The following is a 144,179-nucleotide window of genomic DNA, read 5'->3' as shown; positions in this document are numbered from 1 at the left end:
AAAATATTTATTGTCTGGCCCTTTGTAGAAAATGCTTGCTGACTCTACTTTTTTCTCAATATAATTTGCAATAAAAGAGGGTGAGAGCATACATATTGCTTAATAACCTGCTTTCTTCTCTCTCTTATACTACATAGTGGATGTCCTTCCATGTCATTAAATGTTATAGTGCATTATTTTTTAAGTTGTGTAGCCCTCCATTGCCTGGATATAACAAAATTTATTTAGGTTGTCTCCAATTTTTTTAGGTAATATATAGTCTTCATTCTAACCCTCTGCTCTTATCTCTATTTCCTTAGGGTAAATATCTAAGTATAGAATTGTTGGATCAAAACCATACATTCAAAAGTTTTAAGATCTGGTAAGTTTTGCAAAGCCGCCCTACAAAGAGGTTCTCCATATTTATATTACAACCACCTTGCTATAAATTTTAAATGTAAAAGGACTGCATAATTCCTGGGTGAAAATTCCCCAAAGGTTCTTCCTGAATGTTAGGAATAAATATTTTTAACATATGTCTTTATAAAGTACCCTTGTGAGAGTAAGTTAGATAAAATATTCTTCTTGTAGATACGTTATGCTTCAAATTTTAGTCACAGATGCACATTTTAAAAGTATATGCTTTGGGACTTCCCTGCTGGCACGGTGGTTAAGACTCCACACTCCCAATGCAGCGGGCCTGGGTTCCACCCCTGGTCCAGGAACTAGATGACACATGCATGCCACAACTAAGGAGCCCACCTGCTGCAACTAAGACCCAACACAACCAAATAAATAAATAAATAAATAATTTTTTTTAAAAAAAAGTATACATTTTATGGAAATCAAATATACTATGTCAAAAAAGTAGTTACAGTAAGTAATGTTTCTAAGCCTCAGTCTTTTGCACCTATGAAATGGGATAATACAAAGTATTCTAATCTGAGAGAGACTGAAACAACTGAAGTAAATAACATATGCATATGAAGTATAAAATTGTATAAAATGCAGAGTCATTATGTCAGAAGTAAGACCTGATAATTTAAATTATTTCAACAAGTTTCTATTTACTGCATTTTATTCTTAGATAATAAAATTTAATTGATACCAAAATTTAAAAAAATAAAGCAAAAGTGTAAATGAGGGGGAAAAAAGACAGCAGGAATAAGATAAAATCTCCCTGTCTCTGTTTTCCTTGAGAGGAAAATTTCCTTGCTCCGAGGCCACTTAATAATTCTTCTGGGTGGGAAAAGGCATGAGAGCTGCAGGGTCTAGAGGAGGCGCTCGGTAGGCAGCTGCACGTCCTTCTTCCCCAGGACACTAGACTCTCTTGGCTGGCCTGCTACCTCACCGCTCACTCCTTTTCTGTCTCCGTTGCTGCCTCCTCCTCTTCAGCTTGTCCGCTTGACACTGGAGTAACCAGGAATAGGGTCTTGGGGCTCTTCTTTCCCCAGTGACACCCAGTCCCATGCCTTCAACACTGATGGCTCTTACACCTAGTCCAGGCCAGACCTCTCTCCTGAACTCTGACCTCCCACATCTCACCACCTAATCAACTTCTCCACTCCATGCCTAATTACATCTTAAAGCGAATATATTCAGATCTGAACTCCTGATCTACCCACCTCAACCCGTCAAGCTGTTCCACTCATGGAGCTGTAGGTTGACAGCAACTCCAACTTCCCGGTTGCTCAGGTGCAAACTTGGAAGCCATTCTTACCTTCTGTTTCACTCGCATCATGGTCAGTCATCAGGAAGTTGGGTTGGCTCTACCTTGAAAGTGTATCCAGAAGCAGACAACTTCTCACCCCTCCACCACCAGTGCCCTGGTCCAAGCCCATCACCTTTGATCTGGATTGCTGTAACTGTAGACCTATATGTCTTCTTTTACACTTAACCTCTCCCCCGACTCACACATACAGCCTGCTCTCCATATGGCAGCTGGAGAGATCCTGTTAAAATATTTGCTCTGATCATGTCCTTCCACTCTATGGCCACTCACTTCACTCAGAGTGAGTCAAAGCCCATACAGTAGCCCACAAAGTCTTACCATGGGCAGCCCCGCATCGTACCTCTCTGACCACCTCCCCTTGTATTTTCCCCTCCACTCCCTCCACACCCCAACCATACTGGTCTCCTCCTTTAAGACCCTCAATAAGCCAGGTTCTCTCTGAGCTGAGACTGTTTTTTAGCTATTCTGTCTGTCTGCTTCTAGACATTCACAGGGTTAGCTTCCTCATCTCCTTCTCAGGAAGGCCCACCTACTTAAAAATGGAAACTCCACCCCTGATTCTCCATTCTCCTTATTCTGCTCTGTTTGTCATTTTTCTACAGCACCTAGCACCTTCTAACAAATGATGTAATTTACTTGTTTGTTATCTTTATTGTTTGTTATGTGTCCTCCTCCCTCTAGAATGTAAGCTCCATTTGGATGGGGACCTTTGCTTTGTTCAACAGATTAAATGAATTAATAAGCAGCTACATTCTCACTAGATAATTCTGAGACTATCCAAATAATGGTTAAAATAGAATTAAAGATTTTGGGGGAAATGCAGAACAAAATAAAGAAAGTGGGTTTAATAACATTTTTTTTAAAAGACTCCACACTATAGATTAATTAATCTCAAAAAGAAATGTATTCAAAACAAGTAAGGAAAGGAATAGACACATGAGTATAGAAAAGACTCCTAGCTGACTAGAAATCAGAAAATCTCCAGAGAAGATGCTACTCTTGCACTTATTAACCATAAGGGCAACCAAGGTCAAGAATAGTCCACAGCATTAAATACATTAGGAACATTAGTTTCCTAATCCATAAAATGGGAAAAACCATATATTACTTTCTTATATCAAGAAACTATTGTCAGGCTTGCAGGCAAACGTTCCTTGTAAATTGTAAATCACTTTATAAACATGAGTTATTTTAATGTTCTGGTGTTGAAATACTTGCTTAGATTGGCTTTTCTTGGCAATTCTCTTAATTGACAATTGGCAGTTAGAACATAAAAATCCCTGAGTAGTTCTCATTTAGGGGAAGGAAAATTGATCCCTGCCTATCTTAGCTCTTCAGCAGAGACAAAGAAAGGAAAGTGGGTGATGGGCAGGCAGGGTCTCTGGTGAAATAACTGCTTTCTGCCAGAGTTCCAGCCGTACAGCCTTAAGGATGCAAAATGCCCACAGCCACCTTCTTAACTGGCAAAAGAAAGATAGGGAATGTTCCCAAAGAGTGAATATGTAGGAAGGTCGTAAAGTCTTAAATGAAGATGCTGTTTTTTCTATGTAAATTTCTAAATCATGTTATTTATTTTTATCAATAAAGATATCAATTAACTGGCCAGTAACTGGTGTCTCAAAAATTCAGCAATGACTAGATAAGTTGCCAGAATCTAGCTGTAGTGTTCTTCACTTATTTAAAGTCTCGCTTTCAGGCCTGCTTTAAATTTGTTTTATGAGACTGATAACACTAAAATAGCTTGAACATGAAAGTTTTAGAACATATTAGAAGCTCGATGTAGAAATCTGTAAATAGAGATAAGTAAATATGTGAAGATCTTGCAAGCAACTCCTCTGAATTTGTTTTTTTTTTTTACGCCAAAAAGATGCCTTCTCTGTTTTTAGTTGTGCTAGTGCCCTCTAGCGGTCGGTATGGTAACTGCAGTTTTATTAAATCATTCCCTGCCTTCAAAATGCGCTTGACCACCCAAAAAAAAGAAAAAATTTGTATGTGTATGTATATGTGTGTGTGTATATATATATATACACACACACACAATAGAATCATCAATTTTTTTAAATGTTGCACCAGAATAGAACCTATAGGACAAAACAAAGAAAATTAGTCATACATCACAGTTAGAAAAAAGCTTTGTACATTAATGGAATCTCAAAATTTTGTAGAGGGCTTCCCTGGCGTTGTAGTGGTTGAGAGTCCGCCTGCCGATGCAGGGGACATGGGTTCGTGCCCCGGTCCGCGAAGATCCCACATGCCACAGAGCGGCTGGGCCCGTGAGCCATGGCCGCTGAGCCTGCGCGTCCAGAGCCTGTGCTCCGCGACAGGTGAGGCCACAACAGTGAGAGGCCCGCGTATTGCAAAAAAAAAAAAAATTTTTTTTGAAGAAAGATTTAGGAGGTCAAAGATGGAGCTGAGAATTTTGTGGAAGCTATGGATTAACTTCTTAGAAAAATGTGCATGCACCTATAATTTCAGGAGTTCATGTAGTACCTGAAGAGTCTGCATTCCAGGTTAAAGGCTTGGGGTTTATCTACTTCTATACACATCCCAGTTTCTCCAGGTTTAAAATTCTATCTGAGGGCTTCCCTGGAGGTCCAGTGGTTAAGACTCCATGCTTCCAATGCAGGGGGCTCGGGTTCAATTCCTGGTTGGGAAACTGAGATCTCACATGCTGCGGCCAAAAAAAAAAAAAAAAAATTCTATCTGAAATGTTGAGTTTAAAAATCAAGTTGGAGAAAGATATGTATAGTATGATTGTACACAAAATGAGTCTGTATAGTTTCTATGTATACACAGTAAAAATATACAAGCTATGGGAATGATGAACATTGATTTCATAATAGTGGTGACCTCTCAGAGCAAGGGAGGGTAATGGAATGGGGGAAAAACAAAGGTGGCCACAGTTATACCTGTAGTATATCATTTCTTTAGAAACTATTCAGGTATATATAGCATAATATTATTATTATTATATATATTTTTTTCTTTTTGCAGTACGCGGGCCTCTCACTGTTGTGGCCTCTCCTGTTGTGGAGCACAGGCTCCGGACGCGCAGGCTCTGCGGCCATGGCTCACGGGTCCAGCCGCTCCGCGGCATGTGGGATCTTCCCGGACCAGGGCACGAACCCGTTTCCCCTGCATCGGCAGGCGGACTCTCAACCACTGCGCCACCAGGGAAGCCCAGCATAATATTATTTTAATAAAGTTTGGTAGTAGATAAATAGATAATGGATTTCCGTGATTTTATTTTTCATTCTTGTCTATGTATTTGATATACTTCCCAACTTAATTTCCTAAGTTAAATTTTAAAAGTAATTATATTTTAATAATACATGATCTAATTTCATTGTCATGTATAAAAGGTTAATTTTCAAAAATTTCCATGTAAGTTCATGTTCTGAGAAACATATTTAATTTTATATTGCATAAAATCACCCAAGCTTATTTTAAAACACGAGAAAATATTAATATTAAAATGGAAACCCTTGTTCTCTTCAGAGTCCTTAAGTAGAAAACCTTCATTTTTATGGTTATAATTTGATTTCTTGATAAAGAGGAAAGGGGGAAAACTCTTCTGAAACTAATGTTATATTGGAACGAAGTTTATTATTGATCCATATTCACTGTACTACAAAATATAATAAAAGTTTAGATAAGGTATTATTCTCTTCGGGGATTTCATATATAACAAAGTCAGTGTGAAGCCGACTATGCCATTGCCTAAAGTCCGAACCTAATAGTCGCTTAATTGATTCATGCTTGTTGCTGCACAGCCACGGAGCACCCCAGAGCATTCAGAGGCTGTGATCAGATACACCTCGTCATAATGCAAACCAGCAAGACCTGTGCCTCCCTTGATTTAAATGGAGCGCTGGAGGAAAGAGGAAGCACAGGCACTATGGAAGGCTGGTAGGCAAGAGCACCAGTTTCTGGTTCACTCTCCATTGACAGAGGTGACAGACCCTAGACATGCCTGGGGAGGTCAATCTTGACCAGGCATTAACCATCTGTTGGACAATATACATCATTGGCCTCTGCGGTCAGATCAAGGCTCCAGTCCCCCCCGCCCTCCAATCTTAAGGAGAAGCAGTGTTAATTTTTGAGGATCTTCACTGGGCCATGGTTTTGGGGCAGAGGGAAGAACTCCCAGTGTTACGGTAAGGAAAAGGCAGAAAATCTTCTGCCAATGCTCCCCAGCTGGAATTGGTTTCTCAGAGGTCCTGTCCCTTCTGACTCACCTCATTAAAATGACTTTCCCATCAGCTCTAGAAAGAGACCCTGCTTTCCACCTACTAATCAATTCCTTCTACTGCCTCCTCTGACCACCCACCCAAACTCTGCTTCCTGGCTTGTGAAAGAAAGGCCTGGCCTGGGGTAGAGCATTGGACCACTTCACCTTAGGTCCTAGGGGGGAAAAGAAATCATCCCATACACCCCCTTTTTTGCTTTGGGTTTATCCTTTTTTTGCCACTAACATGAGATCTGAAGAAACCTCTTTCAGTTAGGCCTTTAACCAAAGACACACAGGAATGTTTTCAGCCCTACGTAGTACAGCACAGCTCATCAGGCCTAGGAATTCCACATAGGATGCTGGCACCAAACCTACATAGTAATAAACAGTACTCAAGGGCTTGGCCTCATCCTCAGTGCGTGCATCTCCCACGGGGGATCTAGAAGTAGCTGTGATAACAACTGGTAGCTGCTTAGGGATTTGGTGATCTTGAGTCCTGGCCTAATTATCAACTCAGAAATGAATGACATACACTCTTGGAACAGTTTGGAAAGGAGTAGGGAGAAAGCAAAGATTAAGGCAAAATGAAGATGGAGATATCCTGTATGCTACCACCATCTTAAGACATGGGCCTATCAGTGTGGCTTCCCCAAATATATGGTATTTCTGAAGCACCTAAATTATATTTCTGAATATTTGGATATTTTGAGCTTTTTTCTTGTTTTTACCATGTTTACAGTTAAGCTACCTCCCAAAGCAAGCTCCATCCATCCTAAACTATTTGTTTTAAAACCAATCCCATCTTTAAAATATTCCTACAGATAAGCTGGTAGTAAATATCAATACGATAGGTAAAAGAGTAGCCCCCGCTCACTGCAACTAGAGAAAGCCTGCGCACAGCAACAAAGACCCAACACAGCCAAAAATATAACTTAAAAAAATTATTAAATAAATAAATAAAAATAAATTTTATTGAAAGTATAGCATAAATACAAAAAAGTATAGAAATCATTAGTGTACAGCTCAGTAAAATGACAAAATTCAAAATTTCAAAAAATGAACACAACTATATAACCAATATCCTGATCAAGAAACAACGTTATCAGCACCTCAGGAAGCCCCCCAGACTCTACCCCTGACAAAGGTGCCCACTATCCTGATTTCTAAACACTGTAGATTATTTTCATCAGATGTGGTTTTCATGGATGCTTCCAAGTTTCCTGGCTGGATGATCCAATGAAAATCATTCCTACTTTGGGAAAAGAGCCATGAGAGCAACTAGATTCTGGCCTGGGGCCCAAGTGACCTGGGTAGCAGGGCGCCTCTCTTTCCTCATCCCTCACTCTCTCCCCAGCATTTCAACCCATATACCCCTGCTCCTAGTTAAGAGATTCCTGGTGGCTAGAGCTTCACTGGATGGATTTCCTATTTCTTGGCCTTTACAAAGGTAAGGTTTGTAAGGAGAAAAAGAGCTGAGGGCTCAAGGCCAAGATCCAAAGTCGGACAACCTGGTGTGGACGTTTCCAATAGTCCCCTGAGCAAAGGGCAGCAGTTATCCAAGAAAGAGAACCTAGATGCTAAGAGAAGTGCCTGCCCCACAGAGGGAGGTCCCTGGACCCCAGCATGGTGAGGGGATGCAGTCGCATCCGGGGGATCTTCATGCCAGTGAATTGTTCAAGAGAAGCAGGAACAGCTGCAGAAATGCCAATTCCCCATCTCTTGAAGCAACTGCCATGCTGACTGTGCTGAGAACAGCATGGCAGCCAGTGTCACCTACTTCTGGCAGAAAAGACCAAGCAAGAGGATCCCAACCCTTCCCTGCAGACTCGGGCTGTAGGCTGCATTCATTCCCTGAGGTGTCAGAATCAACCAGTGAGGAGGGGGGAAGAAGTTTTGAAATGTTGAATGAATTCTAAATCCTGAGCTGACCTGAAAACTCACTGTTTGGAAGCGGGAGAAAATTAAATGAATTAGATTAAGTTGTCTACATGAGCCACAGCAAGGGACTCAGTGTCAGCAATTACACTGGGTTCTAACAATTTTTTAAAACCTCATTGCTGTGGCCATGATTGTCACACACACGGCAGAGGCTATTAACCATTTCATCCATATAGATGTAAAACACTCAGTAATATTTTCGCCTGGTTGAGCTAGCTTTGCTGTTTTGGGGATCCCCTGACATTGGCCCACTTACTAGTTGGAGAGATCATGTGAAACCACAGGCAGCTGAACCTTGGGAACACCTGCCTCAGTGTTTATAAATACAGGGCTAACATCAGGACACTACAGTTGATAGATCCTGGCACCACACAGATATAATTACAGTCTGCAGGCCTTCTCAAGGGGAGGTGGAAGTGACAATAATGAAGTCAGCCTCATTCCACTCCCTAATCCGATTCCCAGCCCAAGCCAAGTGGCAGTGTGGGGCTGAGAAATGAGCAGAGGAACCCACAGAAGAGCTAAAGTGTGGTCAGTACACTGCTGCAGGTCCAAGAATTATTTGTTATTGATTTATGGCAAGATAAGTACAGAAACTGAGAGTAACGATTTAAAACTTTTGGAAAACTTTGATGATAATTGTACAGCTGTTGAAACTAATAATTTAAAATATGTGTTTCTATTTTGTATGGCTTTATTTTCACTTTTCCATTGTTCTAGTACATCAATATTACTGTAGTTTATAAAAGTATCGGTCAGCAACAAATTGGAGGGCGCCACGGGATCTGGTCCATCATCCAGTTCAAAGACAATTTGTAAAGCACTGATCTAGACGTTAAGGCCCTTCGGTCTATTGATTAAAATCTAATAACTTACCTTTTTATGCAAAAGTACTGATTCCACATAGATAATGTCTTTTAAAAAATTTTCCTCCAGTTTGGTTAATCTCAGTAAGTAAAACATGAAGTCTAAGTTTATTGTCAAGATTTAGATTTGAGGGCTTCCCTGGTGGCGCAGTGGTTGAGAGTCCGCCTGTGAATGCAGGGGACATGGGTTCATGCCCCGGTCCGGGAAGATCCCACATACTGCGGCACAGCTCGGCTCGTTAGCCGTGTCTGCTGACCCTGCGCGTCTGGAGCCTGTGCTCCGCAACGCGAGAGGCCACAACAGTGAGAGGCCCGCATACCGCAAAAAAAAAAAAAAAAAAAAAAGATTTCGATTTGACAACTTCGGGCTAAATAGTAAACTAATTAGCAATCATTATGCTCATCAGATATAAGTCAATTTAATAACATTTCTTTCGCCTGGTTCAATGGTTTATAGGCTTCCAAGAAGCAATACTATTTAATCAAATATCAAAGGCATGCTTATTTCATGAGATGCTACATTCCATAGACAATAAAAATGTTATCAAAAGTCAGGAGAAATGACTATAGCCTAGATAAATGAAAAACAATTTAACTGAAAATATGAATCAGAAGACAATATTTTAAAAAGCAATTTTCTCCTTTGGCTTTGTCCTATCTTTATAGTTCTACGCAAATTTTTAACTTCCAATACAGATCTCATGATGTTATTATTGAAGCTCACAGTTGAAAATGCTTGTTTACAAATGTTTATCTTGCCAAACAGATAAACATTAAGGTGCTTTGTAATGGGTTTTTGTTTTGAGTTTATCCATTGATTTGTAAAATTCACAGTGAGCAGATCCCCTGTGTTAGGCTTTTAAATTTGCAAGCACTGGAGTTCAATCAATTCCAATTGTTGGAGTGGGACCAACATCCTTAGGTGAAAGAAAACATTACTTGATAATTCCTTTTATCTTCTTTAAGCTGAGGAAAGCAATGGTTTCATTCAAATGCCAGCTTCCCAATGAGAAACACACACTTTCAGCTTTATCTCCAACATAAGGCAGAAAGAGAAAGAGAATACAGCTACAGCAGGAGAATACTACATTGTGTCTGAACATCTGATAGCCAAACACAACAAAAACAGATCTCAAATTGAATCGCTGTACCTTTAAATGGATCCAGCAGTTATTAAATGGAATCATTCCTTTAATCATAAAAACCAAGTCTTTCTATTTTCTCTCTCACATTGTAAGTATTAAAGATTTTTAATACCTTTTTCCTGATTATAAAAGTAATAACATTCATTATAGAAATGCATAATAAGAAAGCAAAAAGCATTCATAGTCTTATCACATTTAGAGATAAACATTACTAATGCTTAGATATACTACTGCCCTTCTTTTCTATGGATATTCACACATAATTAATTTTCTATATAGCTGAGATAATAATATGTATATCACAACATATCAGTGTGTATCTTATTCTTCTATTTGCTATTAAAATATATTTTCCAAACTCAACAGAAATTAGAGTACACAATTTCCAATGAATGCATAATATTATATTGTATTGAAGTTAATAATGCACATGGGCATTCTCCTATTGTTGAACATAATTTTTTTTAGAGGTTACAAAGATGGTTTTAAAATCAGACTTGGTTCAACTGCTGGCTGGCTCTGCCATTTATTAGGTATGTGACCTTAGTCAAGGTGCTTAATCTCTCTAAACAGCAATTTTCTCAGCTATAAAAAATTAAGATGATAATAATACAAGTTACTTTATAGGGTTGCAGTAGTAAACAAGATGATGCATATAAAAGAGTTAAGCACAGTGCCTGGCTTTTCTCAGTAAATGTTAATTACTTTCATACTGGGATGAACACCTTAGGTCATACAGCTTTGGTCTAGTTTTTTTAGTTGAGACATATGCCAAGAAGACCAGAAATAGAAAAGTATATTTTAAAGAGTACTTTTCAGCTTAGAGTACAACCAAGAGAAACTACTGGACAGTGACTAGACTTTGTCATAATATGCTACATTACTATAAGCAAACTTATAAATATACACCAAGTCTGTTTACTCCGTAAGTCATCAAATATGAGAAAGACGAAAATAAATGAGAGAAGTGGTAAAAAGAACTACCAAAAATATCCAAACTCATTTACTCCCACAAAACTCTTAAACACTTATAAGAAATAGAAGTTAGTTACCCATCAATTAATTTATTATATTTGTCAAAAGAATACACATGTGTTAAGTAATTTTTTTCTCCATTTACATTTTTAAAAGACCTTGGGCGATTGAGTTTATAAGAACAACTGTGGCAGCCAACCTCAAAGATGACCCTCATGCAGTCACATCAAATAAAACTAACATGTATACCCAACAGGATACTATGGAAATGATTGAGTGTGACTTCCAAGGCCAGATCATCAAATATGTTTCAGCTTCCACCTTGCTCTCTCTTGGATCACTCACTCTGGTGGAAGCCAACCACCAACCATTAAGTGGGACACTTAGTCTTCCCTATGGAGAGGTCCATGTTGTGAGGAGCTGAGGCCTCCTGCCACCAGCCAGCATCAGCTCACCAGCCTTATGAGTGAGACACCTTGATGCAGTGATAAATAGATAATACAACTGAAGTTGCTGCACCTACAGCACTATTGTTATTAGAGTGCTCATTTAGTTCTTACTGACCAACTAAAATTTTACACCATGATGTATAAAAAGAGTTTAGAATAACAACTTAAAAAAATCAATTTTGAGGTCAGATGGGGAAAATTAAACTCCAGCAGTCCCCAAATACATCTCAAAAATGGTTATTCAAGTGGTCTATAAATATATGAAAAGGTCCTCAGATTCACTAGTCATCAGGGTAATTCAAATTAAAAGCACAATGAGATACAACTGTATACCCATTAGAGAGGCTAGAATTAAAAATAATGATAACACCAAGTGTTGGTAATGATATGAAGCAACTGGAACTCTCATACACTGCTGAAGAGTATACAGTCACGTTGGTAAACTATTTGGTAGTATGTACTAAAAGTTAACTTATGCATACCCTATGACCTAACAATTCCACTCCTAGTAATAAACCCAACAGAAATGTACCCATATATGCACCAAAAGACATGTACAAAAATGTTAACAGTCAAACACTAAGAACAATCCACATGTCCAATAGCAGTAAAATGGGTAAGCTGGAATGTATCCATACAAGGAAATACTATACAGCAATAAGAAATAAACAAATTACAGATATACCCAACAACAAGAATGAACCTCACATACATAACATTGAGTGAAAGAAGTCAGTCTTTTAAATCAAAAAAAAAAAAAAGGACAGCTATGTAATTCCATTTATATAAAGTTCAAAAGCAGGCAAAACTAATCCATGGTGATAAAAGTCAGAATAATGGTTACCTTTGGGGAAGAGAAGGAGGCAGATGAGAAGCAGGAAGTGACTGGGAAGGGACACAGGGTGGGGAGCTTTTGGGTGCTAATAGTGATCTATTTCCTGACCTGTCTGGTAGTTACAAAGATGTGTTCACTTGGTGGAAATTCACTAAGTTGTGTATCTATGATTTGTGCACTTTTCTGTATGTATGTTATTGTTAGATAAAAATGTTCAATTAAAAAAATACCCAACATGGTAATGTATCAACCTTAATTTCCTGATTTTCATGATTGAACTTTCATTAGACAGGAGAGTGCTCTTGTTAGGAACTGCATATTAAAGTATTAAGAGGTAATAGGGCACATGTCTGTACTTCTCAAGGGAATAAAATATATAAACTATATGGCTTCCCTGGTGGCGCAGTGGTTGAGAGTCTGCCTGCTGATGCAGGGGACACAGGTTCGTGCCCCGGTCCGGGAAGATCCCACATGCCGTGGAGCGGCTGGGCCCGTGGGCCATGGCTGCTGAGCCTGCGCGTCCGGAGCCTGTGCTCCACAACGGGAGAGGCCACAACAGTGAGAGGCCGGCGTACAGCAAAAAAAAAAAAAAAAAAAAAAATATATATATATATATATCTATCTATCTATCTATATAGAGACAAAGCTAACAATGAGGTAAATGTGGTAAAAAAAAAAGTTAACACCTGGGGAGTCTGAGTGAACAGTATGTGAGAGTTCTTTGTGTTATTCTTGTAATTTTTCTATGAATTTGAAATTATTTCAAAGTATTATAAAAAGTTTTAAAATAAAATATATCCAACTTCATTTCCATGGGTAAATGGTGAATTTCTCTATGCCTCAGAACGCTCTACTGTTAAATGGGCTATTAATATCTACCTTTTAAGGTTATTATAATGATTTGAGAAAATAATAGAAATAATAAGTAACAGTTACATAACTTGCCTTAGTTAGTGTGAGCCAGGATTTAAACTCACAGACTCTGACTCCAGAACCTACATTTCCATCTAGTGCACGACTCAGTTAAGCAAATGACACACTGAATGACACATAGCAGATGTCATTAACAGTACCTACGATGATGATGACAATGATACTTCTGTTAGTTTGCTAGGGCCACCATACAAAGTAACACAGATTGAGAGGCTTAAAACAACAGAAACTGGGAATGCCCTGGCGGTACAGTGGTTAGGACTCTGCGCTCTCACTGCCGAGGGCCTGGATTCAATCCCTGGTCGGAGAACTAAAATCCCACAAGCTGTGTGGCATGGCCAAAAAAACAAAACAAAACACACACACAACAGAAATTTATTCCCCCACATTTCTGGAGGCTAGAAGTCCAAAATCAAGGGGTTGGCAGGGCCATGATCCCTCTGAAGCCTCCAGGGGAGGATCCTTCCTCGCTTCTCTCACCTTATGGTAGTCCTAGGCACTCCTTAGCTTTAGGCAGCATAACTCCATTCTCTGACTCCATCTTCACCTGGCCACCTCTCTGTGTATGTGTCTGTGTGTCTTCTCCTCACCTTATTATACGGACACCAGTCATATTGGATTAGGGCCCTATCTCATCTTAATTTGATTACATCTACAAACACCCTGTTTCAAAATAAGGTCACATTAATAGGTACTGGGAGTTAGGACCTCAAAATATAATTTAAGGGGACACAGTTCAACCCATAACAATGACTAAAAACGTTCTGCCATGTCCTTTCCAAAAAGAGTAAGTTTAACTAGAAGAACTCCCTTGCTGATTCCTCAGCACAGAAGAGATGATGCTTGGGCATGAGGAAAAGAAATCCTCTATGACTCTTCCTTCTGCTTCAAAAAAAAGTGAAATGGGGATGCTGTACTCTACTCTCACTAATGTGGTCATTTCAAAGTTTATTCAATTCTTTCTATATTAAAGGGTACAGAACAAGGGCAGATGGCCAAGAGTGCCTGGAAAAGGCATAGTGTGGAAGAAACTATGTTAAAGGGTAACAATTACCCCTCAGGGTAATAAATATAAAGTGATACATATATAAGCTAAATATTGTCATATGTAGCTAAAGATTTCTATTCCTCTCTACAAAGTACCTTTCTCCTTGGGAAATAGTGTGTCTGTGTGTATTAGACTTGATAATGGGAGGCTTCCAATGAGATGGTGTATCTCTATTTAACATTGGAGGAGGAGTAGGAAAGAGAGGATGGAGAAGGGGGTTTGACATGGAGTCTAGGGCCCACCTTAGACTATCATGGTGAAGCTCCCAGGGGTGATATTCTAGCTTGAATAATTCAGATATTCAGGCAAGTCATGCTGTGGATAATTATGTCTAGAGATTACGTGGAAGAGGAAGATCAAACACATCCCGGTGAACAGAGAAGGTTTCCCAAAAGGGAAGCAGAGGTTCACACAGCATAGGTATGAAGAAGAAAGCAGGTACCAAGAAATGTGGAATTGAGGGCAGGAGATCAAGGAAGGAACCTGAATTGTGTCCACAAAGGCAATCCTTCACAAAGGTTTGAGCCTTTGGGAGCTTTTCCCTTGGGAAATGGGAATAGTGACATGCAACACAGAGTTTAAAACTTTTCTCTATGTCCTAATTCTCTTTCCTCCCAACACAATCGGTGAATCGGATACATCTGCACAGCCTAGTGTAGCAAAGAATGAAACTAAGGAATGGAGTAATAAAAGGAAGTACAGACAGTTGCTCATCTACCCCTCCGCATGGAATCATGGGAGGCCTATTTTCCAGAATACGTAAGCATTGTTAGCATCAAAAAGAGTACTGATCAGTCCCAAAGTAAAACAACATGAGACGGGAAGAAAAGCAAGCCAAGAAAGGCAAGAGTCAAGACGATGGCTCAGGAGTTGGTGAAGGGTGAACAAAATTTCCCAAATACTCTAGGAAAAAGTGATTTTGGGAGATGGATAGGGAAAGGTGGTGTGATATTACACAATCACTATAAAAGCTGGCACCCAAAACCCCACCATTTCATCATTTACTATTTGTATCATATGCTTACATTTTTATAACTTGTATTTTTAAAAGTTACCAGAAATTTGGAGAAAACATGATTGTTATCTTTTAATATCACTACTCATTAGGGTCTAAGTTCTGTGAAGTTAGATGTTTAACTTATAGAAACCGATCAACTGCAAATGATTTTCATCCTGAAGAGAAGCTACTCTGAAGGTTATGGTTTATTGCCATGTAGAACATTAGTAACCAGATTTACATATAATTGAGCAATCTAATTACAGGATTCCTTTTTGTTTACCTTTTTACTTATTACACATATCAATCTCATATTCTTATTTAGCCTGTTTTTTTTAACCTATTAATTAAATAAAAGTTTGATCCATGCTATCTACTTATATATAAATTATATTTATATTTTGAAATTATACATTAAATCTGCATACATTTGCAGAAAATCACACCAAAGGATATATGCTTTTAATTTTGAGCCTGGTTGGTTAGAGATAAAACAGGCAGAAGAAGAGGAACAAGAAAGGACATGTCAGACATTTCAGGAAGTATATTTGTAGTTTGTAAAAGCAAACAATGTTATAATATTTTATATCTGACTACATAAATAAAGCATCATAGATTTATTTTGGTTGGTGGGAATGTGTAGGTGATAGCAATGATTTGCAAATGGAGCATGACAATTTTATGTTTATTAAAAAAGGGGTTATGGGGCCTCCCTGGTGGCGCAAGTGGTTGAGAGTCCGCCTGCCGATGCAGGGGATGCGGGTTCGTGCCCCGGCCTGGGAGGATCCCATATGCCGCGGAGCGGCTGGGCCCGAGAGCCATGGCCGCTGGGCCTGCGCGTCCGGAGCCTGCGCGTCCGGAGCCTGTGCTCCGCAGCGGGGGAGGCCACAACAGTGAGAGGCCCGCATACCGCAAAAAAAAAAAAAAAAAAAAAAGGGGTTATGGATTCAAAAGAAGTAAAAAACATTCGTTTAGGAAATTGTTCAGTATTGTAAACTTCATGTCTGGGAAGTATGATATACTATTCCATTTACTATTGTTCTTATTTTTTAATTTTATAAATAAACTAAAGTGTCCTTGATATAAACATGCTTTAAGACTTTATCCTTGGCATATCATAAATAATCATGTTGTAAGTTACTGCAGTGTGTGACCAATTAGCTCAGCTTATTAGTTACTATGCTAACAAGCCCAAGGCCTCCTTATGATCCGCAGGTGATCAAGAAAGTCTTGCAAATTCATGATGGATTATTGTCACAAGAGGGATCTACTGATTAGTAAGAATCTGGATGAAGCAGCACAAATGCATTGGCCCCCAAATAACTCCAATTACAAGCCATATTTCAGTTTGGCAGCATTCTTTATCATGGTACGGGGGCTCAGAAACATATCAAACCTAGAGCTGATTCTAGCCAATGACTTTTCTTTTTTAAACTAATGAAAGACAAGAAGAATATCGATCATAAAATATTGATCACCCTTAGTTTTAATAATTCATTCACCAAACTATTAATAGCTAGGGCTTCTCTTGTATAGAAAAATTTATTTTGCTTTAATCATCAGTTGTTATACTGGAGCCTTTATCTGAGGCTGACCTATCCTCAGCTTATATTTAATTCACTCTGACTTATTTGGCTTCTTCAGGGAATGTGGATTCCCTTTCACGAAACCAGTTCTGAGTGATAAAAACCCCTACAGCCCTTCTTCCTCTGCCAAAGGTTTTTGGTGGTTTTAAAAAAAAGAATGTACTCTCCTTCCAGTAACTAAGGACTCAACAACCTTCCTTGGTCTCTGTACATAAAGAAGAAATTGGTTTTTCTGTTCCATGTGACAAAACCTGAGAGAGGAAGGCAGAGAGAAAGAGAGAGAGAATCCTTTCTTGAATGTCATGAAGAATTCTTACATCTTATCGGGTATTTTTATAGATTGATTTCCTACACCAAGTCCAACAGGATTTCATATCAAAAGAAACAAGTTCCCTAAAGTCTGTTTGATACTTGATTTTTGCAAAAGTCTATCCTTTCTAAAAGATATTTTTTCAAGCAACATTTTACACACATTCAAATGAGGAAGGCTTCCCTCAGAGGCTTATCAGAAGCTAATTTTATCCCATTATTTAATTATGAAGGATATAATACGTTAATAAAATCACCTCATTTATCTGTAAAATTATAGTATATTAGATGGCAGTAAGACTACATAGAGAGAAAACTGGAAGGGGAAGGAAGTATAGAAGGATGTGAAGGGTTTTGTAAATACCTGAGTAGCTAACTCCCTCTTCTCCCTCAAGTCTTTCCTTAAATATCATTTTCTTCGTGAGGCCTGCCTTGATCACTGAAGCATGTCATTTTTGATCCTCTGTAAAGAATTCTATACTTTCTTTTTCTGTAAGATTTAAGGTTGAATTTATGTCTTTATTTTGTGCATTGCTTATTATCTGCAATCTCTCTTACTCCATGAAGGCAGGAATTTTTGTCTATCTGAGTCACTATTGTACCCCAAGATTTTAGAACATTGCATGACACAGAATAGGTGCTCAGTAAATAGATATGGAATGAATGAAAAGTGCAGTTACGGATGGCCTCTCTGAAAAGTTGACAATGAGGAAACATGTGAGACTGGAGAGGGAGTGAGCCCTAAAAGTGGATGCATGCCTGGAATGTTGAAGAAGCAGCAGAGATTCCACTGTGGTTGCAGTGGAACAGACAAAAATGTGAATAGTGGAAGAGGAAGTAAAGTAAGAGGCCAGATTGTATAGGTCTGTGGCTCATTATAAATACTTTTGCTTTTACTCAAAGTGAGAGGAGATGCCATTGGAAGGGTTAGAGCAGAGATGAATGATGATTGTATACGCTTTTGAAAGAATTTATCCACCTGGTCCCACTGTTGGGAATAGGCTGCAGGGGGAAGGGAAGAAAATGGGAAAACCAGTTACAAGGATGCTGCAATAATCCAGGAAGGAGATGACAATAACTTGGCCAGATAGGTAGTTGTAAAAAGTGGTTAGATTCTGTACACATCTGAAGATAGAGTTGATGGGATTTACTGACAGACTGGATGTGGGGTATGAGAAGAAAAAAGAAATTCAGGGCAACTTCAAGGTGTTTGACCACAAGTGGTCGGATACAGATGCACTGATGAGACGTAAAGACTACGTGAGGCATTCTTGGGGGTGGGGGGAAGTGCAGGGATGGAAAAAAGCTTTGAGAATCAATGCTTTTCTGCCAAATTTTGATTTTGATGGTCAAAGCAGATCAAATTTCTTGTCCTAATTTATTTTCCCAAGACTCCTAGCAGTTTATACTGTGGACTTACCTTGAGGCGTTATTGAGCCCCTTAATGGCTACCACTTTTGGGGGCTCCCAATATACTACCCTGGAATCTTTCTAGAAACCCAGGAACTTTCTGGGAGAGATATATATATGGAGAGAGAGAGTGTTTGTGTTGTAGAACTTCACTCAAGGGAGTGGAGCTCCAATTTGAGTCACTTACCCACAGCTGTTAAGGATGAGAGGGGCAGAGAACTTGAAGGGTATACCGCAGGCGCCTTGCTTGTGTCTCGCTGTCCCATAGGCTGTTAGCAGTCAGCTTCGGATCTCATTCCTCGTTGCCAAAAGCTGTTAAGAAGTGATTAAAGAAGACAACTGAGGTGATAGCAACACCTTTATCTAACACTTCAGGAGGCGGACAGCCTCCTCTCAGAAAACTGCAAAAATGGGGTGGAAGGCAGGACGCTTTTCTAGGACAAAGAATAAAGAACCAGAAAGAGACGAACAGAAAATACCTGATTGGCTGGGGCCACAGAGCCAAGCGGGTTTGGGGTGAGCGGGAACAAGGACGCGAGAAGAGAGCCCAGCGGTGGCCTGGGCGAGGGGACTGGCTGACTGCCTAGACTACGTTTCTGGTGAAGCCGGGCACTGACAAGGACCTGAAAGTGACCCTTTTAAGTTTCCGTTTGCTCACGTAGCACCCGGGCAGGAGCGGCTCTCTCGGGGGCCTAGCAAGTTATTTCCGCTCTGTTAGTGTGTAAACAAACTACTCCCAAATTTTTAGCAGCTTCAAACAACGGAAGTTCATTACCATTTGTGGGTCCACATCCGGCGGGGGCTGGGGATCAGGGTCCCTCACGGAGGCCGCAGTCCCCCGAAGGCGCGGCCACCGCCCGAGAAAGAGCCGCAGCTCAGCGCCTCGCCGCGGGCCTCTCCACAGGGCCGCTCGCAGCATGGGCCGGCCTCGCCCGGCTCGCCGTCCGAGGGAGGAGAATCCAGACAGTCCCGGATGAAAGCGGCCCCATCACTTCTGCCGTGTCCTGTCGCCAGACCAACCCTGCTAGTGTGAGATGGGACCCCACAAAGGTGAGGAGAGCGGGTGGTGGGCATCCTCTGGGACTACGTGGGAGGCTGACAACTGCAAACCCACTGTGATCAGTTCCCGTGTTTTTCGGCACAACACGCTGTGGATCGTTGAGAGACTGGATAACGCACTATTTGTTAAACAGCGCTTTGCTAGTACAGTCAACCCTCGGGTAAAGGCAGGGGATTGGTTCCAGAAGGCCTGGGCACCAAAATCTGCGCATGTTCAGGGCCCACAGGCCGCCCTCTCTATGCACGGGTTTCGCATCCGCGGATTCAACCCACTGTGGATGGAAATTTCGAATCTGCGGATGCGAATGCCAACCGGAGAGTATGGAGGGCCAGCAAGTCTTGGTGAAAGTGGACCCGTGCAATTTAAACCCGAGTTGTTCAAGGGGCAACTGTATTTCCTTACATAAGGAAGCTGGGAGAAAGGATTTTCTGTGGAGCCGCTGACGCCCATTTTGCATTTGATATTGGTACTGTCTGGATCTTACCATGTGTCGCTGGAAAGTTTTGGGTTTTTGTTTGTTTTGTCTGAAAGCTATTTCCTTACCTTAATGCTCCCAGTAGCAATCTAGTACGGCACATAGTAGGTATTCTTTACATGTTTGTCAAATCAATAAACCTGTCAAATGATCTAATCCAATTCCTTCATTTCATTTTTTATTATTTATTTATTTATTTATTTATTTATGTTTTGAGACGCGGGCCGCTCACTGTTGTGGCCTCTCCCGTTGCGGAGCACGGGCTCCGGACGCGCAGGCTAAGCGGCCATGGCTCACGGGCCCAGCCGCTCCGCGGCATGTGGGATCTTCTCAGACCGGGGCACGAACCCATGTCCCCTGCATGGGCAGGCGGACTCTCAACCACTGCGCTACCAGCGAAGCCCTCACTTTCACTCTTGTACAACTAGAGTGAACATGTTAAAACACAAGCTAGACCTCACTCCTGCTCAAAGCTCTCCAGCGGCTTCCCGTCTCAGTGTGAAAGCCAAAGTCTTTACAGTGGCCCAGAAAGCCCTGTATAATCTAACTACTGACATTGCTCCTTCTTTCTTAGTATTGCTCCCTCTGTTGCAGCCACACTGCCCTCCCTGCCATTCCTTAAACCTGACAGGCACACCCTTATGCAGGGCCGCTGCACTTGCTATTCTCTCTGCCTGGAATAGTCTCTGCCAAATACCTTATGACTTCCTACCCCTCCCCCATCATCAGTTCTTTAGTCAAATGTACCTTCTCAGTATGAAATTCTCTGATGAGCGTACTTAAAATTGCAGGTCTCTTCTGTCCTACCCTCTCCCCTGCTTTATTTTTTCCCACAGGGATGAAGTGTCTCCATATCCAACACGCTATACATTTTATGCATTTCTGTTGTTTATTGACTATCTCCTCCTCTGAGATATAAACTCTATGATGGCAGAGATTTATTTTTTTAATCTGTTTGGTCCACCTTTGCATCATCATTGCATGGTAAGCCACCAGTAAATATTTTTTGAATGAATTTGTGAGTGAATTAATATCATCTTCAATAAATATTCACCAGATGAACACTTGCCGTAATACCAATTTTATATTACTCTATCAGCCATTGTATTAATTATACGAAGGCTAAATGGTTAAAATCCACATGCACTCTAGGGCATTAAGTGTTTGCTCAAGCAGATTTTCTTTCTTTGGCCTCCTGACTTCAGCTATTTGCTGGGCCTAAGTAAGTAAGCCAGTTTATCATCTTTCAGACTTCAAAGGCTACTTCAGTGTCATTAAATTTCCAAATCTATTTATCTTTAGCCTCATGTCCATTCCTGATTTGCATTTGTATTCCCAAAAACTTACTGTATATTTTCATTTTGTTATTTATACTTCAAAATCAACATCTAGAAATGTTACTGAATTGGTCAACTAGACACATGCCAGGGTCCTAGCCCCAAGCCAAGACCCTTTGTCTCGGCCAGGGAAGTTGTTTTTCCAATCAGATTCACGCAGCCAACAGCAAATGCTGAGGCTGGAACAGTACAAGCTCTGTTCATTAGCCAAAGAATAGAGAAGCAGGAACCTAGTTCACAAATAAACCACAACCCAATTCGGGCGGAGACACCAAATATATAGGAAAGTTGAGGTAAAAGCAAGGGAATTGGAAAAAATGAGAGGAATATTCATGAGTTATCCAAGAACAGGGGTGTGGTTTGGAATGATGCAACACTCCTTTTCAGTCTTTGTATGGGCTTTGGGGGTTGTTGTCATGGCAATGGTGGATGTGTCATTTGGCATACTAATGTGTTACAATGAGTGTATAATGAGGCTCAAAGTCTACTGGAAGTCAAATCTTCCACCATCTTGGGCGTAGATGGTTCTAACTAGTTCTTTTTTTTTCTCTTTGCAGCTTCCTCCTGAAACTTAGAATATAATTGAATATAATTATATAAGAATATAAGAATAATTGGTTTCCATTTGAGGGAGGGGCCACGGTAGGATCTGGTGCAACAGCCTTGGTAACAGAAATGCAAATTTACCCAAATGCTCATGTTGACCTAAAATAAAAAGACACACCCCAAAACTGTTCTTTCTCTCTCTCTCTCTTTTTTAATGTTAGTGATTTGCTTCACCAGCAACTCAGATGGCCAAGCTAGAAATGGTGGAGCCTCCCTTATTTCTTTCCACTTCATGTTTCCCTTATGCAATTCATCTCCATGTGCTGTAGGTTTTACCCCTGATTTTCTCTCCAATAAATCTCTCCTTTTCCATGCTTTCAGGTCTTTGATTAGGGTTTGTGTGATTTCTTAAGTGGTTTTTCTGATTACAGCTCTTCTAATTCATTCTTTGTATTTTTGCCAACTTTACATTTCAGAACACCCCTAGTGAAACCGTGCAACTCATATTGGGACTTGAACCCATGGTCTTTTTTTTTTTTTTTTTTTTTTTTTTTTTTTTTTTTTTTGCGGTACGCGGGCCTCTCACTGTTGGGGCCTCTCCCGTTGTGGAGCACAGGCTCCGGACGCGCAGGCTCAGCGGCCATGGCTCACGGGCCCAGCCACTCCGCGGCATGTGGGATCCTCCCAGACCGGGGCATGAACCCGCGTCCCCTGCATCGGCAGGCGGACCCCCAACCACGGCGCCACCAGGGAAGCCCCAAACCCATGGTCTTTTAACTGAGATTACACACCTGGTCTCAAGACTTAATGAAGCTCAGGTTCTTGATGTCTTGTCCCAGAAGGAATTCAGTGAGAGACAAAGTGATAGGTAAGAAGTGGATTTATTTAGAGAGAAACACACTCCACAGACAGAGTGTGGGCCATCTCAGAAGGTGAGAGATGGCACCAGGGTATGGGAGTTGTCAGCTTTTATAGGGGTGGGTAATTTCACAGGCTGAGTGGGAGGAGTATTCCATCTATTTTGGGAAAGGAGTGGGGATTTCTAGGAATTAGGCCACGGCCCACTTTTTGACCTTTATGGTCTGCCTTGGAACTGTCATGGCGCCTATGGGTGTGTCATTTTGCTTGCTGACGTGTTACAGTGAGCTCAAGCTCTAGCCATCTAGACTGAGGCTCAAGGTCTAGCCATCTTGGATCTATTTGGTTCTAATCAGTTTATGTCATGTCCTCAAGCTATGTCATTCTTTTAAAGGTTGTGCCCTGCCCCCTTTCCCTCCTGTTTCACTAGAACCTTCAAGGAAAATGTCCAAATTCATTAATATAAGATAGTTTAACCTCTAGATTAGAGAGAAATTTTATTGATAATCCTTAATGCATTAATCCGATTATCCAAGCTCCTGGGAATCACTTTATATGGCAGACTATATCCATGTGAGTGGTAAACCCTTAGAACAAGTTGGCCCAAAATGAGCAGCCTTACTAATCCTTAGAGTCCAGTAGGAGTTCACAGATTTGGGAGTAGAATGGAGGATTTTTGGAGGAAATGATAAGTTTACACAAAGAATAAACAACATAGAAGAAAAACAGATAATAGCACACTTGAGAAATTGAAATTACTTATAAACATATCAAATGTTTTTAGATATATAATGATGATTTCATGTTCTTTAAGCTTCCTTTGGGAGGGGTGTGAAGTAAGAAGAGAAGAAATGAAAATATTATAGTGCACGCATGTTCTTTTCTGTCTGTCTGGAACAGGAATGCTAGTGATAGACCCTTAGAAGGTGAGTCCACATCTTTATGAAAATATCTCTTGTTTCATTTCTGACACACTAGCTTGCTTGTGACTAGCATTTTTAAGGAGGGCATACTATGAAGTCCAGAGAGATACACACTTAGTCAACTGTATCAAGGGAATGAACCAAGAAGGAAATATGCTTCTTTGTTACCCTTATTAGTCACTTTATAGTTTCTCTATAAAGTCGCTTTGTACTTTCAGTAAATTAATTTGCATCTTACAATCTGAAGCTTACAGAACAAATATTATGCCCTTATTACACACAAGGCAACTAAGGTCCTCAAAGATGTAGTGATTTGGTCAGGATCACAAAGCTAGTAAATTCATTTACTCCTCTTGCCATTAACATATGAGATAGTTATCAAGTCTGAATTTTAATACTATGGCAGGATTAGTTAGAACTAATCTTAGCAAACATCATTAAATGAAGAGAGTTGTGTGTTGGTCTGGAACCCACAGCTCATTCTTTTTTAGTATATATGGCAGCATTCCAAAGGACCTCTACAAAAATCAGTTTAATCCCATGTTTTCTCTTTCTATTAGTATTTTCTAGTTGTATCTAACTATGTTGCTACACTTACATTCCATCATGAGCTCCTTGAGAACAGTGATTAGTTGATATTCATCTTTGTCTTTCTGACACTGTATTTCTGCCATTCAGTCAGACAGGGCTCAATAAATATTTATTACATTGAATACTGGAAATTCACATGCAGGAAAAATGCCCAGTGCCTAAGTGCTGTTTATTTTCCTCTTATCACTAAATCTCTGCATTATTTTTCTGCTTTTTGTATCCTATAAAAACCTACAGTGACTGGCCAGGGAAATTTCCTTTATTACGAGCTATGAACTTTTTGTCTTTTTAAATTCAAAGTTGGCAAACACACTCTGAAGACACCATTATAATCTTAATATATTTCTCTTAGAAATGTGAGAAATATTCAGAGCAAAGTGTTGACATATTCAGAGGTTATAAAATACAGCCCTTGGTTCTAGCCAATAGGTATTCACTTTGGGGAGTAAAGAAGAGACTGGAAGAATCGGGGAAGAGGAAAAACAGAAATAAATAGCATGTGGGTAAGAGAAGACTTTTTTTTCTGCAGCTGTGAGCCCAAGACATAGTATAAAAGATAGGCAGCACTATTATTTTGTAATATAATTCTAACAAGGAACATTTTTTAAAGATTTCTTTAGACAGCAATATGTGTATATTTTGTGGCAAAGATGTTATTTTCAAAAAGAAATGAATGTGTTCAGTTTTGCTTTCCCTATTTTTCATGGATTAAGAAAAGCATCCCCCGGAATTCCCTGGCGGTCCAGTGGTTAGGACTCGGTGCTTTCACGGCGGGAAGCCGAGTTCAATCCCCGTTGGGGAACTAAGATCCCTCAAGCCTCAAGGCGCGGCCAAAATAAAAAATGGCATTCCCCTCGCCCCCACCCCAACCATTATCATTCCTCTCAACCAGGCTTAAGTTAAATATTTACCGATTTGCCAGAAGACACCACCTTTCATAAGCAGATTTCAGGCTATTGTATAGGTGGAATCCAAAACTCAAATGAATGTCAATTTCACTTCATTTTGCCTCTGGGAACTGTGGAGTCACTTAATCTTTAGGCCTTCGTTTTACTTTTTTTAATATATTGAAACGGGAGGAAGGCAGATGATTGCCAAGATGCTTTCTAGCTTTGCTGCTCTAAGAACTTTTCCTTGTGTTTTTCTTGATTCCTCCGTCTCGGCTTCTGACACTTTGATCAGCCTCCGGGAGAGGCTGCCCTGGGCAACAGGAGTTAGCTCCCGGGGCTTAGGGCGACCACATTTTGAGGGCAGGGACAAATCACTCTCGGAGTGTGAGACTGTGGGCGGTGATCCCTTCCAGTTCTGGATTTAGGAAGCCAGCTGCACCGCACCGCAGCCCGCATTCGCTTACAACCCTGAGGCTCCAATTTCGCGTCTGAAATTGAACAGGGGGGCGGGTTGGGTCACGTGACGGATCAGGTGCCCACCGGGTCCGCCCCGCTTCCTTCCGGCGTAATTTCTGGCCGCACCGCCCCTCCCTCCGCACGTGGCGTCTCCGCTTTTGTGCCCGGCGCTCCCCAGGGCCTCGCCGCCTGCAGCCATGGCACCTGGCCAGCTCGGTGAGCCCTTTGGCGCCCTGGAGGTGCCGCGCCATCGGCATCCGTGCCCCGCGGCACCCTCACCCCGGCAATGGCGGCGGCCGGGCGGGAGCTGCGGGGGCCCGGCAGGGTGGGAGGCGGCGCTGCGGTCGGCTAGGCCCCGGCCCGCGGTAGTGCGGTTCGCTGGCGGCAGACCCGGCCCCGGGTCAAGGTCTGGGTAGTGAGGGCCTTGAGATTCCTGACTGCCCACCCACCCCCGCTCCCCGGCCTTGAGGAATATAATGTGTACAGCGAGTGATGAGAAATGTTTTCTGTTTCAGCCTTATTTAGTGTCTCAGACAAAACCGGCCTTGTGGAATTTGCCAGGAACCTAGCTTCTGTGGGTTTGCATCTGATCGCTTCTGGAGGGACTGCAAAAGCTCTCCGAGATGCTGGTCTGGCAGTCAGGTAAGGCACAACTTGCTTTCTAAGTTAAGTCCAGTCAGAACCTAGTGTGATGACGTTGACCAGAAAGTAATGTATTCCAAGCCCTGAGTAAAATAACGTGATTTACTCCTCCCAGCCAGGCTGTGAGATTGGTAAACTACTTAACCACCTTTGTGGAAGAGGAAGATGAGGCCCAGAGAAATTTAGTAACTTCTGTTCATATTTACAGGGTAAGGAGTTGGGACCCCCAGAGTCCTCATTTCAGAGCCCTCCTCAGCCACAACAGATTAATTTAGGTGGACTGTCTGTTGGGCAAGAAGGAAGTTGTGATTTGCAGGACGCATATGATCTGTTTTGACTGGCACTTTAGTGAAACTGTTGACATCATTAAAATTCAACTCTGAAGATTCAGTCTCTCTTCCCTTAGCATCTCTGGTAACCATGTTCAACGTGTTGATGTGTTTCCTTCCAGTGTTTTTATAAGCATATTTTTTTATTTCATAGCTCATACAGAAGATAGATGGTCTTGCTTCTTGCTTTTTTCACATATTGTGGGTTTTTTAAAATTTGCTTGTAAATTCTGGCAGAGAGGGTTCAGGTCAGTTTGGTGATATGGATCGATATTTAAATGCTGTCTTTTATGTGTCCCTTAGTCATGTTTTGTGATTATCTTTTTCCAGCTTACTTTTTCTTTTCATGTATTGAGTAAAACGTTTTTAAATTTACATAGATCAGTCCTTTGTTCATTGTTTTTAAAGCATTCCTCACATACTTAACTTTGGTACTTCTTTTATTAAAGTGCTCAAACTTTTGATTTGGAATTTGTATTTGCATAGTGTTAACCAGTTATTCTAATACCAACACCACTTTACTAAACAATCTTTTATTGCCCCACTCATTTACTTTGCTGTCTTTATGCTTGTTTAATCGTAAAAATAAATCCTTGCTTTCTCTTTAGTCTGTTTCTGAGATAAGAATATTAATACTTTGTTGTATATTGCCAAATTACTTGTGAGTTGGATTTATTTCTTAATATTTCATTAGTTTGGCTTATGATTCATTTTCTGAATTCTGAAAATCCAGGCTCTGAAAAAACGTTGGAAGATGCTTTGGAATGGTGTAAAGTATAAAATGACAACTCAGCAGAAGCACTAGCAATATTCTGTTTATCTGTTTTTCAGAGATGTCTCTGAGGTAACTGGATTTCCTGAAATGTTAGGGGGGCGTGTGAAAACCTTGCATCCTGCAGTCCATGCTGGTAAGTGGTTGATACCTTCAGTTTAAAACAATCAGTGGTTTTCAGTTACTTTGTAGAATAAACAAAGGAATAAGGAAAAAGGCAGGTCATAGCTCAAAAAATAATTATCCGTGAGGTTATACTGGTTTTGTCACATGTGCTGCTAAAGTTCGTAATACATTAGAACCTGTTTAAAATCTGGTTTGCTTTATTACTTGATGGATTCCTCTGCTTGCTATTAGTCCTGGCCTGATAAATAAGTTAGAGTGTGGTATTTCCTGCTGGAGTTAATGAAAATACTTAGATTTTAGAGTGTGAAAAAACTTTTATGATGATTCCAAACTTAGAATAAAGCATCACAGTGTAACTGACTTTCAAAGGAGTTCTTTCAAAATGCTTCACTATTTATGGGAGTACATGGAGTGATGGAACTGACAACAGTTATATGAAAATTCCTTTTATGTTTTGTTGCTCAAGAAAAGGGAATCAGGAACTGATGTAAACAATTTTTAAGTATACCCACTAATCTGAGATTTTTACTGTCTGGTATTCTTAGTTAGGCAATGCTAGGGGCTTTAACTTGATTGATGGGATCACGTTGGAAAGAAGTACCTTATTCTGACTTGTGTTTTGAACCTAATACTCTAACTTTGTTAAATTAGGCATCTTGGCTCGTAATATCCCAGAAGATAGTGCTGACATGGCCAGACTTGATTTCAGCCTTATAAGGTAAAAATTCAAAGTTGAACTTTTAATACATAGGAATCAAAGACAAAGAAGCCAAATCTGGTGTCTCTTTTTAAAGATTAAGGTTAGCATTAGGTTTAGTTTCCTGATCACTTACTATAAACATTTATTGAGGACCTTTGTGACGTTGTATGTGGGTAAGCATTTTGATTTTGCCAAATTTATATTACTAAAATACATAATTATGCTTAAACAACCTTTGCTTTTTTAGGAAGTTGTGATCTAAATTGTCGTACATATAAGTAACTTAGTTATTTGCATAATGATATTCACTGTTTCTTTTTAATACATATGTATAACAGCTTTATTCAACTTGATTCATGTACCATACAATTCCCCAGTTTAAAGTAGATAATTCAGTAGTTTAGTAATTTAGTATATTTAGAGTTGTACAATTATTACCACAGTTAATGTTAGAATATATTCATCACCCCACCTCCCACCCTGACCCTCCCCCACAAAAAACCCTACCCATTAACTTTCATTCTTCATTTCCTCCAACAGCCTAGGCAACCACCAGTCTATTTTCTGTCTCTATGGATTTACACGAACATTGCATATCAGTGTAATTGTATAATATATGGTCCTGTGACTAGCTTCTTAGCATGTTTTTGAGGTTCATCCATGTTACAGCATATATCAATTCACTTTTTTATTGCTGAAAAGTAATTTATTGTATGGATATACTCCCATTTATCAGTTCATCAGTTGATGGATATTTGGATTGTTTGCACTTTTGGATGTTATGAATAATGCAGCTATGGACATTCATGTACAAATTTTTGTGTGCACATATATTTTCATTTCTCTTGGGTATATACCTGGGAATGGAATTTCTTGGTCATCTGGTAACTGTTTAAACTTTTGAGGAGCTGCCAGACTGTTTTCCAAAGGGTTTCATTAGTTTACATTCCCACCGGCAGTGTACAAAAGTTCTCACTTTTCTACATACTCAGCAACATTTGTTGTTGATTTTTTTTTATTCTAACCATCCTATGATGTGGTATCTCACTGTGATTATGATTTGCATTTCCTAATGAGGTTGAGCATCTTTTCATGAGCATAAGCCATTTGTATACCTTTGGAGAAATGTCTGTTCAGATGCCCATTTTCATTGAGTTACTTATTTTTTAGTATTGAGTTGTAAGAATTCATTTTATCCCATTCTGTGGATCGTTTTCACTTTCTTAATGGTATCCTTTGACCATCATAAAAGTTTTAAATTTTGGTAATATTCAACTTACTTATATTTTTTCTTTTGTTGCCTGTGCCTTTGGTGTTATTTCTAAGAAACCATTTCATAGTTTAAAATAATGAAGATTTATGCCTATGTTTTCTTTTAAGAGTTTTTTTAGTTTTAGCTTTTATGCTTAGGTCTTTGATTCCTTTTAAGCTACGTTTTTTATATGTGGGTGTGAGGTAGCGGTCCAGCTTTATTTAGTATGTGGCTATCCAGTTGTCTCAGCATCATTTGTCGGAGAGACTATTCTTTCCCCATTGAATGATCTTGGTACACTTGATCTATATCTCCTTTATGCCAGCACCACGCCATTATCTTTGCAGTATATTGTGAAAGTGATAAGTGTGAGTCTTTCAGCTTTGTTCTTCTTTTTCAAGATTGTTTTGGGTGTTCAGGGTCCCTTGCATTTCCATATGAATTTTAGGGTCAGCTTGCCCATTTCTGCAAAAAGGGGCGTTGGAATTTTTGTAAGGATTATCTTGAATCTGTAGATCAATTTGGGGAATATTGCCATCCTAACAATATTAAGTGTTCCAGTCCATAAACATGGGATCTCTTTCTAAAGATTTTTTAAAATTTCTTTCAACATTGTTTTGTACTTTTTAAGATACAAGTCATATTCTTTTGTTAAATTTATTCTTAAATTTGTTTGTTTTTGTTTTTGATGCTATTGTATGTAGAACTGTTTTCTTAATTTTACTTTTGGATTGTTCTCGCTAGTGTGTATAAGTTCAATTGATTATATCCTACAACCCTGCTGAAGTCATTTACTGATTAGTGTTAATGATTTTTCTGTGTGAATTCCTTAGGATTTTCTATATACAAGATCATGTCACCTGCTAATAGAGATAGCATCACATTTTTCCAATCTTGGTGCCTTTTATTTCATTTTCTTTGCTAATTGACCAGGCTAGAACCTCCAGTACAGGGTTGAGTAGAAGTGGTGAGAGTGGACATCCTTGTCTTGTTCCTGATCTTAGGGGAGAGCTTTCAGTCTTTCACCTTGAAGTATGATGTAAGCTGTGGGTTTTTTTTTTTTTTAATATCCTTTATCGTGTTGAGCAAGTTCTATTCTTAATTTTTGAGTGTTTTCATCATGAATGAGTTCAGTTTTATCAGATGCTTTCCGTGCATCTATTGAGATAATCAGGTGTTTTTTGTCCTTTATTTTATTGACATAGCTATTATAATAATTGACTTTTAGATATTAAACCAACCTTACAATCGTGGGATAAACCATACTTTGCTGTGGTGTGTACTTCTTTTTATATTTTACTGGATTCAATTTGGTAGTATGTTAAGGACTTTTTGGTCCGTATTCATAAGGTACTGTTCTGGGGGTTTTTTTGCGACATTTTGTCTGGTTTTAGTATCAGGCATTGGGAAGTGTTGCCCACCACCCCCCCCTTCTGTTTTTCTTTTTTTGTTAGTTTTTACCAGTTGTGCTTATTTCACTGGGGAACCTGCCCACATATCTCCTCACATTGCAGCCCTAGGGGTGGATCTCTCTTTCACTGGTGGTGAATTTTAGATCAGGTCTGTCCTTTAAATTACTCTTTTGTCCTTTTACCATTATTGTGTATGACCTTTCTGAAGACAAAACAAATATTTCCCCTTTAGAACGACCTATCATTTTTCATCATTTTACACAATCCACTGGAAATAGAGTGTAAAATCCAATGTCGTAGATAATGGTGAGCACATTCCAAATTGAGGATATTATCTTGTATTTTATTTCAGTTAAAATTTTGTTTTTAAATTTTGATGGCTTGATAGGACAGTGGGTAGCTAAGGTTACCCAAGCAGCAACATTGCAATATGATTTGAAGGCAATAATGTGTATTGAGAGCATTTGCTGACTACAGCCTCTTCTGTATACCTATGCTCTTGCAAATGTGGGAGGTCCTGACGTTTCAAAGTAACTTTAGAACTTTAAAATGTCAGGCTCACAGTTGATATTTTAGGTCTTAAGGGGTTTGGTCATGTTAACAGCTACTGACTGAGGTGTGTAAACCATGGAAGTTTGAGTTTTTAGTGACAGCTGAATTCCTCTTTGTTTTTAGAGTTGTCGTTTGTAATCTGTATCCCTTTGCAAAGACGGTGGCTTCTCCGGCTGTAACTGTTGAAATGGCTGTTGAGCAAATTGATATTGGTAAGTCAGAAAAACCATATTTGAAGACTGCTGGAGGAGACACTTCTTTACACTGTAAACAAGATGACTCTTGGATGTTCCCTATTGAGGGCCTAGCAAATAGTCGCTGCCCCCAGATTGTGTTCTGGGATGACCGATTCATCGATATTTTCTGAGCTCTTTCTCCGTTTAGAGATTCATGTGGCTTATTTTTCTCTTATTTTTAAGGCAAGAATTATAGTAGAAGTAAGTATGCGTACAGTGACTTTATTTTAAAGAGGTGAAACTGATACGAAAATGCAAATCATCTTTTGTTCTTCAAAGGGGGAGTAACCCTGCTGAGAGCGGCAGCCAAAAACCACACTCGAGTGACAGTAGTGTGTGAACCAGAGGACTATGCGGCTGTGTCCTCAGAGATGCAGGGCTCCGACAGCAAAGACACATCTTTGGAGACAAGACGCCAGTTAGCCTTGAAGGTGTGGACACGCTTTTATCTAGTGCAGTGTTTGCAAAACCAACAGTACTAAGTTCTCACCAGATTACATCACCCTCCAGGGTTCTGCTTGGAACTGCTATCCTTTTGTTATAAATGCAGAGACCAACTATCAGAGAGGTGGTCTGTCAAAAGATTGAAAGAGAAATGGAAAGGGAATAATTCTTTGTGCTATTTATTATTATTTGGTGTCTTTCCTGCACAGGCATGTGTGCGGGCTGTGGGTTGTAGTTTGATATATACTACTTATAACCATTTTTACCTCATTTTCAGAAATACTGTGGGTATTTTCACAAATCTTAACTCTTATTCTAGGCTTTCACTCACACGGCACAATATGATGAAGCAATTTCAGATTACTTCAGGAAAGAATATAGTAAAGGAATATCTCAGATGCCCTTGAGGTATGGAATGAACCCTCATCAAACTCCTGCCCAGTTATATACCCTGAAGACCAAGCTCCCAATCACAGGTAAAAGCTGAGCGTTACGTGGCACAGTTTGCCGTGTCTGGATGTGTGTCTTTCTCTCTATTGTATCAGATGTGATTCACTTTTTAGAAGATAAAGTAAATTACATAGTACCTCTTACAGTTGCCTGAAGTTTGAGCTGTCAGTGGGACTTGTGAACAAAAAATATTGAGATAATCCAGGGTTCTGGAGAGAAGTCAGGTTGAAGATACAGATTCGAATGTCTGGTGTGTAGATGGTTTTGAAGATGTAGGACGGGATGGGATGGCTGGATTTTGGAGAAGACGGTCAAGACCAAACCTTGACGTGGCAGTGGAGAACCATCAGAGGAGAACCTATAGAGTTTCAACCAGTCGGAATGCTGCTGAGAGCAGTGGCTATTTGATTTGGGAATGTTACAAACACACAGTTTCCTTGGAATGATGGATCTGGAAGCCCAGTTAATATGGGCCAAAATAGGAATGTGAGGTTAGGAAAGAAGAATGATAAAGATAATTCTTTGAACAGCGAAATTAGTCAGGGCTTAAGGATTTTTAGAGTTATGAGGGGTTTTACGGTTTTGGGTTCTGTTTTGTTGTTAAAGTGGACTATTTAATGAGCAAGCACGTCCTACTCCCTGGTAGAAGGGAAGAGTGGGTCCAGCGGGCAGAGGAGAGACTTGTAGGTGTGAAGACTTCGGAGGGTTGAAGTTGGTGGGGGGCTGCCCTGGGCGAGAGCACGGACAGCTTCCCTCAGGCACTGAGAAGGCAAGCTCAGAGCGCACATTGGTAGATTGGTGCTGTTCACTCCCTGTTACCAGCGGGGAGAGGGGAGGAGAGAGAAGCAGTGCAGGAAGTTTAAGGAGCATTTAAAATACTCTTTTCTTTGCTCTTGACAGTTGGTAAATTCTATTACTACTTTGCCTCAGATATATTTGGAATCTTTTCTAATGTTGCCCGAGCCCGTATACTCAGCCCTAGAGAGAGGGTGTGTGTGTGTGTGTGTGTGTGTGTGTGTGTGTGTGTGTGTGTGTGTGTGTGTGTGTGTGTGTGTGTGTGTGTGTGTGTGTGTGTGTGTGTGTGTGTGTGTGTGTGTGTGTGTGTGTGTGTGTGTGTGTGTGTGATGTTAATGACTGGTTTTCTTGTGATTGGAAATGAGAAGAGTTCTGTTTCGTTTCAACTGTTTAATAGATTAAACAACTTTAAACATTTCTCTATAGCACTTTCTCTTGTGTCTGAAGAGTTGTTAGTGTCTTTGGAAATTTGATAATTTGAAGGGGTTATTCTAACTAACCGAAATGTTTCAGAAGCCAAGTTTTCTCCCACTTACCACAATTAGTCTAAACTATTAAAAAAGGGAGATGGGGGAGTTTTATAAAAGATGTGTCATTTAATTTTTGCATGTTGTATGTCTTATAGGATATTTTACTTTTGTTGTCTACTGTTTATTGCCTATTTTGTTTCTTCTGTGCCTCTCGCATAAGCTCCATGAGAACAGTAATTTTTTTTTTTTTTTTTGCTCGAGAGAACTTTATTTCCAAGTAGTTTTATTAAAAAGAACAGGTTTGTTTTTAATTAATTATTATGATTTTTTTTTGCCACACCCCATGGCATGTGGGATCTTGGTTCTCCAACCAGGGATCGAACCCATGCCCCTGCAGTGGAAGTGCAGAGGCTTAACCACTGGACCATCAGGGAAGTCCCCTAAAAAGCAGTTTTAGATTTACAGAAAAATTCCCCAGAAGTACAAAGAATTCTCATATGTCCCCCTTCCCCCAGTTTCCCCCGTTAACAACTTTGCATTAGTGTGGTACATTTGTTACAATTAATGAATCAATATTGGTTCATTATTATTAACTAAGATCCATAGTTTAGATTCAGAATATGTTGTACATTCTACGGGTTTGGGCAAATGTATAATGTATTCACCGTGATATTTTCCTACATAATAGTTTTACCACTCTAAAAATTCCTCCCCTTCTGCCCCCTAACCCCTAGCAACCACTGATCTTTTCACTGTCTCTATACTTTTGCTGTGTTCCAGTATCACATAGTTGGAAACACACAGTAATATAGCCTTTTCAGACTGATTCTTTAACTTAGCAATATGCATTTAGGTTTCCTCCTGTGTCTTTTGGTAGCTTATTACCTCTTATTGCTGAATAACGTTTCCTTGTGTGTGGCTGTACCACAGTTTATCCATTCACCTTTTGAAGACATCAAGAATGTAAGGATGCTGTTTGGCAGTTTATGAATAAAGCTGTTATAAACACTTGTGTACATGTTTTTGTGTAGACACAAGTTTTCAACTCATTTGGGTAAATACCTAATATTTTCTATTGTATAATTCTGTTGCGCATTTTGTTTCCTTTCTAACTCCACCCGTAAGCTCCATGATGACAGTAATTTGGGTTTTTTTTTGTTTTTTGTTTTTTAATTCAAAGAGCATTTTATTGTTTGGAAGAAATATAGAGAAACAGAATAATGTTTGAATTTTTTTTAATTTTATTTATTTTTTTATACAGCAGGTTCTTATTAGTTATCCGTTTTATACATATTAGTGTATATATGTCAATCCCAGTCTCCCAGTTCATCCCCCGCAGCTTGCTTTTCCCTCTCGGTGTCCATACGTTTGCTCTCTACATCTGTGTCTCTATTTCTGTCCTGAAAACTGGTTCATCTGTACCATTTTTCTAGGTTCCACATACATGCGTGAATATACGATATTTCTTTTTCTGTTTCTGACTTACTTCACTCCGTATGACAGTCTCTAGATCCATCCATGTCTCAACAAATGACCCAATTTCATTCCTTTTTATGGCTGAGTAATATTCCATTGTATAAATGTACCACATCTTCTTTATCCATTCATCTGTCTATGGGCATTTAGGTTGCTTCCATGACCTGACTATTATAAATAGTGCTGCAATGAACATTGGGGTGCATGTGTCTTTTTGAATTATGGTTTTCTTTAGGTATATGCCCAGTAGTGGGATTACGGGGTCATATGATAATTCTATTTTCAGTTTTTTAAGGAACCTCCATACTGTTCTCCATAGTGCCTGTATCAGTTTACATTTCCACCAACAGTGTAGGAGGGTTCCCTTTTCTCCACACCCTCTCCAGCATTTGTTATTTGTAGATTTTCTGATGATGCCCATTCTAACTGGAGTGAGGTGATACCTCACTGTAGTTTTGATTTGCATTTCTCTAATAATTAGTGATGTTGAGCAGCTTTTCATGTGCTTCTTGACCATCTGTACGTCATCTTTGGAGAAATGTCTATTTAGGTCTTCTGCCCATTTTTGGATTGGGTTGTTTGTTTCTTTATTATTGAGCTGCATATATATTTCGGAGATTAATCCTTTGTCCGTTTTCATTTTGTCTGTCTTTCTGTGAATGTGGTTTTCGTTCCACCGGCTGCAGAAGCATAGTTCTTCTTCCTTCTGCTGTCTGCCCTCTTGGATGAGGCTATCTTAGAGGGTTGTCGATGACAGTAATTTGGGAGGGACTCTTTCATTCACTGATAATATCCCAAGTTCCTAGAACAGTGCTTAACACTGTAGTAGGCACTCAGTAGATGTTTGGCAAGGTTTTGCTTTTAAAAGTATCTGCTCTCTAAAATAACACAAAGGAAATGAAATTATAAAGTTGTTTTTAATTAGTGGCCCACTAGTTTTGTGTGTGCGCTGAGCTTCTTATAAATGTTTATTCACAAGATTTTGGCTTTTAAAAATCCTGCCACTGTTAAGAAAATAGGCAGTGAAAAAGTTGTAGTCTCCTTTTTAACTGCATTTCAACTTTAGACTGAGTCTGCCGAGTCTGGTATAAAAGAAGAGAAACCCAACACACTTTTTTCCCTCCATCTCTCCCACCCACTAAACTCTTGCTTTAGTTTGTAACATTATTTCTTAAACTGACAGGACTTACAATTTAAATTTCATACTATAAATTGTACCCTAAAGTTGCCACAGTTGTTTGATCTTATTTCTGTACTAAAGTGGATCCCTGATGATCACTAGTCTAGTCATACTTTTTTCCTGTTCCTGAATTCTTTGTTGATTTATTTATGGATTGGCTGGCTTTGGTCCACCAGTGGTCTGTGTACACATGTGTGTTCATGCACCTCTGTGGTGTGTGTGTGTTTGTTAAGATGGGCTTAGACTCGGGTGCTTTATTCAGTCTCAGCAAGTTCTTGTATGTTCGTGTATATCTGTTTGCCTCTTCGTTATACTTTATTTGAAACATATTTGTGCAATCTTTATATATGTATTTTTAAAATTTTTCTAGGAAATGTACACATATCTGATCTTATTGACCTGGCTTGTTAATGTGTATTTATATTTTTATATGTAGTTCTGAATGGAGCCCCTGGATTTATAAACTTGTGTGATGCTTTGAATGCCTGGCAGCTGGTGAAGGAACTCAAAGAAGCTTTAGACATTCCAGCCGCTGCCTCTTTCAAACATGTCAGCCCGGCAGGTAAAGCACTGCACTCTGGGATTCTCTGGAACTGTTCAAAATACACTTTAAAAAAATTTTTGGAAGTTTGACAAGACTCAAAAGTGAATATAGACATTCTGTGAAGTCCGAAACCACTTTTGTTAATAATAATATCAATGTAGTAACTGGATAAAATCTGATAACAATACCATGCGCACATGTCTTTTACATATATACAATATGTAACACTTATGAGATAGGAAGGTCAGATAATAGTTTTATTTGTAGTGGAAACATGTAGAAAATAAAAGTGATGTTGCTTAATGCAGTATGACTAAACTAAACATTTTTCCACATGGTTGAAAATTTAACTGAGTAGACATTAAGAAGTTGTTCTTATGGCACTTTAACTTTTTATGGCCATTGTATGAGAGACCTTTTTTCTTCTATGTTTATGTCAGCTTTGCAGCTTAGTTATTTGTATCACCTACTGACAATTCAACACATAATTAGTTCTCAGATAGTTTTTGGATATGAAAACAATGGGAGTGGCAGAGAAATAAACGGTGTGTGATATCAAGCAGGACAGAGAGTCAGTAATGAATTAAAGTAGCTTCATACACACGCCTAGTGTTGGCAGACTCAAGACAGTGGCTCTGCTTTCAGAGGCTGAAGAAGAGATTCCCCCCGCCTCACCCTCCCCTGCAGTTATATTTTTGGCATTTAATTATCTGGCCAAACAGGTTTCTGTTTAATTTGGCCCAAGCACTAGAAATTATGCTATATAGACTAGGTGTTTTGGACTAGATATTTAGAAAAATGTCCTGATTTAGGAATTAATAAGTAGTAACTTGAGATTTTTGGTTTATTTATGGTTTTCTATACCAGGCGCTGCTGTTGGAATTCCACTCAGTGAAGATGAAGCCAAAGTCTGCATGGTCTATGATATGTACAAAACCCTCACACCCATATCCACTGCATATGCAAGAGCAAGAGGTCAGAAGAATAATAACGCTTTTTCTGTTCTTTTTTTTTTTTTTTTGAGAGGAAAAGCAATATTTTATCTTAAAGTAGTAATATCCTTTGTTTTGTTATAGGATTTCAAATTACCTTAATCTATTTTTCATTAATACTTCAGAATGATTATATGAGAGCCTTGGAATAAATTTGTTTATAAAAGTGTGTTAGTTTTAGTATTTAATGTAATAAAGGGAAGCACAATTAGAATTTGGTACGTGAAGTTTCAGATTAGGCTATTGAATGTATTTGTATTGCTAAATTTAAGTTGTATGGTTATTTAAGTACACTGAATTTGGTTAAAGTTATATATAATTCACAAGTATCTAATGCATGAGCTTAATAACCTGTGAATATTATTGTAAAATTAATGGGAGATTATTGAGACACTTTCTTATGGTTTACTTTACAACAGGGGTTAGCAAAGTGTGGCTCATTGACTAAATCCAGCCCACCACCTAGCTTTGTAAATGCAGTCTGGTTGGAATATGGCCACATAGTATTGTCGGTGGCTGATTGCTAACCACAGTCTTGGAGGTGGAACAGGGATCACATGGCCGCAAAGCTTAAAAAATATTTACTATCAGGCCCTTTACAGAAAAAGTTTGCTGAATGTTGCCCTAGGAGGTAAAATGAAAGAATATTTCTTATTGATTATTTCAGTTAAATGACTTATTAATCTATTGTTTAAATCTTAGTCAAGTTAGATTTTATATGATCACGTTGGGGTTTATTGAACATTACCTTTTTCTATATAAGGATGGATAATCTGTGATAAATACTACATTTTAATTTTTATTTACAGGGGCTGATAGGATGTCCTCCTTTGGTGATTTTGTTGCATTATCTGATATTTGTGATGTCCCTACTGCCAAAATTATCTCTAGAGAGGTGAGTGGACATTCTGTATCTTGTCCAATGCATAACTAAGTAGAGCTTAATTTGTTCATAGTGTTTATTGAAACCATAACCTATAATATTTGTATTTGGCTATTGTGATCAAGTTTTATATATTTAATTCTTTAAAATTTTCTAGTAGTCATTGTCTTAATGCCAGAGTTACTGTTTCTGAAGAATAGAGGATGCTGTCTTGGATGGTGACATAATAATGAACCTGGCTGTAAACTTTCATTAGGTCTGTAATGAAAGAGACTGTATAGTGAGGGGAATTATAAACTACTCTAAAAAACTAACCCCCATCAATTGAGTACCAAACAGGCATTCTGGAAAGGTGGGGTTGGGGCTGGAGAGATAGAGGAGAAGAATGAAGGAGCTCAGATGCCTCGGAGGGAAACAAACAGTTAGCAGTTAAGGCTAACAGGGCCTGTGACTTGACAATATTTAGTTGCTTTAGGGATCCTTACCATCACCCCCACCATCCCCAGCTGCCGTGGAGCTGGCGTGCTGCATTATAGGTTACAGCACAAGGCTTTGGGGTGTGAGCTATGACTTTTGTATCTTTATAATGTGGTAAATCTGATTTCCTCTGACTTCTTTTCTTGCTGTTGAGGAGCCTGCCTTGCCTCGGGTCATTTAGATAGGTTTTGGCAGAGCCAGAATTAGAAGAACATGCTCTTTCTAGTACAAAACCTCCCTGTGAACAGAAGAGTAAAAAATCATTTTTCTTCCTAAGATACGTGTATTACAGTGAATCATTCATATATTCTTGGTTAAAATTGAAACAGACAACCAAAAGGACAGCCAATGAGATAAGATCAGCTGTAGAAAGTTGTATTCTAGCATAGACTTACCTTTCCAAGTATAGTATTTGTATTATCTGGTGGAGGCAGAAACCTGAAACTGCTACTGCATTATTTACAACAGATAATTATCTCTAGATCGTTTAAGAGGTGTTCTCTAATTTTTTAAAATAGAAATTAATATTTAATACACATATAGGTATCTGATGGTATTATTGCCCCAGGATATGAAGATGAAGCTTTGAAATTACTCTCTAAAAAGAAAAATGGGAACTACTGTGTTCTTCAGGTTAGTGCAATTCATGTTTGAAACAGTAATTTGCTCTTCTATTTTGTCTCTTTTTCCCCATATTTAATCTTTCCTTTATACTGGCACCCTTCTAATTTATTCTTCTTTACTATGGTTTTTTTATCCTGCAAATTTTTTCTTCCTATTAATTTTTTGGGTTTAAGATCAAGGTAGCTTTCTCACCCTTACTTTTCATTTCTTTAAAAATAATATATTGGGCATCCCTGGTGGTGCAGTGGTTGAGAATCTGCCTGCCAATGCAGGGGACACGGGTTCGAGCCCTGGTCTGGGAAGATCCCACATGCTGCAGAGCAGCTGGGCCCATGAGCCATAACTACTGAGCCTGCGCGTCTGGAGCCTGTGCTCCGCAACAAGAGAGGCCGCGATAGTGAGAGGCCCGTGCACCGCAATGAAGAGTGACCCCCGCTTGCCACAACTAGAGAAAGCCCTCGCACAGAAATGAAGACCCAACACAGCCATAAATAAATTAATTAATTAATTAAAATATATATATATATATTTAATGTGGTTTCCTATTCAAAAGGTATTGAAGGTTATTTGATGAAGTATCCTCATCCTTCCCTCTGCCACTCTGTTACCTTTTTTAAAAGTAATAGTCTCAATTTCTTGCTCACCTTTCCTGAAATATGTAGTCTATACATATTCAGCAAATATTTGCATTTGCATTTCTTCTTTTTCTCCCCACTGACACAAATGCACACTGCTTCATCATCTTGGAAGTTTGTCCCGTATCTGTGTATCTTATCTAGCCAGTCACCAGTCTTTAGCTATTACACACACCCTGCAGTGAATAAGCTAGAGGGAAAGTCCTGAGGATAAAATTAGGGCGGGGTTGCAGACTATCTGTATTGGTGACTTTGATAGATGCTGCTCATTTTAAGGTTGTACAACCAATTTTATGTCTTAATGGGAATGTGTAAGGGTGCCTATTTCCTAACACCTTTGCTAGCATCAAGTTTTTAAACATTTTTATCTTAGCAGTTAGATGGATGAAAATGGCATCTCATTGCAGTTTTAGTTTCAGATTATGTGTGGGTGAACATCTTTTCACATTTAAGAGTGTTTTTACTTCTGTTTTATGAACTGTCTGCCAATGTTCTTTGCCTGTCTTTCTAATAGATTGTTGAGTTTTTTCCTTACTGATTTTTACAAGCTCTTATACATTAGGGAAATTAGCCCATAGTCTGATCATAAATAGATAAAGCAAAAAGTTATTTGAATTGAAAGTTAAAATTCATAATACTGTTTTTCAGAAGGTATTAATGTAAAAAAAATTTGTGGAATCCAAATTCCATATATTGAAAGTTATTATTATTCATTTTAAGAAACCAATAATTACATGGTTTACCATAGACTCCATGTCAGCTTTTCAAGGAAAGAAAACAAAAATACCACATTAAATGTAATACTTTTTTTTTTTTTTTTTTGCAGTACGCAGGCCTCTCACTGTTGTGGCCTCTCCCGTTGCGGAGCACAGGCTCCGGACGCGCAGGCTCAGCGGCCATGGCTCACGGGCCCAGCCGCTCCACAGCATGTGGGGTCTTCCCGGACCGGGGCACGAACCCGTGTCCCCTGCATCTGCAGGCGGACTCTCAACCAATGCGCCACCAGGGAAGCCCTAAATGTAATACTTTTTTAAAAGCTACTTGACAGAAGTAGCTTTTTAAAAAGCTACTTAATCATTCAGTTAGCTGCCACTGTATTTTCACTCTTAACTGTTTTTTGTTGTTGTTGTCATTAGGAGTAGTAAGTACTTCTGGCTATTAGCAGTTGCTTGTAGCATCATGGAGAATGTTTTCCAAATCCTGAGCCTGACCCTGATCATGACCTCTTTAGCACCAGACAGTATCATGTTTCAGGGTGTCAAAAGAACACCAGGGCTTCCTCAATATTTTGTTTATTTGAGAGGTTTTTTTATGACATCAGTTAAAAGCAGGCACATCTCAGTTTTAGAAATTTTATAATACAAAGGGAAAAGGACCATTTTAGAATTCAGGAAAATGCAGATTAAGCAGAATTAATATGAGGGCTTGCTTATAAGTTACGGATATCAGTGCTTTCTAAGTCAAAGATCATCCAAAGGTTAAATAAAGAAATACTGTCAAATTTGGAAAAATGTCTAAGGAGAGAGTGGTCTTATGCAGATTATTCCCATGTCTTACTATCATTTCAGTTAAAAATTTGGGAGAGGAAGAAAGCAATGAATGACATATTCCTTTTCAAATAACAAAGACACAGACTACAAATGCTGTTCTCTTTTAACTTTTTAGTTTTGGCTGCGTTGGCTCTTCCTTGCTGCATGCGTGCTTTCTCTAGTTGCGGCAAGCAGGGGCTACTCCTTGTTGCCGTGAGTGGGCTTCTCATTGAGTTGGCTTTTCTCGTTGCGGAGCATGGGCTCTAGGCACGCGGGCTTCTGTAGTTGTGGTGTGCGGGCTCTAGAGCGCAGGCTCAGTAGTTGTGGCGCACGGGCTTTGTTGCTCCGTGGCATGTAGGAACTTCCCGGACCAGGGCTTGAACCCTTGTCCCCTGCATTGGCAGGCGGATTCTTAACCACTGTGCCACCAGGGAAGCCCACTCTTTTAACTTTTTAATCTAAGTCTTAATTAAGTATTTGTAATAGATTTTTAGAAAAAAATTAGAGGTTAGTTTTTGTGCCACTGCCTGTTTGTTAGCATATCTGTTTTAGTTTTTTTTTTTTTTTTTTTAAACCCATATGTACAGTGCTTTCAGTTACTGAAACCAGAAATGCTCTGTTGGAATCATTCGTTCTAATGTTTGGTATAAGTTACAAAACCCTATAAGATTATAAAACCTATAAAAAAATTTGGAGCAAAATATTGGTGCCTGGCCATTCTATTACACCCATCCTGAAATAATCTTGTACCTGCTTAAGTTAGAAAAAATGCATATAGCTTTGTTTATAATGAAATATCTTGAACATAAATTAAGTGAAAAATTTCGAGGGATATAGACATATTTTTTACCCTTTAACTCTTTAAATTTGTGTTTTATTTAGATGGACCAGTCTTACAGTCCAGATGAAAATGAAGTTCGAACTCTCTTTGGTCTTCGTTTAAGCCAAAAGAGAAATAATAGTGTCGTCAACAGGTCATTATTTAGCAACATTGTTACCAAGAATAAAGATGTAAGTCTGAAAATATCTGAACTGAATACTAGTAATTCAGTAGATCTGTTTTTAATATTTATATGCTTATGCATTTATTAAGGCCCATATTTAAAACTGGTCGATATGCAAAGAGCTAGCTCATCTCTGAGTTGTCAAGTAAGTTTGAGAACTTAAAAAATGAACAGAAGACCATATTAGAAACTTCTGTGCATATGTATATATGTAGTTATTTACCTTCAATTCTATATATATGGGATCGTGTCTTTTATAAATCTGTTCTGTAACTTGCCTTTTTTTCTATGCACTGAGCTACAAATGTGTTTCTATATCAAGAAACATAGATCCATATCTTCATCTGAAAGGCCATGTGGCAATCCATGTACTATGATGGATACTTAAGTTGTTTCCATTTTCAGTGCTGTGACTGATGTTTTCACATAGTCATGATTTTGTTCTCGTCCTGTTGTCATCTTTTAGGACATATTCCTAGGATAAAAATGGTTTTCTTTTTGTATTTACATGTATTATATCAATTAATATGCACAGCTCCCTCTGGGCAGGGTGTGAGTACTGTCAGCTCTATTGTAAAGATCACAAAATTGTGACAGAGAGGACAGTTAAGACATTTGCCCAAGGTTATACTATAAGGAAATGGATGAGCTAGTAGTACTTGTTTTTCTGAAATCCCTTAATTAGGCCTTCAGTTTTAAAGGATATTTTTGCTGTGTCTAATGTTGGCTGTACTTTCTTTTCAGTACTTCAGATGTGTAACTGACTTCATTGTTTTCTGGTCTTATCTGCTGGTATGCCTGGTGTTTTTTATTGCATGCTGGGCATTGGATATTGATGAAATAAAAATTCATATTTTAAGGCAAGGCAAGAAAAATTTAAACATGAAACTTTTTCTCTGCCCTTTGGCCTCCTCCTTCACCTCTAGCGTGCATTGTGCATCTGCATTATGTGTTAACCAGGCTTCCCCAGTGGCAGAAAAACCTGCTCAACCATAAAGCTCAATTTTTCTTCTTCTGTTGCCAGCCATGTAACTCCTTAGAAGATAACATTCCTTTCTCAATCCTGTGAGGGGTCACGATGACCCACCACTCTGCCTTGTGCATGCAGACATCTTTGGTGAACTTTATGTACAATGCCAATATATCACTTCCCTTAAAGATAGTGATTGGTACAGAGCAGACTGCTCAGACAACATGGGGAGATTCTGGGCTGCACCTTGTGGAAGTTCTTAGCTTAAATACTTACTTACGACCTTATTAATATTACTAGCTATTTTATTTCTATTCTGCCTATTTTACAAGATTATTGTTTCTTCCAAATATGTGACTGAGCTTTGATAAAAATAATGATTAGGGGAGTTGAAATGATTGGCCAAATACATCTTTCTATAAGATCAGTGATTATAATAGTGTAACTATAAATATGGGGAGAAGCAACAAGAGGGAACCATTTCCTGGACCATAATAGACTAGTAAGTCAGGTGGTCCAGAGGCTTTTGGTTACTGCCAAGAGGGCCTAGTCCAGCAATAGCACATCGAGTGGCTTATCAACGAAATCCTTGCCTGCACTGAATGAGCATTCCTAGCACCATGGGAAAAATTAGTCACAAAATGCCTCCCAAACTTTGGTTGAAATTAAGACCAAAAGGGAGGGGATCGTAAAATAAAGAATGTTGCCCACCATCCAGTTTTGCAAGAATCAAGTCTTTCGCCACAGCGGTCACTGAAAGGAATTCAGGATGAGGTACTCTGTGCTCTGGGAAAACTGACAAAACCGGCCCTCAGATAGTTATATATTTTCAGGAGATTCTGTGAACCCAGTTTCTTGTATCTTCCCATACTTAGAAAAGCACTTAAAACCATTAACTAAGATGTCTGTTCCTCGAGAATAGCAGTAACCTTCTGCCGAGAAGTGTGCTTGATTGCACGTGCCCCTTCATGGAAATCACGTATATACTGGCCTCCCCCGTTACCTATTTGGAGCAGTTCTCAGAGCTCTCTGAGATACTGTCTCCTGGGTTCCTCAGGTTGTCTCAAATAAAATTTTCCATATCTTTTGTAGGTTGACTATTTGATCAGTTTTTTGGTCCACAATATGAAAGAACCAACCATATAGATATTTTGAGGGTCTGGATGGTGTGTTTTTCCCTTCATAGAGTTGACTTATGTGGGGCTTAGCTCATTTACCTCTTAGTTACTGCCTTGGAACTTGGAAAATGCCTTGAGGGGAAAAGCATAGTCACATTCATTTCTTCCTGCTTCCTTTATCTCTGGGGTCTTTGCCTCTTGCCTCAGTACTTGATATTTTATGAGCTCTGTATTCAGTTTTTCTATTTGTTCTTAGAAAAGGATTAGTCTCTTAAGAAGTCATTTTGTAACAAGTGGACGAGTTGGCTATTGTTTCCCGGTCTGAATCCTGAGACTTTAAGTAGAATGCTGAAAATAGGCTTTAAAATCTTTGTCAGGATAGTTCTGTTAATAAACATATAGTGATTAAGACATGATCTTTGTTGGTTTACTGGTTATTCTTTCATTTTTATCTTTCAAACTTAATGGTACCCTGAAGTGAAGGAACATGTAGGAATCATATATAGAAAGATCTTTCAGTCCTCTGGAATCTACTCCTTTGGTCAAGGCCCTGAGGTATTGGGGTAGCAATGTTTTTAAGCAGCTCACAGTAAATTGAGGCTCTTTTTTTTTTTTTTTTTAACTTTATTAATCTGGCTGGTTAATGTATTTTTTAAAATACCAAAAGGGTATTGAGCTAGATTCCATGGTACCCATGCTGACAACTGTGTCTACCTATTGAGACTCTTACTTTTGTAAGTTTTCCTTGTAGTTTTATAGGTATTGGACTGATTAATTTAGTAGCACTTGATAGGTTTTGTGCCTCTGGCTGTGCTAGCTTGGATATTTTTACAAGGGTTTGATTTTAGTCTTTTATCTACATTCTTTTGTACTTGTTCATATGTATTTTTAATGGAAATTTGGAAACCTAACTAAGGATGAGAATGATGGTATTTTCCTCCTTTATATTCCCCTCGCTTCTTTTAAAACAGGTCTTTATTAATATTCCAGCCTCAAAATCATCAGATTATACTATTAGGTCTAGAATGGTTTCAGTCCTGAGAAAGCCGGAGAAGTATAATGAGTGTGTGTTAAGTATTAACGAACATGCTTGAATTTTTCTCTCTTCTCCCATTTTTCTTGAATAATGCTTCAATTTGTTTTAACTATATGTGCCATGTTTATTACACTGGATTCTCTCACTCCCACCCCTTGACATGTCTCATAGTCCTTGATCCTAACTTGGGATACTAGGGTTATATTTGAAGGTAGGCAGCTAGGAAGGCTGGCTTTTGTTAATAATCTTTCTTAGAACCAAAGGAATAAAATGTATAGTTGGCAAAGAGCAAATACAGATAGAAAAGGATATACTATCAATACATCAATAGTACCTTAGTATAATAAATTCTTAAAAAATTCTAACAGTGGTTTTTAAGGTTTTAATTTTGAGTTTAAAAAGTAAAAATTATAGATACACATGCAGTTTTAAGAGTTCCCATGTATCTTTTACTCCATTTCCCCTAATGGACAGTGTCTTGCAAAACTGTTAATACAGCATCACATCCTTGATAATTGACATTGATGCAGTCGAGACACAGAACATGCCCCTCACTACAAGGAGGCTTCTGTTGCCTTTTATAGCCACACTCACTTCTCTCCTGCCTCTGCCTCCTCTGTAACCTCGGGCAACTACTAATCTGCTCCCCTTCCTGTAACTTTCATTCATTGTACATTCATGAACAGGTTTTTGTATGAACATAGTTTTCATTTCTCTGTTCTCAAGGCCCAGGAGTGTATTTGCTGGCTGGCCTCATAGTTACATATTTAGTTTAAGAAACTGCCAAACTGTTTTCCAAAGAGGCTGTATCATTTTCTATCTTACACCAGCAACATATGCATGATCCCAGTTTCCCTGCATCCTTACCGGGTTTCGGTGTTGTTGCTTTCTTATTAGATAGGTGTGTAGCAATACCTCATAATTTTAATTTGCCTTCCCTAATGCCTAGTGATGGACATTTTTTCATGTGTTTATTTGCCATCTGTATATCCTTTTTCTTGAAATGTCTCCTCATGTCTTTTGCCCAGTTTCTAATTATATTTTTATTCTTGTAGCTGAATTTTGAGAGTCTTTATATATTGGGAATACTAGTTCTTTGTTGGATATGTGGTTTGCAAAATATTTTCTCATGGTCTATAACTTGTCTTTTTATCCTCTTAATACAGGATCTTTTCTAAGAGCAGAAGCTTTAGTTTTGATGAAGTCTGACTTGACAGTTTTTCAGTTAGATAATTTATCAATTAGCTGTGCTTATATCTTTTGTCTGCTTAGCATACCAACATAGATCATTATTCTTCTTTTCAATTTGTATTTGCTCTTTATATTAAAGATAGTGACATTTTTAGTTATAGTTGTTGTTTCATTCTGTTTGAACCGGTAGTACATAACACATTTTTGAATACTTTCTACGTAGAATATTCTAGGCAAACCAAAAAATGATCCTAATTTGGTTTTTCCTGAGCAGTCTTGGCTGTATGTGCATCACAGTTATTTGTAGTGTCCGTGAAAATTACTCTCAGTGTTTTTTTTTGTTTTGTTTTTGTTTTTGTTTTTTGCGGTATGTGGACCTCTCACTGTTGTGGCCTCTCCTGTTGCGGAGCACAGGCTCCGGACGCGCAGGCTCAGCGGCCATGGCTCACGGGCCCAGCTGCTCTGCGGCATGTGGGATCTTCCCGGACCGGGGCATGAACCCGTGTCCCCTGCATTGGCAGGTGGACTCTCAACCACTGCGCCACCAGGGAAGCCCCTCAGTGGTTTTTTTGAACATAAATTTTATCACATCTCCAGTTATTCGGTGCTACTGTGATAGAGAAAATACTGTTTTTCAGTTTTGGAGTGGTTATGGTATTTCATATCTAGTGTGATACGTAAAGAGGCTTAAGCCAAAGTTTGTTGCAAAATGGCATCAATTTGAGTTTGTGACGCATTAGACGTTGCACAGAGTTCCATGACAAATATGTTAAATATGATTCTTTCAGTAAAACATGATAGTGTCTCCTATGAACAGTTAATTTCACTCCCTCATTTGAGGGATAGAACTATATTATAGGTCTGTTATAAGGGACACATAAGATGCTAAAAGTTAAATGAAGGTTTAAAAAAAAAAAAAAAGCCACATTTACCATTCTGTGTTTTTTTAGTTGCCGGAATCTGCACTCAGAGACCTCACTGTGGCCACCATTGCTGTCAAGTATACTCAGTCTAACTCCGTGTGCTATGCCAGGCATGGGCAGGTAACCAAGCTGTCAGACTCACCTTGGGAGGACTGTTGTTTTACAAGATGATGTTCAAAAATCCATCTGTCTTGGGAACTAGACTGCTTGAAAAGGAAAATTTGCCGAGTTTTTCTCTTCTCGGTTTGTCAGTATTTACTCAGTAATGATTACAAAGTATCTTTGGAACTAAGTATTAAAATTGTTCTTATTGCTTCTTGCCTGGAACGAGTTGGCACGTTTTGGGTTAGGGGACAGTGACTGCTAGGGAACTAGTTTCTTTGCTCCCCTCGTCCCTATCAGTAGCATTTCCAGTGAAGAGGGATTAGAACATACTGCCACCCACTAGCCCATCGTTTTGCAGCATAAAGGGTATTTTTCTTTATACTTCTAACGTTATTTTACCAAGAATCTGTAGACTAAGAGTTAACATGATGAAAAATCTGGTTTACTGAGGCATAATTTATATACAGTAAAATTCACCCTTTTTAAGTGTAGAGTTTGACCAGTTTGCACAGATTATATAGTTGTTTGACCGTGACCACTACCACAGTCAAAATATTGAACATCTTTTACTATCTGATGTTAAGCTAGGTATTTAACTTTTCCTAGTTAAAAGCCATAGGATGCAGGACTGAGCTGGCTCATCACTGGGCCTCTCCTAGCTCTAGGATAAACCTGGTTTTGCTGTGGCTTTAGCACTGTTTCTTCCATAGTGTCTTGAGCTCCTCTCTAACCATTTGTTAAATTATTTGGCTCATAAGTGGGAGGAGAGGATGGATGTTAATTGGCATGTGACCTGGAAGACCCTTTCAGATTCGGAATTTAGGTGATTGCCTACTGTTGCAAGATTGCTAATCTGTAATACCAAAAATCTGGGAGACTGTGGCTACTTGTCTAATAAGTTCCAGCAAGACCACGCTTCGCTACTGATGTCCAGGAGCTCTAGAAACTTCCAGATATTAATTAATAGCCATACCTCAAATTTCACTGAAGAGGTGAAACATATAAATAATAGTTAAAACATGTTACACTTAGCCTTTTTAATGACTTAAAATTATTTGTGTTTCTCTTATTTCAGCCTAATTTTCTTTTCCCCCCACAAAATTGATGGATTTGGGGGAATATGCACAAAAGATCCATTGAGAAGCGTGTTGTTACTCATTTTAATGTCCATATTCTTCATTCTTCAGGTTATTGGCATTGGAGCTGGACAGCAGTCTCGGATACACTGCACACGCCTTGCAGGGGATAAGGCAAACTATTGGTGGCTTAGACATCACCCACAAGTGCTTTCTATGAAGTTTAAAACTGGAGTGAAGAGAGCAGAGATCTCCAACGCCATTGATCAGTATGTTACTGGAACCATCGGAGAGGTAAACGGGCTGTCGTTGAGTGTGGGTGGAGTGTATTAGTATGTTTACCCTTTCTGTTTAACAGACTATCTTCATCACTACAAAGAGAAAAGATATTTTTCTTGAAGTTCTGTATTATCTAAATTTACTAATCTAAACTTCTTCTGTCTCATTTACCTTTCTTTGGCGTTCTTTATCCCTTTCTGACACTACAGATCATCTGTCTTTTTAGATTATAACCACTGGTTTAGTTTTGTATGTTTGTACCTCCCCTGTTGATTATAAGCTTTTTTTTTTTCCCTATAAATTTATTCATTTTTGGCTGCGTTGGGTCTTCATTGCTGCGCGTGGGCTTTTTCTAGTTGTGACAGGCAGAGGCTGCTCTTCGTTGAGGTGCGCAGGCTTCTCATTGCAGTGGCTTCTCTTGTTGCAGTGTGTGGGGTCTAGGTGCACAGGCTTCAGTAGTTGTAGCACGCAGGCTCACTAGTTGTGGTGCACGGGCTTAGTTGCTCCGTGACATGTGGGATCTTCCCGGACCAGGGCTCGAACCCATGTCCCCTGCATTGGCAGGCGGATTCTTAACCACTGCACCACCAGGGAAGTCCCTATAAGCTTTTTTTTTTTTAGGATTTGTTTGTTTATTTATTTATTTAATTGGCTGTGTCGGGTCTTAGTTGGAGCATGCAGGCTTCTCTCTAGCTGTGGCACATGGACTCTCTAGTTGTGGCGTGCGGGCTCTAGAGTGCACAGTCTCAGTACTTGTGGCATGCGAGCTTAGTTGCCCCGTGGCATGTGGGATCTTAGTTCCCTGACCAGGGATCGAAGCTGCGTCCCTGGAAGGCGGATTCTTAACCATTGGACCACGAGGGAAGTCCCTGCTTATAAGTTTTGATGGCAGAGGCTGTTTGTCACCCATCTTGGGTGCTGTCACAGTGCCAGTCATGATGCATAGTACGTGATAGGTGTGTATTTAACATTGCATACAAATTACTTGATAGCAGGTAACAAATGTCCCTCTACATTTTCTACAAGCTCCATTAACAACTCAGTGTACTTGTGTTATATTTCACGTTCTTTAATGTTTTCTACTTTGAAGCAGGTATATGGGAGCATTAAAATTGCAAGTATTAGGTAGCCTGCTAAAAGAATAGGATTTAGCCCAGTTTCTGGAAATAGAAATGCTTAACAGGTACTGGATGCAAAACACAAAGAGAAGCTTGGTAATCAAAAACTCAGTGGTCTTCTGAGGGGGCGAGTCAACTCCACTGGGTTGTCCATTCAGGGATAGGAATCCATGACATGATCAACAGGCGTCCTTGGAGAGTGTGCTTTGTAACCAGGAAATGCTTCAAACAGCTTTTTAAAAAAATTACTTTAATATTTGCTTTTTCTGCTTGATTATTACACAACAAATTGTGCTGTAAGTCCTGGAAGAGAACTAATATATGTCAATAAGAATAAAAGTATGTTGTTTAAGCCTTTTGGCTTAAACCCCAAATAGAAGTACTTTTTAAAAATGAATACTGTTGAGTCATGTTCTGGTTGGTCTATTAGACTGACTCTGTACTTAAGACTAATTATTGTAGAAATATACTTCTAGAAATTACCTGTTTCCTTGCTTGCTTTGATATAGGGATATAAAGTAGTAGATTTAACTTAGAGATTAAAGAACAAAATATATTTGGAATAAACTGGCTTGTAAATGGTACAGTCTTTATTTGGCACACTTATGATTAATTTTCTTCCTTAATGAAATGTTATACAGCATCAAAAAAAGGTTCTAGAAATATGGACTTGGACATAAATGAGTCATTATTTATAATTAAGTCCTAGGAAAAATGCCCAAGTGTTTTTCTGGCATTCTGATTTGTATCAGATAGTACTGAAGATGGTGTAAAACCTGTCTTTCCCCTCTGCCCCCGCTCATAGGGTGACGATTTGATCAAGTGGAAGGCACTGTTTGAGGAGGTCCCCGAGTTATTAACCGAGGCAGAGAAGAAGGAATGGGTTGACAAACTTAGTGAAGTTTCCATCAGCTCTGATGCCTTCTTTCCTTTCCGGGACAATGTAGACAGAGCTAAAAGGGTAAGTATGGAATTGGTGTGTGTATGGATTTGGTCATTATGCAGCAACCATTTCAGAGATGCTGCTTCTGATTTTTCAGTTCTATGAGTTATATTATATATCCAGGCTATAATGATGTGATCAGTAACATCTAGAGTATTATTTTGACTTCTCCTTTTGTTGTATGGACAACCCAAATCCCGTTATTTTGCCTCTTGACCGAATCAATCTGCAGTGTGAATCGTTGTTAGCTTGCACTTGTTATTGGGTGTGAGGGGTTGATTCTGGACGTGTTTTGGCATGAGGCTGTGTTTTGAGAGTCTGTCTCTGTCTCCCCCTCAGAGTGGCGTGGCCTACATCGCTGCCCCTTCCGGTTCCACTGCTGACAAAGTTGTGATCGAGGCTTGCGATGAGCTGGGAATAATCCTCGCTCACACGAATCTCCGGCTCTTCCATCACTGACTTCTTCACACATTACTTTATACCCTGCCTATGTGTAGGTGAAAAATCACATATGGAATTTTGAAAATAACCTTTTTTAAAAAATAAAGCATTAAATTTTAATAATCTTGGAGCCATAGTGTCTGGTAGTTGTATTTAATTTGTCTTAGTTATAGGCTCTTTAGTTTGACAAGCATTACACATGGTTATTTGTAAGAAATACAGGGGCATCCCTGCCTCCTGGGGCTCAGCTCATCCCAAAATGTTACCTGTGTGAACATCTGAAAACCATTAGGTAAACCAAAGAAACTGAGCAGCCACCATAGCAGGTGGCACAGGCATCTTAAAGTCTCACTAGTTTACTCAGGGGATTCTGCTCATGAGTTTCCTCTAATCATAGTTCTAAAGAGTGTGGTTGACTACCTTCTAAACAAACAGCAGATTGTAACCCATGGACTAGAAACTTAGGGGGGATTAAAGCTTCTGTTGGCCCGACATTAGGATACTGCCAGTACTTCCTTTTTTCTGTGTTAAGTGAAATGTTTCCCATAATTTAAACCAGTCCTTGATGTCCCCTCTGGAGCTACCTAAAAAATGTATTCAATGTTTGGTGCCCAGAAATGGACCTGGTATTCTCCCAGGTTTACTATCGGAAGTAGGGCACAGTGGATGGCAATGCCTTCCTGCATCAGGACATAATTGTGCGTTTATGTGCCCTGCCCATGTGGTCCTGATTGTTCACATATTACACCGAAGGCCAACTGAAACCTTTTGTCATCTTTCACCTTAAAAGTTGAGTCCTGGGGCTTCCCCGGTGGCGCAGTGGTTGAGAATCTGCCTGCCAACGCAGGGGACACGGGTTCGATCCCTGGTCCAGGAAGATCCCACATGCTGCGGAGCAACTAAGCGCGTGTGCCACAACTACTGAGCCTGTGCTCTAGAGCCCGTGAGCCACAACTACTGAAGCCCGTGTGCCTAGAGCCCGTGCTCCACAATGAAAGAAGCCACTGCAATGAGAAGCCCGCGCACCACAACAAAGAGTAGCCCCCGCTCACCGCAACTAGAGAAAGCCCGCACGCAGCAACGAAGACCCAACACAGCCAAAAATAAATAAATAAATAAAATAAATTTAAAAAAAAAAGTTGAGTCCTGCCCTCTTCCCATGTCCTTAACCCACTTTCCCTAAGTTAAAAGATTTCTGACGGGTTTTTGTAAGGTTATCCTTCTAGTTGTTAATATATTGACTAATCTTCCGGCCCTTGTATAGTTAGTACCCTCCCACACTGAAAACAAGGCTGACTTGTGTGACCAATAAAATACTGTAGGAAAGATGTGTGACTGCTGAGGCTAGGCCGTAAAAGGCATTGCAACTTCAGCCTTAGTTTCTTGGAGTTAGCCAGTGCCACACTGTAGGTACCTTTAAGCAGCCCTGCTGAAAGAGAAACTATCTTGCCAACACTACCTGTCTGCCATGTGCGTGACCTGCCTTGGAAGTGGAGCTCCAGTCTCAAGGCGACATCTTGCTGCCACCTCTTGAGAGACCTGAGCCAGAACTGCTCAAAGGAGCTTCTCATGAATTCCTGGTACACAGAAACAGATTATGTATTGCTTTAAGCCATAAAGTTTTGGGGTCCTTTGTTAGGTAGCAATAAACAGCTGATACCTATTTTGGCTTATAACTTGATAAGTGTGCATTCTATCTCCCCTTGACCAAAGGTTAACACTGAGGGTATAATTATTGGAAGAATTGTTTCTCCATTTAACACTGTACAGTTTGAACACGTTTACATAAATATTTTAAAGAATGGTACTACAAACTATCTCAATTAGATATAAATACTTATATCCAGATTTATCAAATTAATTCATTCTCTAATCACTGTTTTACATTTGCAGAAAAGAGGACTGTGTGAGAGCTAAAATTCCACCCACCATTACTGCCCACATATGCAGGCACAATATTAATTTTTAAAGACTCAAAATGCTTTTTTCTAAAAATATTTTTTAAATTTATTTATTTTATTCATTTATTTTTGGCTGCATTGGGTCCTGGTTGCTGCGCGCGGGCTTTCTCTAGTTGCAGCGAGCGGGGGCTACTCTTTGTTGTGGTGCACGGGCTTCTCATTGCAGTGACTTGTCTTGTTGTGGAGCATGAGCTCTACGCACGTGGGCTTCAGTAGTTGTGGCTCATGGGCTCAGTAGTTGTGACTTGCAGGCTCTAGAGTGCAGGCTCTATAGTTGTGCATGGGCTCGGTAGTTGTGACTCGCAGACTCTAGAGTGCAGGCTCAGTAGTGGTGCATGGGCTCAGTAGTTATGACTTGCAGGCTCTAGAGCACAGGCTCAATAGTTGTGGTGCATGGGCTCAGTAGTTGTGGCTTGCAGGCTCTAGAACACAGGCTCAGTAGTTGTGGTGCACAGGCTTAGTTGCCCGACAGCATGTGGGATCCTCCCAGACCAGGGCTCGAACCCGTGTCCCCTGCGTTGGCAGGTGGATACTTAACCACTGTGCCACCAGGGAATCCCCTCAAAATGCTTTATAGAGTATTTCCTTTTAATACTTTCTGAGGTAATTTTTAAATTTTGGACCTCAGACATAAAGAATTGGAATAATCATAGTCCGTAGTTCATGACAGACTGGTCTATGTGTATATTTTTAGTAATGTAATAGTAATGTGACCTCATCTCCCAAAACAGAAGCTAGAATCTGAGCAGTAACTTATTCTAAACATTTGGTGCCCCCAACTTCCCTACCCCATCCCATCTCAGGGTCTCCTCCAGGAAAATCTCATCCTGTATCCCATCTTCATCTTTGCGTCTTTACGCATCTAAAAACTAGAGACCTTCACTTACCTATCCAAAGATTGTGAAGATTTTTCTCTTATGTTTTCCTTTAGGCAATTATAGTTTTCACTCCTACAGTTAGGTCTTGTTATCTATTCCAGTGTTAAAGTGATGCATGGGTCAAGTTTCATTTCTTTCCATACATTTATTCATTTGTTCTAGCATCAGTTGTTGAGACAACTCTTCCTGTTGAATTGCCTTGTTGCCTCAACCATATTTGTGTGTCATTTCTGGACTCTCTTCTGTTCTACTGTTATGTTTGTCCTAATACCAACACCACACTGTCCTGATTATTGTAGCTTAATAGTAAATTTTGAAATTGGGTAGTGTGAGTCCTTCATAATAGTTTTTTTTTTTTTTTTGCGGTACGCGGGCCTCTCACTGTTTTGGCCTCTCCCGTTGCGGAGCACAGGCTGCGGATGCGCAGGCTCAGCGGCCATGGCTCACGGGCTCAGCCGCTCCATGGTATGTGGGATCTTTCCGGACCGGGGCACGAACCCGCGTCCCCTGCATCGGCAGGCAGACTGTCAACCACTGCGCCACCAGGGAAGCCCCCAAAATAGTCTTTTTAAAGATTTCTTGGCTATTCCAGGTCCTTGGTATTTCCATGTAAAATTTAGAATCAACTAGTCCATTTTTACAAAAAAGCCTCTTGAGATTTTAATTGGAATTGCCTTGAATCTGTAGATCAGTTTGTGGAGAATTGATGTTGATCCCCTTTGAAGGTTGATCCTCTCTGGTTTCCACCAGTTTTGGGTTTCCTTCCAGGGGCTTTGAATAGATTTTTTAATATTTTTGTCAAGTGTTCATAATTATCTGCAGGAGGATTAGTCCAATATAATCTACTCTGCCATTAAGAAAATTAAAAAAACCCAATAAATATCATAGGATGTTTTCTGATAATTGCTTTAGTTTCTTAAATAATTTTTTTATTTCTAAGTCAGTTCTAGCAGGGTGTATTTTTCCCGCTAGGAATTTGACCATTTTTTCTAAGTTTTCAAAATTGTTAGTATGTAGTTATAAGTAGTTTTCTCAATTTTTAAAAGGTCTTTATTATGGATATTTTGGGATAAACACAAAAAAAAGTAAAATCTATGTATCTGTCATCCAACTATAATACCTTATGACTACTTTAGTTTTATCTGTTTCCCCACTTCTCATGCCTCAACACAGATTATTTTGAAGCAAAGTCTATAGATATTTCATCTGTAAATATTTCAATCAGTTAATCTAAAAGTAACTTAAAAAATAATTTTAAATGAATATTCCTACACTTTAAAATGCATGACTACGTCTATCAACTGAAAGGGCCAAGAAGTGTGACACCCCAGTGGCAATGAGTGTACCTAATGCTAAGATCTTGGTTTCTAATACCATTATCTAATAAAAGGATCCAGGCCTCCTTGGAGAAATGGGTTACTCTAGACTGAGCAGAAAACCCATAACAAAACATCTGGATCAGTAAAGAGTGATTTGAATTGGGGGAGCGTCTGGGGCCCAGGAAGAAAAGCATGAGCCCTCACTCATTTGTAAATAGTCCACCAAGGGCACCCTGAACCCATCCTGTTGCCTCCAGAGGCACCTTCTTTCTGAAGCCCAGTCCCTTGTCCCTTCCTGAGAGCACAAGTCCCTGCAGGTCTTTAAGCTCCCAGTGCCTTCCATTCTTGGACACTCTTTTTTTTTTTTTTTTTTTTTTTCCGGTATGCGGGCCTCTCACTGTTGTGGCCTCCCCCGTTGCGGAGCACAGGCTCCGGACGCGCAGGCTCAGCGGCCATGGCTCACGGGCCCAGCCGCTCCGCGGCATATGGGATCCTCCCAGACCGGGGCACGAACCCGTATCCCCTGCATCGGCAGGCGGACTCTCAACCACTTGCGCCACCAGGGAGGCCCAATTCTTGGACACTCTTAAAGCTCACTTTTGCTAAACACTGTGACAGGCACAAATTTATTTTAAAAAATAAATTGTAATAAACCATGCCTATGGAAAGTGCTTAAAGCATCTACAGCTTGAAGAATCTTTTTTTTTTTTTTGTCCATGCCACGCGGCTTGCCAGATATTAGTTCCCTGACCAGGGACTGAACCCAGCTCTTGATAGTGAAAGCACCGAGTCCTAACCACTAGACAACCAGGGAATTCCCAAGAATCATTTTTAAATAAACATACATCACCACCAACTGGGTAAAGAAAAAGGATTTTGCCAGCAGCTCCCCTGCCATGTCCCCCCATACCTGTTCTTTTTTTTTTTTTTTTTTTTTTTGCGGTACGCGGGCCTCTCACTGCTATGGCCTCTCCCGTTGTGGAGCACAGGCTCTGGACGTGCAGGCTCAGTGGCCATGGCTCACGGGCCCAGCCGCTCCGTGGCATGTGGGATCTTCCCAGACCGGGGCACGAACCCATGTCCCCTGCATCGGCAGGTGGACTCTCAACCGCTGTGCCACCAGGGAAGCCCCCCATACCTGTTCTTGATTATGGCCCCCTCTTCCCTTCTAGGAAACCACATTTGGGCCGTTTATGATCATCTCTCCCTTGTTTTGCCACTCACCAGTTTGTTGATCTTGGGCACATGCCTTAACCTCTTGGAATTTGTTTTCTCATCTATAAAATGGAGATGCATTTGCTCCCAAGGAGGCTGAATAGCTCCTGGTTAAAAGCACACAACCCAGGGCCAGTTTGTCAGGTTCAAGTTCCAGCTCTGCTACTAACAAACTGTGTGATGGTAGGTGATTCACTTAGCCTTTCCTCACTTTCTACTTATAAACCGATGTTGCAGTACCTACCTCTTCGGGTTGCTCTGAGGAGTAAATGAAACAAAATATTTAACACCCCTCAGACATGATAAATACTGCTCATAAAAAAATGCTACTTATTATTTTCATAATGCTTTTGTGTATATGAGGCGTGGAAGGTAGTGGAAGATACTAATGTGTGGAAGTTGGATTTTGCCTTAGTTTTTGAATAGGTAGCCAGAAAGTTTGAGTTCCTTCAATCTTTTTTTATTATTATTATTTGGGCTGTGCCGGGTCTTAGTTGAGGCATGCATGCGGGATCTGGTTCCCCGATGAGGGATCAAACCCAGGCCCCCAGGCCCCCTGCATCGAGAGCTCACAGTCTTACCCACTGGACCACCAGGGAAGTCTCTCTTCAATCTTTCATCTACTCTGTTTTCCCAAACCGCTTCTTACTGCTACCGAATTGGTTGACTAGACCCGTACCAGGGTCCTAGCCCGGGCCAGGACCCCTTGTCTCAGCCAGGGAGGTTCTTTTTCCTATTTTTTCCATTTTTGCCAATAGCAAAACCGATGTTGAGACTGGAACAGCACAAACTTTATTTAATGGTCAAAGAATGGAGAAGCAGGAACCTAGTTCACAAATCAACTTCCTAACCCAATTAGAGCAGAGACACCAAATATGTAGGAGGGTCAAGGTAAAAGGGAGGGAATTGGAAAGAAGGGAAGGAATATCCACGAGTTATCCGAGAATAGGGGTGTGGTTTGGACCTGGAGACTGATGCAACACCCCTTTTCAGTCTTTGTATGGGCTTTTACAGTTGCTGTCACAGCGCTGGTGGGTGTGTCACTTAGCATGCGAATGTATTACAAGGAGCATAGAATGAGGCTCAAAGTGTACTGGAAGTCAAATCTTCCACCATCTTGGGTCTAGTTGATTCTAACCAGTTCTTGTTTTTTTCTCTTTGCAGTTTCCTCCTGAAACTTAGATAAGAGTAACTGGTTTTCATTCGAGGGAGGGGCAGGGGTGTGATTCTGGGGCAACAGCCTTGGTAACGTTACCAGTAAGCAAAAGGATATTGAGGTTTTCTGTAACTAAAGTGCCATTTTTTTTCAGTTGAAATAAAATACACATATAAAATGCAAGTCAATGATTTTTTAGTATATTCACAAAGTTGTAAAGCCATCACCACTGTTTAGTTTCAGAACATTTCCATCACCCCAAAAAGAAGCCACATTCTGATTAGCAGTTATTCTCTATTCTTCTCTCCCTCTGGTAACCATTAATCTACTTTCTGTCTCTATTAGTTTGCCTATTCTGGACATTGTGTATAAATGGAACCATACATTATGTGACCTTTTGTACCTGACTTCTTTCACTTAGTGTGTTTTCATGGTGTAGCATGTATGAATACTTCATTGCTTTTTATGACCAAATAATATTCCATTGTATGAACAGACCACATGTTGTTTATTCATTCATCAGCTGATGGACATTTGGGTTGTTTCCACTTTTTGGCTGTTAACGAAAAATGGTGCTGTGAACATTTGTGTACAAGTTTTTATGTGAACATATGTTTTCAGTTCTCTTGGGTATATACCTAGGAGTGGAATTGCTGGGTCATATGGTAACTCAGTGGTTAGCTTTTTGTGGAACCACCAAACTGTTTTCCACAGCAGCTGCACTATTTTACTTTTCCACCAGCAGTGTATGAAAAGGTTCCAGTTTCTCCACCAAAGTGGCATGTTTGGCGCTTGGCTCAGCATCTTAAAACTAATGCTGGGGGCTTCCCTGGTGGCGCAGTGGTTGTGAGTCCGCCTGCCGATGCAGGGGACACGGGTTCGTGCACCAGTCTGGGAGGATCCCGCATGCCGCGGAGCGGCTGGGTCTGTGAGCCATGGCCACTGAGCCTGCATGTCCGGAGCCTGTGCTCCGCAACGGGAGAGGCCACAGCAGTGAGAGGCCCGCGTACCGCAAAAATAATAATAATAATAATAATGCTGAATTTTACAGATCAGCAGGTTTCACTGTACAGTCCTGACCAGCAGCCAGGTTTCCTTCTGGAACGAAATGGTGGTTTTTGAGGTACCATGATGCAAAGAGCTCCCTGGGAGCATCCTTGGCCTGCAGTGTATTTTCCGTAAGGGCAGTCTGCTGGGATGGGCTGCCTGCAGGATGGGTGATTCCAGCCCTAGCCAGCACTGGGTGCTGACAATCACCCCATGCTGGCCACCTCCAAGCAAAGCTAATAACTTCAAGCCTTTGGAGGCTCCACACAAGAGCCATTAATAGGATAAATCTGGCTCCTCAGATTGTTAGAACTTTTATGTCTCTAAAGAGGAATTCAAGGAAATGTAAAACATGCTTTAATATCTCATACCTAACTGCTGAGAAATGTTAAAAAAAGGAATTTCCCGTTTGGGGCTTTCAGCTGAAGCATCATTTCTCTTGCTCTTTTATTACTTACAGTATTTTCTTCTCTTCCGTTGTAATTTATATAGATTTGTGTTTGCAATTCAAATTGAATCTCTTATTTTAATGAGACTATGAAATGGGATGATGTGGCAGTGATAATAACTTGCATCTCAAATATTACTGCCATATATACTCTTTAAAAATAACTCCCTTAGTCTGAAAAATCCAGCGCAGGGCAAGGTGCTGCCCTGCTTTGTGCTGCATCTGCTTTACCAGCCTTTGTGGTAATCTTTAAATGTCCCCAAACATGAGAAGTCCCAAGAGTGATCTTTTTTTTAATGGTTGAAGTGTATCTCCTGAAAATGGGATTTTTTAATTGGAGCCTGCCACTTTCCCTGTCGCAGTAATGGGAACTTACTGAATAGGAAGCAATTTCAGCACTTAAATGTGCTGATGTGTGTTTCTTAATCACTTTAATGAGTTTCATACAACTAGAAATGGAATAGAATTTTCAATGGAAATATAATTAAATGGAAAAGTCATTTCCTATACTTGTAATTTCCACCTGAGCATGTCTTTATTCACCTCCGCAGAACGTGTGCCTTACAGGCCTATAGTGATGTTATACTGACTAACTTGCATAATTCACTCTGGTCATTAGAGCTGAAAACAACAAATATACTCAACAATAAATTTTATTACAAATCACGTCCAGCAAGACAAAGTATAGCTTCAAAATTATGATTTTTCTTTTTAAACTCATATATTTACTACTTTTATCTGACTTTGCTTGAATTGCCAGTTTCTTGCCTGAATCCAGATTGGTCTTTTAATTATGGCTTTTCAGTCTAGCCTGCTTAAGACAATTCTCAGGAACAACAGTAACATGAGTCAGTAAAAACTGTAAAAGATCTTTGGAAATCCTTGTGTTTGAATGATTTTGCTGAGAAATAGTAAAAAAGAAAGTTTTACCATTTTGCCTTGTGATGCCAAAACATAAAAGACCATTGAAATTTAATTTGTTCTGGTTATCTACATGTAGTTACTGACTCACTATTGAGTTTCATTTGTAAATTTAATATATTGCTTTGAGAATCTAGCATTCTGGAAAAATTGGTACCTTTTAAAATCTTAAATGTGGAACTTGCAGATTTTACATTTCAGTGTGCAAGTTTTTGATGGACTCACTATCCATTTAATTAATATAGTCCAACTGGATTTACTTAAACTCATGTTGGGGAAAATAGTTTTAGGTTTGTCTCTAGATAAGTGGTTTGAAGCAAAGTCCGTCTCAACTCAAAGGTGTTCTTTCATTATGTTTTTAAATGTAAAGACCTTTCAATAGGATGGAGCTGAGGTGCAGACTTTCACAAGTTCAGTACCTGGGCTTCCTCTTCACATTAAAGATGGAGGCAGGAGCCCGCTTTCTCTTTGGTGTGTGTCTACAGTGTGGCTTCCCCTTACACCGTGTGAATTTGTATTGGGTCATATTCTCTCTCCATGAACAATGATGACCCACGTATGTGGAACAGTCATTTAATACCATCATGATCTGTTCTTCTTGTGATTTTTCCTTTTTTTCACATGAACAGAGCAGCTCTCTTGGTAACTACTGGCTTGACAAAGCTGAGAGTTTAGTGATGTTTACAGAAGTCTGGGGTATGAGTCTGTGTCCTGCTAAGGAAAACTCATCTGAGCTGGAGTCCTGTCAAATTAGACTGTGGAACCTCTCCCAGGGTGGGAGGGAGACGCAAGAGCAAGGGGATATGGGGATATATGTATATGTATGGCTGATTCACTGTTTTACAGCAGAAATTAATACACCATTGTAGCGCAATTATACTCCAATAAAGATGGTAAAAAAAAAAAAAAACACCTCTCCCTAATGAGATGCTAAATGGCAAGGAATTTTATAATCTAAATCCATTCCAACATGAGTTTTGTTTTTTGTTTTTCTTTAAAAAACAAATGAACCCTGAGGAAATCTCTTTCTGTATTTAGTCTTAGTATTTACTGCCAGGTACTTATTGAAATATTTTGTTACAGTGGTGTATAAAAAAGTGTTCTCCATGTCTTGTATATTATGAATTACTAATCTTTTACTAATTAATAATTGACTATTTCCAGTGCTGCTATTTTACTATTTTGGATGCCAGATTTAATCTCAAAGTTTTAGATTTGTTGGTTCCCCGAAGTTAAATTGAAAAAAAAAAGGGCCTTTGTAGACCAGGACTACACACACTTTGTTCATCTGGGGCACTCCAGGGTCAGCTGGCATTTAAACAAGTTGGATTGATGTTATTATACCACAGCGTTTCCTTAAGACAGAACCCCTCTATGCCATGCGATTTAAGTAGTTTTTTGGTGGTTTTTTGTTTTGTTTTGTTTGGCTTTACTGTGCAGCATGCAGGATCTTAGTTCCCCGACCAGTGATCAAACCCGCTCCCCCTGAAGTGGAAGCGAGGAGTCCTAACCACTGGACCACCAAGGGATTCCCGATTTAAGTAGTTTTAACATCTCAGTCATCTTTTTATTTTCCTTGCAGGTAATCTCTTTGAATAGATGTTTATTTAATGAAGGATGGAAAGGAAGTGGGAGGGAGCAAAGAATTATAATGGTTAGAAAAGAACAATGAAAAGTTTGTTTTGATTATACTTCTGAAGAGCTAGCTAGCAAGTTAAGTATCTGAATCCACCTAAATCTGGTAAAGTGGGAAATATAAAGTTATCTCCATTACTGAAGAGATAAAATGACAAGACTGAATCTGGGTTTGGGGAGTGACAGACTTAAAAAAGCTTGTACATAAATCACCAAAATTTAGAGAGCCGTGCCCATCATGGTTTTTCAAATGTTTGCTGAATAGCAAAGAAAAAACATTCAGGAAGATTCTTATTTTCCCCCAAATTTCTGTATGTAAAAAAGAAGCCATGATGTTCAAGTTGTGGAATGTAAATCTTTTATTAAACAGTTGTCTTTCCACAGTAGTAAAGCTTTGGCATGTACAGTATAAAAAATAATCACCAACCATAATTAGACCAAATTCCTCTTATTAACTGCATACTAAGTGTCTTCAATACAATTTTTTCCATATAAAAATACAGGGAAAAATTGATAAATAACAGGTAAGAGAAAGATTTCTAGGCAATTACTAGAATCATTTGGAAATAGTGAGTACTGTGGATATTTCAAATATCACAGCAACAAGGACATGCCATTCCTACAATATTGTGGGCCAGATAGTTAAGTGGAAGCAGAAGTGTTTGGGTAACTTTCCTATTGAAAATTTTGGTAATATCATTTCAAGACATTTTGTATCTTGGTTGGTGCATGTGCTTCCCTATTGATCCCAATCCAAATCACAAGTTAGAATCATTTCACTTAAAATACTGAGTAGTATTGAATACTTTGGAGAACTGGCAACATACTGCCCCATTTATGAGAAAAGTCTAAAAACACTCCCAGGGTGATGCTTGGAGAAGCTGTGAATTGAGCTGAAGCTGGAGAAGTTACTCCAGAGCAGAGGGCTTAAGAAAGAAACAAACTAAGCTGGGGTCTGCTAACATCACTCCAGTTTGGATGGACCTTGACAGAGATCCGTGCTTGTTTCTGAGTTGGAAATATTACTCTCGGGAATCTTCTCTGTCAGCCTGTACATCTAAAGGCATGAAGCACTCAATTGGGCAGTTGACATTCTGTTAAAAAAGAAGAAGAAAAATTAATAGCAATGCTGTAAAGGCTACAGAGAAAAAAAGGGGAGGGTGGCTTCTCTGATAATTACTTATGCATAGGAAAATATGTCTAGCTTTAAGAGCTTAGCTATATACTGGGCAATGGGAGATGCTCAAGAGAACCCAAATTATGTTACAGGATACAATATTCTTTCTACTCTTAAGTCTTTTAAAAGAGTTTTTAAAAATTGGTTCATTCAGAAGAAAGGTACCTACAGAAAGGGACTCTCTACTATGTGCCTAATTGCATTTAGGGGAGAAACACACAGGGTGCAAATGCACTTACAGTGTTTGTTCTCTGATGGTATCTCTGCGAATACTGGTTGTAGGAGTGGCCAGTTGAGCCTTCGTGACCGGGTTCAGCCCCTGGTCTGCGGCAGTTGTCACAGCGCCAGCCCTAAAAGAGCAGAGGCATGAAGTCGGATGGGGTTTATGACAACACAAGAACATCGCAACTTAGAGCTTGTGTCGAAGAATTTCACCTCTTACGAGTTGGCAAAATATACGCAGTTAGTCACAAAGTAAGCTTTGAGGATGATTTCATGCATTTATAACTTGCAGAATACATGTTGGCTGATTACTCATATTTTATAGCTGCCTCTATTTATGCGTTTCCTTTTTCCTGAAATGTCTTACAACCCCCACCCATCTGCTAAGGCTGATTCCAGTCCTGACTTCCTTAATAAGCTTTCCACACTACATGATGGAGGAGGTTTTCCTGGAATCCTAGAGCTTTTAAAAAGGAACGTGAGGGCTTCTCTGGTGGCGCAGTGGTTGAGAGTCCGCCTGCCGATGCAGGGGACACGGGCTCGTGCCCCGGTCCGGGAGGATCCCACATGCCGCGGAGCGGCTAGGCCCGTGAGCCATGGCCGCTGAGCCTGCACGTCCGGAGCCTGTGCTCCGCAACGGGAGAGGCCACAACAGTGAGAGGCCCACGTACCGCAAAAAAATAAATAAATAAAAATAAAAGGAACGTGAGATCACATGGACAGACACCCTCATTTTATAGGTAAGGGAAAGGAGACCCAGAGGAATGACTGACTGGGGGGCGGGGAAGTCACACAGTGACCTGTGAGTGGAGTGGGACTGCCACCCAGCTGGGTGTCTCCTGGTCATGTCCTTTCTACAGAGATCCTGAGACTTTACAGTCATATGAGCCTTCTTTTGCCTAAATTAACCTGAGTTGGGCTTTTCTCTTATAGCCAGAAGAACCCTAAATAATACAATCACTTTCTTTCTTATATTGTCAGTGAAATATTTCAGACATATTTGTCCATTTAAAAGCATATTCCCCATAATACCTAAGACAGTATGGGTAAACACCTACTTACAGAATCAGTGAATCTTGCTTTCATATAAACACGTAACAGTTCCCACTCCTGTCTAAAGTGTTTCATTTCGCACTTCGCTTTAGAACAGGTGTCACACGTGAAAGGTTTCATGTACGTAAATCATGAGGCAGAGAGGCTGAAGTGAGACCAAAACCGACTTCTCAACAAATTCACTTTCCATCACACTTTTCTACACTGAGCACATGGCCAGAGATGACGGAGTTCTGTGATCACCGTCTTTATATGTGTTCAAGAGAGACAGAGAGAGAGACTCTTTCCCCACCCAACTACGAGTGGTGGAATAAGATCAGAGTAGCTTCCAGGGGCTGCCCTCAGCCAGACCCCTGAAGACCCTTCTCTGCTGCCAGTTTAATCTTCCTAAAAACCGTCTTCCATCATGTTCCCTTTCTCTTGGGCACCTGCAACTGGCTAATGCCAAAGGTATCAACCAGTGAGCCTTACCCGGGAGTAGGGAGCATGCTCTTCATGGACCAGAATTTGAAAAGCTGTCGGGGAGGGTATGTTTTCATTGAAAACAAAGGAATATTATGTTTCATTGCTTTTATTTGAGTTATAAGGCATCTTATTTTGTAATTTCAAAGATTAGAGGAAAGCACAGCACTTTTCTGTTATATTGAAGTAGGACACCGATTAGAAGTGGTTGAGAAGTACTGGCATGAATAATGGACTTCCGAGGCCCTGCATAAGTGGCCCCCACTTCTTCCCATTTAATGTCTTACCACTAGACAGCAGGCAGAGGGTTGTTTCACTGGAGCCCACATGTGCCAGCGCCTTCCCATTCCAGGGTGCTGTGCTCACTCTGCTCTCTCTGCTTCCGCCATCCCTCAACCAAATTGTAACCATCTTAAACCCCAGCCAGCGGACTATGCTCGTGGCGCAGTGGTTAAGAATCCGCCTGCCAATGCAGGGGACATGGATTTGAGCCCTGGTCTGGGAAGTCCCACATGCCACGGAGCAACTAAGCCCCTGTGCCACAACTACTGAGCCTGTGCTTTAGAGCCCACAAGCCACAACTACTGAGCCCGAGTGCCACAACTACTGAAGCTCGTGCACCTAGAGCCCGCGCTCTGCAATAAGAGAAGCCACTGCAGTGAGAAGCCGCACACCGCGATGAAGAGTAGCCCCCGCTCGCCACAACTAGAGAAAGCCCACACGCAGCAACGAAGACCCAACGCAGCCAAAAATAAATAAATAATTAATTAAAATTAAAAAAAAACCAAACCCAGCCAGTCATGCTTCTCTTTTCCACCAAACCTTTCCTGCTGACATAAGCCTACGTGGGAACTGCGTTTGTCAGATCCACTCAGAGCCTGACTTGATTAGCTGGACTTTCAATGTATGCTAATTTAATGTCTCCAACTATATCATTAAGAGCCAGGACCATTTCTCACTCCCTCTGTGTGTCCCATATTCCTGAGCATAGCACTAGACCTATGGCAGGAATCTATTTGGGGATTGAGAGAGGGTACAAAGAAGTGGTATTTTCTTAGATCTAGGTATTCAAAATATTTAACAGCAGTATCACAGGGGCACCTGCCCAACAGAATGGAGCAAGAAGCCCAGTGCTACCCAGCGTTTAACACTTCAGTTGCTGAAGAATGGAGGCAGTCTGAGAATAGTAGGTATGGGGGAGGGGGCTAAAGCTGCCACAAAGGGGGAGACCTGGAAAGGGGTAGTCAGTAGCCTTATGTTCCAACAGGAGCTGAAGTATTTCCCCATTTCATAAGGGAAACTACCACACCTGTGTGCACAGCACACACCCAGGAAGCATAACTCTTAATCGTCCGTACAGGAACCTGCCCCCCAACCTTGTCTAAATTGCACAGAGCCTGGCCTATCTGGTCTTACCCGCTGGCCTCCAAAGCATGTGCAGGAGCAAATGGCGCCAAGATATTCTTTCTGCCACTGTTCTCCCACGTGGTACGTCTTCCCATTGTCGTAACACGTTGCCTCATCTACGTGGACACACAAATCATAAGCGCATGTAAGACTGAGAACAATAATATAGACTTGACCCCTCTATGGGGATGAGTTTGTTTCTCTCCTAAATTTATGTCATCACAGCCCACGTCCCACATGTTAATGGGAAGCATCCATAAGAGAGGTACTGCTGTATAGATCTTAGGGCAGCATTTCCAAAGACTAGATCTAATAAACTGGAAACGGTTCAATGCAAAGATAGAGATCATATTTTAAAAATTGAATCTAAAGACCCATAAGGCTTTCTTGTTACATTTCACTGCAGATTATGGTCAAAATACTCAGGTTGGAAAAGTGCTAAAGTGCCCTATAACAACATTAAATTATGGCTCATTTTTGAAGCTTGTCTCTGCTGTCCCAAATCAAAAGATTAACAAACCCACCGTTCACTCCTCAAGAAGACCTAAAGTCTCCAATTATTTCTGGGAATGAGAGTTACAGCTCAGTAATGAAGGTGGGAGTGCTCAAGAAAACACTAAAAATGATTTGTGGCAACGTACGGGGATCGCACTTGAATTCTCCTTTTCCATTTCCAAGACACGTGCAGCTCATCATCTGGCCATTTTCTCCCTGACGATCCCACTTCTCTCCAATCTTGTAGTTCACACCATTATCATGGCACCATTCTGGGGGGTGGGGAAAATCAGAGGCAAGGAGTTATTGGCATGTTCTGACTCACAAGATGGTGACCGTACTGGGACATGTCACCAGATTTTCAAAGCCAGGTATCTGGAAGGAGTGGCAAGGAAAGATGAAGGTCATGATCCCTCTGACAAACCACTTTTTTGGTTGGATTTGAAAATATTATCTTTACCACTTAACATTTTCTCAGATATTTTAAGATCCAGTCTATTTCATCATAATCATTTCACAAGAATAGTCAATGACCTTCATTTGAATTCTCCCTATTAAGGTTTAAAATTGGGAAGGCTAAAAATAGATAATAGATGAAAAGTCACTTTTGGATTTGCAGAGATCCTGGATACAAAGTTCAATTAACCAAAAAGCAAAGGTCAGCTGGTTTCTACACACTACAACCTGTTTCTTGTAAATGGGAAAAGTGAAAGAATAAACCTATGTATCAAAACAAAAGCAAAATGATAAATCAATGGTTATCATCCTACAAATAAGACTGGTTCTCAGGAATATCTAAAATGCACAGTTATTTATCTTTAACCACCATACATAAAAGATGACCTTTTAGATGACTTTTTAATCTTCAAAGTTTATACTAAAAACAAACTTTGGAAGTTTATATAATACACACAACTTTTATTTTATCAACAAGTCAGTCATTCCTAAAACTTTAAAAAAGTTAGTCAATAATTATGACATCTAAGTGAAGAATATGTAAGTTGAGCCAAAGAATCACATAAATCAACTTACAGCTCTGCTCCCACAGTTGCGCCTAAGTACTTACATAGGTAATAAATATACAGACTTAAAAATAGCTCAATTTCAGAAATTAAAAACCACCTAATTGATGCCAAATGTTAAAACTTCCAACTCCTAAACAGCATATGACACCTCTTTCTATTTTCAGATGGTCAAGCACAATAGTCTGCATTGAAAAAATTCGTTGTTTTTATATTTCAGTCTGAATTAAACCAGTTCATGTATACAAGTTAAGTAAAGTGCTCTTAAGATCTTTTAAAAATCATTATGTCATATTTCACCCAGTACAATTCCTGGATATATCTATAGGAGGCTTGTTATAAGGCATAATGATTAACACCTGTGAAAATGAACCAATTTTTAATAATAATCGCATCCTCTAAAAACAAAGCAGAAATGAAGGATTTAGAAATTCTAATACTAAACCTCAAAGCATGATAAGTCATTCCTAGGATTATTTTAACTAAAAAATAATTTTAAATAATAAAATCCTCTTATAATTTGAAAATCAAATATTTTTCAATTGAAGTTGATTCTTAATTATCTACAAATGGATTATCTGTACTCTCCACATTACTTGGCAAGATTCAAGCTGCCCAATGTGTGTATGTGTATGTATGATATGAGTGTGTATGTGCGATATGAAAGAGTGTGTGTGTGTGAGTGTGTATGTATACTATGATATGTGTATATTTGGTTTGTGTTGAAAGAGATAGAATATTTGTAAGTATAAATGTTCACCTCTGAGCTCACTCAACACTACAGATTAAAAGAGACTTGAGGTTCCATTGTGTCTCCGATACCCTTCATTAGACCTGGCTCCAAAGAGTTTGACTTTATTCATTTTAACAAAAAAATTTTAAAAATCATATTACCATCACAAATTTATTTTTAATTAAGTCATATTGAAATACAACCTTTGAGATGAAGCAATATTCAACAAGTAAAATTTCCCATCATTTTTATATGATGCAAAATTTTACTTTGAGTCAAGCAGTCTCTCCTCATTTGCTTCATGTTTGGAAGAGGTTGCATCTGCCAAACATGCTTCCTCCTTTGGCACATTGTGCGAATGCATGGACATGCAAGAGGTGGACAAAGCAAGCTACTCACTAGATGAATCACATCTGAAATGACCACTGCCAAAGCCTAAGCACTGGCATGAGAGTTTAAAGCCAGATTCAGACAATCGCTCCCACTCTTCTCCAATGGCATAATGGGAAACCGTGTAGGGGTCGAAGCACGAGTCATCCATGGGTTGGTTTAGGCCTTGGTCAACTACAGGAAGAAAAGGAGGAAAAGGCAAAAAAAAAAAAAAAAGAAAGAAAAAGACATCTTATTATTGTTTTGGACCATAAGAAGAGAACTGAATTATTGTATATAATGACTTATTTGAAAACAAAAATCCCGGTAGCACTAAAAAGCACTCATCTGTTCTATCAGTGCATCAACTGCTCTAATAAACAATGCTTAAAAGGAGCCCATCTTTCACTTTTGCCCTCAGTTCTAAAAAAAAAATCATTTTTAGTAAATCTAGTCTATATAACATGGAACAGATCATGAGGCAATTAAGAACTTCAGTGGGATGCGAAGGCTGGAAATTCCTCTCCATCAGTACCTGAGTGACCCTAAGCTAGTTATTTAACATTTCTCTGCCTTATTTCCTTCCTCTGTAATGTGGGAATAAAAATAAAAATATCTCCACCTACTCAGGATCTTGTGAAGATTACATGAGATCATGAATTCAAAGCACTGGCCTATTACCAACACTTAGAAAGTGCTCACCAAATAAAGAATAATTATTAGAGGGCATCTTTTGCTTTAATGCAAAAGTTGTCACAGTTTTATATACCATTAAAATGTGATCGCATTTATTTATTGCATTTTTTTGTATAATAGTGCAAAAAGCCTAGATTTTGTACAGTCTTTTCATAATGGTCAGACTGCTTTACTCTATCAATAAAACCAACTGTTCCAAATAAGAGAAAGCAATGGGATATTGATGGCTTAGAAATTAAGTAATGGAATCTTTTCATGTTGCCTAAGATCTGGTCTTTATGTTTTGGGAAAGCTTATTTTAAAATAATCTATGCAGGGCTTCCATGGTGGCGCAGTGGTTGAGAGTCTGCCTGCCGATGCAGGGGACACGGGTTCGTGCCCCGATCCCGGAAGATCCCACATGCCGCGGAGCGGCTGGGCCCGCGAGCCATGGCCGCGGAGCCTGTGTGTCCGGAGCCTGTGCTCCGCAACGGGAGAGGCCACAGCAGTGAGAGGCCCGCGTACAGCAAAAAAAAAAAAAAAAAAAAAAAAATAAAATAATCTATGCAAACAAAGCATGCTTCAAATTATTATCTAAAAATTAAGTAAACTAACTTCTGTGACTTAGAATCCCACTGTGTATATTTCTTTTCACAGTGCAAAAATCAAAAGCTCAAAAGCAATAGATATTTGAACTGTCTAATATTTTGAAAGGCATCACAGTGGAAGAAAATAGAGTTTTGTTGAAACTAAGATGTCTGAAATGTCTCAAAGCTGGGAGAACCTGGCTAGAATGCAGAATATTGCTGCTGGGAATAAGGAGTCAGAAAGAAAAATGGAAGGAACTTAAACTGCTATGAGGGGTTTCAATAACCTTCCTAAAGATAGCCAGGAGTTAAAATTCCACCTGACCAAAGTTCTGGAGATGGAATCTTTTTAAAAAGATGATGTGGAAAAAGCACAAAGACCTTTGTGCTCTTGAAAATTCCTTTCACATGGCATTCTACTAGCAAAACCACACGAAACAAAAAGTGTGCATTACCATAGATATATAACACAATAAGCACAAAATAATCCCCCTCCTCCAAATAAAAATAAACTGCTTAATTCACAGGCTTTTATACATGTAAAAGAACACAGTCACCTATCGAATGAGGAAGGAGGCTGAGGTTAAGTAACTGGCCCTAGGAATAAAGCCTGTCACTTGGCAGACAGAATTCAGCACTCCCTGCTGATGGGGAATGGAAAACCCTCCAGTTGGAAAATTTGAGATTCATGATTTTGATTATTCCCTATCTCATGTTTCTTGGTGACTCTCCAGCTTGCTGGAGTTTGGAAAGCCGGGTGATACACTACTGGTTTAACGGAACTTTCCAGGTGCTACAAAGAGTCAATGACCATTTAACCTCATTGTGGTTTTAGGCCTATATAATCATGAAATAACATGGGAATAAGGGAGCTCTTTGGACAGAAATGGGCTATGTTGGTAGCATTTTACATCAGGACCAAAACCCAGCAGGCATTGATGTCGGCAGATAAGGAATTTCCTTCACAGGTAATCACTTTCAGTACTTAAAACTTACTCAGGAGAACAGCAACCTGGTAAGGTGAAGAGGGTCTGGGAACAGAGATCAGGAGACTTGTGTCCTATATCAACCCAGATACTCACTAGCCGGGACTCACAGTGTTGGACCAAACAATATTTGAAGTCCCTTCTGGGTCTATCATCATATCACTGTTTGAGACTCTATTTATGTATGTGTTTTACAAGATACTATGATACTCTGAGGGGAAAATAATTGAATTTAAAGTTGCTCAGTTACTTCATGGAATTATTTCCTAAAGTCAAAAGACAACAGCAAGAAAGGAACAGTCACTCGAAGAAGCATCTCTGGGGTAGTCCAGAGCTTTTGCTCAAATAACCCCGATGTTCACATACCAGCATTGCCCACGGTAACTACTTGCTCCCGAACCTTGTGCCTCTTCTGGTCTTTTATTGCCTCCACTATGATGTTGTAGGTGGCCCCTCTGGTAAGACCCGTCAAGGTGGCACTAGCAGAAGTTCCAGGAACTCGGAACTGCAATTATTAGCACATCCAAAGTAGGGGAGAAAGCATTAGACTGAGGAATTGATATGACTTTTCCTATTCTCTTCTCAGTAACTCTTACTGTGTAAACAAAGCAAAGGGAGACAAAGATGAAGAGTGTAAAGGTCCCAACCAGAGAAGGAGAGAAATGGAAGTTGAGTGAGGGGCTGTCATTTCTACGTGACAGATTTTCCTGCCAAAAATCTACCCTATGTGCTCCACAGTTACCAGGAACCCTCACTAATTCTAGAGACAGCCTCCTCTTCATCCTGCTGTAGTTGCAGTCTGGGCAAGCCCACTGGCAGCCGTGGCCATGCTCCCTTCACATAAAACGTGGACGCTGCGCTATGTGGGATACATATTCATCCCACACAAGTGACATCTGACCCCAACATGGGGTCCTTCAAACCCTTTGGCAAATCCTCAAACTCATTTTTCTAAGCTCATAAATCCTCCACAGTGTAGTCAGTTTTTAAAAGTCTGCCACTTTCTAAAAATAAGAAAACAGTGAACATTGATATCAGCAAGACAAATTAAAGCATAGACGTTTTAGTCAGAGAATTCAATCACTTAGAGGCACAGCTTTGGCCAAGTTCTTTCTCCTTTGACATATTGTAGATAATGGGATTCTTCAAGGACAAACCGTAACGAAGGCATTTTAGCCCTTCCTGGACAAAAGTAAATTCAGGCAGAATCTCTCTCTCTCTCTCTTTTCTAAGATCATTTCTTTGTCTATATTACCATGGAACCTCAAATGATCGATAATAATAGAAATGATTTTATTCTCTACTAAACAAAAGCTAATGACACTCTTTGGAACATCCCCTGAAGTAGAGCCGTACTGAGATTAAAAAAGAAAATCAGGACTTAAGCATGCCACCTTTCTAAGAGGTTCTAGAAGTATGCCACTGGACATCAGAGCTCTGGTCACTTCAGTAGCCTAGCTTACTTTTTTTCCCAGACTGCCCAGAGGTAAAGAGAAACATGAATTACCTGCAAGGGTTCTTCATCAATGCCAACTGGATGACATGAAATGATATACTCAGAGCTTTCCTGGAATGGGGTCCATGAGATGGTTGTCTGAGAGAGAGCTTCTTGTCCTGTAGAAGCATTTGGATTGAGTCCCAGAACGTGAGGGTAGAGATGATGGTCTACGTCTCCCCTGGGGACAGGACCAATTTGGATCTCCTCATTTACATTCGGTGGATACGGTCTTGGCCTATGCTTTACGGGGCTGGCCATTGTGGGCGGTGTGGTTCGCCTAAAACCATGCTCCTCAAAGATCATTTGTTGCCCAAGACTGGGCTGCTGACCAGAAGTGCCAGGAAGCTGAATACCGTTTCCAGTGTCATACCCAGGGTTGGTGATGAAAGGGGTCTTTTGAACTGTGGAGGGAACATCCAGGATCTCTGGTCCATGAAGATTGGGGTGTGGAAGGGTTACCAGTTGGGGAAGCTCATCTAGCCAAGAGAGGTTAGAGCCAAAAAAAGCAAAGCGTGTTAAGCTCCCAGAAGTAGCCTCGGGAGCCGTTATCAGTTCAGGCAACAACGACTATTTTTCAATCAGATCAAAGCTCCCGGAAAATTAGCATTTCTTAGATCACAAAACACTTTTTTTCCAGAAAGAAATCTTTATGATTTTTCTCAAAGTTTTCTTTATAGTTTGGAACGAAAAAAGTGTTAGTATGAATTTATCATACACACAAAGCTTTGAACTGCTGAGCCCCATAGAAGCTGCTTCTGCTCAAATTAAGCCTAATGGAACCGAAATATGCAGCCTTTTTTCTCTTTTTCACTTGTGAATCATGTTATGAGGACTAGAATCCAGACTAATTATATCAGCGTCTGAAGTATGAGAATTCCAGAGGTTTGGTGCAGTAGTTTTTCATAGTTTGAAATGCTAAGAATAGATTAAAATACACACATAAAATTTATTTTAAAATTCTCCTATCAGCATAAATGAAGCATTTTCTTCAAATTAAACTGAAATTGGATAAAAAAGTGAGACATTATTTAGTTCGAAGTTTTAGAAACCAAATAATAAATAAAGACAAATGAGAAAGATTTTTCCCTCCCTTCCCCCTTCTTATAAAAACATTTTTAACTTCAAAAGAATGTATATAAGAGCAGCAACGATCGCAGCTTGGTTTTTACATTTTAATATCCGGTTTGGATTTTTTAAAGATGAATGAAAGGCTTTTATATTGACTGGCTAGGAAAAAAATAAAACAGTTTTGCAGATGGTTAGCTTATTCTTGCTATGAAAGAGCACAGCATACATGCTATGCTGTTAGAGAAAAAAAAAGTTTCACAAGAAATGCATCGAAACCTGGAGCACTTTTTCCCTGCAAAATGAATCATTCGTAATTAGTTTTGTTTTGGCCATCTCCCTGTTAACCACCGAGGAAGGTGCTCTTTACCTGTCTTTTTCCTCCCGATCAGAGGCTCACTCTTCTGATTGTTCTTGAGGGCGATGACTTGGATTGTGTACTCGACTCCTGGTTCCAGACCTGATGGAAGGACAGATCATCACATTATGTCTGTGGGCTCAGCTGGTCAAATGAAAGTTGATCTCACCAGGAGATACTACTGGGAAGCAAGCATCCTCTCTCCAGCTGGCCATTGGCCTCTTGAAAGGCAAAACTGACTTCGTTTTGCTTCTGCAAACACTCAAATACTCTGTATACAATAGCCACTTAGCAAATTATCTTCCTGTCAAGTCTGACACCTGAATAAGCACTTTACTTTTCCTGGGTATTCTGTTAACATGTGGTCTCATCTGCCCTTTTGAATTCAAGAAAATCTATCAGTGTTGTACACTGCCAGCGAAATACACACTTGGGAGAGATCAGTGCAGACTGTATACATGAATCTACTTAGGCCTAACAAACAGATGGCTCTCGGTGGCAGGATCAATGAAAAAGTTAGACTACAAAAAAGTGCTCTGTAGGAAAGAGTGACCACTCTTTGTGTGGACCCTGTAGGAAGTACCCAATTCAACGCCTTCCATATCTGATTCTATTTTCCTGTCTCCAAAGTTTCTAAAGAAGCAGTGTCTCCTTCTGGTACCTGTGTGTTCTATAGGATTTTTAAGTCTAGATGATAGCCTATATACACAGTTTACCGTATAATCTCTTGGACAAAAACAATACCAGAGGCCTATGATCTCTTATTCCCCATCCCAAGCACTCTCTCCAGGATGGGTGATTGGGAATCACTTTGCCTCAAGCCCTATCCTGTGAAACTGGATAATGAGGGCCATCGCAGGTGGCAGTCTGGCAAATCCTGCAGACCTATCATTCTTTAGGTTGCTGAGTGAGAGAACAGTATCCAAATTTGCTAGTTTGCTTTGAAAAGTGTCTTTTTCTAGGAAGAACTGATAGCTGTCTGGCAAACATACAGCAGATAAAAAGATTCTAGCTATGCCATTATGACAGTATTGAAATTATTGCTTTGTTGTGAATTCTGAGATGTATCAAGTTTGACAGCTCCTCCATAGAGAATGCTTTTTGAAGTTGTCAGAAATGGGGCTTCTTGTTCTCATGGTACAGCACCAAAGACACAGCTGGAGTCTGCTAAGCACTGTATGTGTCCTAGAGAGTAAAGAGGAAAACGGCAGCATGAAAGCAGCAATACCAGTAATAGTAGCTTCTGTGACACCAGGGCGGGGCCGAGGGACGACTTCTCTGGGAGGGGACCCAGGCTTCTCATACTTGATGATGTAACCAGTAATCCTGGCACGAGGTGGCTGCCATGATAACAGCAGGGAGTTGGGTGTGGTGGCCAGGAAATGCAGGTTGGATGGTGCATCAATGGCTAAAAGGAAACAAAGTTACATCTCTTTAAGGAAATGAATAACCAAGAAAGTTATTCCCACATTCTTTTCCCAGCCCTTAAAAGCAGACTTGAGAGAATCTGAGAGTTCTGTAAACAGTAAAAATGATTCACTGTGATCTGAATACAAAAGTATCAGCCTCATTTTTGTTGCTCAAGTTCACGTGCCTGATCACACAAACATATAAGTCAGTGGCATTTCTTCAGTAGCAAGTGTAGTTACCAGTAGAGGCGTCGATGACCACAGGGGAGCTCCGGGCATTGTCGTTCAAGGTGTACAAGTGGATCTTGTAGTCAGTGCCGGGTTGTAAACCTGGGATTGGTGAAGAGATGATTTTTATCTGATCTTCATTTACTAGGAAAATTTTCAAACTCATTTGCAATCTTCATGGTTCCTCCTATCATTGCCTGTTTATACAGACCATGGAAGTGGTTCACATTTGAACAATAAATTAGAGCATGGTATGGGTGTTAACTGCTCATGAGAAGGACATCTCAAAAGAAAGGCACAGATGCACAAAAAGACATTGGCTAAAATAAATGTTAAAATCCAAAAATGCTGTTAGAAGTGACTATCTTGGTGATAGGGGTGAGCACCTACTGACTGTGTTTTATCAGATGGTCACTGGTTGGGAACTGGAATCAGAATTTTCAATCTCAAAAAGACCTAAACTGATATTGAACATTCTCTGACAACAACTTTGATCTCTATGAAGTAGTGTCGTTTGCTTTTTCAAATTTAATTCTGCTTTATAGTCTATGTGAATGTTAAGAAGTAGACACTATCACTGAGTTTCTTTTGGCTCTCAAGCATTATGTATAATTTTTTTTTTTCCCCTAAGAGAGGGTTCATTGATGAAAGATCTCTGATGAATGGGACTTATGCCATTCCTCTGGCAAACATTAGACAAAACCAGGCGTTCACAGGACAAAATGTTTTGATCAGGAGATGAAAATACGTTGTAAAAAATAGAGCTGGGTTATCATAAAACACTGAAGATAAATTTAATCAGTGTAAGTGGTAGAAAGACTAATAAGCTAATTTATGTTGTGAATGGCAGTTATCAAATGTGGTCAGTAGAGTGAGCTCCCGGACCTGTGATGGTGTAGCTTCTGACATCTGGCTTGATGGTTCTCTGAATTGGAGTCTGGCCGTTGGCTGGGATGGCATCGACTTGGAAGCCGGTGATCGTCTCAGTCTTGGTTCTCCAGCTAATGGTGATGGTGGTCTCAGTAGCGTCTGTCACACGGGCCCTTCTTGGAGGGCTGACATCTGCATAGGATGACAGCCAGAGATTAGTGCCTGGCTGGCTCATATAGGTAAGGTTTTGATATTTTAAAATGTTTCTTTATTATATACAAATACATCAATTTCTACACATGACTAATAATGTATAGATTTTCTCCTGTGGCATCCAGAGAGAAAAAGCAGACAGTAATTAGGAAAAATGAAAATATTCACCTCGTGTACTTTTTTTTTTAAGAACTGAAAAGCTTTACAAGTACTGTCAGTGGTTCTCAAGGCTGGCTTTATGTATCTACAAATACCTCAGTAAGTGTTAACATTATTGTTATTATAATATAAAATGTGTAATAATATAAGGAAGGTATATATATTCATATATATAATAAGGTATTGCTAGTATTTTGTCACTCTTATATAGATTCATATTTTTTCAACAGGTGCAACGCCATCCCTATTTCATAGATGAGAAGACTTTGACACTTTATGTGATTTCTGAAAAAGAATAACTGTGGGTTATTGATATGGCAGAAAACTAGAACCTGGGCCCAGTATTGTCCAATCCCTACCGCACTGTTAGATACAACAGAAGCCAGCGCATCCTCCTCAAACTTAACTCTATGAAAACAAATTCTAACCAGTAGAACATAACCTAAGTGTTAGTCCTAGCTCACTGCACCAACACTAACACATCATGAAGTGATTGCACGTACGCGCCAGTAGACCGCTTTCTGGAGAGGCACAGGAGGCAACAGTAGTAACTGGGAAAGCAAATCAATTTCCAAACTGGGAATCATTCCATTGTTCACTTAGTGATCTAGAAAGGCATTTGCCATTCTTTAATTTTTGTTTATCCAGAACGTTTGTTGACACTAAAAAGTTTGATTACTCACTCTCCAGAGTTGTGACGACTCCCTGAGCTGGTCTGCTTGTCAAAGTGTCCTTAAGAGCATAGATGCTCACTTCATATTTAGTGGCCACCTAGAAAGAAGGGTGCAGTAAGCTTTAGCAATGTGATCTTCTGAAGCCCAGGAATTTTCACTCCAGCGTTAGAAAAAATGCAATGGTTAGAAAAGAAAAAGTAAGCTAGCAAAACCCGCAGAACTGTAAGCTCCTATATTAATTTCCTTCCTACACTGACAACATATTTAATTACATGAATTAAAAAATGCACCTGGGGTTGAGCCCAAGTAGGCCATAACTTACATGTTTATGCTAAGCTGATACAAAATGAGGAAAATGGTATTGGCCTGTTTTTCTCTTTGATGATCTGACAGGTGCAAATCATGAATTTTTCTGATCATAGACAGGCAAAGAGAATAGTCTATCTCTGAACCCTCTTTCTGTAGTTTCTCCTGGAATTGGCCTTATGTTAAGAAGTAGAACAATTTCCTAGGTTCCTGGCTAGCTTTCTGCATGCACATCTAGAAGGATTAAAAATGACTTAAGGAAGGTAGGATCAGGCTGGGTTGGTAAAAACTGGAGAATATTCCTTGCAAAGGTAACAGGGCTGAGAAAAAGCATAACTAAAGTAGATTTATACATTCAGCCTATGGATATATAAATTGCCCCCCCCCCCGCACACACAATACAACATTTTAAAATAAACAGAATACACTTAAAGAGCTATGCAACATCCAATGCAGCTCATAAAATTCTGTCCCTGATAGCTTAAGTCAACACAAAGTAATTCTACTTGATACAAAATTATGATCAATTTAATTTGACAGCAGAGGCAAAGAACACAGATTTATTATATTTCCACCACCTTCAACTGTGTAAGAAATGACCTACTTCTTTAGTCCAATGAGAAAAAGGACACTTCTTACCATGAGTCCTGATACAACCACAGATGAGCTGTCGGGAGCAAGGTTGATTTCTTTCATTGGTCCGGTCTTCTCCTTAGGGGTCACCCGCACTCGATATCCAGTGAGCTGAACATTGGGTGCTGTCCACTGGGCGGCCAGGCTGGTTGGTGAAACCTGAGTGAACTTCAGGTTGGTTGGTGCAGGAATGGCTGTCAGGATGGTCATTGGTTAGAGGTTATCTTACAGTAAATGGGGAAAGGGGGAAAATAAAGTGAATTCCAAGAAGTAGATAGGTTGTACTTGTTTGGTTGGGTGGGTACCCTAGTCAAGCAAAGATTCAGTACAAGAAAGGACAAAAGGGGGTGCAAAATGAAGAAAATGTTTGCTGAAAAAAATGTGTTTTTTATCCAGCAATGCTCAGAAACACTGGAAGCCCTTGGGGAAATGCCAAAACTCTAAGAGACTTAAGGTTTTAGCAGTTGGGTTTTTTTGCTTTTCCTTAATAAATTAAAGTCAAATTGACTTATTGGCCATTAGGATTGATCTTTCCATTTCTATGGCAAGATGAGCAGTAGCCCCTTTCTGATAGAAATTATCTTTGTATGGAAAACCATCTCACAGAGTATTTCATCCCTCCAAAGACAGAATTATGATTTTATTCTCTTTGTTTGGACTTCCTGGAAGATATCACTGCTAACTTTGAAGTATTCTCTGTGGTGCAGCAGCAGAAGAAAATTGGCTCACAACAGAAGCAGAAAAGAGAAGCAAAGAGCAATAATACGGATTGTCACCTCCAGGGTTATGCTGTCACGAGGAGACATCTTTAGCATTCCACTCTGCTTTAGAAATAAAGCATGAGAGGATAAAGAAGGTGGAAAGCATTTGCCCTATCAACTGTTTCCTATGTGTCTGATTCTCAATCCTTTAAGCAAATTATACACCTAGCACATGATCTCTAACCAGAGAAGGAAGGTCTTACCCACGTGTTCTCAGAATCCTGCTGCTATGAAATGGCCCAGTTTGGGTTCCTTAGGATGCCAAATTTCTTTCCTTTATATATAATGAGCATAAGTAACCACAGAGAGTCATGGCTTAGGAAATAATCCACAATTTTCATGTTCTCTTCCAATGTCTCACTTTATAACCTTGTTTGTAAACCAAGCTACTCCAAAATTTCCTTTTATTAGACTTTATCTAAATGTCACCTACATTTTATTGCTTATTACTATTCTTCTTTAAAGAGGGTCTTTCCTAATAGAGAGGTGGATTTTGGGGGTACCCACTTGCATGGGAATCAATAGCCTGATAAAGTATAATGCATTCAGCAGGGCATAAAGCCGCTGCTCCCATGAGCACCCAGCAGTGCAATTAACGATATACCTGTGGACTGGGTTCCAATCAGGGGCTGGCTCTCCATATCATCGTGCAAGGCAACCACACTGACTGTGTACTCAGAACCCGGCCTGAGGCCTTGCAGCTCTGCAGTCTCTTCTTCACCATCAGGTGCAGGGAATAGCTCATGGATTCCATCCTCAGGGCTCGAGTAGGTCACCCTGTACCTGGAAACTTGCCCCTGTGGGCTTTCCCAAGCAATTTTGATGGAATCGACATCCACATCAGTGAATGCCAGTCCTTTAGGGCGATCAATGTCTGTTAGGCAAATTAATGGTAAGAGGTTATGTGAAAAGCAAGTTGCGAAATAAGCATTTTTATAACATGCAAAGCAGTTCTGCAGATACCATTTTTCTTTGATGAATTAAATTCCAATTAACCCACTATTAAATGGAAAATTACTTGACCCTTGTTTAAGGTTTTTTGGTTCAGAAAATATTTAATGTCGCATCACTTATTAAAACATAGGTGTACATGAGATGCGGAGATACCCTGCAAAATGTCCCCACATGAGGATTTATTTATATTTATTTTAAGATATTCTACCAAGATTTGTTTTTGCAATGTGATGTTAGTCCCACAGACCTGGATTTTTTATACCTTGGAAATGGCAAAGTTGATTTTCTTTTTTTTTTTTTTTTTTCTTTGCAATACGCAGGCCTCTCACTGTTGTGGCCTCTCCCGTTGCGGAGCACAGGCTCTGGGCACACAGGCTCAGCGGCCATGGCTCACGGGCCCAGCCGCTCCACGGCATGTGGGATCCTCCCGGACCAGGGCACGAACCCGTGTCCCCTGCATCAGCAGGCGGACTCTCAACCACTGCGCCACCAGGGAAGCCCAGCAAAGTTGATTTTCAATGTTAGATTCAGATTGTTATATTCTTTCTTTAACTCTTCCCCTCCCCCGCCATTGAATATTGTAATGTATGTATATTTAATATAAATATAATATTTACATTAAACGTTGGTCCAGCCACAAATGCTCGAAACATGATAGTTTCATGAGGCACACTTCAATCAACTTTACCATCCAGTTGTAGAAAAGAAGGTGCTAGCAAAATAATTTGTAGATTTGCTATAGGCTAATAAGATTTTGCTGAGGCGATTTGAGCAGGAGAAATTCAAAGCACAGCAACTAACTATGGTAGTTCCACAACTTCTCTCCCTATATGTTCATTCCTTGGCACTGAGAAGGAAAAATGTTTGCAAAGAGCTCAGCTCAAGATACAAACTAGGTATCCAGATACCTAAGCACAAAATTTGACTTTGAACATGGAAAACAGGCACTGGTTACATACTGGTTACTGCTGTCTGAACCAGAGGCTGACTCTCTCCATTTCGATTCTGAGCGTAGACACTAACCACATACTCCACTGTGGGCTGCAAGCCTTCAATTGTCATTTCTGTTTGATCTGCAAAGGGAGTGAAAAGAAAGGCAGCATCTATGTCATTCACTCTGACAACCAAGTGACTTTCAGAGTTCAGTAGTAAATGCGTGGTGGCCTGGAATTTTCATTTGCAGAATTAGCATGAAAATATGGAGGAGTCACACATGGATTTCCTCTTGGACAGACACGTTCATTGCTAATACAAATTACCATATTGGAGTGAAGCCACACTGAAGGATATGCTCTAAAATTGAATATGATGCCACCAACAATGAATGATGCTGCTCTTGAAAAAATGAAAATTAACTGGACTTTAAAATATTGCCTTAGAATCCTAATTTCACAATTATTTTATATGAAAACAAAAACAAGAGCTAAAAGAATCTTTCAAAGTCAGTTAGGACCATCTCTGTCTTCTTAGTGTGCATGATAAACAAAACCACAAAGATGAACCTAATAATTTAAGATGTCCACACCATCAAACACTACTACACATGTAAAAACAGAAATGCACTCATCCTAAAAATTCTACCGTGGAGGGAGCTGTTAACAGCCTTGAGCCCCGAATTCACAAATGGGGAAACTCTGACACGTGATACGAAACTGTATAGTACTCAGAGCCAGGTAGTCATTTATTTAAAAAAGCATACTGTGCGGTCCTACTCTGTTTATCCTGATGTATGTGAGGTGCTGGCTATTCTTACCTGGACCTGCAGTCATTGTTTTCGATGGTCCTGGGCCATTTTTAGGAGTAGTGGTCACTCTGTAACCGGTTACAGGGGAACTTGAAGGCAGCCACCTGACACTAATGCTGTTGTCCTGGACATCAGTGACTTGCATCTGGGATGGTTTGTCAATTTCTACAAATAAAAACCAGGAGAAACCAATGAAGCCCCCGTCCATGGGGACAAGACTAGACAAGTCCTCATCTCCAGTTCTGATACAAATAGAATAATCTCTTACTACTATTAATGACCGCCAGGTGTTTCTTTTGCAGAAACACAGAGAATTTTGGGAGGTGGTGCCTGCATCTTGACACTACTGCCTATTTTCAAGATGGCTGCTGCATTCACAAAGAAACTACATTTCCTGTAGATGTTTGCCTCCTTACCTTATTAGCTCATCTATTCATTCATTAACAAATATTTACTGAACATCCTCTGTCCCTGTCTCTATTATAGGCTCATGGAATACATCAATCAACAAAACAGACAAAAATCCTTGCCCTTGGGGTGCTTCCTTGTATATCTGGCTCAAAACTCTGTAGCTGTTGCTTCATCTTATTAAAAAAGAAAATCAATTCCACAATGAAGAAAATACTTTGGGAGAACATAGTAAAAGCTATCTGAGTAAATGAGCCTCTGTCATCCCAGAAGAGGAGTCAGTACCTGTTCGGTAATCAATGGAAATGGGCTTGCTGCTTGCCGGGCTGTCCCCACGGCCAGTGACAGCATAAACGGTGATGGTGTAGTCTGCTCCAGGTTTAAGACCACTGATGGTAGCTGTAGACTTGCTCCCAGGCACAGTGAACTCCTGGACAGGGCTATTTCCTCCTGTTTGAAAAGGGATTAATTTAAAGTGTGAGGGGCTGAGAGACACTTAGGTATTAGAAATTTCTTGAGATAAAGAAATCACACTTACACTAGTAACTGAATTTACTAGTGTAAATTACACTTACACTAGTAACTGAATTAACATATTGAGAGCAGCTTGTAAGTTACATATTTGCTTATTCCCTTTAAAAAAGTGCTATTAAATAGGGCCTGAACAGAAAGGTCTATTTATTTATGCATGTAGTAAGCCTTGATGAGTGTGTAAAAATTGAGAGAAAATTGCAGTTCATGCTATTTTAACATTCCAGCTTTAACACGTGGTAGATTAAAATTAGAAAGGGAGAGAAGGTAAGTCCTCAACCCAAGGTTGCATATAGTGTGGTCTTTTTTCAAAATCTTAATGGAATACATTCATGTTAAATAAAATTTTGAAAATATAGGAAAGTAAAAGGAAGATAAATACAAATCACTTATCATTTCACCACTGATAATATACTTGTGAATTTAAAATCCTTCTTCCTCAGCTCTGTTGTTCCCCTCTAGTATTATACAAACAACTTTTTATCTTGATTTTGCCACCAGTTATGTCACACATATTTCCCACATACTCTTAGAAAGAAGTCAAGGCTCCAGCTAATGGACTTGTCAAAGCTTCTTTAATTATGTATCCATTGCTGGGCTTTCGTGTTACCCATGACAGAATACTCCATCAGAGTGTGAAGTAGCACTTCACTAACGCACCTGTTTCTCCATAGGTGATCCTGTAATATCTCACTGTGACGGCAGGAGCATCCCAGCTGATCAACAGGCTAGTGGGGGTTGCAGCAATGACTTCCAGGTCCCTTGGAACATCAGAAACTAGAAAAACATGGGAAAGTTTTCACATCTGTAACTTTCAAGGGATGCCCAGATCCACCTTTTGTTCATTTTCTGGATCACTGCCTTTAGAATTCCTTCATATAATAATGTAAGTACTACTCAAAATTAGCAAAATTAAAAATTATGAACAATGCAAAGTAAGGGGTGAAGGAGACAATTCAAATCGTGGTAAGATGATTAGTTCAAGTGTATTGGAGAGTTTTCCCCTCAACTTCTTATTTAAAAAATTTTTTAAACCACGTAAAAGTGATAAAAATTATATAATGGACACCCATACTCCCTTCCCTTAGGGAATTTGCCACATTTCCTTGTCTCTCTCTATCTTTTTGTTAATCTATTTGAGACTGAAGTACAGATATGATGATACTTCTCCCCTAAGTACTTAAGCATCTATCTTATAAGAACAAGTACACGATTATATTAAAATAAATTTTAAGAGAACTTTGAAACAGAGTGTTTTCTACATTTTGAATAAAACTTCAGTTCTTAGAAATGCATAAATACCTAACTCAGGTGGGAAATTTCTTGAGATAAAGAAATTATCTTCTTTAATATATTCTCATAACCATGATCTATTTTTTTAAGAGATGATGACTCAGGGACTTCCCTGGTGGTCCAGTGGGTAAGACTCTGCACTCCCAATGTGGGGGACCTGGCTTTGATCCCTGTAGGGGAACTAGATCCTGCATGCATGCCTCAACTGAGCGTTCGCACGCCGCAGCTGAGTCTGCATGCCGCAACTAAAAGATCCCACATGCTGCAATGAAGATCCCATGTGCCGCAGCTAAGACCCAGCACAGTCAAAATAAGTAAATAAATTAAAAAAAAAAAAGAGAGAGATGATGACTCAGACAACACAAAGCTATGTCTCAGAAGCTATCACCTGCATAGGAAAGTCCTCTGAGTTTCTTTGCAGACCAGAAAACAACTTACCTGTTGTTTGCTGGCCAACCAAGGAAGGACTTTCCTCTTTGCCATTAAGAGCGACAATGCTGACCACATAATCTGTGCCCGGATTGAGATTGGTGAGAGTGATGGAATTCCGAGAGGGGGGCACTCGATCCTCCCGAGGTCTTCCACTCATGTGATCAGGATGATGGCGGATCTTGTAGCCGGTGATGGTAGCTCGAGGAGCAATCCAATGGACAGTGAAAGAGGTGGCAGTGATATCAGAAAAGTCAATGCCAGTTGGGGAATCGAGACCTGTTTTTGCCACTCAGGGGAGGAAGAGATAAAAGGGAAAAAAAAGACACCACCAACTTAGGAAGTGAGGAAGAATGTAAGGGAAAGTAATATCCATCCAGTGTTTCCATCCTTTTCCACTAACACAGTGAATTGTCATGAACCTCAGGTTATGATACACTGATTCTAAGCCACAGATAAATTTCAAAATCATAAACTGACTCTGTTCAAAACGTCCAAAAGCATTCTTTTCTTTTTTTTTTGCTAAGTAATCCAAGTGATTTCCACATCACATTTGAAGACAGGTGTGTGAGGTATTCTGGGAATTGATATTTTTGAAGGTTTCAGTGTTCAAGTATTCTATTTCTATCTTATAAGTGTACCTCTCAAAGTAAGGCAAGATCTGCCCACTCTCAGGTTAAGTGTTTGGCTCTCAAAGCTTTCTACACTCAAGAGGGAACTGCTATGTCAACAGGGTGGTAAGAATGCGAAACAAAAAACTTTCTAAAATGAAAAGAAGACATCATCCTGGACAAATTACAATGTAAGTAATTCCTCATGAATTGAGAATTTAGTGCATTGCAGAAAAATTAACAAAAATTTATAGTTGATCTCAAATTCAAATCACTTAACCTCTCTGGGACTTCCAGCAATTTTCATTTTAGTTATAACATTTACTTACTCTATTCAATAATATACTCAAACCAAATTGAGATACCACAGCTGCTTTTTGGAAGCAAGTGGACTACAAGAAATAAATAAATGGCTATATTAAATTACACTTTTTTGAAAGGAAAAAATTAATAGAAGCACTCATATTTACTAAGGGACATAATATTATGGGATTCTATTCAACTTCTTTTTATAGTAAATGAATATTTCATCAAGTAGAAAAAAGAGATAAACTCGCTGGCTTAGTAAAGAGGGAAAATACTCAGATGACAATGAAAGTGTTGGGTCAGCCATTAGACAGATCTGCCTAATGAGAAGGGATTTCACCACCTCTCAATAATAGAGGTTATGAGATATTATTCTTGGGAGATTTTTTTTAAAAAGATAGACAACAAAGTTTCTGGACTAATTTCAGTCTTCCCTGGAAGCAGAGAGTATAATCTTAGTGATTGGAAGTCAGTGTAATAGTTGAATAAGGTGTCTTAATTTCTTTTAATCTATCAATACTTTTTTAATTGAAGTATAGTTGATTTACAATATTGTGTTAATTTCTGCTGTACAGCAAAGTGACTCAGTTATACATATATATACATTCTCTTTTTTTATATTCTTTTCCATTATGGTTTGTCATAGGTTATTGAATATTCCCTGTGCTATACTGTAGGACCTTGTTATTCATCCATCCTATATATAATAGTTTGCATCTGCTATTCCCAAACTCCAAGTCCTTTCCTCCCCACCCTCCTCCCCCATGGCAACCACAAATCTGTTCTCTATATCTGTAAGTCTGTTTTTGTTTCATAGATATGTTCATTTGTGTCATATTTTAGGTTCCACATATGTGATATCATATGGTATTTGTCTTTCTCTTTCTGAGTTACTTCACTTAGTATGATAATCTCTAGGTCCATCCATGTTGCTGCAAATGGCATTATTTTGTTCTTTTTTATGGCTGAGTAGTATCCATTGTGTGTGTGTGTGTGTATATATATATATGTGTATATATATACACACACACACACAGACACACACACACACCACATCTTCTTTATCCATTCATCTGCTGATGCACTTTTAGGTTGTTTCCATGTCTTGGATATTGTGAACAGTGCTGCTATGAGCATAGGAGTGCATGTATCTTTTTGAATTATAGTTTTGACTGGATGTATGCCCAGGAGTGGGATTTCTGGATCATATGGTAACTCTATTGTTAGTTTTCTGAGGAACCTCCATACTGTTTTCCACAGTGGCTGCACCAACTACATTCCCATAAGATGTCTTAATTTTTTTTTTTTTTTTTTGCGGTATGCGGGCCTCTCACTGTTGTGGCCTCCCCCGTTGCGGAGCACAGGCTCCGGACGCGCAGGCTCCGGACGCGCAGGCTCAGCGGCCATGGCTCACGGGCCCAGCCGCTCCGCGGCATGTGGGATCCTCCCAGACCGGGGCACGAACCCGTATCCCCTGCATCGGCAGGCGGACTCTCAACCACTTGCGCCACCAGGGAGGCCCAGATGTCTTAATTTTTAAGACCAGTGATCAAAGGTAATGACGAGGCGACAAGCACTCCCACAAAAATGGAGATGTATTTTTAGAAGTAGCACGGAATTTTGCTCTTTAAAATTGGTAGGTGAAAGCTACTCAATAAGCACGTTGCCCACATGACTCACCAGTTTTCTGTCTTCCTCTAAGAGGTACGCTCTCGTGCTGCTCGTAAACACTGGAGACGGTGACTAAATACTCTGTGCCAGGCAGGAGATCTGAAGAGGCAAGTTGGAATTATTTTTAAAATGTGCTTGAAAGAATGAAAAACCAAAGCACCCTTAGGACTATTTCAACGGATAAAATATCCAAGAGTCCTGTCCTAGAGCCTATTTACACCTAAGTGAATGTTGCTGCCTGGAGAGGGGCTGTCAGAAGGTGATGAGGAAGGGTCACCTGACCCTGTAGCATCTCTAAGCCCTGCCCCCAGCTCCACCTGTGTGGGTATGACTCAGCTGCATCTGAAATAAGACGGAGTTGCTGCAGCACAGTAATATTTCTATCATTCACTTAACAGCACGTCTGTTGAGGGCATGTGATAATGACTGTGGCACTGTGAATATCATTTACCTCTCACAATCACCCTAGCAGGTAGTTTGCTACCATTTTTTTTTTCTTTTTTAGTTTGCTACTTTTTAAAGCTGCTTTACTGCCAAACAATAAACTGAAAATATTTAAAGTGTCTAATTTGACAGATTTTGACAAATGTATACACTTGTGAAACCATCACCACATTCAAGATAATGAACATATCTATTACCTCCAAAAGTTTGGTTTACAATTATCCCCAGGTCCTAATGACAAAACTAAGGCACAGAGAAGTTATTTTTTCAATATATTTGCCCAAGATCACACAGGAGTTGAGCCTAAGCCAAGACCAGTGGTCTTAACAATTAACCCTTACTGAAAAAGGGTCATACTCATGGGAGTGATCGATTCTGTCCTATTAAGGTAAGAACAGAATACTTAAGAGTTGAATATATATTCCTGGGTCTCCTCTTCTCTCATTCTGAGGTACCAAAAGAGGTACAGAGTAAGGTTTCTAGCCATTGAACTCTTACTCAAAAGACCCCGATTCCCCTCTACACCACCTCCCCTTCTGCAGGGGCCCCTGAAGCACCAGACTAGGAGATGGGATGCTTGTACTCCCCTTTCCTCCTTCCTGCTGGGCGAAGGGCAATTTACTTAGCCACTGGAGACCTCAGTTGCTTCATCTGTAAAACAAGATAATAATGGCTTCTCTGGGGGGAAATGGCTACCTTGAGATCTAGAATAGAATCTAGAATAAGATCTTAGAGCATATGAATAACATGTGACAGGTCTATGGCTGAGGTGGGGCAGACAGAGGTCCTGAAGCACAGCCTTGTGTATTGGGTAATGCTGTAACTACTGATTCCAGAATGCTCCAGAACAGAATCATAGCCCCACTGATAGGCAGACATGAGGATTTCTCACCCTCAGCCACAGAATTGGAAACCAAGACTATGGTTGTGCTGAGCTGCCTTTCTTTGTATTTCACTCTCTAAAATATGTTTGAAAGATAGAGGATGTTTTCAGACCATCATTTGGTAATGTACCTAAATGTGAGCTGTTTCTCCCTTATGTAGAAGCTTTTGCTTTTTGTTCTTATATGTGTATTTTACTATTACAGTGAAAATAATGAGAAGCAACATGTGAAACAGCACCATGTTGCAGCCTCCTTTTATTTTCTTTAATAAAAAATATCAATTTCAAAGGGTAGAAACTAGAAACAATTTCCATAAATTGTTGTTGTTTATTTTAGTTTCAGTTGTTTTCTAAGTCCTCAGCCTTCAGAGAAATCCTACTAACAGATTCTTTTTGAAGTACAAATTACACTTCTGGCTCTTTCTTCAAATTAGAATCCTGACGTACCCTGAGTGACCAGTCACTGTTTCTAAGTTTTTAAATGCCAAATAGATTACCTGCTGACACGTAAATGAGAATAACACAGATACTGTGACACTAGTTTCAATCCTCATTTTTTCTCTCGTTAAACACTAAGATTTAGTCATATAATTTCTCTGGGCCCACATTTATTTTTATGTGCTTATTTGGAAGCAGAACTTGTTTGAAGTCTTTGAACTTCACTGTTGGTGTCTTTCCACTCTGATTTTTAAAGAGTTGTAGATATCAAAGATATATTAAAATAACAACAAACATGACATCTTTCAAAATGTATAGAGCTGCACGTTAGATTTGGAGTCTAGCCTGTAGTTCTGTTGCAGCTGTCTTAATCTTTCTTGCTCCCACCTGAGGACACAGAATCTCTTCCTTATGTGCTAGCTTAGTATTTATTGAACAAATATACTTGACCGCTTACTTGTTAAGAACACTGCATTGTCTGAAGGAGAAACTGACAATTCTGCAACATCCTCCTCATTTTTCACAGGCGAGTAGCGCACCAGTAAGTTGGTCAATTCAATGGATGGAGGTGGGGCCCAGGTGACACGCATCGTGTCGGGACCAACATTGGTAAATCGCAGGTCAGTGGGAGGAGGGACAGCTGGTTTCAAATAAGAAGGAAGACTAAGTTAATGTCACTTAAAAATTAAAGCTAACAAGAATAGCTGGAAAGGTAAAACCAGTATTTCATGCATATAGGAAACGAGTCATCATCATGCAAATAGTCTAATCTAAATCATAGTGAACTACTGCTAAAAATAAAACACTACACCCAGTACTGTTAGGCCCCTTTAACCTTTCTGCCATCAATATATTTTAAAGGGTCAATTTAATTCACTTTCAAATACATAAAATCCATGTACATAATTAATACCACTGATGATTATTTAATCCCAGGCTGAAGAGGCTTAGGTTGCTACACAGCAAAGAGAAACATAGCAATACTTTCCAAAGATACACATGCACACAGACAAAAACACAAGAGGGTCTTAAATTTCCCCCTGACAGGAGTGACTACAGCTACTGCCATAGCTACAATTCCATTCAGTGAATTCTACTTACAAGTGAAAGGGGTTCATGCAAATTGGTTCTCAGCATGTTTCTTACCATGCAGGGCAGAGAACCTTTATAATGTTGCATGCTGGTCCCCAGACTGTGGTTAAAGAGGAGTTTCTTTACCTCACCATGGCAATGAAATCTAGAATGTTCCAAAGTCTCTTTCTCCTACCGCAAAAAAAACCTCCTTCCACTCTACCCTAAATTTCAATCAATTTTTAGACAGTCACAAAGAAGGAACATGGTAGAGTTTATCAAATAACAGAAAGAAGGGTCTAATGTTACATTTTGGAAGTACATTTCTTCTGGTTAACTGGTGCTAATGATACAATTTGGTTTTAATGTTAGATTTTTAAAAAATAATTCTAGGTCGACAAATTCAATTAACTTTTTCCATTTTGTATTTGATAGATCAGATATCTATCTCTGGCTTTACACATCTTCATGGTTTAAACGAAAATGTACTTAAGACTATTGTATATATCTTCATCCAATCAGTTTGGCATATGTATTCCACTCCTTACCAATCGATCCACCCTCTCACTCTTGGGCAAATTGCTGGCTTTTCCCTTGAAACATCCACATTTAACCAGAGTGACTGGTGGAAGCATGCAACACCATCCATGTCTCAAAAACAGAAGTTTTCAAAATTCACCGGTTTGTTGTGTCAGTGTAGTAGGGGCACTCTCTCCGCCATTAATGAGAGTGATAACGCTGATGTCATAGTCAATGCCAGGCTCCAGCCCTGTAACTGTGTAGTATCCTACTGAGGAGTCCACAAAATCTTCAAAAATAGGGATACCTTCTCCTGCCGCAACTACTGTGATGCGGTACCCAATAATGGTGGAAGAGTTTAGCGGGGTCCACCTCAGGCCGATGCTTGAATCGGTTATATCAACAAAGCTTAGGTCAGTGAGTTGGGGCACCTCTATTGAGTTACAAAGCAAAGGAGGGCAAAGGAAAACAGAGGCAAAAAAGAGGAAAAAATAAAGCAGTGTACATCAGGTTACTAGTGGTAAAACTGATAGTGTTAAAGCAATGATGGTAATATGCAATCTGCTCCAAATTATCTGAAAAGACTATTTAAGCACCATGAATAGTTTCCCCGGGAGAATAAAACAGGTTACAATATTACTTTAGGGATTTTTGTTTGTTTTTTGAAAATCCCCCAAACAGTAAAATTTAAATCTCTCAGGTTCTAAAAATTATAGTCCTGTTTAGGATGTCGAAACCATTCTTAGAACCTAGACATAATACCTGTAGTAAGTATCAGCAAAGTTAAAAAAAAAATCCAAAACTATTTTAGTAGGAAAATAAAACTTTCATGAAGAGGGTTAAAAAAATTGATTGATGAGTTTTTCTTTTTTTTTTCCCAATAGAAAAACTCATGACAACATCATGGTCATAATGCTAATGCATTATGAATGTATGGTATAAAATGTGCCACTCCAAAGCACATTCAGGGGAAAGACAGATAGGCCTGAGTCCAAGGCTACTGTTAATATTTTATTCATTTCATAATCAAAATTATTTAAGTAGCATTAGTAAAAGCATTCCACCAAATAATGCAAAGAACACAATTTTGTCCAATGCTTTCATCTGTCACAATTCAGTTTGGGGCAAACAACAAACCTATCCCTAGATAGGTCCTTTCAATGTTGTCATTCAGTCCATAAGAAAGAACACCCTAAAGGTGTGGCCTTTCTTTTTTTTTTTTTTTTTCAATTTAAAAAAAGGAATTTGAAACGGCACAATGAAGAAATGAATGTGTCAACCAAGAGCTATTGCAGTGCTCACATATGGAGACTGTAAGATCAGGCACAAATGTACGGATGGGATGCATTTACCATATTACTTTTCGCCTGTCAGTACTGAGTACAGACACATGACATCATTTTAGTAATAGTTCCACGTGAGCGGACAGTACAAAGTTAATGCCATGGTTGCCACTCCGTTGCATACCCATCGAGACAAAGAGCATCCCAGTGAAGCACAGATAGTCAAGCAGTGTTAACAGCAAGCATTTGTCCAAATAGTTGCTTTGACTTCATGGTTCTAGAGAGTGTGGTTCGGAGGTCAGAATTAAATCCCAAACATATTTGACACACTCAACCATCTGGGGATTAAGATGTTAATCCCCACTCTTACTGGAACTGCCACTCTGAGGATAATAGCTTATTTTTCCATTACCTGGCATGATGGTATCAGAGATAGGGACACTTTCCTTGTCATCTTTGACAGTGTAAACACTGACATTGTACTCCAGGCCAGGACTCAGGTTTTCAAAAGTGCAGGAACTCTGATCGGCATGGACCACTTCTTCCAAAGAATATCCCTGCTGGCCATTTGTAGGGGTGGTGGTAATTCTATAGCCAGTAATGTCTGGAGAAAACAGAAAGGAGGAAGTTACTGCCCAGAACATTTGTGACCCAGAGCCTATTAAACTCAACTCCAGTGATGTACCCTTGAAGGGGAATGGGGAGAGGACTCAGCATTTATGTATTGAAGACTCTACCTATTGTCATTCAGGGCTTACAACAACCCTTTGAGGGAGGTATTAATATCCTCAGTTTAAGAAAATCTTGGAAAGGGGAAATGATTACTAAAAGCTTTTCTGTCTCTAAATTCCATGGTCCTTCTACCACTCTACCCTGTTTTTCTTAATGGATCATTTGCAGGACAGCTGAAGACTTCTATTTTACCTACTAGGAAAGGATGGCTCTCACCCTTAGGCACATTCCCCAAAGTGGGCTCTCCTAATTTACAAGGTCTAAACCTATGGGATTTACAGGAAGGGAATAGGAAAGGAGAAAAAGTAAAAAGCAAAAGCGGTTCTACTTATTCTAGAAAATAACTGCTGAAGACTTCAGGAATCATAGAAGTGGGACAGTGAGAGGGTTGAGGGGAGGAGAAAGACATTCAAATTAAAATAGTGATGAACTGAGATCCATGGGGAAAGACCAAAAGTAAAGTGAGGAAGTATATTTAAGTTAAACTTACTAAAGGGAGAGAAAATGATGGCACATTTTATAATTAGGAATAGGGTGACCACTAAAGTGGTATATACAAGGAAATCCAAGTGGATGGGAAATCAATGTTTGGGTCATTACACTGGCTAGTGACCATTCAGATGGACAGGCTAAGCCATCCATTAAGACTAAATATTAATGATCTAGCTTCTGACAGGCATGAAACTTGCCAACCTAAAAGTTCCAAATTTAGAGTAATTCAGCTGGAAATAGTGTAGTTTTGGCTTAAATGATGTTTCCACAGATAATGAAAACTTGACTAAAGTCACTTTACTTCAGAGGGGAATTAAAAAGGATATTTTAAGCTAGCTTTATTGCGTGTGACTGTACATATTGATCTGATTTATAAATAATTGCCTTAGCTGTGTGCCCAAGCAAAGGGAAGAACTGTTTAAAAGATTAGAGTACAAATAGAAAGAGTGAAATAATAAACTAAATATAGCCATTAATGAAAAAGTATAGGAGTTATAGATACCATCAACATTAGTTGGCATTTCTGTTTTTGTTTAATTTTGAATTTTGTTTAATTTAGAATTTCCTCAATAATGAGTATCCTGATATCTCAATAGTGATTCCCCCAATATACCCAATATTAAATATTTTAGTTTACATTTCTCATTGAAAGAGACTTTCACATGGACTTGGCAAAGGTCAGGAATGTCTAAAATTTCGCTTGCCTTTGCCCTGGTACATCATGATACTTGAATATTGCCATAGGTATCTTTACACATTTTAGGATTCTGTAAATAATTTTTAATATGTGTGAATGAGTTTAGACAGAAGCTTTATGTAAAGCTTTAAAAAGAGTCACGGAATGCCAGTTACCAAATTTCTCATTTTTGAGTATAAGTAAAACAAACTAACAATTAAAAATCCAAATACTTGAAGTCTGCTGTAAGAGTGAGTCTGAGCACTTAAGTTACAATCCCAGTTCTGTAACGTTTAAAATTTGTGACTATGGGTAAGTCGATTTTTTTCTGAGTCTCAGTTTTTTCACTCTGTAAAATGGAGGTCATTTCTACCCTGAGATTTTTGTGGTGCAACTCATGATAAAATATTTGTCAAATATCTAAGTTTATTGAGTAATATACTTAGAATCTATGATAACCCACAAATGGAAAATTAGGAAGTATAACTTCAGCCATTTGTTTGGCAGTTTGGAATGCCACTGAGCAAAAAGGACTGCTCAGAATGCTTTTCCTCAGCCCTCGTGATTCCCTATAGCTCAGTAAGGGTCTGCCTTGCTCTCTTTCCTGTAATTTAAATAAACATGCAGTAAAACACCCTATATGTCACTCTATGATGTACGCCTGTATTTTTTTTATGGAGAGCTAGGTATTTATAATTTTGACCCTTTCTCTGAAGGGAACACAGTTTCCAAACTTTGTTTTGGGAAGGCATTGCATATACTTGCCCTATGACACATCCCAGGCTTACCTGGGGTGGTACTCCTCTCCCAGGAGACAGTAAGGACACCAGTGTCGGGGTTTGTTTCCAGGTACAAGTTCTTTGGTGGAGACAGTGCTATGCAGAAAAAAAATTTTTTAATTAAAAGTTTAAGCTAGCACAAAGCACTTGAGCTGTGGAATACCTCTCTCTCTCTTTTCCTCCCTCCCTCCCTTCCTTCCTTCCACAATCAGTAAAAATAAAGAAGTTATTTATTTATGTCCATGCTGTCCATGCTGGACAGCAATTCTCTGAGAGAATTTTTTTTTTTACAATTTTTAATTTTGCAACACTACTGAAATTTTTTTCTGTCTTGCCAGTTCATAGACATTTTTGACATGGAAAGAACACTTCGGATGCCATAGATTATATGACATGAATTGAACTTGCTACTCTAAACTTAGAAATAGCTAATAATATAAGTAGGGATGAAATGTTTCCCTTGTGTCATTATCATAAGTAAAAAGTGATATTGCTATCAGCTACTTTAAAAAAGTGGAACAATTTAAAAAACGAAAAGAAAAGAAAAGAGGCAAAGAGCTCCTCTTACGTGTCACCACTTTCTTCACAATTGGTGTATCTCTCTCTTGCCCATCTCTCAGGACTGAGATGGTGTAAATGTATTCCACGCCTGGAGTCAGGCCAGACACAACGATGCTTCCTGAGTCTGAGGTCACTTCTCGTGGTGCTTCCCCTCCCTGGCTTGGTCGTACACCCAGCTAGGAAAAAGAAAGCAAAATAAACACCAAGCACAAATATTTCCAGAGCTGGGTTACTGCTGAGAGATTGTGGTTATGCTTTGCACAATGTGGACTCCTCAGCAACTGCACTCTGCTTTTAGTTGGGAATGAGTTGGGACCTTACTTTAGCTCTATTAAATAATGTAGCTGGAAATTCCTTGGAACTGGGGTGGGGGAAGGTGCCACTTAGGGGAAGTATCTTCCAAAACTAAGTTAAGGTAGCTTGTAATAGAAGGTTCCAGAGAAACATCATTACATACTGTTTTGCTTGATAAATAATCTCCTGGTATAAACCAGAAGTACACGAGGGCTTTGGGGCACATGCCCGTTCATTTCTTATTTTCTTTTTGCTGGAAGAAATCCTCTAGTTCTCTCTTTAATGAGTTATTAGTATTCAACTTAAATGTACCAGTCCCTGTAACACTTTGTACTTCAAAAACACTCCTTTTAAAGAAGGACAGCTTCAACTGCAGGCTGATATGTTACAAGAGAAGAATTAAGACTAATGTGCCCTTAATTTTCAATTCTTTTAGTATTTTATTTGAAAAGCCTGGGTAATATCGTGTCATCAGTGTTCAGCTCTAGAGACATCCTTAGTACTTTATAAGGCTCCGGAAAGTCAAAATGACACTACTAAGGGAAATTTAAAAGGTATACCGACAATCTTCAAAAAGGGTTTTTTATATTTAAATAGCATAATCATCAATATGCCATTTGCGTATTTCGAAAAAGAAATGATCTTTGGTATATTTTTTTAAACAATCGTCATGGGGATTTAGTCTTGATTTTCAATTATAATAAATATTTCCCTCTCCACACTCTAAATGCCAAAAAAAGGAATTCTTTTAAATACATTCATTTGTATTCATCACTTCCCTAATACCATTACTTTAAAGAACATGTATCCAGATATCTATAGGGAAGACCTTAATCTTAATGTCTATTAAGAGATTCACCTAAGGGGCTTTGAACAAGTTGAGATGAAACTGATTGGATAAAAATGTGATTTTTGAGTGACTCTGAGTTTAATTGGTCTCCTTAAATTGGTTTTTGTGAACTTGCTGATACCTATTTAGAACAACACAACAAGAGCAGTTTCCCTATATATCTTTAAATCTAACTCCCTGGGAGAAAGGATAGAGAAAACAAGATAACAACTAACAGTTCCATACTAATGTTTTCCTCTTTGCATAGCACTTTCACTGCCTCAGTCCATTTTTCCAGCAATTCAGGGAGGCAGAAGTATTGTGATGCCCTGACAAAGTGGTCAGAGAGGTATGAACAGAAACAGGATGAAACCCAAGTCTCCTGACTCCTGAGCATCCTGTTTCAACTACATCCAGAAACATGAGGGCAACCCAGGGCTGTATTAGAAGGGATTAGGAACATCTGCAATTTACCTTAAAACCAATCCTTGGAGCAGGCGTCCATGTAATCACAATGGTGGTTTCAGTCACTTCTGTGTGGTAAGGTGGGATGGAGCCCAGAGGCTGCACTGTGAAATGGAATCAAATCATGTGTTCAAGCCTTAGAATCACAGAGAATGCAGATAACAAATTTTTTTTTAAATCTTTTGGCCGCACCTTACTGCATGTGGGATCTTAGTTCCCCAACCAGGGATTGAACCTGCAACCCCTGCAGTGGAAGTGTGGAGTCTTAACCACTGGACCACCAGGGAAGTTCTGATAACAAATATTTTTATTGAGAACTTCACTTTTAGTCAGCTAATGGATCCAGAATGTGACATATGTGAAAATTTGGAGTAGGTCAATGCCTCTCAACCTTTCATGTGCCACACAAATCATCTGAGACCTGGCTAAAATGCAGGTTCTGATTCTGTAGGTCCACATGGGGCTAGGTAGTTTGCATTTCTGTTACACCAGTGTTGTTAGTCTGGGAATCACATTTAAATAACAAGGAGCTGGATGACCACAGAGGACCCTTTCAACTCCTTGGATTCTGAAATTTGTGTCTTTTCATCATGATTGGGATTTGAGTTTGATGACAATAACTTTCCCTATATCATCAGTATAGAATCCCATATAAAATGTAAAACTGGTCACCACAAACTGATTATCACTCTACTTCTTAACCATTATTTTGAGAACAATGGTTAAATTATAGATGATTATCTAAAAATAGCAATATGCTGAATCACTCCATAATGATGGCCAATTATTTTTGGTTGCAGAAAGAGATGCCATGTGAAAGGTAAATGAAATCTGCCACCATGGATGCACTTATAAATTCTAAAGATACTTTCCTTAAACATGTGATTATTCACTCAGAATAATCACACTACAGAAATTTAGTATTCTGCCACTAGAATTAGGAATTATAATAAAAGTTTATTTCGAACCTCCTAGCATCCTGACATCACTGCTATTTCTTAGTGAAAATAATACTTAAAAAAAAACAAGAGGGGCTTCCCTGGTGGTGCAGTAGTTAAGAATCCGCCTGCCAATGCAGGGCACACGGGTTGGAGCCCTGGTCTGGGAAGATCCCGCATGCCGCGGAGCAACTAAGCCCGTGCGCCACAACTACTGAGCCCGCGCCTAGAGCCTGTGCTCCGCAACAAGAGAAGCCACCACAATGAGAAGCCCACACACCGCAACGAAGAGTAGCCCCTGCTCGTTGTGACTAGAGAAGGCCCACGTGCAGCAATGAAGACCCAACACAGCCAAAAAAAAACAAAAAACAAAAAAAACAAATTAATTAATTTAAAAAATTAAAAAATATTTTTAATTAAAAAAACAAGAAAAAGAGGAAGAAAAAGAGTATTTGTACATAAAGCTGAAATAGACATTTTCAACAATCTTACAAATCTTTTCATAAATTTAGAATCTCTAAAATATAATTGGCAGAACAACTAAATCTTGTAATAAGCATTTCAATAACTGGCTGCTATGTGAAAGGTGAGGTCTCAGAAGGCAAGACATTTGTGTCTGGTGAGTCAAATTCAGGGCTTTCAAGCGTGTGGATGGCCTTGGTCACATGTTTAGTGCCTTCATAATTCCTTCTTCTTTACGTCTCAACCAAATTTTTGTGCTCGCTGGGGACAAAACACTAGTAAACGCATTTATACTAAATTATGAATGGTTGGTGAGACAAAGACTTATCCCCCAGAGTTCGACAAATGAACATTAAGAGACTTTAAGCCTACTCTGAGAAAGAGAAAAACAAGTATCGTATATTAACGCATATATGTGGAATCTAGAAAAATGGTACAGATGACCCGGTTTGCAAGGCAGAAATAGAGACACAGACACAGAGAACAAACATGGGGATGCCAAGGGGGGGAAAGATGGGGGTGGGATGAATTGGGAGATTGGGATTGACATATACATGCTAATATGTATAAAATAGATAAGTGTACAGCACAGAGAACTCTACTGTACTTTGCAGTAAAGTAGAAACTAACACAACATTGTAAAACAACTATACCCCAATAAAAATAAATAAATAAAACATTTAAAAAAAAGTCTTTAAGTAGTACTCCATTACTACTCAGCTCCAGGCATGGGAAAATTCAGGCCCAGCACTGCAATTCTTCCAGAGTTTTCCAATCTGGATTTTAATGTGCAATTTTTTAAAAAGTATTTTTAAAATACTGCTGTCTGAAAAAATAAAATACATGTGGGCATACTTTGTAATGGGTGCTTTACTGGCTGAACTGAAGTTCTACTGGTTTGGAGAGATGTTTCATGAGTGTGTTATTGTTTGGATGATATTCTCAGTGGAATTAGGATGGGCGACCTGTGATGCCCCCCCAGAGTCTCTGAAATCATACACCACTTGGCTGCCACTGACTTTGCCAAAATGCCATGGCCAGCCCTGGGCGACCATGTCAAAGTCCACAAGAAACAATTCAGAGAGCAGACAGCTTCTTTCACTGAACGTCTGTGAAAGCCACAATTTTTTTCACAAAAGCATTCTCCTCAACTGTCTTGGGCTTTAAGATTGCGTGTTTTCTATTGCTTGAGCCAGCCAGCTAGAACTTTCTCAAGTTTAAGATGATGCTCTCTGCCTGGGAAGACCATTACAGGAAACTCTCCAAACCACAAACCCACAAACTGATGGCAAACAAAGAATGTGACTGTAAGTATGAGCTATGGATTCTGGCAGGTCTTGTTAGGTGAAGGACAGCCTGGATGCTAAAAAAATAAAATTTGCCCTATTTATAAAGGAGTAAAGCTGATTTTCCCCAGAAACAGCTCCTCCACCCCCTGTCATGTGCTCTTAACAACTTAACACAAGTTATAAAACCCAGAAATGTTATTCCCAGAATTCAGCTTGTTAATAGTAAAAAGCTACAGAAATGTAAAGCAATTTCAAAAATATGCAAGCCCTGCTGATGTTTACAGCCTCAGAAAGTACTTGAAGTTCAAATGAAGTCATAGAACTCACTGCTTACAGAGGTTTATTTAAATCTAAGCTTGGTTGAGCTATTTTCTCAATCATCTATTCAACAAATATTTTTTGAGGGAGGGAGAGGGATGGACTGGGAGTTTGGGGTGGGTAGATGCAAACTATGACATTTAGAATGGATAAACAACAAGGTCCTAATGTATAGCACAGGGAACTATATTCACTATCCTGTGATAAACCATAATGGAAAAAAAAATTTTTTTATGTATACAATGTGCAAGGCATGACATTGACCTTTATCTAATAAAAGTAGTTCTATCAGTTAACTCAAATAAAATTATATTTTTCAATTAATGTATTGTGCAGACAATAAAATAACATGTCCAATATATCAAGGTCTCCAAAAGTACTTGAAATAGTCAATATTGCCCCACCCATTCCATTCAATTATTTTTAGTATCATTAAAAATGCTTTTTCTTAGAGAGATGCAAATCAAACCTACAATGAGGTACCACCTCACACCAGTCAGAATGGCCATCATTAAAAAGTCTACAAATGATAAATGCTGGAGAGAGTGTGAAGAAAAGGGAACCCTCTTACACTGTTGGTGGGAATGTAAATTGGTGCAGTCACATGCATCACTATGGAGAACAGTATGGAGGTTCCTCAAAAAACTAAAAATAGAGTTGCCATATGATTCAGCAATCCCACTCCTGGGCATGTACCCAGACAAAGCTATAACTCTAAAAGATACATGCACCCCTATGTTCATAGCAACACTATTTACAACAGCCAAGACATGGAAATAACCTAAATATCAATAGACAGATGAATGGATAAAGAAGATGTGGTATATATACACAATGGAATACTACTCAGCCATAAAAAAGAATGAAATAATGCCCTCTGCAGCAGCATGGATGGATCTAAAGATTATCATACTAAGTGAAGTAAGTCAGAAAGAGAAAGACAAATACCACATAATATCACTTATATGTGGAATCTAAAATATGACACAAACATATCTATGAAACAAAAACAGACTCACAAATATAGAGAACAAACTTGTGGCTGCCAAGGGGAAGGGGAGGTAAGGGAGGGAAGAATTGGGAGTCTGGGATTAGCAGATGCAAACCAGCATATATAGGATGGATAAACAACAAGTTCCTACTGTATAGCTCAGGGAACTATATTCAATATCCTGTGATAAACCATAATGGAAAAGAATATGAAAAAGAATATAGGGCTTCCCTGGTGGCGCAGTGGTTGAGAGTCTGACTGCTGATGCAGGGGATACGGGTTCGTGCCCCAGTCCGGGAAGATCCCACATGCCGCGGAGCGGCTGGGCCCGTGAGCCATGGCCGCTGAGCCTGAGCGTCTGGAGCCTGTGCTCCACAACGGGATAGTCCACAACAGTGAGAGGCCCGCGTACCACAAAAAAAAAAAAAAAAAAAAAAGAAAGAAAAAGAATATATATATGTATGACTGAATCACTTTGCTGTACAGCAGAAATTAACACAACATTGTAATTCAACTATAGTTCAATAAAATAATAAATAAATAAAATGCTTTTTCTTTTATAGGCACTCTATCCAACAAAAGAAACTAGGTAAAATATGTCTCGTTAAAAAGTTAAAAAGTAAAATAGATAATATACAGAAGTATACAAAGTCAGTAAAAGACTAAATCTACTGAAATTTCCATTCTAATGAAAAGGTCATCTATGAGAAACAGACATTTACAAGAAATACAAAGATATTGATTTCATGTTAATAGATTTTAGAGTATCTTAGTAACATGTAACATAAAAAAGCAAAATTTAAAGTTTAACTTAGAGATAAAAACAGATTTTACTTGCCTATGATTAGCAGTTACTTAAGAAAAAGTCTTTACTAGCCAAACTTCATATATGAAATTTAAATGGAAATAAATTTTTAGTAAATTATGAATTCTTACAGAGATAATTTTATAGAGAATTTTCTTTGTGAAATAAATTCCATAGTAATGTAAAAACTAAACTTATATTCACGATTTGAATGCTTTTTAACATCTACTTTTCAAATTAGTCAAAGAGTAAGATTTGTGGAAAACTTAGGAAATTGCAAGCTAGTTCATAGTTGCAATATACGCTGAAAAAGTATTAAGTTAGGTCCTTCTGGAATTCAAACTGAGTTAAAAATAAAAATTAATGCTTATCTAGAAATGATGGGTCTCATATTTCTTTGTAATGTAAATGAGTTGCATTTGATAGAAATCAGTTTATGAATACAGTCCTCTATTGTGATACAGATATGTAAGAGATTTAAGGCCACTTCCTGTAAAGTATTGAGCAAAAGACAGACAGGGCCAAACATTACTGTCAGTATTTTTCCTTCTGTGGAATTTCAAGAGTAATTAAAAAAAAAAAAAAGGTATTGTGTTCTGCATAAGGTACTTTAATCTGCTGCAGTCAACACTTGTAAAGAAATCATTTCCTTAGCTTCTTGTCCTGTTGGTTTCTATTCAACTGGTAGATGTTTTTATTCCACATTTACTGCTATCATTCAATACCCAAAGTATTAGGATGTAGACATAGGTGCTGATTTTTTTTCTTGCCTTAACTAGTATTTGGTAAATTCATTTAATACAGTAGCCTTCAATTTTCAAATAACTGGGTGTTTTAAACAATGTTACTCAAAGTGCTGGTCCCAGAGAAAATAAGGATCTTGGCAACATATGTCAGGTAATGCACTGCTTCCTTCATTAAGAAAACCTTGCTTCAAAAAAGTATCAACTGAACTAAACGGTGTGCTCCATCATCTACATTCTGGCATAAGCTCCTTAGTCCATGCAACAAACAGTTCGCAGACCAGCAGTGGGTTCATGGGTCACACTTTGAGTAGTACTGCTTTAAATCTTTTTTTTTTTTAATTAAAAAAATTATTTAATCTTGTACAAAGTTTTTTAAGTTAACTTTTTTTTTTTTGGCTGTGCCGAGAGGCTTTCAGGATCCCCAGGGATTGAACCTGGGCCCTGGGCAGTGAAAGCACAGAGTCCTAACCACTGGACAGCCAGTGAATTCCCTAAGTTAACTTTTTAAAAAAATGCATGAAGGAGAGAGAATGTAAATATAGAGAAGAACCTATGATATCACTAAGAAAAGACATTTAACCTTTGACTTACGAGTGGTGAAGACTCCGGTGGCTCTGGGGCTCTGCTGGCTGCCTTTCACGGCCACGAGGGTTGCAGAGTACTCAGAGCCAGGCTGCAGATTCCTCAGTGGATACTGCTTGGCTGAGGGACCCACGTTGTACTGCTTGGGCTGGCCTCCACGGGTCAGGCCCACGGTCAGTCGGTACCCGGCTATCCGGGCACGAGGTGGAGTCCAAATCACTATGACAGTGGTGTCAGTTTCATTGATAAACTGGAGGTTGGTGGGAGCATCCAATTCTAGAAAAAAAGATGAAACACATCGAGAAATATTTGCACCTCAAAATTATCATACTGAAATCCTAAAGCTTGACTGAATTTTCTAAGTTCTTTCTTCTCCAGGTTGAAACTAAGAACAAAACTTTGGAAATATTTAGCCATGAAGAGATTGAGTGCTACAGAGAACTTTGCAAAACTCTGTCAGTCATGAGAAATTGCCCACTGTTTTTGCTTGACCTTGATCCTGTGGGAAGGCTAGTTTTCCAGCATGATTTTCCCATCATCCTCAGAAATTACACTAACATACAGAGATGGTATTTAAAAACAAAAACAAATACTTGTGAAGCCACAATTTGCTCTGATCTGAGCCAAACAGGTTAAGAAAAGAGAAATAAGCCCACGAAAATGAGGGGAAATGAAGAGGAAAGCTCCACATGGAACAAAAGTGATATTCTCTGCATTTATTCAATGACTAGTCCTTTGCTGGAGTAATAAAAGTTATTTTCACATGATTCAGATTAGACAATAATTATAACATATACTCAGAACCTCAGATTTATAGCAAGACCCTGGTGAGTTTGCATTATCAGAAAGAACCATAGAAATTGTGAATTTTCTTCTTGAGTGTGTAACTGGCAGCCTCCCTGCAATAATTTAAAACACTTTTCAGAGGGAGGAAATGTTTAAGAGGTAGTCAAGTACAATCACTGAAAACATGGGCTTTGGAGTCAAAAAGACATAGGTCTGTGTGGTTCCAGCTCAATCGTTTCCCAGCTTTGTGACTTTACAAGTTGCAGAATTTTTTATAAGCTTCAGTTTCTTCATGTATCTCCTAGGGATAATAATAAGACCTTCCTCATTAACTCAAAACGAGGATTAAATATGAGGATGAGGCTTATAAAGAACTGAGCATATGACCTTGTGCCTAATATGCACTAGATGTTTTAGCAATTACTATTTGCAAATAATTCTACTATAAAAGGATAAAGATACTACATTTAAAGTTTGATCTAGGTATATTTAGTTACATAAAAATGTAATCAAATTTTCACTCCATGTCTCCATTAGCAAGGAAAATCAGGTTAAGTTCTCCTCTCTTAGTGCCATTCCCCTGGCATGTGTATTCGGGAAATGGGTTTACCATTTAGCCTCTACGGAGCTTGTCTAAGTTTTGTTTTCAAGTTTAATGCGCTTTATGTCCAGTATACATTCCCTATCCCCTGAGTATTTTCCTATTTCTAACTGTGAACCTACAAGTGATGGCATGCTGCCCACCCAGCACAGGTTGGAAGTGAGGGTGGAGGGTCTGGGGTGGAAGTAAAGGACCCTAAACGTACTGGTCGCCTGTTGTGCCGTCAGAGGCTTGCTCTCCCTCCCGTGGTTCACGGCGAAGACTTTGAAGTGATAGGTGACCCCAGGGGACAGCCCAGTGACTTCTGCAAATGTGTTCCTGCTGATGGGCAGCCTCTGCCCATGTTCCCCGGGCAGGTTGACGGGGATCACGTCCACTCGGTAACCGGTCACCGCACTCTCGGGGGGTGTCCACATGATGGTGATCTTCACGTCCGTCACCTCCACAAACTGCAGGTCCCTGGGAGGGGGAACTTTATCTAACAGACAAGAGCCAACTGGTCATTTTCAATTCCTGCTAAGGATTGTGTGTGTTTTTTTTTTTTTTTGCCGTACACGGGTCTCTCACTGTTGTGGCCTCTCCTGTTGCGGAGCACAGGCTCCGGACGCGCAGGCTCAGCGGCCATGGCTCACAGGCCCAGCCGCTCTGCGGCACGTGGGATCTTCCCGGACTGGGGCACGAACCCGTGTCCCCTGCATCGGCAGGTGGACTTTCAACCACTGCACCACCAGGGAAGCCCAGGATTGTTTTTAAAAAGCCAGTTTCCTGGGTTTTTAAGGTAGAGGGTAATTCATAGAGCCTCTCATTCCAGAGCTAAGTTTTCTCTCTTAATTAGAGAATATGCTTTTTTGGGTTATATTTTTGTAGTTCAGTCATACTGCTTACACGTGACATTTAAAGCTTTTATGTAAAATATGTTGGTAAGCAGATGAGTTTCCAACATATGAAGTATCTTATTGAGGGGTTTAAGATAAACATACCAAAAAAACCCCCAAAGCAAACTCTTGCAACAACTGAAAAAAAATGTGGTGGTTTTTATTTTACTAAGTCATTTTATAATACTTAAGAGCAACAGATGAACTTCCCCTTAAGTTTCTGGGGAAAAATATGAAGACTTTATGCTGTCAGGTTTTAATCAGGAAGGCCAATAGCCAGTTTTGATAAGTTACTTTATGGTGAAGACATTTCAGCTAAATTTCATAAGTTTAAGGATATACTAATCCATAAGACAACTTGCATATAGGAACTGTTGACAGAGACAAAGCAACCCTCCCACAGATGCAATTATTCTTTCATCTTACACATCCCGTTGTCCCCAGCAGGCTCATGGAATGAACACAAGCCAAGGTTGGCTTTGTTCCTCCAGCAAAAGGGAGGTTAAAGATGTTACTTTCTTCAGCCTTAAGAAATAAGATACTATAGGAAGCATCTTCAGGTTACCTGAACGTGGGACGCCAGTGGTTTCTTGTTGGATGAAGACAGGAGTACTCTCTTGATTTTCTTCCACAGCGTAGATAGTGATGTTATACTGAACACCAGGCTGCAAGTCACTGAGAGTGACAGAGTTGGCCGTTTCAGGAAGGTTGAGTTCTGTGCTACTACCCTCTACTGATGGAGAATAGACGATTCTGTATCCTGCAGATTCAGGAGAAAAAAGTACGATACACTGTTTGATGAACCAAAGGTTTCAAAAGGCCCCCCTTTCCTAACAGCCCTTAGCATCTTGCTGGATTAGTTCAGAATGAGTGATTCTTTTTGACTCGTTCAATAGTGCTACTTCTTATAAGGACTATTCAGTCCAAAGATAAAATAAGAAGTCATGCAAAACTTTTTAATATTAAATACCATCCTTGAAAACCTGAGATCCTTTTTTTTTTTTTTTTTTTTTTTGTGGTACGCGGGCCTCTCACTGTTGTGGCCTCTCCCCGTTGCGGAGCACAGGCTCCAGACGCGCAGGCTCAGCGGCCATGGCTCACGGGCCCAGCCGCTCCGCGGCATGTGGGATCTTCCCGGACCGGGGCACGAACCCGTGTCCCCTGCATCGGCAGGCGGACTCTCAACCACTGCGCCACCAGGGAAGCCCTGAGATCCTTAATATATGTCTATTAGGAAGCCAGAGGGTGAAAATATTTATGTTAAACCGATTTCTTTTCTTCGAGCCCTGGATGAAGGAAGCAATTAAGGAACCACTCTGAGCACAGAGTTGTCTAGCACATCTGTATCTTTTAGGAACTTCAGAGACAGCTGAGTCACCTAATGAGCTAAGAAGGCAGCTTGGCTGCCTCTTTAAGAATAAGTCTTAGAGTGAGGTTTTCAGAAAAATTACCCCTCTTCTACCACAGGAATGCCTGGTGTAATAAGTCCATGAGCTGGCTTTAGAGGTTTATGTGTGTGATTGTGTGTGGGTGTGTTTTGTGTGTGAAGGAGGTCAATAAAACAGATTTAAGAGGAAATGATCCATAAGAAAGTAAGGCTGTAAGACAATATCTCACACACACACATACACATCTCCACACTGGTCCAATAATTACATACGAGATTTAAGTGATTTGCCTGCTCATAGATCAGAATCCTCTCCCTCACCTTTTATGGCATCAAGGTTAACATGGGAGCCAAGAAGAGGCAGCTAAGCTGACCTGTGATGGGCGCCTGGGGTCTGCTCCAGCGAACGACAATCGAGGTGTCATCAACCTGGTCCACGGTAGGGTCAGGAGGGGCATCAGGTGCTAACAAAGAAAGGAAGAAATGAGAAAAACAGTCAGGAAATATTGCTATAGGTCTGTTTCACAGGGAAAAAAAGTCTTTTCACACCACACAGTACACGTGTACCTGTTGTCTGTGAGGTAGACAGGATCAAACTCTGTTCTCCTTCTTCGGATATCTGATAGACGTTCACAATGTATTTTCGGCCAGGAAGCAGGTCAGGGATGTTCACAGAAGTGGCTGTGCTGGGAAGATCTTTGAAATAAAAGGTAAGGGTTACTATCAGAGTGTACCAATCCCTCTAATGACTCCATAACCTATGAGAAGCATATTTTTAAAACTATGTATTCATTGGGGGGGAGTGGTGAGGGAAAACTAGAAGGAAATGTGTTATGGATAGTCAATAATTATCAATGCACTATGAGATAATTTTTCTCTTTTTCCCCCTTTTCCCAAATATTTTCTCTAAGAATGTATAATTTTAATCCACCCCCAGATTTGTAAACATAGTCCTCTGTAGTTAGAAGTCCACGTAGTGGCTATAGGTGGGGGATGATGGGGAGTGGGGTAGGAGGGATGTTCTTTTTCTTGATCTGGGTCCTAGTCACACAGTGTGTTCACTTGATAAAAATTCACTGAGTTCTATGTTTATGATCTGTGTACTTTTCAGTATGTATATTTATTTCTCCATGATAAAGTTTTTAAAAGTCCCCTAAACATGAGAATCTGAAAAACATGAATGAGGGTATTGTGCCTCTCCCAAAGCTAACGTTTTCTCCACTGCAGTCCTCATGCTGGCAATTACTTCCAGGAAGAACACACTTTTGTTTTGTGGACCTGTGCCCAGGCTAATGCATAACACAGTTTCCATCAGGAACTGGGAAAGTGAGCATGGCTCAGGAAAAACCCAGCTCTGTTCTAAAAAGGATCAGTTGTTTTCCAGACTCACACTGGAGGGCCGTTTGTGCAGTCTGAGCTGTCAACTACTTCCGAACTTCCCAGGCCACCTGCGTGGATGCCCCCAGCCCCACCCCAAGCAGGGTTTCCCAGCAGCTGGTCATCAACACGTTGAGCTCACCCAGATACTGTGGTTCATCTCCCTCTTCACTCAGCTCATACTCCACCCGGAATCCGGACACAGTGTCGGAAGCCGAGACCCAGGAGACCACAAAGCTGCTGGCTGTGATTTCAGTCACGGATTCAGAGGTGGCCACAACGGGAGAAAAGGGTGATGTCTCTCCCGTCACGGTGTTGCCTAGAGTCATAGAAAGAGGGGAGAGAGCCTTCAGCCATTGAGGAAATTTACTGGCATCGTCTGTAGATTATCAGATTATCAGGTTTTTAAAAATGTGGGTGCCATCCATGGAATAATATGAATCGAGATGGAAGGCACTTCCTGCGGGAAGCCCAGGTCTGAGAATTGAGGGCACAGATGGGCTGGCGGCTGGGGTACATACTGGTCACCACTGGGCTTGTGCTGGTGGTGGTGAAGTCGAAGCGTGTCATTTCTCTTTGGCCGTAGTGCTGGACGCTGATGAGCTGGCCCTCGTATACCACACCTGGCCTCAGGCCTTTGATGGTGTAGGAGTTTAAGTGGCCTGGAATGGTGGCTTCCTTCCAACGGTCTGGAGAATTTTTCTAAAAATTTAAGTTAAAAAAAAAATCACACAAGTATTCACAAAGATGAACACTCAGAGATGATGTGGAGTATTCTTCAAAGAAGAATGAGGGGTCTATGCAGCTCCATTTTGGAGGAAAATCATGGAAAATTGGAATTGGAATAGAAACCTGTAGCAGAATTTGTTAACATTAATAATAATGATTATTAAAGCTAATATTTACTGATAGCTTACTACATGCCATGCTCTGTTCTGCTTTCCTCGCATCCTCTCATTTAATCTTCATCTCCCCCATCCTCCAAGTTACAGGTATTATCACCCTGATTTTGTAGGTGAAGAAACAGAATTATGTGACATGGCCAAGATTACACAGTGGGAGGTCCTGGGCACCTTCCTTTTTGCCAGATTAATTATTCAATTTAATATCAGCAACATAATATGTAGACCCCAAGTTTTGCCTTTCCCAACTTTTAAATTTCAATAATGAACAGAGATATATTCCTCTCTGCAGTGGGAAAAGGATATATATTCTATCTTTCACTTGGTGGGCTACAAACCAAGTTTCTTGCAGAGCAGTCAAAGGCATAACATTCCTTCATGACTCAGTGCCTGGGACAATCACATACAAGGTTTAACTGCTCTGGTTTTATGACTCATTCTTGGATATAAACCACCCCTCTAAAGTGGTTAGCCAACTTTGGGCAAAAGAATGTGATCTGCAGAAGAATGCGATCTCAGTTTACTTAATCTTTGTCTCCAGTTTATACTTTCACATCCTGTCCAACTTCATTAATATATCATGGCACAAAATTCTTTGCATTAAAATGTGTAGAAAAGAAACATCCTTACTTCAAACAAGTTGAGATCCTTTTAAGTGTATCTTCCAAACTAATAGAAGTCAAAATATTTTTAATACCCAGTGATTTAAAAAAAATTATCCAATCAACCAGTTCCTCAATAATTCAAACACTCAAGTGTCCCTTTATATTTTTGAAATAAATGAAAGTGATCCTAGTACTCTTTAAATTTAAATATGTTGTGAAAAAATTAAATTAGTCATTATAATTAGCTCAGATTTAACAATAAGCCTTTCATGCAATGTGAACCTTGTTGGTTTGCTATCAGAAGAAAATACTCAAGAATAAACTCTCAGGTGACAAACATTAAGGAAAATGCTGAAATTGTTAAAAATTTCAAAGAAATTAATAACCTCCACTCTTTGAAGACTTTCCAACTTAATATACTTTGTATACCTATGTGTATCCCTTATTACTGTGGTCTCACATAATACTTCAGAGTTAAGTTTAAAGTAAATAAAACTGGTGATGATATGAAAAAATGAGACACAATAAAGTGTTGGAGGGGAAATATATTGATTCCATCGATTAACATCATTAGACACACAGCTCTGCAAACCGCTGCTCCATATACTGCGGACATTAACAAAAGAGGGTGAGAGAAGAAAAAGAATGATTTCAACAGCTTGAATTTTTCAAAAAGAATTTAATACAACTGCATGAGTTGGTCAAATGTTTTGTTTTGTTTTACTTTTAGTTCCTAGAAACCAATAGCTGTGATTAAAAGTGGGCATTTTTCTCCTGTGTTTAAAATAGTGTTTCTCAAATTATGAGTCATGCATTTTGGAAAGATAGCAGGGTGGGTCTGAGAGGGTAAGAGAAATTAAAATTTAATAGACCAATATCCTCCTTAGTGTGATTTCTTCAATTTCTAGATGATTATTAGGAAATCACAAGGTCACTCATTAAATACACTAACTATCCCTCATCTGTACTTCCCTCTCATCACTTTTCTCCCTTCTATCAAAATAACTTCATAGTATAGAAAGTAAGGTTTAAGAAATGATCATGGGGGCTTCCCTGGTGGCACAGTGGTTGAGAGTCCGCCTGCCGATGCAGGGGACACGGGTTCGTGCCCCGGTCCGGGAAGATCCCACATGCCGCAGAGCGGCTGGGCCCGTGAGCCATGGCTGCTGAGCCTGCACGCCCAGAGCCTGTGCTCCGCAACCGGAGAAGCCACAACAGTGAGAGGCCCGCATACCACAAAAAAAAAAAAAAAAAAAAAAAAAAAAAGAAATGATCATGGAAATTCCCTGGCGGTCTACTGTTTAGGACTTGGAGCTTTCACTGCCCTGTCCGGGGTTCAGTCCCTGGTCGGGGAACTACGATCCCGCAAGCTGTGTGGTGAAATAAAAAAAAAAAAGAAAAAGAAAAAGAAAAGAAATGATCATTTAAAAAGTGAACCAGGGCCTCCCTGGTGGCGCAGTGGTTAAGAGTCCGCCTGCCGATGCAGGGGATACGGGTTCGTGCCCCGGTCTGGGAGGATCCCATATGCCGCGGAGTGGCTGGGCCCGTGAGCCATGGCCGCTGGGCCTGCGCGTCCGGAGCCTGTGCTCCGCAACGGGAGAGGCCACAACAGTGAGAGGCCCGCATACCGCAAAAAAAAAAAAAAAAAAAAAAAAAAAAAAAGTGAACCAAAAAAGAAAGATTTAGCTTTTTTGTTTTTCAAATCATGGAAAATTATGACAATATTTTTTTCCCTTTGATGGAGTTGCAAGACATAGAAAAACTTTATATTCTCTTTCCATACTAGATAAGAGTAATTTTAAGCCTTATCATTTTGAAGTCTTCACAAAGAAGATCTTTCTAACATGAAGAGTTAGTTGGTTTAAAGTACCAAAAAAAGCTAAATCAATATGTCAATTAGATTGACCACATATTGTTTGGTCGCTAAACAAATACAATGTGAATATAGTTCATCAGATCTATTGGCTCAAAAGCTGGAAAACATTTTCAGAATCTGTTAATTTCAAGAGCTGCAATATCCAAGGTTTCCAAGTAGGATACTCACAGGTTTCCATCTGAGAATGTACTTGGAAATGTGAGATGGTTCTGGTGCATTCCACTGGATGGGGTGAGAGTTGGGCTGACTGGGGGTCTCAGTGATTATTACTTGAACAGGACCAGTTGAACCTGAAAATGAAAATGTGAGATTTGGTGACCATGAGTGTTCTCTCACTTCAACTTAAAATTTAGTGCACATGCAGCAAAGGAAACCATAAACAAGACCAAAAGACAACCCTCAGAATGGGAGAAAATATTTGCAAATGAAGCAACTGACAAAGGATTAATCTCCAAAATTTATAAGCAGCTCATGCAGCTCAATAACAAAAAAACAAACAACCCAATCCAAAAATGGGCAGAAGACCTAAATAGACATTTCTCCAAAGAAGATATACAGACTGCCAACAAACATATGAAAGGATGCTCAACATCTTTACTCATTAGAGAAATGCAAATCAAAACTATAATGAGATATCATCTCACACCAGTCAGAATGGCCATCATCAAAAAATCTAGAAACAATAAATGCTGGAGAGGGTGTGGAAAAAAGGGAACACTCTTGTACTGCTGGTGGGAATGTGAATTGGTACAGCCGCTATGGAGAACGGTATGGAGGTTCCTTAAAAAACTACAAATAGAACTACCATATGACCCAGCAATCCCACTACTGGGCATATACCCTGAGAAAACCATAATTCAAAAAGAGACATGTACCAAAATGTTCATAGCAGCCCTATTTACAATAGCCCGGAGATGGAAACAACCTAAGTGTCCATCATCGGATGAATGGATAAAGAAGATGTGGCACATATATACAATGGAATATTACTCAGCCATAAAAAGAAATGAAATTGAGCTATTTGTAATGAGGTGGATAGACCTAGAGTCTGTCATACAGAGTGAAGTAAGTCAGAAAGAGAAAGACAAATACTGTATGCTAACACATATATATGGAATTTAAGAAAAAAAAATGTCATGAAGAACATAGGGGTAAGACAGGAATAAAGACACAGACCTACTAGAGAATGGACTTGAGGATATGGGGAGGGGGAAGGGTAAGCTGTGACAAAGTGAAAGAGCGGCATGGACATATATACACTACCAAATGTAAGGTAGATAGCTAGTGGGAAGCAGCCGCATAGCACAGGGAGATCAGCTCGGTGCTTTGTGACCGCCTGGAGGGGTGGGATAGGGAGGGTGGGAGGGAGACGCAAAAGGGAGGGGATATGGAAACATATGTATATGTATAACTGATTAAATTTGAAAAAAAAAAATTTAGTGCACATGGATGGCCATCATTAAAGACAGTTTTGCTTATCCGTAAATGGGAGCACAATAAAAATTATCTGAGGGCTTCCCTGGTGGCGCAGTGGTTGAGAGTCCGCCCGCCAATGCAGGGGACACGGGTTCGTGCCCCAGTCTGGGAAGATCCCGCGTGCCGCGGAGCGGCTGGGCCCGTGAGCCGTGGCCGCTGAGCCTGCGCGTCTGGAGCCTGTGCTCCGCAATGGGAGAGGCCACAGCAGTGAGAGGCCCACATACCGCAAAAAAAAAAAAAAAAAAAAATTATCTGAGATTAATTTTTTACACATTGACACTGGAAATCAATGAGACAAATCCTTTTTTTAAAATTGAAGTATAGTTGATTTACAACGTTGCGTTAATTTCTGCTGTACAGCAAAGTGATTCAGTTATACATACATACACATTCTTTTTTATATTCTTTTCCACTATGGTTTATCACAGGACATTGAATATAGTTCCCTGTGCTATACAGTAGGACCTTGTTGTTTATGCATTCTATATATAATAGTTTGCATCTGCTAACCCTAAACTCCCACTCCATCCCTCCCCCACTCCCCTTCCCCTTGGCAACCACAAGTCTGTTCTCTGAGACAAATCCTTTTTTAGCAGATAAATTATTGTGCTTCATATGAGAAATGTAAATAGAACTTGTTTATAAGCAAATAAAATGATTTTTTAAATGCCACTTAGTTTGCTTTCTTTTCCATTTTCAAAGAATTGTGAGAAAATTGTGGAACTACCCTAACACAAATAACATAATACAGAATACAAACTTCATTTACTTGTTATACTAAACTTCTTTGAGGAAATTCTAGTTTGTGGAGCCTTTCATCAAGAACAAATCTACCATCAAGAAGGAAAAAACATTCCAAAGGCCATATGACATGATGTAAAACAAACACATTTCTAAATGGGGTAGAATCTTAGACAAACAGACAAAGGTAATAATTAAAGACTCAGTTTTTATTTCTCAACCCATCAGTCTAAGCATCCTATCAGTTTGGAAAAAAGTTTTAGTTTTATTTTTATTCAGGGAGTTTACTCTAAAATCATTCCATTGATTGGTCAAATTATTAAGAGATCAAACATATTCTTTCAAAAATATTTATCAACAAAATGACATTTTGTAGTATATACTAAATTCAATATTTCCACATCTTAATGTGGAAATATTGTTGGTATAACTATTACCAACAAAATTTAAAGTGTGGTTTGTTTCTTTTGTTTTTTTAAAAAAGGCAGGGCTTCCCTCATGGCACAGTGGTTAAGAATCTGCCTGCCAATGCAGGAGAGACGGGTTTGAGCCCTAGTCTGGGAAGATCCCACATGCCTCGGAGCAACTAAGCCCCTGCACCACAACTACTGAGCCTGCGCTCTAGAGCCTGCGAGCCACAACTACTGAGCCCGTGTGCCACAATTACTGAGGCTTGTGCGCCTAGAGCCCATGCTGTGCAACAAAACAAGCCACTGCAATGAGAAGCCCGAGCACCACAATGAAGAGTGGTCCCTGCTCGCCACAGCTAGAGAAAGCCTGCAAGCAGCAACGAAGACCTAATGCAGCCACAAATAAATAAATAAGACAAATAATTTTTTTAAAAGGCAAAATAAGAGAAGTGGAATCAATTTCTTAATAGGGTAGACTCCATTTAGGATAATAATGAAATAGATGGAAAATTTATGCTTGCAGAACAGAACACTATCTTTTCCCTAAACACTGTTTTTTAATGATGTCAATCAATGTTCAATTTAGAAATAAAGTTCCTTGTAATAACCTTTCCAAGAATTTCTAACTGCCACTCTGTCAAACAGAGCAAAACTTTGCATGTTTAATAAAGCAGTTCAGCATATTATAAACAGTTTTAAATTTTCTGTAATGTCATAGAGAAAAATATTGATTTTCAAACTTAATTATTATCTTTGCTATTAAATTCTCTTTGAAAACAAAGTGTTTTCTAGCAGAACAAATATACAACTTGCATGTCTGGGTAGACTCAAAAGTTCTAGAATAATATACTCACTTCCATACTGAGAATAATTCAAAGTTGGCTGAAGACTAACAAACATTCTTTGAATCTTAATTTCATCTAATGCACATATTTGTAAGCTACATGAAAACCAAAATTAATATATAAAATTCTCAATTTTTAATTCTAAAGTGGTATATATTTCACAGAACATGGCAGGGTGTTTGTTTTAATTAATTGGCAGAAGTCAGTTGCATGACCCTCTTTAAATCACCCCTTTTGAAGATCCTTATGAACGTAAATAAGTTTTTAAAAATGAACACGGAGGCAAAATTTTAGAAATGTGATTATTTAAAGTACTCCCATACATACCAGTAATTATAGGAATATCACATCCTTAAATTACTTACAATAATTGGTATAACGTTGTTTAAATATTGATCCTTTAAAGAAACCCTACCATAGTTTCCTCATGTTAAGAGACACTTGATACATATTTTATTTAATTTAGCAACCATGATTTTGAGGGGAAACAGTTTATGATGCCATGAATGTACAGCACCAAGAGTCATCCCTAATGCAAACCATGGACTTTGGGTGATAAAGTGTCAATGTAGGTTCTCGATTGTAACAAATGTACCACTCTGGTGGGGATGTTGAATTAGGGGAAGTTGTGCATGTGTTGGGGAAGGGGGAACATAGGAAATCTCTGTACTTTCCTTTCAACCTTGCTGTGAATGTAAAACTGCTCTTAAAAAATAGTCTTTAAAAAAATTATGATGGTTAAATGTCCATCAAGATTAAGTTTTAGAAGGATAACACAAATGACTTTTACTGCCTACCGTTAAGCTTAATCTTGCTGCTATGTCCACAGGATGAGGAGAGTAAAGGAGAAGGGAGGGAAAAGAAACAGGAGCAGTGGTTTCTACTCAGTGATGGAGCAAAACAACAGAAGTTTTCTTTCTCAAATTTCAAGGGCTGGTTTGAAATCCTATGTTTTCAATTTCAGGCTTGTGCCATAGCTCACCTTTAAGGGAACTGCATTAAACAGTAATGGGATGTCTTGCATTTAGCACATTTTTGTCCAGAAAGAAAAGAAGCTGTCCATTATTTGTAAGGTCAATTAAATTCCAGCTATCACTCTATTCTGTTTTTGCTACATATGATTTGAAGACAAGAAATCTGAAAATTTTGACATTATTTAGATTTAAAATTTTGATAACCCTTTTGATATTGGTTAATTGGTAAAACTTTTCAAATTAACTGAGCAATGACTCACCACTGGGAAAACTTTACTCCCTCTCTTATTCAATATGATCAGACTGACAATAAAATAGTTAAGTAGAGAGATATGATACAATGTCTATACTTTTAAAAACAGTTTGAAATAAGGCCCAAATGAATAATTTCCAGTAATGGTGACCCCGGAGAAGTTAAACATTTATGAGTTTGCAACTCAGCCCTTTTTTCTTTATTTATTTTGCTGAGATCTGTGCTTTCTTGGTTGTTTATCGACAAACCGAAAGCCTCTTATCTTCTGTTAGTTTGAACATCTCTACCGAGTCCTCTGTTGGAGGAACAAACAGGGCAAGGCTCAGAGACAACCTACTGGTAATCTGTTGTTCCGTTATCCTTCCCACACTCTGAAAGCCCCAGAAGCCAGGCAGGAACCACTGAGCAAACCAAACACACAGATAAGACCCAGACTGCGTACCGAGGCCAATCTCCTCTCCCCTAAATCTCCTCTATGCTCAATGTGCTCTACTGTTATCCTTTTTAAAGAGTAGGAACAAGGTCAACACATGAAACTCCAACACAGGAAGATTCCCTCCCATCTAGATTTCATCTCTGGCATGTCCACCTAAAGGCCTCCCGTAAACTGCTATGTGAACAGGCTTACTTTAAAAGAGAGAGAGAAAAAAGTTCTCTCCAATTCACTAAGAAGGAAATCACGAGCTTCCCTGGTGGTGCAGTGGTTGAGAGTCTGCCTGCGGATGCAGGGGACATGGGTTCGTGCCCCGGTCCAGGAAGATCTCACATGCCGTGGAGCGGCTGGGCCCGTGAGCCATGGCCGCTGAGCCTGCGTGTCCGGAGCCTGTGCTCCACAACGGGAGAGGCCACAACAGTGAGAGGCCCGCATACCACACACACACACACACAAAAAAAGAAGGAAATCACTTTCAAGATTACCACACCACACCAACAACAACCATAAACGCAGACATTAAGAGCATTTCTTTAGAAGTTTCTATCCTTTGGTTGCATCATTAAAGAAAAAAAAAAAACCTCAGTTATATACTTTCTGAACTTACAGTAATTCTGCAATCAGATATTTAAAAATTATTGCACAAAAAAATTATTTAAAGTGATTCCTACACACAAATCCACCATGAAATACAATTTAATAGCCAGGTCAATCTGTGCTGAGAGCCCGTTAAAGCCAAATCATCTTCTGCAGCCCAGATAGTGTCTGAAGCTTGGGGAGAGGAAGGATTTTTCAAAGTTCAGAAAGGGTATATCTGGGTGGTTGGTTTCTAGGCTCACAGATTGTTAGTTTGTTAGTGCTGGTAGCTACCATCTCCCCATTTTACAGATGAGGAAATAATGAATGAAGCTTGACTTGTATCTCCTTAGCAGCATGTACAGAGCTGGGACCCATGTCTTGGCAAACACTGTCTTTGGCCAAGTTGTTTCATATCTTGTTCTCTATGACAGTGAACCTCTTATCATGTTATAAAGGGACTTAGTTAACTGAATCTTGATTTCTGTCATAGGCAGATTCCAACATCCTGAAGATCTCTCTTTTTGTTTCTGAATGTAGGCCCCATGTCTTAAGTTAACAGAGATTCAGGAGGCTTTGACCTCAGTAATTGCTCAAATAACTGATGCCTAAAAATTAGAGTTTCATAATTCAACCCATCTTATTGTAATTAATCACTCAGTGAAAATTAAATTCAAAAATTTTTTCTAAAATGAATAACACCTCCAGCTAGGCATTATGTCCTGTGACCTGAAAAAAATCCAGCAAAAAACATTTTCGAGTATTTGAACTGCATGGGCAGAGAACTGACCAAGTTACTCAACTCTTGACCCAGGATACTTTGTTCCAGGCTCCAACTGATCAAACAGGTGAACATTTTGACAAAAAGAGGGACTGGATGAAATGCTAAGTGGACACATATCCTATGTTGTATTTCTTTTTTTTTTTTTTCTTTTTGCGGTATGCGGGCCTCTCACTGTTGTGGCCTCTCCCGTTGCGGAGCACAGGCTCCGGACGCGCAGGCCCAGCGGCCATGGCTCACGGGCCCAGCCGCTCCGCGGCATATGGGATCCTCCCAGACCGGGGCACGAACCCGTATCCCCTGCATCGGCAGGCGGACTCTTAACCACTGCGCCACCAGGGAGGCCCTCCTATGTTGTATTTCATGCAATTTCTCCATGCATCTTCTCTGTTAAGAACCATAACATAAAATCTTGACCTTTACTCCCAGCATCGCTCACTTCATGGTTTCTATTTTCATGTACAGATGAGAAATGAAATTAGCCCGTGTTTTAACCTAATGGAATGTTCTACAAAGTTAAGAAACAAGTTTACATACAGGCACATTTTCACAGCCTTCTACTCCTTCTACTTGATTGGGGAGAAGGGAAAACCATTTTAGTAAAAAAATCGGCTGATGATTAGACAGTGATATGAGAAAAGGATGGGAAAGGTAGGGGACACCAAGTTAGGCATCAGTGTTAACAAACACTGATGCTGCCCTGTTTTTATAACCCAGTGGACAGTTCTCAATTTGCGGTAATAGAGCTACTTACCTGGATAGGTCTGTATGGGCTGGCAGCCCCACTCCCCAATGCCACGGCCATAGCAGTAGCACTGGTACCTGACTCCATGCAAAAACTTCTCCCATGATTCTCCAATTTGATAAAAGGTACGGGATTCTGAATCCTGGCACTGATCTAAAATATATACAAGTAAAAGATAAGCAGCCTTGAAGACTTAAAGCTACAAATTTAAATTTGGTGTGCTAGAGCACACATTCTTAGTTTTAATGAAAACTTGCAACTGTCCCTACAAATATATGTGGTTAAAAAATATTTTGTTCATATCTTTTACCTTACTAAACAGTTAATGGTCAAAAAGTACCAATTGGGAGGAGTAATTAGCTTTCTAAAAGAATATCATTTCTAAATAAAAATGTTAAGATTTAGATTTCAGTATATATTGACATTCTGAATATTAATTTGAGGAAAATAAATTAGATATTATATTTTATCCATTTTAATGCAAATGATTTACCATTTGAATAGCAAGGATAAAATATCACTTTATACATTTCTTCAAAATGTGGAGGACTTAATTTTATATATAAGTGAATTGAACTAAATTTCAACTAATGAACACTTACTGAGCAGCTTCTAAGAAACCCTCTCAGGCCTCTCTCTGCTTTGGCAATCTCAGGTCAAACAAACTCATCTGATCAGTTTGTTTTCTGGGTGAGCAACATGTCTCTTTGAGTAAAGGAATATTAATGGATTACATTAAAGCTGGTAACAGCTCTTTTAAGGCTTAACCTTCACTACTTGCTTAGGTCTATTAAAAAGGGCAGCCAAGAAAAATAAAGTATTTGGAAGGAGGTATTTACTGGCATAATCATTTGTCCACATTACTGCACCGTCCAGCAAAGGAAAGTTCTCTTTCACAACAATAGTTATCTTCATGATTCAGAACCCCCCAAAAATTTGTTTCAATTAAAATAAACCTTCAGGTGTTACCAAATTCAGCAAAAATAAATGACTACCACTATCAAGATTATATATTGGTCCATGATTAGAGAAGAGACTTTGCCAAGCCCTCTGCAGGCCATGATCAAAGTCTACAGCCAGCTTCAATCAAGTAATATCAAATAACTCTCTTTACCTGAAACTTGCTAGCTATACTCAGTGTCCAAATCCAGCTAGAAACACGAGGCTACTTACCAATGGGATCGCACTTCCACCGGCCCCTGCCCTGACCGAAGCAAGTACAATTCAGCATGTGTCCCTCTTCGTGACGTTTGTGGAATGTGTCATTCACATTGTATGTGATGTCGTCGACGATGCACTGATCTGTTTAGAAACAGTGGGATGGGTGGAGAATTTTTAAGTTTCACTGATGAAATAAAAGAAGCTATGCTTTGCGAAGCATACACTTCCTTCCACGTAATTATCAACACCTCCCACTAAAGTAACTCTTCTATTGGCATAGAATAAACATTTTTTCAAAGCTTAGTCAGTACTACAATTTTTGCAAAAAAAAAATTTCTTTTCTTATAGACTTGTAAAGATTAGAAATCAAAGTATACACAACAAATTTTAACTTCCGGAAAAGTTCTTGCTGGGTTGATAATGACCTTTAGATCTCTGCTTGTTGCAATAAATAGAAGGGAGATTAAACATACTTATAGGATGCCTAGCATGATGTGATGGTCTCATCTCTGGATTAGCAGGGGTGGGGAGATATTTGGGATTTGGGAAATAAAATACCATAAAAGGCATCTGGAAAGTTAAAAAAAACTAGGCCAAGTCTGTTGCTAACTCACTGAGATCCTGAGAAAATTACTTCCTTCTTTGGGACTCAGCTCCTTCCTCTGTAAAATGAGGAGTTGGTCTATATGTCTTTCTAGTGTCCTTTTCAGCTCTGCAACATCATATGTAATTATTTTAGTCCTGGATTGTGTCACCCATTGGGCACCATAAAAGGAGAACAATTTCAGGCCACTGTCAACACAGAGGCTACATGGACTATTTATTAGCTCAGAGTTCTACCTAAATCCTTCTTTTCAAATCAAAGAAATAGAAAAACTAAAATAAAAGGTTTTAATAATTCAACACCCTTATATGCTATACCTGGGTCCAAAGGGGACAAAAACCAAGTGAACAAAAGAAATTGGTCTCTATGTCTTTGTTTCCTTAAATTTGGATCCAAACACAAATAAGCTGGCAGAGGGGTGGCAAGCTTGGGGTCTTGGCCCCCATCTGTGCCCCTACCTGGATGCGCCATACTGACCCAGGAAAGGCCCCTTTAGACTTTACGGTCCATGACCCCAGAGAGATAGGCCAAGGCCTTCTCAAGCTCCCAGCTGAGAGCTGGTGAATGGTGACCCCCTCCTTGGAGCCCACATAGCTGGGAATGGGCCTAGAGGTGACTAATAAAGTATTAGGGACAGATGTTAAAAAAAAAAAAAAAAAAAAGAATAGCATGGTCTCTTTTCTTTACAAAAATTAGCCCGTCCTTTCTAGATAAGAATCCAACAGCACACCTACAAGCTAAAAGGATCAAGTGATTGTGTTCTAGCCTTTGAAGTCATACTTTTGGCTCAGTCTAAGTACTTACATCCTTGGAATGTTTCAGAATCTTAGAATTGCTCAGCCAGATTTTCTTAAGTGGCTGTCTAACATGCAAAATGTATCCAGCACAGTAGACTAATGGAGTGGCATTGCATATTTCTTCTCCTGCTTTTGGTAAAGTACAAGTTTTCATGTAAAAGTCTGTCTCTCTGCATTCTTTGTCCTCTCAGCTATTTTCATTCACAAGCGAGCATACCTCGGAGCTGGGAGTAGGCAACACATGTCCATTCTCCACGACCGTTCCCAACACATGTGCATCTCATCATGTGGCCCATATCATGCTGTTTGTCCCACTGGTCTCCAATGCGATACATGATCCCTTCATTGGTTGTACAGATTTCCTCGTGGGCTGTTTGGAAACAGATGAGAAACGTGTTACTGGATAAATGATCACAGGACTAAAATGTATGCAATATTATCAGTCCGCTTTGGTGATCTGAAGAGCTCTCACTTGGAAAGAAGTCTTGTGTGCCTCAAAAAAAATCAGCACTGCTCTGTGGGTGTGTAGAGTTTTGAGTAACAAAGAGAGAAAACATAGTCCAAAGATGAGGTTTGTTGTACGGAAAAATTACAGAATGGTTAGGAGATGTAAACCATAATAATTCCTACCCACTCAAAGGATTTGCAGTGTTCTAGAAGCCTGGATTTGACTACTGTCCCATAACTTTTTCTAGTCTCAGTTTATTCTAGATCAAAGGGAAACAATGTGTATGGGTATAGAATTGTAAGCTAACGTGTGCTTTCCTTCTAAATCCAATATTCTCTTTTGCTGAAATGAGAGGAATAAAAGTTAGCATAAGTAGTTTTCTTCTGATGTTTCATTGCCTCATATTCACCCTTGACAGTGCGTGGGTTCTTGTTTCTATAATCAGAAAAATCAAAGGTAGTCTAGCGACTCTTGAAATTTGAAAACAAATAAAGGGTATTCATTCCCCTTTCTCCATTCACACAAGCTAGAGCCCCCCTTTAAAAAAAAAGATCCCTACTAGTCAGAAACACAGATTTTGAGTCATTTTGGTATTTAATAAGTAATAGAGCTTATTCCAAAATGGCATGTAAATATTGAAGGTCTGTGACTAGAGCAGTCACTTAAATGTTTTATGCTACTCAGTTGTGTGCTTTTTACAAAAGACAAACCTCTGAAAACATGTATATTTCCAGACTTTAAAAAAGTATTTTTATCATATTTACATATTTTGGGACATTAAATTATATGAATGGGATTTTTAAATCATATAACTAATTCTATAATTCCTATATATTTGATTGAACATATATCACAAAGTTTTCTGCTGTCTCAAAATTGTCTTAATGGGTGAAATAGGAGTAAACTGGACATTATTCTTCTGTCTTATTCCACAAATGATTGTCTACAAGGGCTTCATCTTACCAGCCATGGGGCAGAATCCAAACTTCTGGTCAGCGTCATAGTTCCGTGTGGTTCCACACCATTTCATGTTGTCCCTCCTGCCCTCGGATGTACAGTCAGTGTAGTTTTGGTTGTTGTACAGGAAGGGAAAGTGGCACAAGGCACCATTGGAATTTCCACCTCGGGTTTGAACCAAAACTGTCCAGAAGAACACGCAAATAGGAAGAAGAAGATTACAACTAAGCTTTCCAATGTACAGCGGGGAATTACTACAGAAAGGCTCTGAGAGAGCCAGGTTTCTGCAACTAATTCACAGAGAGTCTGTCTCAGAATAAAAGATGTCTGACAAGATAGTTCTAAGCCTCCTTAGTGTAGGAGGCTTATGACTATATTATTCACCTTCACCTTTCAAACAGATTTAAATCCAATTTTCACTCTCATTTTCCAAGACAAAAAAAGAAAAAAGATTAAATGGTCACTTTGACCATTGACATAGTTTTAACCAAAAGAAAAGCAAAAGCACTCAGGCCTGCCTCCTGTATATTCTTCAGCCCTGTGGGAGTGTCTACTGATTTTACCATACAAATATCTTTAATCACATGACAATCCCAGTGTGTCAAAAATAAATGCACTGGAGGGCTTTTCCCTTGATGTAATTTCTCAAGATTACTGGGAAACTTGGAAGGATCTTTAGCTGAGAAGTTAGTTCCATGTCTCTTGGGTCCAGACTGCACAAAAGTGATACTTCTCAAGTGTAGCCTCAAAATAAATGGCTAGCTTGCTGGCCAATAAAAATAGGGCATGAGAAATGGGGTTTTCTCATTGTTTTGTTTTTCCCTTGGGACACTCACCAGTATGGTCTGTACAGAAAGAATATTTCTGGTCTTGTTCATAATTGGAAGTTGTGCTGCACCAGAGATGTCCATCCTGTCGCCCTTCTGTGGTGCAGGAGTAGAAAGTTCTGCCATTGTAGGTGAATGGTAGGACGCAAGGCTCCCCATTTGAATTGCCACCATAAGTCTGGGTTATAGCTACAAGCATAACCAAAAGGGTCTCAGTAAATACAGCAGCATTTATCTCCCACCAGTAGCTCCTTATTTATACTTAACTGAGACTGAGCATGTGTCCTCAAAGGAAAAAAAAAAACAAAACTGAGTATGACCAGCTGTAAGTATTAACCAGATCATAATATTGTCAAAATGCCTTATTCATGAAGCCACGTTTTTTGTGGGTAGAGCAACACCTGAGTTCTCCTTCTGACATCCTTTGTTACCAACTCTGCTACCATGCCTCAGTTTCCCATTTGCAAAGCTATATTACTACAGGTTTACTTAAAGATGTTGCTCAAGGGATACTGGAGGTGTATATACAACTCTGTTGGTGCTATAAGAATTAATACATGAGGCTGTACTAGGGGAAAAGTCATGTGCCAATTATTATTGCTATAATTACTACCACTTTTAGAGCGCGGAAGAGATGCATTAGGTTGTTGAAAGAAGTTTACATCACAGAGTTTCAGAACTTTGAGATTTAGAGTACCAAATAGGGATGGATTAGCTATTCAGAAAGTAACCTCTTGTAACAACATTTTAGAAAAACAGAGACAGTACATAGCAGTTTAGTACTCACTACAGGAAAGAAAATACATAGATTAAAAAGACTGGAAGAAAATATATCAAATGCCAAACCCTGGTTGTTATCACAGGGTGGTAAGATCACAAGCTTTTCTTGTTTGTTTTATTGTTTTCCATTTTTTGGTAAATGAATGTATTGCCTTTCAAAATCTAAATAATAAAAACGTTATCAGTACTCTGTTTTAAAAATATGACGCAGACCTGTCTCTTGGCAGCTGACTCCATTGCCCAGGCAAGTGCAAAGCATTTGCTTATTTCCTTGTGTCTTCAGCCACTGCATGCCCACGGAGTAAACCACACCGCTGTCTGTGACACAGTGACCGTATGGAGCCGGCTGGGGGTGAGGCTGTGGCTGGTAAATGGCCGTTCGGACATCTGTGAAGGAGCCAGACCCTAAGAGCACAAGAAAGGCAAGGCACAGAGCTGGTTTAGAGAAAACTACTTTCTGCAGTAGCTTTCTCGGATCTTCAAGGTCCCCTACAGATGACTCTGCAATCTGGGTTGTTACTGAGCTGGGACTGGAAAGGAATGCCCGTCCCTTTCTGCATTCGCTTTTGCACTCAGCCTAGGAAATAATCCACAAGAGTTTACCCAGGGGTTTCCATCTTCTAGCTTATCTGGAGCTACCGAGAGTATACTTCTAAATCACCAACTTTATTCTGCCACTCAACAGAGCAGATACCTTCAACAACTCCTTACTCACTCCAGCGAGCTCAGAGTTCGCGCCTTCACAATCCTCCACACCTCACCTGCTTTCAGCTCGCTTCCGACCACTTCCGTCCTTGCTCTACCTCTTGCCTCACTGAGCTGCTCATCGTTCCCTTCTGTACCCTGTGCTGTCCTCATGCTTTTCCCTTGGCCTGGAATGGTCTGTCTCACCCTTCCTCTCTTAGCATCTCCCATTTGCCCAATCTATCTGGGCCTCTCTCTTCCTGATACTGTTTTGAGAAGCCCCTGCCCCTCTGCAGCAGACCTATTGCCATTTGTGTAACTCTGAGCTCCTCCGAGGATGCCCCGGGGCCGCTATATTGGAGTCTCTATTCGCTGCCCCTCCTTCCACGGTGTGTTTCTCCCCAGGATTAGCTGGGAATTCTGCTGTGGTGTTTTCTAAAACCAATCAATTCTCTTAATACTGCTTTCCTTTCAGAGTAAGACAACAGCATATGTTGATCTTTTCTTTAAACTTATAGAAATTTGTTCTCCCGAGGGCAAGGCCCAAGGAAGAGTGGAATCAGAACTGAAGCTAGAATGACTGATAGACTGAATTCAGCATCTCCGTAAGCTAAACACTAGAACCCAAATACTTCACAGACCACAGTCCCAAAGTCACACATGTTGGGGGAACATGGCATCTGTATTCATACACCCCACCTGGCAGAGTCACAGTGCAAAGGAGCATTAAGATGCTGTAGAAGGTTCCATTTGGTTTAACCCTATGTTGCTCAAACATTTTTGCACAATGGAGCCATTTCAGTATAATATTAGTAATATTAATAAAAATAGATAACAATTATTGAATGCTTACCGCATTTAACCCCAACTACCCTTTGAATTTAAACTACTTCAGTAGACTGAGATTTGTAATTGTTTCTTTTTTTGGTTAGCAGCAATCTTACTGAAAATAATCAAAGAACTCAAAGATATTATCAAATCTAATCTTGTTCACCTTCATAAGCGCTCACAGCAAGATGAAAACTCATCAAAAGGAAAAAAATCCAAACAAGTAATTAATAGTTTTAGCTAGATGACCAATTGATAAAAGACTAAACAACAGTGCTAGCACACTGTGTAGTGAAAACTTGATCAAAACAGAGCAAGAATAATAAAGAAGTACACACTCGTGATTGCCCTATTTCTTTCTTTAGATTCTTACAAAACAAGCTACAACACAAAGATCTTGTTCTTGTACTAGAAATAATTTAAACTTCTTTTATTTAAAAAATGCTTAGATATTGTGTCATTCCTTCCCATCTCTAGGCCCCTCTGATTTTCTCAAATTGTGAATGCTAATACATGGAAAAAATGATTGTGCATTATTTTATGGAATGCAACAAAGTTTGCTGGAGCAGGGAAACCACACATCAAGGATAGTGTCTGCTACAAAAAGAAGCAGAATGTCAGGACAAGGAGATATATTCCATTCTGAAAAAGAACAAATGTACTTTACACTTTTCCTAGCAGAAGAATCCAGTGATCATGTAACTCATCAAAAATCTCGCATTTCCATTAAAATGCACTTTAGATATTCAAAATACACATAAATGTGTATGTATATGTGTGTATCCATATGCATATACATCTGTAGATCTAAATATATTTATCTATCTATACCTTTATGTATACATCATGTAGGTTAGCATTTTCTTAGACATCAGTTTTACCTCTTGGGGCTAAAACTGATTTTTTCCCCCTAAGATCCATTTTCTTTTCATTTTTATTTAAGTTTAAAACTTGACATGAAACAAACTTTTAACAACTAACAGTCTGCAAGTGAACTCAGCTTACTAGCCAAAACACTGCAAATCATCCTTCAATGGCATGTCAAGGGAAAGATGGATTTGCAGAAATGCTTTATGCAAGGCGCCCCCATTTGGGTCTCACTGGCCCTGAGACTCACCGGCAGACGTGGTCTGCAGGGTTGTGTGCCTCTCACACTTCCACTCGCCACGGCCGTTGCCAGTGCAGATGCACTGGAGCAGGTTCCCCCGATTGTCCTTCTTGCGCCAGGTATCCCCAATTCTATAGGATGCCCTAGTGTCCTGATCGTTGCATCTGTCTGTGTCAGAAAGGAAGCATTGAAACATGTAAATCAGGTCGAGCTTGGCAAGTGCTCAGTGCAAACCTAAAATAAGAATAGAGTTGTTTTTAATAACGACCTACTGTATAGAACAGGGAACTCTATTCAATATTCTGTAATAACCTATATGGGGAAAGAATCTGAAAAAGAGTGGATATATGTATATGTATGCTACTTTGCTGTATACCTAAAAAGTAACACAACATTGTATAAGTCAACTGTACTCTAATAAAAATTAAAAAAAAAAAAAGAGTTGTTTCAAGCTTGGTGAGCTGTTTTTGGATGATACGTTTATATTCAGCTGTGGTGCCACGGGTGCTAACTTCTGAAAGATGGGATTGCATTTGAAACAGTGTGAAGGGAGCTGTATGATTTAAACACACATTTAACATCACTAACAAAATGGCCTCTTTTGAATTGCTCGGTGTTAACTCTCTGATGGAAAAGTGGGATTATTAATATAAAATGATAATTTGTAACTAAATTACTATTCGTCTATGTGTTCAATTATCTGGCAAATAGATTGTTTCAATTATAATCCAGCTTTGCCCATATGCTACAATGTGAGTAGAGACGATTTGATTTGTTTGTGAGTCAGAAAATCATTGCACTGGGTTAGAGAAAAAATAATTAGTTAATGTAAGTTCACACAAATACACACCCACATTGATCTCCCACCACAGCAGAAGTCTGAATAAAGATATCATTGCTGGTTACACTTTTCCCCAAATCCCCAGCTAAAAGTGTTGTCTTCCCCTGAGGGGCTTCCCTGGTGGCACAGTGGTTGAGTCCACCTGCCGATGCAGGGGACACGGGTTCATGCCCCAGTCCAGGAAGATCCCACATGCCACGGAGCGGATATGCCTGTGAGCCATGGCCGCTGAGCCTGTGCGTCCGGAGCCTGTGCTCCGCAGTGGGAGAGGCCACAACAGTGAGAGGCCCGTGTACCGCAAAAAAAAAAGAAAAAAAAGTGTTGTCTTCCCTTGAACTTCCATTGCACTATTTCAGTATTTGTCTTGAAGTCCTTAATATTGTGCTTTGTAGAATGTGAATATGTATAAGCCTTTCTCATCACCCTGACCTATTTACTAAGTGCTCTTTGAAAGCTGGGTTAATGTCCAATTCATTTTTGCATCCCTATACCATCTTGTATAAAGTAGGGGCTTATACAATTTCATGGAATAAATGACTTTTCTTTGAGAAACTTTTCCCAACTTGCTATTAGAAGAGTTTTAAATAATAGATAAGAACTTAAGTCAAACATCTAATTTGTCTTAAGCTAAAACATTGCCTCCAAGGTCTTGGAATTCTGAGAATCATAATAAACTTTTAAATGCAAAAGATTTAATGAACTGGAAGGTTCTGGGAATGATTTGGTTAGATTGTTATCACTTTTCAGGACAGACTATTTTTTGCTTGCAAAGGATTCAAATTTGGATGATGAACATGCTAAGATGGTTAGGTACTTTAAGCTAGATAAATAAAATATGTTCAAAATTGTTTAGATTTGAGTTTAAATTTATTTATAACATCAATAGTTAATGGCTGTTTTGCTTCAGCAAACTCTATAATCACTATTGGTTTGAAATTTCAAAAAAGGAGCCTTGAACCCCTAAGGCAACAAGTAAGGCCCCAGGGCAATCTTAGACAGAGCAGCAGAGATTCCAGAGGGTAACTTCTTTAAAGCACTAGTAAACCTAAAGAGACACCGTCCTTAACCCTAGAATAAACACATAATTTTAACCTATGGGGTAAGTACTTTTTATTTTCATCAATTTTGTTAATGAATATGCCTTATTTAAATTTCAAACATAGAAGGAAACCCAAAACTTTAGAGCTTTAGCTCCTTTCTATGTCAAGAGCACCCACATGCCCAAAGATGCATTTGCATGTTATTTTAACGATTTCTTTGTTACTTAGAAAATATCTCAGTGATACTTTAGATGAAACATTTGCAACTAATCTTCAGGTCCACAACACATTTGCCATTTAAATGCATATTAAGGTTTTTTCTCAGTAGCTGATAACCTAAGACCTTATTGAACTAAGTTTTTTTTTCTTTTTTAAACTTAGTCTTCTTTGAAGAAGCAAAATAAGTTGCTTATGGAATTTTTCTTGACATCCACGTTGGTGGAATGGATGTGTTCTAAGTGACATCACATGACAATTCTCTCTAGGAATCCAGAACACAATGCCTGGTCTCATCTTTGACATAAAGATCTAAAACATACTTCTGGAGGTACAGGTGATGCGTCCACTGCCTTCTCCCAGACAAGTACAATCCACCATCATCCAGCCTTGATAAGGCTTTTCCCAGGTCTCCCCGACAACATAGGAAGTCCCAGCAGCGTGATCAAAACACTTCTCAGCTGTAGGGAAATTTGAAAGAAAAACGGAAAAAAAGGAGTTATTTTGAATTGTGCAGTTTCCCTATAATTTAAATTGTACTGTGTAAGCAAAAATCCAGCCACATTTTTTTAAGTGGTACTCTGTTCAAAAAGAAAGGCACGCCCTGTAACTAAGCACATAGTGTAACCAAAGCGAAAGAAAGCTCGAGCCAAGTTGTCAGGCAGAAATTCTGTTCTCCTAATAAGTACATGGACTGTATATTTTCCGCTAGTACCATTATTCACACCAGTATTTTGAGTGAAAAAGATCTATGTACGTATCCAGAGGGAGAGTAAATATGCAAAATTCCAATCTTAATTATGAAAGACCAATTATTAATGACTAAATAAAATGACAAGAAAGCTATTTAAAATTTGGATTGCTGTAAAAACAGAGACAACGCAAAGAAAAATAAAAGCCTCTGAATTAGAGAACAATCAGAATAAAATTTATAGTAAAAAACTTTTAGATTTGTATCAATAGAATTCAGCTGAAGATTGACACCAAAAGAAACTCAGCAATTTTTATTTTGACAAAAAATAACCAAGGGGATGACAGAGCACACACCATATCGTGTTTTTGTCCAGTGCGTTCCAATAAAGAAATATGTCAAAAGGGTCATTTTTTTTCTTTTAAATAACTGAAATCAAAAAAAAACCTGAAATCTGAAATCAGATCTTAGAGAAAACAAATGACTTCTTCCTAAATCTTTCAACTCTATCTTGTGTTTTTGAAACAAAATTAAGACTTCTACACGTGGTTGGTATTTTTGATCTGATTCTTTTAAGAAGACTACGATTAATAACATTTCATTATTTGAAATAGAATTCTCAGTTTGTTATCTTTTTTATTGGAATTCATATATCTTGTCCAAGTAGATTTTGGCTCAACCCAATATTTTAACTGTGCCTCCCCACCCTTCATTCATCCCCAGGAGTCACAGACCTATGGGTTTGCAGGTCCATTCTCCTTTCCCGTTACCGAGACACACACACTCCAACATGTAACCACCAGTCTCGTGTGGTCTCCTCCAGGTGTCTCCAATCTTGTAGGACTGACCCCCTTCATGGCAGCGGTCTGTTCAAGATAAAAAGCCAATGTTAGAGAGAGTGGTATAGAAAATATTTTTAAGAACAAAAAGTCTCATGTTCCAACCAGGGTAGGCACTTAGGTTAGCCAAAGTAAGAGAACAGCTTTCCCATCAGAGACAGGGGAAAAGTTAACAGGTCTGGTCACTTTGGGTCATTCAATTAAATGTCTTGTTTAAGCACAATGGGAAACCACAGAGAAAATTTGAATGGCAAAGAAAGGAGACATAAATCCTGGTTCCCCAGAGAGATCACAGGAAATTGGGTTCTAAAGTAGAAAAGAAAGGTTGCCAGGCATGGTTTCTACACATACACAGCGGGTTGAACCTGAGACTAATTCAATGAAAAAAGCCACATCAGGCCTAGCATTCCAGCTTTCAGGATGTGGAGAGTCTGTATTTCACCCTAGAAATGTCATTTTGATGGAAAGAAATAGATGTATATATAGCAAGTGTGGAAATCTGGGTACTTTTCTAGGCTATTAAACACAAGGGCACATGCAAAGGTTAAACTGTCCACTAGACTGTAAACGCAATGGGACACTGACTCTTAAGATTTACCAGTACACTTAGATAGAGCCTAACATTAAATATGGGAAAGGCTGATTGGGCTTATTCACAAGAGACTGATTTGTCTTTTGGACAGAGCCATCAAGTGACTTTATACAATGATGGATTAAAAAAAACTAAATGCTATGCTAATAGAATCTATTGGTAACACAATGAATCATACTGGAAAGTTTGACTTAGCTGAACTAGAATTGCTGAGAGTCAGTCCAGATCCCAGAGTACCTGGAAACACTATCAGGCTAATCATTCCATATTATTCCTGGGAATAGAGAGATATGCTTCCCGGGAATAAACTATTGCTTACAAAGAAACCAGACTGTTTCTGTGAGATCCAAGAGGTCTGGGCATTGCAAACAAGAAGAGCAGACCACACAATGGTTAATTCACTCTTTGTGACCATCTTCCCAATCACTGCAGATCACCACATGGGTAGTCTGGCTTGAAGATGCCCAGATAACGTAGAACGGGCAACTCCTCTAAGAATGGAATGGAACCCAAGAAATCCACATGGTTATGTTATGTACATACACGTGTACACACACACACACACACACACACTCATAAATGCACACAGACTAAACACTGACTCCACCTATGCTCAGAGCCATCTTCCAGAAGCACAGGAACCAGTCAGGTGGCCACAGAAGACTTCCTGGTCACCTGGGGTAATCCCCAAATTAGGAATATCCAGTCATGGATAACAGAAAGTGACAGTGATGGTAATGGAAAAATTCATATCGTGCTATTTTAGCATCACTTGACAGAAGGCCATTCTTACTTGCAATGGTGCAGCTTATTCTCCCTCGCCCAGCCCCAATGCAGGTGCAGTCCCAGATCATGGAGTCTTTAGGGCGCTCGTAAGTGTCACCCACCCGGTAAGTGTTCCCGGTGTACTTGTCAAAGCAAGTCTCTTCAGCTGAGGAGAGAAGGACAGTCCACATGAGCCTTACATATGTAAAAGCTTTTCTCTTTCACTACTCCCATCCAAAGGAAAACTCAACTTTTTCATTCTATGAGTGGCAATGGTCAAACGGAAAGTTTTAAAAAAAATTGACGTGGGAGATCTCGATTTTACCCTAGGCTCTAACAAAGCCTCAGTTTTCAATCTTTGACAAGTTCTCTAATTTTCTGGAAATGAATAGCCATTGGAAAGGATTCTCAGGCCCTTAGTAAAAAGCCGTAACGCACGACCTTAGGACAGGCTAGATTGTGAAGGAAGGGCTTTGGATTCACCTCTCTGGCTCAGAAAGGCAAACCAAGGTCCACATAAAAATAAACAATCTGAAGAGCCCCTCCCCCAGCCCCTCCCCAGCCACTGTCAGTTATTAATCCTACTATTCCATTTTAGCCTCATCAGTGCTTCTCTGTAGGAGTTGCCATAATTTACAAAAACTATATCAAGGGTTATAAAGGAAGGAGAACTCTGAAGTGGTTAGTGATTTTATGTTGAACTGCAGGGGACAAATCACTTTCCAATGTACTGCCCAAAGTGTTTTCTGTCCCATAATTTTACAGTTTAAGATTTGAAATTACTTTCTAATAAATTAAAATGTTATAATCATTTTTTTGAGGAAGGAGGAACACACAACATTTTTCATTTTTTTCTTTTTTCATCAAAGGCTTTGGGAAAGTAAAACCCAAAAAAAAGACTCTGGGAACTACTTTGAGATACATTTGTTCTTTTGTTTTAAAGGTAAAAAGAACATGTGAAAAGCAAATATAAGCAGTTATTAAACATTTTTCAAGAGGAAATGACAAATAATTCCATTGGGGAAATGGTGAATGTAATTTTATTACTAATGCTAACTTTAATGAACAGGCACTACTTCTCCATCTATGAGAAGATATTAAGTACAAGACAGGCTCCCCCCTAACTTACGTTCAGGCTTGCTCTCGCAGTTAAAGCCCCGGCTCCCTCCATAACAGGTACAGACCAAGGCACTGCCCAGGTAGGTGCGCTCCCATTGTTGGTTTATCTGATAGTGTTTCCCATTGTCATAACAACCAGCTATAAAGAATTAAAGGAAAAAGTCATTAAATTTGCATCCTTCTTTTTTCCAAATGATGGAATTTTCTTGCACAACTAAACTGATGAGCCTAAGCAACAAATGTAGGGGAAAACGTTAACCATCAGAGCACCAGGAGAATTAAAAGCGACTAGATATCTAAAGAGTTAACCGCAAATTTGCACACGTAGATATTTGGTTATTCCTTTTGTTTTTCTTTTGACTTAGTTAAATGTTATACAATGATGTCACTTCCATCTGGCCAGGGGTCTGCATCAAAGGCGTGGAAACATTTTGAAAAGCAGATAACTGGGAACTACATTTTAAAACGTGCAAGGAATTTCAGTGCTCTTTGGAGGTAATAAGTCAAGAAGGGCAACGTTCAGCAGTTTCCTTTAGCCAAGGAAAAGGGAGGGTGTGTCTGAAAAACTGGAAGAGAATTTCTGATCTCTCTTCTTGGAGAAGCATCCTGAGGGCCTCAGGATGCAATCTGAACCAATAACATCTCATTCAAAGTAGGAGCAACACAGTTATTTAGCTACCGTCTCCTCACCCCCGTTTTGAAAACGTTTAACCCCACAGTAATCCCACATGGAAAGTTTAAAGGCATACATCATTTTCTCTTTAAAGGAAAGTTTTGATGAATTCATAGGAGTTAGACCTGAGTTGGTAAGAGCACTGCGGGACCTCGCAGAGCCCCTGTCCTCCAAGGCATTATCTTATCCTAGGCCCTCAGAACCAGACTGCTCAAAGCAAGTCTTTTGGTTCCCCAGCCGGTTTCTCTCATTAAGGAGTGCACACTCTCCACACACGCGCGCGCGCACAACTTCAGCCACAACTTCGGTTGGCTTTACGGGTCCCAGCCCTGCAACAGCCTGTTTCAGCCGGCGGTCGGTACTCACGCTTGCTTTGGCTGACAGTCAACGGGGACTGGGGTTGAACGATCTGCTGAGCCTGCCTCTTGCTCTTCGAGGCTCCGGTGGAGGGCACCGCTGTCCCCAGGGACAGGACGGTCAGCAGCAGCAGCAGCAGCAGCAGCCGGGGCCCCGGACCCCCGAGCATCTTCAGACGGTGAGGCAACTTGCCACCAAGTTTGGTTCCCTTCGCAACCTGCGGGCGGAGTCCCTTTCAGTGCCGCCAAGAAGGTAAGGGCTGGAGGATGGGGAAAGGAAAGGGTAGAGGTACACAGGGGAAGGAGAGGACGAAAGAAGTTGTGGCTGCAGATCCCCTCTCCCCCGCTCGCGCCTAGAGCTCTCTCTCTTCCCCTGCAAAGCGCAGCCGGCGCGGGCGGCCGAGCCCCGAGGGCCGGGGTTTATATGGGACTGTCCCTTCCCGCCCCCCGCGAGGCCCTGGGCGCTGGGGAGGAGGGACCGGCTGGACTCCCTCCACCCTCCTCTCGCCGCCGCCGCCGCCGACCGCGCGCGGATTGGCCCGGGCTCCGGGTGACGTCAGGGGGGCTGTGGGTTCTCCTCGAACAAAAGAGATGCTGATCGCCCGCCAGGATTGGGCAAGAGAACTTTTTTCTGTTTCCTTTGCGGTCATCAAACTTTTGGGGAGCAAAGGGGGAGGGATTGGGAAGCGGCTAGAAAGGGGTTGACTGGGAGGAAAGGGAGGGGCCGGAGTCGTGTGTAGCAAAGGGGTCGCAAGTCCATCCCCCCCTCAACCCCGCTTCCTTTTTCTATTTTATTGAGGTTGGCGGTGGGGAGGGGGGGTGGTTGAGGACATTGCGTCTCCTCTGGAAAAAAAGTCTCTGCTCACTGGAGTGTAGTTCGAGGGGGAGGGTAAAACCATAAAGTAGCCACCACCTTGCAGCTGTAGGAATGTAGACTTTGCCGTCCCAGGGCGCGGCTGGCTTTCCTTCTGTTCCCTTTCTTTGGTTTACTGTGCACTGACTGGAGACTCACTTTCTTTGCCTTCACAGCTTCCTGTTCAAGACTTCTCCCCTTCTAAACGCTGTGCCTGCCCGGTTCTGAGGACGTTTTAGCTGGGGGGCAGGAGGGAGAAACGATCCTTTTAATGAGCTTTTACTTAGTACCAGAAGTTCTGCGGGGCGCTTGACGGATCCGGGGGTAATTCAGAGAACGAGGTTTCTTTTGAAAGGACAGAGCAGCAGTTTGCTTTTTTCCAAATATGCAAGAAAGTCTTCTTTTCCCGGGGATGGGATGCCTGTTACCACTGAAAACTGAAAAGTTGGACCGACCTCGGAGAAAGATCGTGGTGTCCTTGCCCATGTTCACCGCGCCCGTTACACAAAGCAGAGATCCTTGAGTCCTTAAAAGCTGAGAAAAGACCATTTCCAGTCTTTCCTTCCTACAGTCCCTTCCTTGATTTTATTTGGCATTTTCCTTTGGTGGACATCTGTCTCATCACAGAATTCCCCTCCCCCAGCCCCGCTGCCAGACTTTTTTTTTTTTTTTCCCCAAATGTTACTTACTCCAAGAATATGGAAAGTTCCCATTTAAGATTTCCCTCTAAAGATACAGGGTAGAAAGGGAATCTGAGAGGTCTCTAGCATTTAGCAACTCATCACATCAGTCCCTTTTACAAACACAAGTCACACGTGCTTTTTAAAGATCTTCAAAAGGAGTCCTCAACTTTCTTCAGTAACTCCTGAGAGATCTAAACTCAAAGCTTTGCCTCCTAGTTAGGTTCCTAGTGCAGACCTCCCTTTTGCTTTGAGAATCTGTGGAAGCTGCTAGCCAAATATGTTTGTTTCTGCAATTACTTTTCTCCAAAAGTTCTGCCTTCAGCAACTGCCATGGGGTAATTTGAACTCTGGTCTATAAAATGCAGAACACATCAAAGACACAAAACTAACATTTGCTTTTATTAACACAGGGAATTAAAGGTGGGGGGAACCACACAGCAAATATCACTTTCCTACAAGTAGTGTAAAGTAATTTCTTGAGGCATGTTTGTGACCAATTTTGCAAGTTGAAAGAGTGCCACAGATTTCCCCAAATTTAGAGTCCTGTCTGGGTTAGAGGTTCTTTTCTGTTGGTTTTTTCCCCCCTGATTTCTCATCATCGCTTGACAAAGCAGTTTTCTTTTTCAAATATAAAAGGGCCCCTTGTAAAATTCTTAGTAAATTTCTGGGAAGCTGGGTGTTCCTTCCAGAGGGAACGGTACCTGGAAATCAGGATGTAAGCAAGGTAAACCTGAAGCTAATGCTTTCTTAAAATACGTAGATTCTGGGGGAAGGAAATAAGTGGTTAGAAATGTATTTTGTCAACCAAAACCATGATAGTTTTATATATTTACTGTACTCAAAATACATTAGAATAATATACACAAGAGAGCTTGGAGGAAAAAAGCCCAAGTGACTCACATTTCAGAAGAAACTGATATTACAATCCATTGAAATATAATTTGCTTAAGGATATGGTATATTCTAATGTCTCAGAAGCAAAAGTATAACAATATACTGACTGAATTTTATAGAAATGCTTGAGAGTTCACCCTTTTACTTGAAAGTGGCTCTTCTTTTTTCTTAAACTTTGGAGACAGAAACATTTTCTTAGATAACAAGGCTTGTCACAGTATTCTTTCATTATCAAAGTCCCTTGTAATTGTGTAAGTCTATATCTCTAACTGGAGAGATAATTAAATCTCTCCACTCTGACCCTGTTCAAACTAGGCATGCCTCGTGTCCAAGATTCCCTTGCACTCCCTTAAGAAATCTGAAGACTATTTTGACTGGATGGGTTCTTCAGCAAACTGTATCCTCCTGTTTGTAGGATATATCATTGGATTTATTTTTCTCATCTCAATTTGGAGAAGGAAATGTGACAAAAGATACAGAAAGTAGATTCGTAGGTGCCTGGGGCTGGGGCTGGGCATGGGAATTAGCTGTCAATGGGCACAGGGAATCTTACTGGGGTGATGAAAATACATGTGCTAGAACTATATTGTGGTGGTGGCTGCTCAACTTGGTAAAGTTACTGAAAATCACCGAGTTGTACACTTAAAATGGGTGAATTTTACGGTATGTAAATTGCACTCCAAAAAAGTTTTTAAAGCACTGATTGAAGTGTAGGCTTTCTTTATTCTTTTTTTACTTGTATTGTACCATCTTCTGATTTTGTTTCAGTGACATGCACTCAAGTGGCTGCAGCATATGCAGGGCGCCCTCATTTCTTCATTTTTCTAAGAGGAAGTTTGCCTTTAAAACAGTAGTGGATTCTTTCTTCTACACCAGTAACCTCTTACAAAACCTACTATTTGTGTGACGCCATGCATGTGGTAGAGACAGAACAAATCTTCATTTATGACTGTGCCTTGTTTCTTCTTGGATTTGCCATCGAGATAGAATTTTCTCAGAACTCAGGTAAACTTAAATGTTCAGGGCTTCCCTGGTGGCGCAGTGGTTGAGAGTCCGCCTGCCGATGCAGGGGACACGGGTTCGTGCCCCGGTCCGGGAAGATCCCACATGCCGCGGAGCGGCTGGGCCCGTGAGCCATGGCTGCTGGGCCTGCGCGTCCGGAGCCTGTGCTCCGCAACGGGAGAGGCCACAACAGTGAGAGGCCCCGCGTACCAAAAAAAAAAAAAAAAAATGTTCAGTAACAAAAAGGAGCACATATATTTGTGAGTTTGGGGGTGTTATTTGGATGTTTTGTTACTGGAGAAGGTCAATGAGGAGCATATGCAATTATGGAAATCTGAAGTGAATTGACTTCATTTGTTGAAATTATGACTAAGCACAAAACAAATTTATCAGAGCCAGTCATTTAGAAAGGATTGAAATCAAAACAACTTAAGCCAGTTTTGTTTCTGAGTGAAGAATGGCTTTTCTTTAAGAGGAATACACACATGAGAGACAATAACTGTCTTAGTCAAATCCCTTGCCTATTGAAAAAAAAAAAAATCTTATCCCTGATACAAAGTAACTCCTTGACCCCAAGGGTTATATTTAAATGAAGGTGGGCTGTTTTTCCTGAAAACCTTTGGCTTTTATCCTGTTCTTAATCTCTTTCAGTTCTGTTAGAGGGGAGGCCATTGATTAGTTGACCTTTGGAACTTTCTGCCTTAAGAGCCTGCAGTGTCTTTTACTATTTCATGGTCTTCTGTGGGTAGGTTGAATGGAGATAAATTACAGTAGTTTTGTTTCTTATCTTGATTTTATTTGGGGGGCATGAAATCCTTCCTATCTTCCCTTGAAAACAGCCAAGCTTGCAAAACTGCTACTCATTAAGCACAGGTGTGAGAAGGAAAAATAAACTGCCCCATGGACAGCCCTCATGGGTGGAATGTCTGGACAGTTGTCTAGAATTGACAGGGCCTTGCAATCAGGGGGAAAAAAAATACTTGATAAGGGCTTTAAATTATGCCTTGAAAGCTAGCCAGTTTTCACTTAATCAGCATTTTGTTTATAGTTTAAGTTACTTTATTATTTAATCAGCACTTTTAAAAGCCTTAATCGGTGTCCTTTGTTTTTTAACAGAAGTGCTCTTTTTCTCATTAGAGTGATGTAACTCCCAAAAGGCTTTGCAAAGGAATCTTATTCATCCAGTAAAGTGGAACAAACTACTGGGTAGCTGGACTGTATTATAGAACATTTCAGCTTTCCAAGATAGGTAGTAGTTTCTTAGAAAATTTTTATTTCTGTGTGCTGTTGCTCCTTTTTCCAATCTTGCTTTATTTTATGTAGGTGGCTTTAAAAGTTTATTTTGAAAGGCTGAAAAAATTTTTTGAAAAGTTAAAAGATTTTTGGGATTTAAATTATTTTCTATCTTTTTACATTCACATACTTTAAGCATTTATATGCAGCTAACTTTGAAGGTTGCATCAGGTGCTTAAAAACAACCATAAACATTATCTCTTAAATAAACTTTTATACCAACAATAGACTACTGTGATATAGGTGGCCAATAGACACTCCTTCTGTTGATTAATTAGTTATTAAAAATTAAGGACATATTCAACTGAATTATAGCAATAAAAGCATAATTACAACTATCCCTAAATTTAAGCCAAACCATTTTCTTGATAAATTTGATATAGTCTCTCATTAGCTGTGAAAATTTTACTGAGATGGAATGGATATTTCAAATCATTACTGTGTTAAACATGAAAAATTAAGACATGCATAAGCACCTGAACAAGGCCATAAAGGTTTCAGTACCTGCGGAGAAATACATCTAAACAGCTAGATTTTATTAAGCACTTTCTCTGAGCCAGACCCAGTACCAAGTACTTTATATTCAGTTTTTCATTCAACCATCAACCACCCTCTGAGGTAAGTACTATTATCCTCTCACTCCTACAGATGAGGCTACAAGGCTTAGAAAAATAGCTAGAATGAAGCTTTCTGAATCACCAGCCTTGTAGAAATTATAGTATCACTTATCTCCCTCTGGAATAAAAATATGAGCAAAGCAATTGGCTAAAGGATTTTGTGAGTGACTTTTTCAACATGAGACTAATGTATTCAGATGTCACACAGAACTCTGCTAACTGACATGTTACCAGTTTTCCCCTCTTGTATCCAGGGCCATTCTTTTGCGAAACAATGTCCTTCAAACAACCTGTTTTGTTTTGGTACTTTGATTGCTACCTCTCTCCCTGTACTAGACCACAAGCTTGATGGGGCAGAGTCTCTGTCTTGACACTTTTTTTTTTTTTTTTTTTTTTTTTTTTTGCGGTACGCGGGTCTCTCACTGTTGTGGCCTCTCCCGTTGCGCCGTTGCGGAGCACAGGCTCCGGACACGTAGGCTCAGCGGCTATGGCTCACGGGCCCAGCTGCTCTGTGGCATGTGGGATCTTCCGGGACCGGGGCACGAACCCGTGTCCCCTGCATCGGCAGGCGGACTCTCAACCATTGCGCCACCAGGGAAACCCTGTCTTGACACTTTTGAATGAAAGGAGAGAAGGACAGATGATAAACACTCAAATTTACAGTTAATGATTATTTATCCAGCCGTCATATCACTAAGCGCTCTGCATATGTTATTTTAGTTTATCCTCAAAGCAACTGCCAGAAATAAATATCCATAGCCCCATTTTACTGTCTGAGACACAGAAAGCTTAAAGATGGTCCTTAAGCTTTTGCAACGAAAGAGGGACAAAGCTGGAACTTAAAGTCTAGACACAAAATTCATGTTCCTTACCAAGACATACAAGGCTTCCCCCAAAGATTTTGCCCCTTTTAAGTTATAAGAAATCTGAACAAATTCTCTGGTGGTTACTTTTTTTCTTCCCCCAGATCTTCATGCTGTGTTCTTCACTGCCTTGCTCTGCATCCGGGGCTGACTCCTTGGACTGTTTGACAGACTCCTCTCCCTGCTGCAGGGGAAGAGGACAAAGAGGTCAGGGTGTTTCCTCTGAAGCCTGGTTTTAGGGCCACAGTTCTGGTGGCATCTGCCTCTGTGTAAAACATGCATGCTCAGTGGGAGCCATATTGCCCCCAAGAGGGGGAAAATTGATTGTTGGTGGGTAGGTGGGGAGTGGGGAGTGAAAAAAAAAAAAGCCTACCAATCCTACCTGATAAAATCTTATTCCTTAGTTGTTAATTTATCTCATCAGGTAGAATTTAAATTAGATTTAGTTTTTCTTGGAAGTGGGAATAATAACCAAAAAGAAATGGGGAGGAATACTGTTTTGGATGAACAGCTCTTGCCAGGCTGTTTTCTGAAGCTCCAGTTCTGAAAAACTCCAGAACCGAATTTTTCAACATAGGTACACAGTATATCAAATTCAAAAGTATTTTCCTTTACTCATGAAAATCTTTGTCCTTTAATTGTCTCTTCTTTTTAAAATTTGGTTTTTCATTAGAGACTAATGAGAATTGTTTAAAGTTACAACTTAGAGAACTGATTTGAAAATTTTGGCAAATTGTGATTCTGTTTGTTCCCAAATTATAATAGGCAATTTAAAAAATTTAAAAACATGGATATATTGTTTTCTTCCAATTTTTTAAGGAACTTCATTGAGGTATAATTGACATATAATAAACTGCACAAACTTAAAGTATGCAATTTGATATATGTTGATATATATATATATATATATATATATATACACTCAAGAAATGATCACCACTATTAAGAGAATGAACAATATCCATTGCCCCCCAAAGTTTCTTTGCACCCTTTGGCAATCCCTCCCTCCTGATTTGCCTATCCCCAGGCAACCACTCATCTGTTTTCTGTCACTATGGATTAGTTTGCATTTTCTAGAGCTTTATATAATTGGAACCATACAGTATATACTCATTTGTACTTACTTTCACTCAGAATAATTATTTTGAGATTCACCTATACTGTTGCTAGTATCAGTAGTTCATTCTTTTTATTACTGGATAGTATTCCATTGGCTATACCACAATCCGTTTATCCATTCATCTGCTGATTTGAGTAATTTCCAGATTTTGTGACTAGAAACAAAGCTACAATAAAAATTGTGTACAAGTCTTTGTATGGACATATACTTTCTTTTCTCTTGGGTAAATGTCTAGGAATGGAATAGTTGGATCATAAAATAGTACGTATATTTTTTTTAACATTTTAAAGAAAATGCAGAAAGGTTTTCCTAAAAAGTTGTACCATTTTACTTCCCCACCAGCAATGTATGAGGAGTCCAGTTACTTAACATCCTGTCAACACTTAGCTTGATCAGTGTTTTTAATTTTAGCCACACTGCTAGGTGTATAGTGACTTCTCTTTGTGGTTTTCATTTGCATTTACTTAGTGACTACTGATGTTAAACATCTTTTCATGTGCATTTTGCCGTTTGTGTATCTCCTTTTGTGAAGTGGCTGTTCAAGTCTTTTGCTTGTTTTTTAGTTGTCTATTTGTTTTATATAGAGTTTTTTGAAAATGCTATATATTCTATTGATAGATACAAGTTGTTTATCAGATACTTGCTTTGAAAATATTTCTCCCAGCGTGTAGCTTGTCTTTTTTTCCCCAATGGTGTCTTCTTTTGAAGTGCAAGGTTTTCTATTTTGATTAAGTACAGTTTATCAAATTTTTATTACCTCATTTGTTTTGTGTCTCTCAGAGATCACTGTCCCTTGTTGCCTGATATCCAGTGTCTTGAAGACCATGGTTTTATATACTTTTGCCAGAGCTTTCTCCCTCTCTCTCTCTCTCTCTCTCTCCCTCTCTTTGGTTGTTTCAAGTGAGACAGTAAGTTTGCTCCCTATTACTCTGCCTTAGCTGGAAGCAAGAATCCCTTTCAGTTTTCAGAGGTTTTAAATATACTAACCAACAATTTGAAAAATCCTATCCTCTAAACCTTATTTCAAATACAACTTGGAATTTCTGTATATATTTTAGACAGCTGGTTTTTTGTCTCTTACTTTGTGCCCAATAAAAGTATTACTTTTGACAGCTTTTTGTTACATAACTTTTGAACTATTGTTGTAATATTTCCTTATAGCTTATTATATCCTTTTCCACCTGTCTTCTCTTTGAGAACAAATTTTATTTCTCTTGGAACATGATGTCAAAGAATGAAGCTGGAGGAAAGTGTAAGGTTGAATCCTCAAGGGAAAAAAGACACCACAGGAAACAAACGCTAGAACCACAGCTTCTCCAGGTGTTGAACTAAATGGTTATTAAGTTAATTGGTAGGTAATTATGGGATCTATTATCATTTTACATAAGTAGTACCTAACTAAGGTGATATAAATTGTGTTCTGTGTGAAGTTGTTACTGATGATGATGGCTATCCCCACGTGCAAGTGAGAAAACCAACAGAAAGATGATGGTTATTAGTGACGATAGTAATGATTATAGGTCTCTGATTATTTTGACCCAATCTGATATCTTCTCCTCCTCATTTTGATTACACTTATATTGTTTTCTACAGCGACTGGCATATCATTAAGCCCATTGAAAGAAATTTACACTGATTCTTTTCTCCCCAGTAGCACTATATACTCTTTGATAGTAAGCACTGAATTTAGCCCTAAAAGGAAGATTTTTTTTTCTATCCTTTGAAGTTCTTTAAGGAGTATGGTGGAGACTGCTGGTAGTCCACCAAGATCCATGCTTTTCTTCCACAGTTAGTCCCATTGTGCATAACTAGACCACATTTTACAGGCCCCCTTGCTGTTAGGCATCGCAGTGGAAACAGTTCTCACCAGTGGAATGTGAGAAGTGATGTCTCCCTACTCTGGGTCTGGGACTTAATTCATTCAGCATGCCTGCTCCAGATTTTTTTATTCCTTCCCACCAGCTGAAATGCAGACATGGAAAGCACCCAGCTTTTACCAAGAAAATGATAAAAATGTCTTAGAAAAAGCCCGGGTCCTGAATCATCATGAAGAACAGAGCTCCTCCACTGACCTAGACCTTTGACCCTGGGACTGTTGCATGAGAA

The 144,179-nt window shown here is 39.6% G+C and overlaps 2 protein-coding genes across 14 annotated transcripts; one reads left to right on the top strand and one right to left on the bottom strand.

The window, feature by feature from the left end:
- The first annotated feature begins 25,662 nt into the window (after window positions 1–25,662).
- ATIC (5-aminoimidazole-4-carboxamide ribonucleotide formyltransferase/IMP cyclohydrolase) lies at window positions 25,663–52,416 on the top strand. 2 transcript variants are annotated; one of them, XM_060106242.1, is made up of 16 exons: window positions 25,663–25,785; window positions 26,085–26,211; window positions 27,372–27,448; window positions 28,090–28,156; window positions 31,478–31,566; window positions 31,870–32,021; window positions 32,354–32,510; window positions 36,842–36,967; window positions 37,817–37,924; window positions 38,751–38,836; window positions 39,845–39,934; window positions 42,972–43,100; window positions 48,359–48,451; window positions 49,624–49,806; window positions 51,715–51,870; window positions 52,192–52,416. In XM_060106242.1, exons 1-16 carry the CDS (start codon window positions 25,767–25,769, stop codon window positions 52,309–52,311), a joined length of 1,779 nt encoding a protein of 592 aa, XP_059962225.1. In that variant the 5' UTR covers window positions 25,663–25,766; the 3' UTR covers window positions 52,312–52,416. The 2 variants fall into 2 exon arrangements, with proteins under 2 accessions (XP_059962225.1, XP_059962226.1); XM_060106243.1 differs by lacking the exon at window positions 25,663–25,785 and adding an exon at window positions 25,863–25,975.
- A 10,798-nt stretch (window positions 52,417–63,214) lies between these two features.
- FN1 (fibronectin 1) lies at window positions 63,215–135,197 on the bottom strand. 12 transcript variants are annotated; one of them, XM_060105732.1, is made up of 46 exons: window positions 134,759–135,197; window positions 133,730–133,858; window positions 132,629–132,766; window positions 131,139–131,270; window positions 130,037–130,174; window positions 127,626–127,784; window positions 125,210–125,401; window positions 124,226–124,405; window positions 123,396–123,572; window positions 122,202–122,354; window positions 120,596–120,724; window positions 119,432–119,575; window positions 112,357–112,478; window positions 109,327–109,507; window positions 108,948–109,124; window positions 107,996–108,124; window positions 107,803–107,892; window positions 106,607–106,801; window positions 105,372–105,644; window positions 103,789–104,055; window positions 97,658–97,752; window positions 96,068–96,236; window positions 95,509–95,595; window positions 93,233–93,424; window positions 91,698–91,970; window positions 90,405–90,587; window positions 88,192–88,281; window positions 85,604–85,885; window positions 84,533–84,649; window positions 83,627–83,791; window positions 82,943–83,098; window positions 82,149–82,262; window positions 80,840–81,109; window positions 79,481–79,668; window positions 78,545–78,632; window positions 77,505–77,681; window positions 76,632–76,721; window positions 76,211–76,390; window positions 74,995–75,084; window positions 73,569–74,035; window positions 72,428–72,566; window positions 69,844–70,008; window positions 67,836–67,961; window positions 67,204–67,310; window positions 64,290–64,400; window positions 63,215–63,967 (listed from the first exon to the last, which is right to left on the bottom strand). In XM_060105732.1, the coding sequence occupies exons 1-46, from the start codon at window positions 134,916–134,918 to the stop codon at window positions 63,896–63,898; spliced, it is 7,458 nt and encodes a 2,485-aa protein (XP_059961715.1). In that variant the 5' UTR covers window positions 134,919–135,197; the 3' UTR covers window positions 63,215–63,895. The 12 variants fall into 12 exon arrangements, with proteins under 12 accessions (XP_059961715.1, XP_059961722.1, XP_059961716.1 ...); XM_060105739.1 differs by having other exon boundaries at window positions 73,569–73,675; XM_060105733.1 differs by having other exon boundaries at window positions 85,604–85,873.
- Between the last annotated feature and the right edge of the window lie 8,982 nt (window positions 135,198–144,179).

This window comes from Mesoplodon densirostris, chromosome 8 (assembly GCF_025265405.1).
Source record: "Mesoplodon densirostris isolate mMesDen1 chromosome 8, mMesDen1 primary haplotype, whole genome shotgun sequence".
Taxonomy (NCBI): Eukaryota; Metazoa; Chordata; class Mammalia; order Artiodactyla; family Ziphiidae; genus Mesoplodon; species Mesoplodon densirostris.
The sequence above is the reverse complement of the archived record's forward strand: the minus strand, read 5'-3'. Positions and strand labels throughout refer to the sequence as shown.

What these genes read in the sequence shown, in the direction of transcription:
- ATIC (XM_060106242.1), top strand. An exon ending in TGTTGAGCAAATTGATATTG is followed by an intron (nt 31,567 to 31,869) that starts GTAAGTCAGAAA and finishes TGTTCTTCAAAG; the next exon opens with GGGGAGTAACCCTGCTGAGA. An exon ending in CAAACATGTCAGCCCGGCAG is followed by an intron (nt 36,968 to 37,816) that starts GTAAAGCACTGC and finishes TTTCTATACCAG; the next exon opens with GCGCTGCTGTTGGAATTCCA.
- FN1 (XM_060105732.1), bottom strand. Translation starts at nt 134,918, where the DNA reads ATGCTCGGGGGTCCGGGGCCCCGGCTGCTGCTGCTGCTGCTGCTGCTG. An exon ending in ACATTCTCAGATGGAAACCT is followed by an intron (nt 109,508 to 112,356) that starts GTGAGTATCCTA and finishes TTAAATTTTTAG; the next exon opens with AAAAATTCTCCAGACCGTTG. An exon ending in TTTCAGATGTGATTCATCTA is followed by an intron (nt 67,962 to 69,843) that starts GTGAGTAGCTTG and finishes CCCACCCCCCAG; the next exon opens with AATGGTGCCATGATAATGGT.